Source organism: Heterodontus francisci, unplaced genomic scaffold (genome assembly GCF_036365525.1).
Source record: "Heterodontus francisci isolate sHetFra1 unplaced genomic scaffold, sHetFra1.hap1 HAP1_SCAFFOLD_228, whole genome shotgun sequence".
NCBI classification, from domain to species: Eukaryota; Metazoa; Chordata; class Chondrichthyes; order Heterodontiformes; family Heterodontidae; genus Heterodontus; species Heterodontus francisci.
The window spans coordinates 289475-433653 of NW_027140510.1; positions in this window are offsets into that span (position 1 = coordinate 289475).

A 144179-nucleotide genomic window follows, 5' to 3' on the forward strand; every position below is an offset into this window, starting at 1 on the left:
TGTACCGCATATTTATGTGTGAATCATCAATATATACCACAAAAAAGCAGGGTATCGAGCACTCAGCCCTGCGGAATGCCACTGGAAACAGCCCTCCAGTCACTGAAACACCTGTCAACAATTACACTTTGTTTGCTGCCATTGAGCAATTTTAGTGTCCAACTTGCTGCATTTCCTGGATCCCATAGGGTTTTATTTCTTTTAACCAGTCTGTCATGTGGGACCTTGTCAAAAGCCTTGCTAAATTCCATGTAGACCACATCAACTGCACTAACTTCATCTGCCTTGAATTGTAATATCCCCTTGAAAAGCAAAAGACTCTCACATTACAAAAGCTCCGTACAAGATGTTTTGCAATGCGATTGTCACTTTCAAGGCAACATCCTTAGCCACTTGCAGTGCAACATGTATTTGCAGTGTCATAACCTCTTGAAAAGCAAAAGCAATGTAAGTTAAATGAAAGTACAAAACGAGCTTGCAAAGCAATATGAACATACCAATTAGAAGCAGAATTAGGCCACTTGGCCCCTCAGGCCTGCTCCACCATTCAACAAGATGGTAGCTGATCTGATTGTGACCTCAACTCCACATTCCTGCCTACCCCAATAACCATTCATCACATTGATTATCATAAATCTTTCTACTTCTGCCTTAAAATATTAAAGGACTCTACTTCAACGGAGTTCCAAAGACTCATGACCGTCTGAGAGAAAAAATAAATCTCCTTATCTCTGTTTTGAATACACAATCCCTCATTATTCAACAGTGACCCCTTTGTTATAATTGCTCCCACAAGGGAAAACATCCTTTCCACATCCACCCTGTCAAGACGTCTCAGAATCTTATAGTTTCAATCACGTCGCCTCTTATTCTTCTCATCTCCAGTGGATAAAAGCCTAGGCTGTGCAGTATTTCGTCACAAGACAACCAGCCCATTCAAGGTATTACTTGTGCAAAACATCTTTGAACTGCTGCCAACATATTTGCATCCTTCCTTAAATTAGGAGACGAATACTATACACAGTACTCTAGATGTGGTCTCACGAATGTTCTGTATTACTGAAGCATAATCTCCCGACTGTTGAATTCAATTCCCGTTGCAATAATTGACAACATTCTATTCATGTGCCTATTTACTTGCATGCTAACCTTTTACAATTCATGCACGAGGGCACCAAGATCCCTCTGCATCTCAGAACTTAGTAATCTCACAGCATTTAGATAATATGTTTCTATTTTATATTCCTCCTGCACAAAAATGGAAAATTTCACATTTTCCAACATTATATTCCAGTTGCCAGATCTTTGTCCACTCACTTAACTTATCTATATCCCTTTGTAACCTCCTCATTCTCTCTTCACAGCTTACTTTTCCACCTATCTTTGTGTCATCAGAAAATTGAGCAACCATACTTTCGGTCCATTTATCCAAGTAACTTATACAAATTCCAAATGTTGAGGCCCCAACACTGATCCCTGTGGTTCACCACTCGCTGGATCTTGCCAACCAGAATATGACCCATTTATGTCTTTTTTCTTTTTCATGTTAGCTAGCCAATCTTTTATCCATGTCAATATGTTACCCGCTGCACGATTAACATTCTCAAAATCTAAGTACTGTGTATCCAGCAGTCCCCCTTTATCCACAGCACATGCTATTCTTCTTAAGAGCTCCATAACATTGGTTAAACATGATGTCCCTTTTACTAAAACGTCTTGACTCTGCCTGATTACCTTGATTTTTTCTAAGTGCCCTGTTATAACATCTTCTAACATTTTCCCTGTGACAGATGTTCAACTCACTGGCCTGTAGATTTTTGCTTTCTCTCTCTCTTCCTTTTTGAATAAAGGTGTTAGATTTGCTACTTCTAATCGAATGGAACCTTCCCCAAATATGCGAAATTTTGGAAAACTAAAACCAACGTATGAAACCACTTGGTCTGCATCCAGGGAGAAGACTCGGAGGGCGGAATTCCGGACCGGTAAGTATAAAAAACTTACCTCTGGGGGAAAAAAACAGAAAAAGTGACGTCACAGAAAAGCTGCGACAGGTAGGGAATTTGTACTGAATTTAAAAATAAAACATTGATAAAAATTGATTAAAACCCTAATTAACTAATTAATAAGTAGAGTACCTAAACCAGAAGGAGATTACTGTATTTCGACAGCATTTAACACTTATAGTAGGAATCTAGCACTAAGGACCATATAGTTAATTATAACAATTTAGCAAGGATTTAATACGTATTTATTTATTTTAAATTAATTTCCAGGGTTCTGGACGACTACATCTGCAGGAAGTGTACCCAGTTGCCGCTCCTCACAGACCGCATAGATCGCTTGGAGCAGCAACTGGATGTACTTAGGAGCATGCAGGTGGCAGAAAGCGTCATAGACAGGAGTTTTAGAGAAGTGGTTACACCCAAGAACCAGGCAGATACATGGGTGACCGCTAGAAGGGGCAGGCAGTCAGTGCAGGAATACCCTGTGGCGATCCACCTCTCTAACAAGTATACCGTTTTGGATCCTGTTGGGGGGATGGCCTATCAGGGCAAAACAGCAGAAGCCAGAGCAGCGGCACTACGGGTGGCACTGTTGTTCAGCAGGGAGGGACAAAGCGCCGAAGAGCAATATCTATAGGCAGGGGCACAGATAGGCACTTCTGTGGACATGAAAGAGACTCCAGGATGGTATGTTGCCTCCCAGGTTTCTGGGTCAAGGATGTCTCTGAACGGACAGGGGGCATTCTGAAAGTGTAGGGTGAACAACCAGAGGTTGTGGTGCACTTCCGTTCCAACGGCATAGGCAGGAAGAGTGACGAGGTCCTGCAGGGGGAGTTTAGGGAGTTCGGTAGAAAGTTAAAAGACAGGACCTCGAGGGTTGTCATCTCCAGATTACTCCCTGTGCCTGAGGATGGAAATAGGAAGAAAGTGCAGCTAAACACGTGGCTAACAGCTGGTGTAGAAGGGAGGGTTTCAGATATCTGGACCATTGGGATCTCTTCAGGGACAGATGGGACCTGTACAAGAAGGACGGGTTGCATCTAAACAAGAGGAGCACAAATATCCTGGCTGCGAGGTTTGCTGCAGTCACTCGGGAGCGTTTAACCTAGTCTGGCTGGTGGTGGGGGGCGGGGGGGGGGGGGGGTGGTGGGGGGGTGGTGGTGGGAACCAGAGCAATAGGACAGCAAGTGAAATAAATGAGGGAGAACTAGTAAATAAGGCCAGTAAGACTAAGAGGAAGAGCAGGCAGGGAGATGTTGCGGAGCACAGCGGGACTGGTGGTCTGAACTGCATTTGTTTCAATGCGAGAAGTATAACAGGTAAGGCAGATGAACTTAGAGCTTGGATTAGTACTTGGAACTATGATGTTGTTGCTATTACAGAGACTTGGTTGAGGGAAGGACAGGATTGGCAGCTAAATTTTCCAGGATTTAGAAGCTTCAGGCGGGATAGAGAGGGTTGTGAAAGGGGTGGGGGAGTTGCATTACTGTTTAAGGAGAATATCACAGCTGTACTGCGGGAGGACACCTCGGAGGGGTTATGCGGCGAGGCAATATGGGTGGAGCTCAGGAATAGGAAGGTTGCATTCTCAATGTTGGGGTTTACTACAGGCCCCCCAACAGCCAGCGTGAGGTAGAGGAGCAGATATGTAGACAGATTGTGGAAAGATGTAAAGGTAACAGGGTTGTAGTGGTGGGTGATTTTAACTTCCCCTATATTGACTGGGACTCACTTAGTGCTAGGGGCTTGGATGGGGCAGAATGTGTAAGGAGCATTCAGGTGGGCTTCTTGAAACAATATGTCAAAAGTCCAACTAAGGATGGGGCCGGACTGGATCTGATATTGGGGATGAGATAGGCCAACGTGGTCGATGTTTCAGTAGGGGAGCATTATGGGAAGAGTGACCATAATTCCGTAAGTTTTAAGGTAATTGTCGATAAGGATAAGAGTAGTCCTGAGGTGAAGTTGCTAAATTGGGGGAAGGCTAATTATAACAATATTAGGCAGGAACTCAAGCATTTAGATTGGGGGCGGTTGTTTGAAGGTAAATTGACATCTGACATGTGGGAGTCTTTCAAACGCTAGTTGATTAGAATCCAAGACCGGCATGTTCCTGTGAGGAAGAAGGATAAGTTTGCCAATTTTCGGGAACCTTGGATAACGAGTGATATTGTGAGTCTAGTCAAAAATAAAAAAGAAGCATTCGTAAGGGCTGGAAGGCTAGAAACAGAGGAAGCCCTTAAGGAATATAAAGGAAGTAGGAAGGAACTTAAGCAAAGAGTCAGTAAGGTTAAAACGGGTCATGAAAAGTCATTGGCAAACAGGATTAAGGAGAATCCCAAGGCTTTTTGTACGGATATAAAGAGCAAGAGGGTAACCAGGGAAAGGGCTGGCCCTCTCAAGGTCAGAGGAGGGAATCTAAGTGTGGAGCCAGAGGAAATGAGCGAGGTACTAAATGAGTACTTTGCATCAGCATTCACGCAAAAGAATGACTTGATGGATGATGAGTCCAGGGAAGGGAGTGTAGATAGTCTGGGTCATGTCGTTATCAAAAAGGAGGAGGTGTTGGGTGTCTTGCAAAGCATTAAGATAAACATATTAGCGAGAGGCAACATGGTTTTGTGAAGGTGAAGTCGTGCCTCATTAACTTGGTTGAAATTTTTGAGGGAGTGATGAAGGTGATTGATGAAGGAAGGGCAGTGGATGTTGTCTATTTGGACTTCAGTAAAGCCTTTGACAAGGTCCCTCATTGCAGATTGGTTCAAAAGGTGAAGTCACACGGATCAGAGGTGAGCTGGCAAGATGGATACAGAACTGGCTCAGTCACAGAAGACAGAGGGTAGCAGTGGAAGGGTGCTTTTCTGAATGGAGGAATGTGACTAGTGGTGTTCCGCAGGGATCAGTGCTGCGACCTTTGCTGTTTGTAGCGTATATAAATGATTTGGAGGAAAATGTAGCTGGGCTGATTAGTAAGTTTGCAGACGACACAAAGGTCGGTGGAGATGCGCATAGCGATGAGGATGGTCAGAGGATACAGCAGGATATAGATTGGTTGGAGACTTGGGTGGAAAAATGGCTGACGGAGTTTAATCTGGACAAATGTGAGATAATGCATTTTGGAAGATCTATCACAGATGGGAAATATACAGTAAATGGCAGAACCCTTAGGGGTATTGACAGGCAGAGAGATCTGGGCGTACAGGTCCACAGGTCACTGAAAGTGGCAACCTATGTGGAAAAGGTAGTCAAGAAGGCATACGGCATGCTTGCCTTTATCGGTCTGTGCATAGAGTATAAAAATAGGCAAGTCATGCTGCAGCTGTACAGAACCTTAGTTCGGCCACACTTGGAATATTGCGTGCAATTCTGGTCACAATACAACCAGAAGGACGTGGAGGCTTTGGAGAGGGTACAGAAGAGGTTTTACAGGATGTTGCGGGTCTGGAGGCATTAGCTATGAGGAGAGTTTGGATAAGCTCGGATTGTTTTCACTGAAACGACGGAGATGGAGGGGCAACTTGATGGAGCTTTACAAAGTGATGAGTGGCATGGACCATTTGGATAGTCAGAAGCTTTTTCTCAGGGTGGAAGAGTCAGTTAATAGGGAACATAGGTTTAAGGTGTGAGGGGCAAATTTAGAGGGGATGTGCGACACAAGTTTTTTTACATAGAGGGTGATGAGTGCCTGGAACCTGCTGCTGGGGGAGGTGGTGGAAGCAGGTACGAAAGCGACGTTTAAGAGGCATCTTGGCAAATACATGAATAGGATGGGAATAGAGGGATACGGTCCCCGGAAGTGCAGAAGTTTTTAGTTTAGACAGGCATCAAGATCGGCGCCGGCTTGGAGGGCCGAGTGGCCTGTTCCTGTGCTGTACTGTTCGTTGTCTTTGTTCTCTAACCTCTGCACTACCTGATACTATTGAGATGGTACTGGTGTCCTCCACCATGAAAACTGAAGTAAAATACTGATTTAGTGTCTCTGCCATTTCTGTGTTCCCTTCTATTAGCTCTCCAGTCTCATCCTCCAACGGACCACCATTCACTTTAGCTGCTCTGTTTTATATGCATATAGAAGCTTTTGCTATCGTTTTTATATTTTGCGCTAATTTTCTTTCATAATGGGCCTTAGCACTTTGCATTACATTTTTAGTAACCCTTTGTTGATCTTTAAAAGATTTCCAGTCTTCCAGACTGCAACCAGCCTTTGTAATGTGGTATTCCTTAGTTTTTGTCTTTATGAAATCCTTAACTTCCTTGCTTTGCTGTTGATTTTTTTTCCACCTCCTAGAATCTTTCTTCCTCTCTTGAATATATTTTACTTGGGATAAACTGAATAGCTCCTTAAACTTCTGCCACTGTTTGTCAGCTGCCCTACCAGATTCTATAAAGCTCAGCAATAAAGACGTCCACATTCTGACAGAGTTTTTGCTCTTGAAATAAAGTGTCACTTGTTTCCCTTTGCTTACTGACTGTTTCTTTCCTCTGCTCTCCTGGGGGATTCAGAAGGATTTTTGTTCATAGCTTGGCCATCTTCAGGAGGTTCCAGCTCCTCTGCAGCTGCTGTCCTGGAGAAATTAATTGTATTCAAAATCTTTCCCTCAGTTTGGAGACATGAGGAGAGACTATTTACACTAGCAGATGGGAGAAACAAACAGACAGGGAGTTTTTCCTATCTGAAATTCACTGTCTGAAAGGTTTCTGAAAGTAGGTTCAATATTAACATTCAAAAGCCAATTGGATCAAAACATCAATTAATCTTCATTACAGTAGAGAAGATACCAACATAGAAAGAGATGTCATAACGTTAGTGATAAATAACTCAACACCACATATCTCGAGTGTTTTATTTATGATTGTTTGAGCTTTATTTGATGCTGTTATTTCATTTTGCATTACCTTTAATCACAAAACATAATTTTCCCAACATGAACGAGTTTAACGTTACAAGTAAAAACAAGAAATGCTGGAACTACTCAGCAGGTCTGGCAGCATCTGTGAAAAGAGAAGCAGCGTTAACGATTCGGGTCAGTGACCCTTCTTCGGAACTGACAAATATTAGAAAAGTCACAGGTTATAAGCAAGTGAGGTGGGGTGGGGCAAGAGATAACAAAGGAGGTCTAGATTGGAACAGGCCACATAGCTGACCAAAAGGTCATGGAGCAAAGGCAAACAATATGTTAATGGTGTGTTGAAAGACAAAGCATTAGTACAGATTAGGTGTAAATACACTGAATATTGTACAGCAGCAAGTGCAAACCTGAAAAAAACAGTAGGTAAGCAAACTGAACAAACTGAGATGAAATGAAATAAATGCAAAAAAAAATTGTAAAAAATGTAAAAAAGAATGTAAAAAAAAGGAAGAAAAAATAACGCAAACTGGGTGACCGCTTTGCAGAACATCTCCGCTCAGTCTGCAAGCAGGACCCTGAGCGTCAGGTTGCTTGCCATTTCAACACTCCCCCCTGCTCTCAATTTCACATCTCTGTCCTGGGATTGCTGCAGTGTTCCAGTGAACATCAACGCAAGCTCGAGGAACAGCATCTCATCTTTTATTTTAATGTTACAAGTGTTCACACATTCGGAAATTACCATTTGACAAAAGTTGCTCTGAAATTATTTTAATTAGCATTTCAAGTTTACAAAAAGTAAATTCCTCAAACTTGTGGAAGCTTTCAACCTCTCAGTAACATAGAATCTCCCATCAGCAATGGCTCAGCATCACCATCTGCTGGTCTCCCTGTCTCAATGCCATTACTGTCCCCCTCTCACCATCTCCATCTGCTGGTGTCCCTGTCTCACTGCAGTTACTGTCCTCTCTCACCATCTCCATCTGCTGTTGTCCCTGCCTCTCTGCAGTTACTGTCCCCCTCTGACAATCTCCATCTGCTGGTGTCCCTCTCTCTTGCAGTTACTGGCCCCTCTCACCTGCTCAAAATCACTGTGATTTGCAGCTTTGTCCGCAGGCTGCCTTTGTTGACATTGCAACAATTAGGTGGCGCTGTGCTGGCACATACGCAAATGCAGCCTGTTCCACTTAAACGTCATGGTCTGTCACGTTCAGGCAGATGCCAGGACTAAAGATGGCGCTGGTCAAATAATCACAATGGCGGGTGGGGGGAGCGTGTTGGAGCCGGGCGGTGGGCGGAATGGGATTTAGTTCCAGTGTTTCAAACCCTTCAGCGCTTTCTATGATTTCAGTAATTTAACAATGAGATTGAGAGGGTATTTCACCGCCTTCTTCAGCTCCTGTCTGAATTTAGTCTGGGTCACAGCGTAAATACATGTGTTGCTGCAGGAACTGAGAAGCTGCAGCATCTTTGATGTGTGATCAGTGATAAAGAGAGGGTCAGTGTAGGAGGAATAATACTTAATATCTGCAATTCGCGCATAAATGTTAAACACAACCGCGGTCATCCATAACAGTATGAAACAGCCTGATACACTGAAGAGTAAAATAATTGATCTCCTGCGATTCTCCATCTCTGGGTCCTTGTGATTCTCTCCGTTGCTGTGGTGCCGGAATCCCCTGCGCAATTTACTGGAGAATAAAATCCGTCTGACAGTCAGAACATTGAGCAACAAAATCAGAAATCCCGGGACACAAGGGGTTAAAATGTAATTAAACAATTCAAATGCCCCCCATATGGGGGAAATATAGAAGCTCAGTTTAAAAACACAATCCATGGGCACATTATCAATAATGTAAAGTTGTTCCTGTGCAAAGTACCAGGGGAGAGACTCTAAACAGCCCAGCACACTCACTGTTCCTACAACCACAGCCGCCGTTTTCTCGCTGCAATATTTTGTTTTCAGCTTCTCAAAACAAATGGCCACAAATCTATCAAAGGTGAAAGCGACAGTAAGCCAGACAGAAACAACTATGGCTGCAGAAAGCAGAATGCCAAGGAGAGAACACACAGGAGTAATTCTCAGGAATGAATATGGAAAATAAAAAGAAACAATCCTGTGAAATATTGGATCAGTGAGAACGACCAGGAGATCAGCCACTGCCATTCCCACCAGGTAGACAGTGATACATCTGGAGAGACCGCACTTTCCTCGGGACAGGATCACAATCGCCAACAAGTTAACTGGAATAGGGAGAAAAGGAATCAGATAAATTATTGGTCAGACCTGGAGACAAAGCAGCAATTTGACAGGATCTGGGCTGAAATTTCCAGCTTTGTTGCTGCATCGAGCAGTGAAAACTGATTCACTGACCTGGGCAGTACTTTGCCAAGGTGAAATGTTTTAAAACACAATTATTAAGAATGAATTGGGAAATTGTTACAGAAAGTGAATAAAGTCAGCACCGGATCAACTGTAAGTACTGAGTGAGGATGCAGTGCCAGTGGGGAAATGAGAAGGGGTTTTACTGAGCTGCAATCCGATGGGTTAATTGGGAATCTGTCTCCAGAATGTTGGTTGTGAAGGTTTGGGAGAGCGGGATGTGTAGCTGGTTTGTTGCTCTGGGGGCAGAGAACTGACAGGGAATGTTACCAAATGGGTAAGGACTGAAAACTGCAGAACTGAGTTTGCGTATCAGCCTTGATCTAGAATGGGGGAGCAGGCTCGAAGGGCTGAATGGCCTCCTCCTTCTCCTCGGTTCCTGTATTCCTATCAGGTTGGACGAGGCAGCTGGAGGTTCAACCAGTGAGTGAGATTGGGAGGGAGAGACGGAAAAGAACACATTGAAAAAAGCAAAATACTGCGGATGCTGGAAATCTGAAACAAAAACAAGAAATGCCGGATTCACTCAGCAGGTCTGGCAGCATCTGTGGAAAGAGAAGCAGAGTTAACGTTTCGGGTCAGTGACCCTTCTTCGGAAAAGAACATGTTGAAGCAGGAGGGGAGATTGGAGCAGATGCTTTGGGAATGTGGATAAACCGAATCAATGGAAGAGCAGACTAAGGATTCAATACAGTGAGAGGAGAGGCTGAGATTCACAGGGAGAGAGTGCAGCAGAGTGTTCGTGGAAATCTAATCTGTAGATCCCAGTAATACAATTCATTTATTCATTTCATACATTCAAACAATAATCCCTTTGGTTATTGGTGTTGGAGAACAGTTCATTGTTTATACAATATAGTCAATATATTTAGTTTGCACAGGCAATTAAATATAAATTTAAATGTATTTCTGATATCAGCCTCGCTCTTTATTGCATTCAGCAGTCACAGAGATTTTACAGTGCAGTATTTAAATAATGAATTACCATCAGTGAAGAACTGATTTTATTCTCTTTGTTCATTCACCAAGGAAGAAATAGGAACTTTCTCCAAAAAATAATGAGGAGCTGACAGAAATCCACACAGAGGATCAAGTCCCACAGGGAAATGAACACAATCTGACAACAGACAACTTCAACTCACAGTTTCGTTCACTAATTGTTCTGGACGTTCCAGCACTTTATGATTGCTGAAATGTATTCCCATGGCAGAGGCACCTGCAATAAATATTATACGAATACCCAATAACATATAATTCTGGCTAGCACTGAAATGCTTGCAAGGCACCATGGGACTTAGCTAACTAACTTGACTGCAGTCCTCATAAGGGCATCTGCTAGAGGCTGCTTGATTCGAGATATTCCGCTGAATGTGCCTTTTTCTGTCTGAATCTGTGTGAATCAGCCCTTATGGAATGTTGACAAAGATACCAGCCTGTAACAAGGTTAAGATAAAATGTTATGTTTACATAATACCCAAGGACGGTAGATAAGGGGGTTTGGAAGACATCATGAGTTCATGAGTAATCCCCTAGCTGTCCATGTGCTGGCCAAGCAGTCCCCCAATGGCTAGTAACCAATTTCATTGGTTCCAGTAATCAATGTATGTAATCTATAATCACTATGATTGGACCGTGTCCAGCCAGAATGGGCTGAGTAACTGTTTGAAATTGCATAAATATTGATGCTTTTCCTTTGTTCTGGTGGAGAGGAATCTGGATTGCCCGCTGACCTGCTCCCCGCCGGCGTAAATCAATAAACTGTTTGACGTCGGAAGAAGACCCGAGTGTCGAGTGATTCTTTCAGATTCATTCCCACTAACAATGATAGTGAATTATTCACACTGCTGCTTCTTTCTCTTTCTCTTTCTCTTTACTCCTGCTTATCTCTTTCCCTCGGTTTCGTTCTCCCTGCTCCTTTTCGCCTTCCATATTTCTCTGGAGCACTCACACCCTGCAAACTGTTACTTGATGCTACATTTCACGCACATTTTATTCCTAACATTCTGCGCCTGTGTTCTCTTCATCAGCCCCAGGTTTAATGATTCTATTCTCAGAATCAGTTTGTTCAATGGTGAAACTTCTGTGAAGAATTTAATGCATCTACAGAACACCCAAGTCTCCCCCTGTTCAGTTACACTCTTCACTTCAGCTACAATGTATGGAATAAACAGGGTCGAAAGCTTCTTCCAGATAAAGATCACAATCATTCAAATTTCTTCTCCTGGCATTATAAAGTAATCCATTGGAATGTGGGATTGTTTAATTAATAAAACACGAGCATCAGCGCTCCTGATATCCTACAGATAAAAGGAACAACTCTTGATTCCAACTGATAGAGTGTAAACCGTTAAAACATCACATCAATACTTTCTATTTTACAATGTAGTCCAGTGACAGTGAAGGCTGCACAGTGAAGCAGAGAACGAGATGTGAAAGTGTCAGCAGCAAACTCACTTCAGTAACCAGACCTCTAAAGCAGCGTCAGACACACACAGAATGATATAATATTTGATAACAGTGATAACCAATAAATGCATTGAAATCCCCGTTATACTGAGCCATGTTATTGAGGAGGGAAGATATTGTAACACTGGGACCATGAGATGTCTCATTATCAATGACTGAAAATAATTCATAAAAATATTCCATGACCAACTAGATCCACATCATGAAACTGTTAAAACTCCTGATAGTCTGATTCTTGATCCGAACTGCAACATCTCATTCAAATGATAGTAATCCAATACCAGTGCCACGGTTAGTGAAACCCGTAACATTAAAGACATAATACAACTTCTGCAAGACTGAAAGAGTAGACAATGAGGAGATTCCAACAGTAAATTGCTGCAAAAGAACAGGTGGCTGTGTAACACATACACTGAGAAATAATACCGAGTGCAGTAGCACAGTTTTCATCGATTTACTCCATTAACAGGTGAGATACTAGCTTACCAGGAACTCCAATTGCTGCAAGTACAGGATAGTAAATGTCTTCTATCTGATACATTACTGGATATCCCATTTCTGTGAAAAGCAGAGTCTTCTGTTAGCCTGGAATCCACTGGTCCACCAGGCACTCTGAGCGGATTCATCCAATGGGTCCTGATTTATACAGGGAAAAAGTCGCCACTGACACGGTTATACCCCTATTGCTTACAGTCATCTGAACAAACACATTACATCAGCAGCTTTGACTCTGATGTAAATAATGTGGTGGATAAAACACAATCATTTCAATGTCAATGACATTTTCTGAGTATGACCTCGCTCGGGAATAAACCTGAAATCGGTACTCATTTGGGATAAATGCTACAATTATGAGAGGAGTCATTTACATTTTCCAACTATTATATTGACCTTGTTTATTCTTGGCGTTTCTATTGTAAATGTAACTGATCTGTCTGCAGCAGACACTGAATTCGGGGACAAAAGCAATCCCATTTCACTCTGTTCCTGCATTTTCCCAGTTAAAATGTGAATTTTGAGGATCTGATTTGGGACTAAGTTCAGGGTGACAGCCTAGAAACAACTGTGGGTGATATTGGGGGACAGACACTGTTCACCTCCATTGGGAAGGCAATCACACAGTGATAATATCACTGGTCAAGTCATCCAGAGGCCCAATCTAATGCTCTGGCGACAGGGGTTCATATCCCACCATGACAGCTGAATAAAATAGAGTGTGCTACCTCTCTATATATAAAGTACAGGCAGCTCGCCCTCTACGTAAGAAGTGGAGGGAGCGCCCTCTCTATTTATAAAGTGGGGGCAATGAAGGAAAGAGGAGAGAAGGAAATGAAAACAAATGGGAAAATGGAGAGAGGGACAAAGTGGAAGACAGTGAGAGACAAAAGAGATAGCGAAATGAGACCTTTACAGAACCTCAGTAACAATCCCCTTTGTCTGCCCAATCCGGTATTGGGGGTTTAGTGTGAGTGTTTCAGGGAAGAGTGTTTGATATTTTGAAACTTCATTGACATAGAGGAAGAGAGAGAGAGAGAGGGAGAGAGAGAAGGGAGGGGGAAGAAAGAGACAGAGGTAGAAGGAGAGATAGAGGGAGAAAGAGAGATCGAGGGAGAGAGAGACAGAGGGAGAGATAGAAGATAGAGGGAGAGAGAGAGATAGAGGTAGAAGGAGAAAGAGGGAGAGAGAGAGATAGAGGGATTGAGAGAGAGAGAGATAGAAGGACAGAGAGAGATAGAGGGAGAGCGAGATAGAGGGAGAAGGGGAGATAGAAGGAGAGAGAGAGATAGAGGAAGAGAGAGACAGAGGGAGAGAGAGAGATGGAGGGAGAGAGAGAGATAGAGGGAGAAGGGGAGGGAGAAGGAGATAGATAGATAGATAGAGAGAGAGAGAGAGAGATAGAGAGAGAGAAAGAGAAACAGAGAGAAAAACAGAGAAGGAGTGTGAGAGAAACAAACAGAGTCATGGACAGAGGGAGAGAAAGAGTGATAGGGAGCGAGAGAGAGGAGAGAGAGATGGAGAGACAGAGAGAGGGAGAGACAGAGAGAGGGAGTGACATAGAGAGGGAGAGACAGAGAGAGAGGGAGAGACAGAGTGATAGAGGGAGAGGCAGTGGCACAATGAGAGAGAGACAGGCAGAAAGAGAGAGAGAGACGGGCAGACAGACAGAGGCAGACAGAGAGACAGGCAGAGAAAAAGGGAGAGATGGTGAAAGAGAGACACATTCATGGACAGAGGCACAGAAAGTGAGAGGGAGAGAAAGAGATAGAGACAGAGAGAGAGAGGGAGAGGGAGAGGCATGGAAGGAGAGAGAGGGGAAGAGAGAGGGAACGTCAGAGAGAAAGGGAAAGACCGAGAGAGAGAGGGAGAGGCAGTGGCAGAGAAGGAAGAGGCAGAGAGCGAGAGAGGGTGACAGGGACAGGCAGAGCGAGGGAGAGACAGAGACGGTGGTAGCAAAAGACAATGAGAGATTCAGAGATGGGGGAGAGACAGAGACAGAGAGAGAAGGGGGACACAAGAGAGAGAGAAGGATAGGGGAAGAGCCAGTGATAGAGACAGAGACAGAGAGAGAAGCAGAGACAGAGATAGAAGGAGAGAGAGGGAGTGACAGTGAGGGACAGAGAGAGAGGCAGAGACAGAGATAGAAGGAGAGAGAGGGAGTGACAGAGAGAGAGGGATAAAGAAAGAGGGAGAGAAAGAGACAGACTGAGGCAGAGACAGAGGAAGAGAGAGAGTCAGGGATTGGGAGAGTCAGGGATTGGTAGAGTCAGGGATTGGGAGAGAGAGAGAGAGACTGAGACAGGGAGAGATAGAGATTGAGAGAGGGGCAACAGAGACAGAGAGGGGCGACAGAGACAGAAAGGGAGGCACTGAGAGAGTGGGAGAGTCTGAGAGAGAGGGAGAGTGACAGAGAGAGGGTGACAAAGATAGAGGGGGAGAGAGAGAGAAAGAGATGGATGGAGACATACACAAGAGGGAGAGACAGTGGGAGGATAAGACAAGTTGCAACAATCAGTAACAATCCCCATTATCTGCCCAGTCCTGTATTGGAGGAAAGAGGGAGATACAGGGATTGGGAGAGAGAGAGAGAGACTGAGACAGGGAGAGATAGAGATTGAGAGAGGGGCAACAGAGACAGAGAGGGGCGACAGAGACAGAAAGGGAGGCACTGAGAGAGTGGGAGAGTCTGATAGAGAGGGAGCGTGTCCTTGATAAGTATGTACCTGTCAGGCAGGGAGGAAGTTGTCGAGCGAGGGAGCCGTGGTTTACTCAAGAAGTTGAAGCGATTGTCAAGAGAAAGAGGGCGGCTTATGTTAGGATGAGACGTGAAGGCTCAGTTAGGGCGCTTGAGAGTTACAAGCTAGCCAGGAAGGATCGAAAGGGAGGGCGAAGAAGAGCAAGGAGAGGACACGAGAAGTCATTGGCGGATAGGATCAAAGAAAACCCTAAGGCTTTCTATAGGTATATCAGGAATAAAAGAATGATAAGAGTTAGAACAGGGCCAATCAAGGATAGTAGTGGGAAGTTGTGTGTGGAATCAGAGGAGATAGGGGAAGCGTGAAATGAATATTTTTCGTCAGTATTTACAGTAGAGAAAGAAAATGTTGCCGAGGAGATTACTGAGATACAGCCTACTAGGCTAGATGGGATTGAGATTCACAAGGAGGAGGTGTTAGCAATTTTGGAAAGAGTGAAAATAGATAAGTCCCCTGGGCCAGATGGGATTTATCCTAGGATTCTCTGGGAAGCCAGGGAGGAGATTGCAGAGCCGTTGTTGTTGATCTTTATGTCGTCATTGTCGACAGGAGTAGTGCCGGAAGACTGGAGGATAGCAAATGTTGTCCCCTTGTTCAAGAAGGGGAGTAGAGACAGCCCTGGTAGTTATAGACCTGTGAGCCTTACTTCGGTTGTGGGTAAAATGTTGGAAAAGGTTATCAGAGATAGGATTTATAATCATCTTGAAAAGAATAAGTTCATTTGCGATAGTCAGCACGGTTTTGTGAAAGGTAGGTCGTGCCTCACAAATCTTATTGAGTTTTTCGAGAAGGTGACCAAACAGGTGGATGAGGGTAAAGCCGTGGATGTGGTGCATAAGGATTTCAGTAAGGTGTTTGATAAGGTTCCCCACGGTAGGCTATTGCAGAAAATACGGAAGTATGGGGTTGAAGGTGATTTAGAGCTTTGGATCAGAAATTGGCTAGCTGAAAGAAGTCAGAGGGTGGTGGTTGATGGCAAATGTTCATCCTGGAGTTTAGTTACAAGTGGTGTACCGCAAGGTTCTGTTTTGGGGCCACTGCTGTTTGTCATTTTTATAAATGACCTGGATGAGGGTGTAGAAGGGTGGGTTAGTAAATTTGCGGATGACACGAAGGTCGGTGGAGTTGTGGATAGTGTCGAAGGGTGTTGTAGGGTACAGAGGGACATAGATAGGCTGCAGAGCTGGGCTGAGAGATGGCAAATGGAGTTTAATGCGGAGAAGTGTGAGGTGATTCACTTTGGAAGGAGTAACAGCAATGCAGAGTACTGGGCTAATGGGAAGATTCTTGGTAGTGTAGATGAGCAGAGAGATCTTGATGTCCAGGTACATAAATCCATGAAAGTTGCCACCCAGGTTAATAGGGCTGTTAAGAAGGCATATGGTGTGTTAGCTTTTATTAGTCGGGGGATCGAGTTTCGGAGCCACGAGGTCATGATGCAGCTGTACAAAACTCTGGTGAGGCCGCACCTTGAGTATTGCGTGCAGTTCTGGTCACCGCATTATAGGAAGGATGTGGAAGCTTTGGAAAGGGTGCAGAGGAGATTTACTAGGATGTTGCCTGGTATGGAAGGAAGGTCTTCCGAGGAAAGGCTGAGGGACTTGGGGTTGTTTTCGTTAGAGAGAAGGAGGAGGAGAGGTGACTTAATAGAGACATACAAGATAATCAGAGGGTTAGATAGGGTGGATAGTGAGAGTCTTTTTCCTCGGATGATGATGGCAAACACGAGGGGACATAGCTTTAAGTTGAGGGGTGAAAGATATCGGACAGATGTCAGAGGTAGTTTCTTTTCGCAGAGAGTAGTCGGGGCGTGGAACGCCCTGCCTGCAACAGTAGTAGACTCGCCAACTTTCAGGGCATTTAAGTGGTCATTGGATAGACATATGGATGTAAATGGAATAGTGTAGGTCAGATGGTCGGCGCAACATCGAGGGCCGAAGGGCCTGTACTGCGCTGTAATGTTCTAATACAGAGACACAGAGAGAGAGAGGGAGATGCAGAGAGGGATGGCCGAGAGAGAGAGAGAAAGAGAGAGAACGGGAGAGAGGGAGAGACAGGCAGAGATGGTGTGAGAGAGAGACACATGAAGAGTCATGGACAGAGGCAGAGAAAGAGAGATAGGGAGGGAGAGAGAGAGAGACAGAGGCAGAGGGAGAGATACAGAGACAGAGACAGAGACGGAGAGAGATATTCAGAGACAGAGAGAAAGGGAGATGCAGAGAAAGAGAGAGGGAGAGAGTGGGAAAGAGGGAGATACAGAGAAAAGACAGAGAGATAGAGGCAGATACAGAAAGGAAGAGGCAGAAATAGAGAGGGAGACGGAGATATAGAGAGGGAGATACAGAGACAGTGAGAGAGGGAGATGCAGAGAGAGAGAGAAAGGCAGAGATGGTGTGAGAGAGACACAAACAGTGTCATGGACAGAGGCACAGAGAGAGAAAGAGAGAGAGAGTGAGACGGAGACAGTTAGAGAGAACCAGAGAGAGAGGGAGACAGATGGAGAGGGAGCATCAAAGAGACAGAGAGAGGGGCAGACATGGTGATAGCGAAATACAATGATGAGAGTGAGATGGGGAGACAGAAAGCTAGAGGGATAGAGGTGGGAGAGAGAGTTTGAGGGGGAGAGAGTGATAGAGGGGTAGGGAGAGAGCGAGATCGAGGGGAGAGGGAGATAGTGGGTAAGAGGGATAGAGGTGAGATGGCGATAGACAGGGAGAGAGAGATAAAGGGGGAGAGAGAGATAGTGTGGGAGAGGGAGATAGAGGGTAAGAGGGAGATAGAGGGGGTAGAGGAAGATAAGAGGGGGAGGGAGAGAGAGAAATACAGCGGGAGAGGGAGATAGGGGAGAGGGAGATAGAGGGTGAGAGGGCGATAGAGGTGAAGAGAGAGAGAGACAGGGTGAGGGAGAGAGAGATAGAGTGAGTGAGAAAGAGAGAGGGAGACAGGGTGAGTGGGAGAGCGGTAGATAGAGGGGGAGATAGAGAAAGTGGGGAGATAGTGGGAGGCATAGAGATAGAGGGGGAGAGGGAGATAAGGTGAGAGAGAGAGAGAGAAAGTGATAGAAAGAGAGAGACAGGGTGAGGGAGAGAGATAGACCGAGGGAGAAAGGAAGAGAGACTGGGTGAGAGAGAGAGAGAGATAGATCGAGAGAGACAAGGTGAGGGAAAGAGATAGAGTGAGGGAGAAATAGAGAGAGAGACGGAGTGAGTGAGAGAGACAGAGAGATAGTGACAGGTTGCGAGAGAGAGAGAGACAGAAGTACAAAGAGAGGGAGAGACAGAGACAGTGATAGGGAAAGACAATGAGAGGCAGCTATAGGGCAGAGACAGAGCGAGACAGACAGAGGGAGACTGGGACGGAGAGATTTTTTGTTTTTATTCATTCATCGGATGTGGGCATCGCTGGCCAGGCCAGCATTTATTGCGCACCCCTAATTGCCCTTGGGACGGTGGTGGTGAGCTGCCTTCTTTAACCGTTGCAGTCCATGTGGGATAGGAATACCCACAGTGCAATTAGGAAGGGAGTTCCAGGATTTTGACCGTGCGACAGTGAAGGAACGGCGAAATAGTTCCAAGTCAGGATGGTATTTGACTTGGAGGGGAACTTGCAGGTGAGGTTCTCATCTATTTGCTGCCCTTGTTCTTCTAGTTGGTAGAAGTTGCATGTCTGAAGGTGCTGTCTAAGGAGCCTTGGTGCATTGCTGCAGTGCATCTTATAGATGGTACACACAGCTGCAACTGTGCATCGGTGGTGGAGGGAGTGAATGTTTGGAGATGGAGTGCCACTCAAATGGGCTGCTTTGTCCTGGATGGTGTCGAGCTTCTTGAGTGTTGTTGGAGCTGCACCCATCCAGGCAAGTGGAGAGTATTCCATCACACTCCTGACTTTTGCCTTGTAGATGGTGGACAGGCTTTGGGGAGTCAGGAGGTGAGTTACTCGCCTCAGGATTCCTAGCCTCTGACCTGCTCTTGTAACCACGATATTTATATGTCTACTCCAGTTCAGTTTCTTGTTGATGGTAGCCCCTAGGATGTTGATAGTGGGGGATTTAGCGATGGTATGCCATTGAATGTCAAGGGGAGATGGTTAGATTCGCTCTTGTTGGAGATGGTCATTGCCTGGCACTTGTGTGGCGCGAATGTTACTTGCCACTTATCAGCCCAAGCCTAGATATTTTCCAGGTTTTGCTGCATTTCTACACGGACTGCTTCAGTATCTGAGGAGTCACGAACGGTGCTGAACATTGTGCAATCATCAGCGAACATCCCCACTTCTGACCTTATGATTGAGGGAGGGTCATTGAAGAAGCAGCTGACGATGGAAGAGTGTCGGTCAATGTTCCCACAAAGCCGTATGCAGCATCGTTGAAGGTATGATACAGCAAGAGATTGAGATTGAGAGGTTACAGAGGGAGATAGGGATAGAGACAGAGAAGAGGAAAGAGATAAACATGGAGAGAGTAGCAGAGGGGAACTAGTGATTGAGTGAGTAAGAGAGAGGGGAAGACAGAGATGGAGAGAGATTACCAGCAAGAGTAGCTCTCCACTTCTCTCTCCATGCCTATCTCTCCCTATCTCACTGTTACCCTCTCTGCATCTATATTTCTCCATCTCTCCTAATGTTTCACACCCTATGCCTATATCTTGTATGCCTGCGTACACAGGATTACATTAAACTATGATAATATTTGACATTTGCCCTTTCAATCAAACCGAACAACATTGTCTCCAACATTACCCTTGTGTCTGTGAACCTTGGAGGAAATGTTCACTGATTCCTGAGGCTGACAGAACAGGTGGGTAAGTTGGACATTCCCTCTTTCTTTCTCTCTCTCTGTCACTCTCTCCTCACCTTTATCTCTCCATTTATCTGTTTCCTCACTCTCAATTTCTACCTCTCCCTCACTCTCCACCTTCCTTTCTCTTTGATCCCTTTTCATATCTCGCTATCACTCTCTCCATCTCTGTCCAATTGAGGAAATTCTCCCTTAATTTCTCACCATCTCTTGCTCTCTCACTCTCTCACTCTCACCTATTTTCTCTCAGTCTCTCCATCTCTCTATTATTCGTTCAATCTCATTTCTCTCTCTCTCTCTCTCCATCACTCTCTCTTTTCTGTTTCCCTCTCTATTACATGCTCTTTAACTCTCTTGCTCTGTCTGTCCATGTTGAGTCCCTTTTAGAGTTTGGTGCTGGCCCCTCCCCCATCGCCAAAGGGGTCACAGGTCGCCCAAACCGGAGGCACCTGTTGACCCCGATGACCGCCAAACACGTTGGGCGACACAGCCAATCATAGCTCAAGACACGAGAGGTGGGACTGAGGCGTCATCAGTCGCCATGTGTGCGTGACGTCGGCCGTGAGCCGTTTGTTTCTGCAAAAAGCAGCTGGAAGTGAAAGGAGAGGCGGCTTCAATCGTCGATCTCAATGCAGGAAACCTCAAAGTCTGAGCCGCGGGAAGATGAAGTAAAAGTGGCGGTTAACGTGCTTGTGAGGGTGCGCATGTGAGGAAAATCCTCCCAGAGTGCAGCGCGGCCTGTCCACAGATCGGGGCCGTTCCCAATCGCGGGGCATTGTGGGAGTCGCGGGAGGCCATTGCCCCCTCATTAACTCAGTCAAAATCAACTCATTCCCTCTCAGCTCTTTCTCTCTGTCCTTTTCATTTTGTAGGCTGAAACAGGCTTTGCTGGTAACAATTACAACATCCCGGCTGTGATCAGATACTTTTGTCCCTTCGTTAACGATTTCCCGTCCCTCCAACAGCTTGTGCCATTGCCTATTTATCGGTGTTTTTTCCCCGTATGATGTTTTTAAATTTGTTGGTGTCTTTTCTCCGACCGAAGTTTTTGTTATATCATTGGTGTTTTTCTCCTGTTGAGATTATTGTTGAATTTTTGTTGGTGTTTTTCTGCATTTGAGGTTGTTGTTGAATTTGTTGGTGTTTTTAACATTGGACCATTTAGCTTATATCACGTCTCCTCAGCCTTCCTTCCAAAATGCATCATTTCATATTTCACAGCCTCAAAGTTAACCTGCCATGTGTCTGTCCAAAGATAGGTTGGAAAGTAAGCTGTCAAGAGGAGATAAAGAGTCTGCAAAGAGATCGAACAGTTAAGTGAAGGGGCAATAATCTGGCAGATGGAAAATAATGTGAGAAAATGATGCTACAGCTGAACAGGACCTTAGTTAGACCACATATGGAGTAATGTGGACAGTTTCATTCTCCTTACTTAAGCAAGGATATAACTGCATTAGAAGTAGTACAGAGAAAGTTCACTCGACTGATTCCTGGGATGAAGGGGTCATCGTATGAGGAAAGGTTGAACAGGTTGGGCCTATACCCACTGGAGTTTAGAAGAATGAGAGGTAATCTTATTGAAACATCTCAGGTCCTAAGGGAGTCAACGGTTATGGGGAGCAGACAGGAAAGTGGGGTTGAATTCACAATCAGATGTGCCATCGAATGGCAGAGTAGGCTCGATGTGAATGGCCTACCCCTGCTCCTAATTCATTTACTCTTGTGTGTTCCATTTCACCAGAGTGCATCCATCCTCCTGAATTCTGCTACGAGTCCCTTCCCTGTTTATTACATTGCAGATGTCACAAACATTGGCAAACAATGAAGTTATGCCCTGTAAACCCAAGTCCAAGTCATTAGTATATATCAAAAAGACCAGTGGTCCTAATATAAACCTCCACTGTATACCTCCCTCCAGTCTGAAACAACCATTGTCCACTCTCTCAGCCACTGCCCCTTTCATCCATGGAACACCAATATTGCTAACTGTTCTATTATGAGGCACCATTACGTCCTCCCCATGAGGACACTGGTCCCAGACCTCTCTGTTTCCACTCTGCCATCAACATTCCGCAGACAGGTGCAGCATGGATTAGATACAGAATAATGCTCCTTTTACAGTGTCCCATTCAAGACTCCCACGGCAGGAACATCATGGGGTGGATACAGAGTGAATCTCACTCTACACTGTCCGAAACAGACAGACAGAGAGAGACAGAAAGCGAGAAACAGGGAGACATAGACTGATAGGGTTACTGACAGAGAAAGAAGGATATTTAACATCGGATATTGGAAGAGGAGGATGCAATTTAACCCCTCAATCCTGTTCCCGCATTCAATGATATCATGGTTGATCTGTGATCTAACTTACCCCAAGTATCCTGCTTTTGACCCTTATCTCTTAACCCCTTTGGTTAACAAGAATCTATCAATCACAGACTTAAAAATTAACCAATAAGCCAGCATGAAATTTCGACAACAAATATCATGAGGGTGTGATGGCTCCCACATTGGAATAGCTTCCCTGCTGTTTAAAATAGAGGCTATTCCTTCTGGATCATCAAAATTGTCCGTCTGGGCCCCAACTTCATCTACATTTCTCCCTCTCCTGATGTTTCTCTCTGCATACCTATCTCTAATATGTTTATGTACACAGGAGTGAAGCATTGCATTAAATTAATATATCTTACATTCTCCTTTTCAATCCAGCCCAAGAATCTCTCGCTCTCCAACCTTGTCCCGCTCTATGGCCCTCTCTCTGCCTGCTTATCCAACCGTCTCTCCCTCTGTCTCCCTTTTAGTGTCAGAGTTGCAGGAGGGAGAGACAGAGAGAGACACACAGAGAACAACCCCAGCTTCTCCAATCTATCTATGTAACTGAAGGCCCTCATCCCTGGAACCAGGCTTGTGAATCTTTCCTGCACCATCTCTAATGCCTCCACAGCCTTCCTCAAGTGCGGTGTGCAGAATCAGATACAATACTCAGTTGATTCCAAATCAGTGTTTTGCACAGATCTGTCATAACCTCCATGCTTTTGTACTCTCTGTCACTATTTATAAAGCCCAGGACTCCTTATGCCTTTTAACCACTTTCTCAACCTTCCCTGTCACCTTCAGTGATACGTGCACAAGTACCAACCCCCACGACCCGCTCCCCACACAACACCCCTCCCCCCACACACGCCCGCAAACCACCCCCCCCCCCGCCCCACCGCCACCCCCGCGATCTGTATGTTCCTGCACATCCTTTAGAATTGTATGCTTTACTTTCTATCATCTCTCCTCGTTTTTCCTACCTGTGAAGGCAGAAGTTGTGCGCATGGTTTTTAATGAACACATCGCGATGTCTTCACAAAAGAGGGCACGATGCAGATATTGCAGTCAATGAGGAGGGGTTTGAAATATTGAATGGGACAAACAGTGAGAGTGGAAATATTCAGGGGTTTAGCACCTTTGAAAGCTGATAATTAAGACTGTTAAGAGGTGCAATGGAGGAAATAGTGGAGACTCTGACCATCATTTTCCAATCCTCTCTGTTTCCAGTAGTGCTGACAGTAGACTGGAGGACTGCGCATGTTATACTGTTGTTTAACAAGGTTTGATGTGGGTAATATTTATGGTTGAAAGGATGGGGTGAATCCGATAACAATCTCCCCGAGATGAAGTGGGATTGAGGGACTGGAGTTTCTGTGTTCTATGTTTTAAATTCTATGTTCTATGGAGTAAAGGTCAGTAATAGTATAATGCACTTTACACGACTGAGTGACAAACTCTGTTATATTAAAGTTTAATAAATCATACTTGTGTTGCACTGTGACAATTGTTAGCACTTTTTTTAACAATAGGGATTGTTTTCCTCGCAGGATTTTCGATTGTACTTTCCTTTACTGGCCGATGTGTAGAATATAAGAACAGGGAGGTTATACTGGAGCTGCATAAAACACTAGTTAGACCACAGCTAGAACACCGTGTGCAGTTCTGGTCAGCACATGACAGGAAGGATGTGATTGCAGGAGAGAGAGTACAAAGCGGATTTCTAGAGGATGTTGTCAGGGATGGAGAATTCTAGCTCTGAGGAAAGATTGGACATGCTGGAGTTATTTGTTTTTGGAACAGAGGAGGCTGAGGGGAGATTAAATGGATGTGTATAAAATTATGAGGAGCCAAGATAGAGTGGATGGGAAGGACCTGTGAAGAAAAGCCCAAGCTCTGCAATCTATCCATATATCTGAAAGAACTGAAATGGAGAGAGAGAGAGAGAAAGAGGCAAACAGAGAGAGCGAGAGAGATAGCGAGGGGGCGGGAGGGGAAGAAAGAGAGAGCGACAGGGAGGGCAAGTGCGAGAGTGGGAGTGAGGGAGAGAGAGATGGGGAGAGAGAGACTGGTGGAGGGGGAGAGAGACAGAGAGAGAGAGAGACTGGATGAGGGACAGAGACAGAGAGAGCGACGGGTTGAGGGAGAGAGAGAGAGTGAGACTGGCTGAGGGACAGAGAGAGAGACAGGGTGGGGGAGAGGGTGAGGAATAAAATGTCCCAAAGGGATGGAACAAGTTTGAGGGGCAGAACGGCCTCCTCCTGCCTTCTTAAGGGCTTTACTAATATTACATCCTGAAATAAACAAGGTCGGGATGATAATTTTGAATAAATAAAATGGAATTAATTAACAATGCTTTCTCCTTTAAGATTACTGATCCTATCACCTCCTGATGTGTGATAGTACTCGATGATTCTATTATCCTTTTCTGACAGAGAGAGAGAGAGACGGGCGGCCAGAGAGAGAGAAAGAAAGATTCAGAAATGGGGTGAGGGAGAGAGAGAGAAAGGAAGATACAGGGATGGGGTGAGAGAGAGCGGGGAAGAGTGATCGTTAGAGACAGGGGGAGGGAGGGAGAGAGACGGGTAAGGAGAGAGACTGGCTGAGGGACAGAGAGAGAGACGCAGACAGTAAGGGAGAGTGTGAGGAATAATGCCCTTGCTAAGGGCTTTACTAATATTACATCCTGAAGTAAACCAGGTCGTGATGATAATTTTTAGCAAGTGAAATGGAATTAATTAGCAATAGATTCTACTTTAAAATTATTAATCTGAATTCACAATTTTACTTGTGTGAATTTGGGCTTGGCAGATAATTTGCTGTTTATTAACATCACTGAATAAAGAAATATTGGAAGATTCAATGTCACTTTGTTCCCATCCTTGATCAAACTCCTCCTGATTCACTCGAAGGTTTAAACCTAAGAAGCAGTTCTGGCGGAGCTGCTTTAAGAAGTTGGGACTGGCCCTCTCCCTATCCCCCTCCCCTTCGGGGTCACAGCGCTGGGTCAGGGGTCACAGATTGAAAAGACCCTGCGATTGACCCATGACCCGCTGACCACAAAGACAGGAAAAATAATGCAAAACTTCTCCTGCTCCCTGCAAAATCAGATTGACAACTAATTGAAACCCCAAGAGTGAAATATAAAAGGAGAAAAGAGAGATTTTGATGTTTGTAAAAACATTCTTTACACAGAGGGAAGTGTTTGTGTTTATCTGTCTAAGTTGGTCAATGTGTCTCTGTGTGGGTTTCTCTCTCTCTCGATCAATGAGAATGGATGTGTCTGGCTGTGGATTTCTATGTGTATGTGTGTGAGTTTATCAGGACATGTCAGTCTGCCTGTGTTTATTTCACTGTCTTTGTGTCTGTGTGTGGCTTTGTCTCTCTGTGTTTGAGTGCAAAAGTATGAAAGTTATGCTGAATGTTTATCGGCCTCTGGTTAGGCCACGACCAGAATACTGCATCCAATTCTGGTCACCACACCTCAGGAAGGAAGTGAGGGTCCATTGAAGGAGCAAATTGGATGGTCGTTCCAAGGATCGGGGGTTTTAGGAAAGTGGACTGGAAACAGCTACCTGAAGGTAAATGAGTGTCAGAGCAGAAAGAGTTATTTAGGGTGGAGAACAAATATGTTCACCGAAGACAAACTGGGTGAGCCTCCCAAATCTAGAGCCCCTTGGATGTCAAGGATCCAACCGGGTGGGATAAGGTACAAAGGTTGAGGGAGAGAGAGAGAGAGATAGATAGGCTGAGGGGCAGATAGAGAGACAGGGAGAGAGACAGGGTGAGAGAGTGAGAGAGAAGGAGACAGGGTGAGGGAGAGAGAGTGACCATGTGAAGGAGAGAGAAAGAGAGAGATCGGGTGAGTAAGAGAGAGAGACAGGGTGAGGGAGTGGGAAAGAGTGGGTGAGGGAGCGAGAGAGAGAAGGTGAAGGAGAGAGAGAGAGAGAGATAGGGTGAGGGAGAGAGAGAGACAGGGTGAGGGAAAGCGGGAGAGAGAGAGAGAGACTGTGTGAGGGGGAGAGAGAGAGAGTGACAGGGTGAGGGAGAGAGAGAGATAGAGAGTGACAGGGTGAAGGAGAGTGAGAGAGGGTGAGGGAGAGAAAGAGAGACAGGGTGTGGGAGAGAAAGGGAGAGATAGGGTGAGGGAGAGAGAGAGAGAGAGAGAGACAAGGTGAGGGAGAGAAAGAGAGAGACAGGGTGAGGGAGAGAGAGGGAGAGATAGGGTGAGGGTGAGAGAGAGACAGGGTGAGGGAGAGAGAGAGAGAGAGACAGGGTAAGAATTAGAATGATTTAGAGATGGGCTGAGGAAGTGCGAGAGAGAGAGAGAGAAACTTCTATGCATAAAATGGAGGGAAATCCCTGTCTATATAACAAATGAATGGAGCACATTGTTTACATATAAAATGGAGGGCGCCCCCCTCTACATATAAAATGGAGCGAGATACCCCTCTGTGCATTACTCTGAGGAAGCTGCCCCTCTACATATAAAGTGGAGGGAGGTGCCCTTCTATGTATAAAATAGAAGGAGATCCCTGTCTATATAACATTTGGACAAACACCCTCCCTAAATATAAAATGGTGGAGTTACACCTGTACATATAAAATGGAAGGAATCGCAAAGATACCTCACCCATTCTGAAACACTTTTTAACCATTCTTATAACAGAGACAGGGCCGAGTATAATATAAACAGAGGCATGGTCAAATACAGTCTTAATTAGTGCATTGGGGTGAGGGAGAGAAAGGGAGAGTGAGACGGAGCGAAGGAGATAGATACAAGGTTTAGGTGGGACAGGAGGCTGTGCAGAGGACACAAATAGACAACAAAGGGAGATGGACAGAGACAGAGAGAGATGGATAGTGACAGACAGTGACAAAGAGAGACAGAGGGAGAGAGAGAGAGATAGAGAGAGATAGAGAGAGATAGAGAGAGAGAGAGAGACAGAGGGAGAGAGATATAGAGGGAGATGGTGAGATAGAGCCAGAGAGAGATAGAGGGACAGAGGGATAGAGGCAGAGAGAGAGAGAGAGATAGAGGGATAAGGAGAGGTAGAGGTAGAAGGTGAGATAGAGGGAGAGAGAGAGAGGGGGAGAGAGAGAGAGAGGGAGAGAGAGAGAGCGGGAGAGAGAAACAGAGTGAGAGGCAGAGAAGGTGTGTGAGACAGAGTGAGCGCCATGGACAGAGGGAGAGAAAGAGTGATAGGGATAGAGAGAGGGGAGAGGGAGAGAGGGATGAGATGGAAAGAGGGATAGTCAGAGATAGAGGGAGAAACAGTGACAGGCAGTGACAGAGAGAGAGAGAGAGAGACAGGGCAAAAGGGAGAGATGGTGTGAGAGAGATGCAAACAGCCATGGACAGAGGCAGAGAAAGTGGGAGGGAGAGAAAGAGATTGATATAGAGAGAGAGACAGGGAAAGAGAGAGAGAGAGAGGGAGAGGCAGTGGCAGAGAGAGGAGAGGCAGAGAGTGGGAGAGGGAGACAGAGACAGTGGTAGTGAAATACAATGAGAGAGTCAGAGATGGGGTAGAGACAGAGGGGGAGAGAGAGAGAAAGAGAGTGAGAAAGGGAGAGATATAGAGAAAAGGATAGAGGAAGAGCCAGTGATAGAGGGAGAGACAGAGACAGAGAGTGAGACAGTGATGGAAGGAGAGAGAGGGAGTGACAGAGAGTGAGACAGAGATGGAAGGAGAGAGAGGGAGTGACAGAGAGGGACAGAGGGAGAGGCAGATACAGAGATAGAAGGAGAGAGGGGGAGTGACAGAGAGAGAGGGATAAAGAAAAAGGGAGAAAAAGAGACAGACTGAGGCAAAAACAGATGGAGAAAGAAAGAGCGAGAAAAAGAGACAGACTGAGGCAGAAACATAGGGAGAGAGAGAGAGACAGAGGGAGAGGGAGAGACAGAGGGAGAGAGACAGGGATTGGGAGAGCCCATGATTGGGAGACACAGGGATTAGGAGAGACAGGCAATGGGAAAGAGAGAGACTGAGACAGAGAGAGATAGAGACTGAGAGAGGGGCAACACAGACAGAGAGAGGGGCGATAGATACAGAAAGGGAGAGACTGAGGGAGAGGGAGAGAGGGAGAGAGCAGCAGAGATAGAGAGGGAGAGATGGATAGAGACATGCACCTGCATGTTAGCTTTCAGTGACTTATTGACGGGGCACCAAGGCCGCTTTGTACATCTACACTTTCTGATCTCTTACCATTTACAAAATACTCTGCACATATATTTGTCTTTTCAAAATAGATAACCTCTCATTTTTCCACATTATATTCCATCCACCACGTTCTTGCCTACTCACTAAGTCTGTCCAAATCCCCTTGAAGCCGCTTTGCATCTTCTTCACAACACACATTCCCACGATCTGAGAATTTGGGAAGATTACATTTGTCCCCTCATCCCAATCATTGAAGTATATTGTGAACAGCTGGGGCGCAAGTACTGGTCCTTGTGGTCACAGCCTGCCAATGCGACAATGACCCTTTTATTCCTACTCTCTGTTTTCTGCCTGTTAACCAATCCTGAATCCAAGCCAGTATATTACCTCCTGTCCCATGTGCTTTAATTTTGCTAATCAACCTCCTGTGGGAGACTTTATAAAAAGCCTTCTGAAAATCCAAGTACACCACGTCCACCTTTATTAATTCTGTTAGTAACATCCTCAAAAAACTCCAACGGGTTCCTCAAACATGATTTCCCATTCATAAATCCACGTTAACTATGCCTAATCAGATCATTATTATCCACGTATCCATTTATCACATCCTTTAGAGGAGATTCTAGCCTTTTCCCAACAACCGATGTATGCCTAACAGGTCTGTAATTCCCTGCTTTCTATCTCCCTCACTTTTTAATAGCGACTGTTTTCACTAAAAAGGGGGCGACACAGACATTGTAGTCAATGAGGAGGGGCTTGAAATATTGAATGGCATAAATAGTGAGAGAGGAAATATTCAGGGGTTTAGCATCTTTGAAAGCTGATAATTCACCAGGCTCAGACAGTTAAGAGGTGCAAGGGAGGAAATAGCACAGGCTCTGACCATCATTTTCCAATCCTCTCTGGTTACAGTCGTGCTGCCAGAGGACTGCTGTACTGTACTTAACAAGGGAGAAAGTAATAGACCGAGTAATTATAGGCCACCCAGCCTAATCACAGTGGAGGGAAAATTATTGGGTAGAAGGGAATGATTGATTCCTTTCTAGTACTGTGTGTCTCAGTGTCTCCATGTCTGTGTCTCTGTCACGTTTTAAGCACTACCTTTACATTGATGAAGAGTCAGTCTCTGAAATAAATGTTCCAATGTTGTGGTAACATAAAATGGCCACCGAGAACCGCCTAAAATGGCTGACTGATGTATTTGGATCCCAACAGAGGTTCTGAGAGGGGAGAGAGAGACAGACAGACAGCGACACAAAGAGGGAGACACAGACCGAGACACAGAGAGTGATAGCAGGATATTGGTCGTTGGACAGAGGAAGAGGAGGAGGCCATTTGGCCCCTCAATCCACTTCTGTCATTCAAGAGTTCATGGCTGATCTGTAATTCACTTTCCTTCTGCTGTTGTCTGGTTGTCTCAGGTTTTCTATATTGTTCCCTTCTCCTCTTCTTCCATGTGTCTGAAGTCTTTGAAGTTTGTTAGACATTGGTATACTATTTCATGTGGTGTTCTGTAACTACGTTCAATTCTGTGTATCTGCAAGGGACACAATTCAAATTCTGACCTTGTTGCATCAACCAAAACCTGCAGGACCATTCAAACACCCCTATTTCCTGTCTCTGCAAAGATAGCTCACACTTCCACAATGCAGGAATGTCTAAATGGAAGCAGCTTTTGACACATTTCACAACACGTTTGCTAACACTAATAAAGGATGTGATTACCGGACACTTGGAAAATAATGGTAGGATTTGTCAGAGTAAACATGCATTTGTGAAAGGGAAATCATCTTGAACAAACCTGTTGGCGTTTTTTGAGGATGTAACTAGCAGAAGAGATAAGAGGGAACTTCACAGTGGTGCAGTGGTTAGCACCGCAGCCTCACAGCTCCAGCGACCCGGGTTCAATTCTGGGTACTGTCTGTGTGGAGTTTGCAAGTTCTCCCTGTGTCTGCGTGGGTTTCCTCCAGGTGCTCCGGTTTCCTCCCACATGCCAAAGACTTGCTGGTTGATAGGTTAATTGGCCATTATAAATTGCCCCTAGTATAGGTAGGTGGGAGGGAAATATAGGGACAGGTGGGGATGTGGTAGGAATATGGAATTAGTGTAGGATTAGTATAAATGGGTGGTTGATGGTCGCACAGACTCGGTGGGCCGAAGGGACTGTTTCAGTGCTGTATCTCTAAAGTAAAGATAAAGAGAACTGGTGGATGTGCCAGGTTTAGATTTTCAGAAAGCTTTTTATAAGGTCCCACACAAGGTTAGTAAACAAACTTAGAGCACATGGACTTGGGGGAATGGACTGTCATGGATTGAGTACTGGTTAATGGACAGCAAATAGAGGGTAGGAATAAATGGGTCATTTTCAGGTTGGCAGGCTGTGACCAACGGGGTACTGCAAAGACGACACTAAGATTGGTGGAGTAGCAGAACGATTGGAGAGTTGGGCAGAGAACTGGCAGATGGAGTACAATCAGGACAAATGCGAGGTGATGCATTTTGGAAGATCCAATTCAAGAGTGAACTATACAGTAAAAGGAAAAGTCCTGGGGAAAATTGATGTACAGAGAGATTTGGGTGTTCAGGTCCATTGTTCCCTGAAGGTGGCAACGCAGGTCAACAGAGTGGTCAAGAAGGCATACGGCATGCTTTCCTTCATCGGATGGGGTATTGAGTACAAGGGTTGGCAGGTCATGTTACAGTTGTATAAGAATTTGGTTCGGCCACATTTGGAATACTGCGTGCAGTTCTGGTCGCCACATTACCAAAAGGATGTAGATGCTTTGGAGAGGGTGCAGAGGAGGTTCACCAGGATGTTGCCTGGTATGGAGGGCGCTGGCTATGAAGAGAGGTTGAGTAGATTAGGATAATTTTCATTAGAGAGACGGAGGTTGAGGGGGGACTTGACTGAGGTGCGCAAAATCATGACAGGTATAGACAGGGTGGATAGCAAGAAGCTTTATCCCAGAGTGGGGGATTCAATTACTAGGGGTCACGAGTTCAAAGTGAGAGGGGAAAAGTTTAGGGGGGATATGCGTGGAAAGTTCTTTACGCAGAGGGTGGTGGGTGCCTGCAACGCGTTGCCAGCGGAGGTGGTAGACGCCGGCACGATAGCGTCTTTTAAGATGTATCCAGACAGATACATGAATGGGCAGGAAGCAAAGAGATACAGACCCTTAGAAAATAAAGCGACATGTTTAGATAGAGGATCTGGATCAGCGCAGGCCTGGAGGGCCGAAGGGCCTGTTCCTGTGCTGTAATTGTCTTTGTTCTTTATTCTTAATCAGAGGCCCAGCTGCTCAGTAGCATTGGCAAGACCACTGGGAGCAGTGGAACTGCTAGCAATATACCAGGCCTGTGTTCAGGACCATCGCTGGAGCCCTGGTCCCTCGCTAAATGTGGCGAGGGCACGAGGGTCAGTCAACTATAATTTTCTTTGTTCTTTGTTCTTGTTTGTGAGAGAGAAAGATAGAGAGAGGGGAGGGAGACAGAGAAGGAGAGACAGAGACAGAGAAAGATGGAGAAAGAGACAGAAGGAGAGAGAGAGAGACAGAGGGCGAGACAGAGACAGAGAGACAGACACAGAGACAGATGGATAGGGACAGGGAGAGAGAGATATATAGAGGGAGAGAGACAGACAGAGAGGATGAGAGAGAGACAGAAAGAGAGAGAGGCAGGGAGAGAGAGAGAGTCAGAGATAAAGAGTCAGAGAGGCAGATATGGTGTTCGAGAGAAACAAAGTGAGTTATGGAGAGAGGGAGGAGAAAGGAAGATCGGTAGAAACAGAGTAAAATGAGAGCGAGACATAGACAGAGTGTCAGAGAGAGAGACAGACAGAGAGGGAGCAAAAGAGACAGAGATGGAGAGACAGAGAGAGAGGGAGAGATGATGTGGGAGAGACACAGAGTCATGGACAGAGGCAAAGAAAGAGAGAGGGAGAGACAGAGCAACAGAGAGGGAGGAAGGGAGAGAGAACACCAAGAGAGGGAAGGAGAGCGAGAGAGACAAAGAAGAGAGTGTGAGAGAGATGGAGAGACCAGGGAGAATTAAAGAAGGAAAGGACTGGCGGACTGCTAACGTTGTACCATTGATTAAAAAGGGAGAAAATGGATAGACTGAGCAATGATAGGCCACTCAGCCTAACATCAGTAGAGGGCAAATGATTGGGATAAATTCTGATAAACTGTAATAATGGTCATTTAGAAAGGTGCAGATTAATTAAACACAGTCAGCATGGATTTGTTCAGTGAAGATCGTGTCAGACTAGCTTGACTGTATTTTTGTGGGGGTAACTGGGGGGGGGGTGTCGATGAGTGGAGCAGCTCATCACCACCTTCTCAGGGAAATTAGGCAATATATGCTGGTCCTGTCAGTGATGCCCAGATCCCGTGAATGAATTTAATACAGTGTCAGCGCCTGTATACATACAGTACACAATGGGTACAGGGGAATGATTCACTGCTGAATAGTACTGTCTGTCTCAATGTCTCCATATCTGTGTCTCTTTCACGTTTAATGCACTAACTGTATATTAGTGAGGAATCAGGCTCTGAAATAAATGTCCCAGTGTTGTGGTAACATAAAATGGCCACCGTGAACAAACCTAAAATGGCTGACTGATGTTTGTAGATATGCACAGATGTTCTGAGAGAGGAGGGAGAAAGAGACAGACAGACGGAAAGAGAGACAAAGAGGGAGACACAGACCGAGAAGGTGACACAGGCACAGAGAGTGCCAGCAGGATATTTGTCGGAGGACATTGGAAGAGAAGGAGGCCATTTGGCCCTTCAACCCTGTTCCATCATTCAAAAAGATCATGACAGATCTGTGATCTAACTCTATGTCCCGTTCTTTGCCCCTTAATCACTTTGGCTAACAAAAATCTATCAAACCCAGATTTAAAAATTAACCAGTGACTCAGCATCAATTGCCGTTTGTGGAAGAGAGTTCCAAACTGATACCACACCTGGTGTGTTGAAGTGCTTCTTCATTTCACTCCTGAAAGGTTTTTACACTACGTTTAGATTCTTAGATTATGTCCCAAGTTCCTGACTCCGCGGCCAGTGGGAATAGTTACACTCTGTCCACCTCATCAGTATCCCTTATTATCTTGAAAACATTCATCAAATCACCCCATAACCACCTAAATTTCAGGGATACATGGTAAATCTCCAGCTACACTGTCCCATTAAGCATTCCCAAGCCAAGCACATGTGGGGTTTGACACAGAGTAAATTTCCCTCTACGCTGTCCCATCACACACTTCCAGGGCAGGAACATCATGGGGCGGATACAGAGTGAATCTCACTCTACACTGCCCGAAACAGACAGATAGAGAGAGAGACAGAAAGAGAGAAACAGAGAGACATAGACTGAAAGGGAGACTGACAAAGAAAGAAGGATATTTAACATCGGATATTGGAAGAGGAGGAACTGTACTCTGTTCCTAAGCTATGCTGAACCTGCTCTTGGAGGGAGGAGAGACTGACCTTAACATCAAGGCACCATTTGACCGAGTGTGACATCGAGGAGCCCGAGTAAAACTGAAGTCAGTGGGAATCCACTGGTTGAACTCATACTGAGCACAAAGGAAGATGGGTGTGTTTGTTGGAGGTCAATTATCTCAGTTCCAGAACCTCACTGCAGGAGTTCCTCAGGGTAGTGTTTTCGGCACAGCCATCTTCAGCTGCTTCCTCAATGACCTGTCCTCCATCGTAATGTCAGAAGTGGGGATGTACACTGATGATTTCACAGTGTTCAGTTCCATTCACACCTCCTCAGATAATGAAATCCCTGCAGAAAATGCTGGAAATACTGAGCAGGTCAGGCAGCATCTGTGGAGAGAGAAACAGAGTTTGTGATTCAGCTCGATGTTTTCCAGATTCCCAGCATCCACAGTATTTTGCCTCAGATAATGAAGCAATCCATAGCCACATGCACCATGACCCAGACAACATTCAGGCTTGGGTCGAGCAATGGCAAGTAACATTCATGTTACACAAGTGCCAGGCAATGACCATCTGCAATAAGAGAGAATACAACCACCTCCACTTGGCATTCAAAGCATTATCCCATCGCTGACTCCCCCAACGTCAACATCCTGGGGAAACATTGACATCAAACTTAACTGAACAAATCTCATCAATAGTTTTTTTACCCAGCGTCTGGTGGGTGTCTGGAACTCACTACCTGAAAGGATTGTAGAGGCAGCAACCCTCATCATATTTAAAGCAATCTCTTGGTTATGCACTTGAAGGAATAACCTCTCCATGTTTAAAATGGGTAAGGAATAACTCTCCTCGTCTGCACTGCCCCATCGAACACTCTCAGACAAGGTACGGCACGGATTACAGACAGAGTACAGCTCCGTTTAAACTGTCCCTTGAGTGTCGGATTAACCTGGGGACTCATGGTCCCCGGCTCAGTCTCAAGACTCACCTGCCTCAGTCACTGAGACGCTCCTCTATCACTTGCCTTAATGTAAGTGGATGCTGGGTTTGGGAGCAGGACAGGCACACGGGATTAGGACGACTGCTCATGTGGAGGATAAGCATCAGTAAATCCTCAAAGAATCAGAACAGGCCAGCGAGACTCAGAAAAGGAAACTTGTCTTGAATATGTGAGCCTTGCATTGTGGAATATTTCAGTGTTTGGTGAGAAAGTTGAGCCAGTGAAAGTTTGCCCCGGTGGGATGAATAGATACGATATGACTTCATTCGAACAGCAGGGCATCGTGTGTACTGTAAATATGGACTGAAATAACAATGTAGCTGATCAATTCTCAGCTGAATACTATGACTACAGTTATACCTGCTATCCAGTGAGAATGTACATAAGACACAATCGGATGAAGTCAAAGTGGGCACTGTTAAATTTGCTAGCTTGATCTTTGTGGGAAAACAAGGGTTAAGTAAGTTAAAAATATTAATTGGTCAATTCACTTGTACAAGTAAACACTTAACAGAAATGGATCTGGAATGTCCTATGTGCTGCATTCCTAAGACAAGATATGGACAGTAAATGACCAAAGGCCTGGAATTTCAAGAAGGCAGGATATGGAGAAGAAAATGGAATCTTTTAATAGCTTCAGTGCAGGCCTCTTTAAATGGCCGCAGTGCATGTCATTTCCACCGGCCAAACATCATGACATTTCGAATGTCCACACATCATTTCACTAAATGGTAGCAGTGGATATTGTCATGCAAGTGTTTTATTTCTCTGTTTAAAAACTGTGGTGGTCCGTGGGCCTTTATAACTAAGAACAGTTTAAATGCTCTCTGGGAACAGCCCGTGAGTTGCAAGCCTTTTTCCTGAGCGACAGCAAGAGAGAGCGATCACATGCCCTATCGTATCAGTTTGATTTTGTGCAAAGACTGGCTCAAATTGGTTTGATCTGGCAGAACAGTGGAGCGTGTTTTCCTTGAAGGAAACATTTTGTCTCTCCTTCTGCAGAAATCCTACATTGGCCTAATGGCTGTGTGTCGCGTAAAGAGTGAAAAAGAAACTGGAAAGGAATTTTGGCATTATTGAAGCTACAAAATTCCTTTTTACTTCCAGTCTCTAAGACGTCTCTGTCTCAGGTGTAACTTTCTGTTGCCGTTTATTTGTCTGGGAGTTCTGAAAACTCAGTGAAGTTTCTACTGATAGACTGATAATTCAAAAATCTAAATAGACCTGTTGTTATACTCCTTGTTGAAAGAATGGCGACCCAATTGTTTTCGTATTCCTAAGAAAGAGCTAAATTTTAAACATCATGTTAGTACCGATTAACCGTTGGTTTTTGAATGTTTGTGTTTATGCATAAGGTTTAGGGGGAATAAGAAGTGTTTTCAGACATTGATTTATCTCAGTCGTGTTTAACATTTAGTGTCCTAATAGATAGTTAATTTGTTTTAGTTTAAATTCTCATGGTTTAGTGTGTTATATTCTGAGGTTAATAACGTGATTAAAAAGACTCATTTCCAGTAGGTGGAAAACTTTAACAATATGCTGTGACTTGTGGAGTAATGGGACTGAATTGGCAGTGCATTATTCGTGCTCAGTCGTAATATTATCACTTAAAATGGCTGCGGCGCATGCCACTTAAAATGGTCGCACTGCATATCACTTAAAATGGCCTCAGTACATGCCACTTAAAATGGTCACATTGCATGTCACTTAAAACGGCCGCAGTACATGTCACTTAAATGTGATCAGTGCTTATATCTGAAAATGGCCATAACGCATATCAGTTAAAATTGTCACATTGCATATCACCTGAGTGTGTCGCACTTCATGTCATTTGAAATGGTAGCACTGCATATCACTCAAATTGGTCGCACTGCATACCACTTCAAATGGCTGCAATGTACGTCACTTAAAATGGATACAGTTTATATTACCTAAAAAGGTCACACTGCATGCCATTTAAAATGACCACAGTGCATGCAACTAAACTGGTCACGTTCCATTTCACGTAAAATGACCGCACTGCATATCACTGAACATGGCCGTAGGGAAGATCACTTAAAATGGCCGCACTGCAGTCGCTTAAGATGGCCAGAGGGCATACTACTAAAGTGGTTACACTGCACATTGTCATTGAACCTCATTTTCCCTCCTCTATATTGAAAGAGTGTGCCTTTAAGACAGCGAGAAATTTAGATTTCTGAGGCACAGTGCGAAGCTGCACTTGTTACCAAGGCAATAGCAGGAGTGAGGATATCACATGTGTGACGGAAACGACCCCTGCCAAAATGAGACATATTATTTTCGTCACGTGGAACATTATTTTTAACTGTTGCTGAAATTGACGTAACTTGTGTAAAAAGACGACAACAGTAGCTGAAAACATGGCTGCGCATTTGCATTCTAAAAGACAGTTGTTTGAAGAAGAGAATGGGAGTATCCCCTAATTCAATTAGCCAGACGGATTTTTGTCAATAGGGATAATCGAAAGCCATTGAGAGTGTTTGAGCAAGCTTTCCATCCATAACCCCTCACTGGGAATGTCTGGTGAGTATGAATGAATCCACAACCCTCACAGGAAAGGTTGTTCCATATAAGGAGCTTGTCACTTGACAAATCTGCTGGCCAACCCGGGGTTTTTGAATTGTGCCTGACACTGAAAAGTTTGGGTGGAGGCTGCTATTGAACTTGAAGAAAAGAGCACGTCTCTCTCTGCCTGCTCCTCTCCCACCACCTCTCTCAAGCAAAGGTTCTCGGACACACACAGAAGTATCTTAAGCCTCAAGACAAAAGACCAGCGAAACAAGTTTTGAAGTAGGTACTGGGCCCCAACGAGACGTGCAAGACTTAACTTCAATCAGAGACTTTACATCCAATCAAAAACCAGTAACTGAACTCCAGCTATTACTTCAAACCTTTCCCCTTCTTTCTCCTCCTCCGTCTCTATTTGCACGTGTGTTTAGAGTCACCCCAGTGGAGGATACAACTGTGGGGCTGTGTACAGAATTGTTAGCATTTTCCCGATTGATTCCAAAATTCAATAAGGGAGAGGTGGAAGAATTTTTTGTATCTTTTCAGAAACTTGCAAGGAAGGTAAAATGGCTGGCTGAGAATTGGGCTTTCATGTGCAAAGTAAGTTAACAGGAAAATCCCTTGTCGTTTATTCCCTGCTGCCAGATGAGAGTTCATCATATTATGAACTGACAAAAAATGCGATCGTCGGGACGTATGAGCTACTACCAGAATACTTCTTCCAGAGATTTTGAACTCTCAGGATGCAAGATAATAAAAACTTACTTGGAGTTTGAGAGACGTAAGTAGCTGGCCTTTGAGCAAAAACTGTGGGCTCTTAAGATGCTGCCCAGTTATGAAAACCACAGAGGAAATTTTGACAGAGGAAGTAAAAGCTCTATCCCACTCTTCATAAAGACCTATGTGGCAGAACAGAACGTTCAGAGAGCAAGGCAAGCCGCAGTTCTGTCTGATGAGTTTGCCCTAATGTACGAGTCGAATCCCCCGGGGAATATCTTTCCTCGTCACCCCCAGAAATCCGGAAAGGACAAAGGGTGGGAAGGTGATAGGAGCCTAAGCAGTCCTAGGGGAGAAAGAAAAGCAGGAGACACAAGGAGCCCTCTTCCAGCCAAAAGGGATAGGAGTGAGAGTGAGCTGTCAATAGGAGTGAGAGCCTGAGACCTGTGTGCTTCAATTGTAATAAGGCAGGTCCTCTGAGAGCTGACAGCCAGAAACTACGGGAAGCCTGCCGGGTTAATCAGGGCACACACGTCGAGTGAACGAGAAAGGACCCTGATGGAAAGCACAGCTGAACAACCTGTGGCCTTAACTTCAGCAGTGGTAAGGAACAGAAATAGTACAGCTGCAGGTGGAGAAAAATATAACATAATTCTCCTGTTGTGACGAATTTGTGTCCAAAGGGAGAGTAACCCCATACCGCTCGAATGGGGCTGCAAGCACACAGTAATCCTTAGGGACACAGGGGCCACTAGCTACATTTTACAGAACCACAAAATCACAGAATTGGTACAGCGCAGAAGGAGTCCATTCGGCCCATCGTGTCCGCACTGGCCCTCTGCAGGAGAAATTCCCTTTGAATGCTTCAATTGAACCTGCCTACACCAGACCCTCAGGCAGCATATTCCAGACCTTAACCACTCGCTGCATGAAAATGTTTTTCTTCATGTCACTTTTGCTTCTCTTAACTAATAATTTATATCTGTTTCCTCTCGTTCTAGATCCTTTCACGAGTGGGAACAGTTTCTCTCTATCTACTCTGTCCAGACCCCACGTCAATCAACGACTTTACATACAATCCCAAACCAGTAACTTAACTCTAGCTATTACTTCAAACCTTACCCCTTCTTGGTCCTCCGCCATCTCCATTTGGACGTATGTTTATTGGACATGCATACTAGTGTTGTTGCATCTCTTTTTTTTGCTGAATTAAAGTTTTAAAGTGAATAAACTTACACTTTTCGTGTTTAAATCTGAGAAAAGCTGTCCGGTTGCCTTTTTTGCCAGTGCAATTAGAGAGCAGTGCACAAGGACTCACTGAGGGGAAGCAAAAGACTGTGTTTTTAGAATAATACCGTTACAGCCAAATGAGGAAATGGCTGACAGGGGGGCCCTGGACCCTGCCTCAACTGGTCATAACACACGGTTTAATGGCTCCAGTTAGCTGTGTGTGTGGGTGGGGGGGGGGGGGGGGGGCGTGGTGGAGTTGGACAGCGAACAGTTGGACAGTTTAGGGAGTCACCAGCAAAGCATGCTTCCTGAAGGAAAGAGCTGCCTATTTCTCTCAGCAGAGGTTCTACAATGAGCTACCAGCCGTGTTCAGTGCCAAGGAGGAAAAAGCCCTTTGAAGAGAAGATTTGTATTGCCGGAAGTAGCAACATTCTTTTTTTTTTACCTTCAATCGATAATTCTTTGCTCAAAGATTGATTGTTTGTGTTCACAGGAATTTTCAGAAATGTTTTTACCAAAAGATTGCCAATTTTTAAAATAATCAAGGAGATCTATTACTGTGCTCAACGTTGAAGTGACTTTGGGACGCCTGCGGCAGCTGGACTGCTTTGAATGCCTCCCTACGAAGAGATAGTTTCATCAAATGCACGTGGAGACTTCGATTGGTACTTGATTATTTTTCTACACTAGATAACCTCATCCCTCAGGAGCGTAACCCACAAATACCATTCTCCCAGTTATTTATTTATTTTTAAGAAACAGATAATTTTTAAAGCATGATTTCTATTTAGTCAGTTGGTGAACCATTGATTTTGAGTCCATATCTGTGAATGTGCTGTGAGGTGAAAATAAGAAGTTCTAAGGTCTTTAGACATAGCTTTATCTTAATAGAGTTTAATATTTCGTATTGATAAATAATTACATCGTTGTTATCTAAACTTACCTGGTATGGTTGTTTTGATCTGGGGGTTGCTAGTATGCTTAAATTGGCTGTTTTGCAGTTGGGTGGAAAAACTTTATTAATAGGCTGCGGCCTGCGGAGTGATAAGACTGAATGTACAGTGGCGTTCTCCTGCCTCAGCCGCAAAAATACAAAGTGATTCCTGACAACGGAGCCGGCCACTGACGTCATCAGGGGGCGCTCATGTGCGCACATGCGCAGATGGGCTCCAGCCCTCTGCGCGTGTGCTGCGACTTGCCATGACTGGTTAGCGCATGCACCGATGACGTCATCGCTTGACGTAAGCAACTTCAGGGAACCTGCCTGGTCGGCCTCTGTGCATGCACTTTATGCGTACAGCAATGCAATGCCAATGGATATTTACCCATGCCTCAAGCTCCGATCGCCCCTGGCTGCTCCGCTCTATATCTTGCTGCTCTGTCCAGCTGCTCCGCTCTTTCGGCTGCTCTGCTCCTCCCCCTTGCTGCACTCTCCGGCTGCTCTGCTCCCCCCTCGCTGCTCTCTCTGGCCACTCCGCTCTTTCCTGCTGCTCCGCTGGCTCGCGCCCTCCCCGGCCCGATTAATTCCCCCCTCCCACTCCGTCCAGCTCGGCTTCCCCTGATCCCCCCGTCACCTGTTTCTCTTCGAGTTATTTGCATCCTTGCCTACAAACGTCTTTTTTCATGAAAACCACTTTTGATAGTCGGGCCACTACCCGCGGCATCGGGATCATGCATGGGGTGATAAACAAAGGTTTCAAGTCTGACACACCACCCTCCAAATTTTTGATCTCTTGATAAGATCACCTGAGAATCGAGAATCATAGAATCATAGGAGGTTTAAGGCACAGAAAGAGGCCACTTGGCCCTTCGTGTCTCTGCCAGCTGCAAAACAATCCACTTATTCTAATCCCACCTTCCAGTATTGGGTCCGTAGCCTTGCAGATTACAACACTCGAGGTGCATATGCAGACTCATTTGAATGCGCTGAGGGTTCCTGCCTCAACTACACTTTCAGGCAGTGATTTTCAGAGCGCCACCACCCACTGGGTGAAAAGTGTTTTCCTCATCTATCCTCTAATTATTCTACCAATCACTTTAAATATATGCCCCCTAGTCACTGACTTCTCTGCAAAGGTGAGCACCTCCACTTTATCCAGGCCCCTCACAATTTTGTGCATTTTATTCAGATCACCCCTCAGCCTTCCCTGTTCCAAGAAGAACAAGCCCTGCCTATCCAACCATTCCTCGTAGCTGCATCTTTTCCAGTCCTGGCAACGCCCTGATAATTCTCCTCTGTACCCTTTCGAGTGCAAGTGCATCCTTACTGTAACGAGGCGACCAGAACTGCACACAATACTCAGGTTGTGGCCTAACCAATGAGTTATATAGTTCCAGCATAAGCATTTGTTTCCTCTGTCCTCCAGACATCCGTTAATGTTCTGCCTTCCATTTTGCTTTTGACGTTGTCTTAACTGAGTCTACCCTCAGGTCCCCATTCTCCACCAAACTATTTTAAAGCCTTTCCAACAGCACTAGCAAAACGTGCCGCAAGGAACTCAGTCCCGGCTCTGTTCAGTTGCAACCCGTCCAGCCTGCACAGCTCCCATCTCCCCCAGAGCCGGTCCAAATGTCCCAGGCACCAAGACTGTGAAAGCTTAACATGACAGTGCAGCCCGACCCGACCCGACTCGACCCGATCCGTGCCCGAATGCTGGACATAGAATATAGACCCGACCCGACCCAAACCCGACACATGTAGTCGGGTTTGATCGGGTTCTCGTCACAGAATCACAGAATCACAGAACAATACAACACAGAAGAGGCCCTTCGGCCATCGAGTCTGCACCGATGCATTAAAGACACCTCACCTGTATACCTATTCCCATTTGCCAGCACTTGGCCCATAGTCTTGAATGTTTGACTTGCCAAGTGCTCATCCAGGTACTTTTAAAAGGATGTGAGGCAACCTGCCTCTACCATCAACACAGGCAGTGCATTCCAGACTGCCACCACCCTCTGGGTAAAACAGTCCTTCCTCAAATCCCCCTTAAACCTCGTGCCTCTCACCTTAACCTTCTGCCCCCTTGTAACTGACCCTTCAGAACAGCTGCTCCCTTTCCACCCTGTCCATGCCCCTCATAATCTTGTACACCTCGATCAGGTCACCCCTCAGTCTATCCACCCTATCTAACCCTCTGATTATCTTATATGTCTCTATTAAGTCACCTCTCCTCCTCCTTCTCTCCAACGAAAACAACCTCAAGTCCCTCAGCCTTTCCTCGTAAGACCTTCCCTCCATACCAGGCAACATCCCAGTAAATCTCCTCTGCACCCTTTCCAAAGCTTCCACATCCTTCCTATAATGCGGTGACCAGAACTGCACGCAATACCCCACCGCTGTGTTAGCAATTATCCAGGCCGATTTAGAAAATTGTTCCTGAATCTGCTTCTAACACCCTTTCAGCTAGTGGATTCTAGATCACAACAACTCACTGCATTAAAATAAAGCAGCCTGATATCCTCTCAGGCTGTGTGTCAATCACTCTATATCGAAACCTCTGGTCATCCACCCTTCTTTCTGGGGAAACAGACTGTTCTCATTAAATCTGCCAAAAAATCATGATTTTGGCACCACGATTAAATTTCTCATTTAACATATTTGCTATAAGGAGAACATCCATATACTTCACATAAATGATGTTCTTCATCCCTGATACCATACTCGTACACTCTGCATCCGCTCCAATGTCTTGACATCCTTCCTACAGTGTGGTCCCCAGAATTTGATTCAATAATTCAGCCGGGACCTAACTGGTGATTTATTAACTTTTAGCATACGTTTCTTGCTGTGATACTCCATGTGTCTATTCACAAGGATAAAGATTCAGTGTGCCTTTGCAACTTCTCTTAACATTCAAAAATGTGCTTACATTCACACTCAAGTCTATTTTTTTTTATTGTACGATCTTTAAAATTGAGCAGTTCAGTTTAGATTGACTTCCCTCATTATACCTGACAAAATGATTCATTTCCCATCTTTTATGCATTGCGTTACATCTACCATTTGTCTGGTCATTTCACCAGTTTGCCTCTGTCCGACTAAAGGCTGATACTACCCTTAACATTGTTTCCTACATTTCCGACCTCCTGCCATCTCAACTACTGAAATTGTGCCCTTATACATAAGTCTATTTCTTTAATGTATGTATATATCAGAACAGTGGTCCATTCCCCGGGAACACTGCAGTATAGTCCCCTCCAGTTTTTAGAACTGTTCACCACTCCTCTTCTTTAGCTTTGTTCTTTGGCCAATGCCATAGCCACACAGTCACGACCACTTTACTTACAAGGTTTTCATAGAAGGGCATTAAACGGACTTTTGTCACATGTCTATTGTCAGCCCTATATATAACCGAACACTCATTACCCTTATCAACCCTCTCGGTATCTTCATCAAATAATTCGATCACATCTGTGCTGTCTTACATGTAGTAGTCATGTTTTACCAAGCCAGAAATATTTTGTGCTCGCTTATGACCTCCAGAAATTTCCATGCCTGCGATGTTAAGTTACCTGCCTGTTATTACAGGGTTTATTCATCTCTTCTTTTATCGAACAGTGTGCACTAGTTGCAACCCTCAAGTTCTCCGGGACCATTCCCATATCCATGGAGGATTGGATCGATTGTTTGCAGTGTCTACACTGTTTCCAACACTCCTTCCCTCATTAATTCACAGATATTCCATCCAAACTCGATAAGTATTTTACTTTATTGTGGATAGCGCTGGATTGAAAAGGGTTAACCGATTCTGTTTTTTCAGTGACTGTAATTAATGTTAATCTCCATGGACTCAGTTGTGCCACTGGAGGTTTTCCCTCTTCTGTTAATAAGGGACTGCTTTCAATGTGTTCTGTAGCATCACCTCTGCCACTAACATGGATCAGCTTCTTCAATGAGAGGGAGAGGATAGATCTGAGTGTGGAATATTACAACAATTGTCTGGAATCTGAGAATAGCATTTGGTAGAATTACAACAATGGATCAGAATCTAAGAACAGCTAATTGGAATGTTACAACAATGAGGCAGAGTTTCTCCTAGGAGTTTGACTATCTTTCGGCATATTATGCGTGGATGAAATTGGATCGACGAATCTATTATGGTTTTCTGATTATTCAAACGATTTATTATCCCATCCTCGCTGTTGTTGGTGTCCCTGGTAGGTATCTATTTCCAGCGTTTAATTCTACAATCATGCTGAGCTGTTCATATTATATTCTCTATTCTCTATATATTGCTGTTTTACTGCCTCTGGTATGTTTCTTTGTTCTGCTATTAGATCTGTATATCAAGGTTCACTGTGTTATTTGTCTTGCCATTGAAAACTTGGGCAGCCCTAAGCTATCCCTTGGTTCTCCATCATAGATTCTGTTCACTATTCATTCGCTCCATTCCAGGCACTGCCCACTGCCGGAGAATCAACCAGACCATTGTTAAGTTCAGCATTCTATTTGGCCTTAAGATGAGTTCTGAATTGATATAGCTCCAGAACATGAATCGTGCCTATTACCACCTCCAGAATATTGCCCTTTCCTCCCATCAGCCTATCTGATTCTGAAAGGCTGGTCCATGCCTTTTCTAAGTCCAGAATTGTCTAAGCAATACTATCCTCCACGGCCTCCCAGCCTACATGCAGCAGACCACATCAAAAACTATGCATCTTTCTGCTAACTCACACCACGTCCCATTTACCCATCCCATGTGCCCACTGAGATACACTACTCTAGATCCGCCTGAGTCTTGAGTTTAAGTGTATCATATAATTATTCAAATTCATCCACGGTCTTACATCTTCAGTAATTTCCATTAGCCTTCCCTTTCCCCACAGTTGCACAAATCTTTTTCCTTCAATTATTCATCTAATTACCTTTCTGAAGTTAATTCCTTCCTCACTCTGTCTTACCCTGTTGTTCCCTCTCTCCCTCCATTTTTATTCCCATCTCTCACTCTCTCTTTTTCTCCCTCTCTCACTGTTTCATGCTGATCAATTCATATTCATAGAATGATGCATATAAGTCCTAGTGCATGAATCACAAAAGGTGAGCATGCAGGAACAACACGTAATTAGGAAAGATAATAGAATGTTATCATTTATCACAAGAGGAATTGAATGCAAAAGTAGGGAGGTTATGCTTCAGCTACACAGGGCATCGGTGAGACCACATCTGGAGGACTGTGTACAGTATTGGTCTCTTTATTTCAGGAAGGATGTAAATGCGTTGGAGGCAGTGCAGAGCAAGTTTACTAGAATAATACCTGGAATGGGCGGGTTGGCTTCTGAGGAAAGATTAGACAGGTGAGGCTTGTATCTGCTGCAATTTAGAAAAGTAGGAGGCGACTTGATTGAAACGTATACGATCCTGAGGGGTCTTGTCAGGGTAGATGTGGAAAGGATGTTTCACCTTGTGGGAGAATCTAGAAGTGAGGCTGGGGGGTCACTGTTTAAAAATAAGGGGTCGCGCAGTTAAGCCAGAGATGAGGAGATTTTTTTTTCTCTCAGAAGGTCGTGAGTCTTTTGGAATTCCCTTCCTCAAAAGGTGGTGGAAGAAGGGTCTTTGAATATTTTTAAGACAGAGGTAGATAGATTCTTGATAAGCAAAGGGGTGGAAGGTTATCGGGGGAAGGTGGAAATGTGAGGTAATCCGTTCAGCCATGAACTTATTGAATGACAAAGCAGGCTGGTTGGACCGAGTGGCCTACACCTGCTCCTAATTCGTATGTTCATACTTATCTTCGTATGGTAAAATTACAAAGAGATATTGACAGATTAAGTGAATGGACAAAACTGTTCGGAATATATTTCAATGTGTAGAATTGCGGGGTCATCCACTTTTATCCAAATAGGATAGAACAGATCCTCCATAGATACTGAAACGTTAGAAATATGGCAAGTCCAATGACACTTGGGGTCCAGGTACATAGATCATAAAAATATAGTGAACAAGCACAGAAAGTAATAAAAAAGAATAGAATGTTGAACTTTATATTTCGAGTGATAGAATACCAGGGTGAAGAATTCCTGTTTCAGTTCCACAAAGCCCTGGCTAGACGATACTGGAATTCGATGAGCAGTTCTCGGGACCACAACTTAGGAAAGGTACATAAATTTTCCACAGAGGGTGTGCCGAGTAGATTTACAAGAATTGTGACTAGACTTCAATTCGTAAATTACATGGAAAGATTACAAAAACCGGGGTGCGGGGTATGAGTGTATTCCCTCGAAATTACAAAGTACAATTAATTTTACCAACTTGTTAGATGGAAAAGACAGGGTAGAAAGAGAGAAACTGTTTCTGCTGGTTGGGAAATCTACGACTCGGGGCATAGTGAAAAGGTTCAGAACAGATCTCTCAGCTCAAAAATCCTTGCGGTTATTTGCGCCACAAGCAGTAGCGGAATGTTGTTGCTGCACAATCTGTAAACTCATGGCACGGCATATCGTTCACTCTACTGATATCATCAAGCCAGGGGACCAACCCTTGTTCAATAAGAAGCAGACTTGTATCGAAAAAGTTAAGCGATCTCACAACCAATGAATCAAAGATCTGTAGTCCAGGCACATCCAGTTGTGATGAGTGGTCGACGTTTAATTGACTAACCAGAGGAGGAACATTCACAAATATCTCCATCATAATGGGTTATTCAGCCCAGTATGTCAGTGCAAAAACAATGCTGAAACATTGCAAACATCCTCAGGCAGAAGTGCCAAGTGGATGATCCATCTCGGCCTCCTTCTGACGTCCTCATCATCACAGATTTCAGTCTTTCACCAAATCAATTTAGTCTCCATCATAGCAAGCAACAGCTGAATATTTTCTGCTTGATACGGCGATGGCTATGGATCCTGACAACATCCTGGCTGTAGTACTGAAGATTTGTACGCCAGAATTAGGGACATTGTTTGTTCATTGCTCAACCCATTGGGCCTTGTGCATTAGTACTGGAGGAAGTGAGAATTCTGTCGGTGGAGTGGCTGATGGATTAAAATCCCAACCTTAATGATGGCCCATCTTCTCTTCCAGTAGCGTGAGTAAGCAGGCCCATCACACAACAGCTTGCAAACCCTATACTTATCCCCAACAAACACCACCAAATTCACTCTTAGCCCCCTTGTACAGCCCCGGATCCCTGGAACCCACTGCAAAGCCCTCATACTCTGGAGACTCGTGCAGAACCCCCAGTAACCAAAGAGCCCGTTGCAGAGTCCATGGTACCACGGGCCCCCTACAGAGTCTCCAGAAATCCAGATCCACTTGCAAAGCCTTCAGTTCCCAGGGCATTTCCCAGAGTCCCCAGAACCATTTACTAAGGGGCGGCACAGTGGCGCAGTGGTTAGCACCGCAGCCTCACATCTCCAGCGACACGGGTTCAATTCTGGGTACTGCCTGTGTGGAGTTTACAAGTCCTCCCTGTGTCTGCGTGGGTTTCCTCCGTGTGCTCCGGCTTCCTCCCACATGCCAAAGACTTGCAGGTTGATAGGTAAATTGGCCAATATAAATTACCCCTAGTATAGGTAGGTGGTAGGGAAGTATAGGGACAGGTGTGGATGTGGTAGGAATATGAAATTAGGGTAGGATTAATATAAATGGGTGTTTGATGGTCGGCACAGACTCGGTGGGCCGAAGGGCCTGTTTCAGTGCTGTATCTCTAAAAAACTAAAACTAAAACCCGGGGCCCCTCATAGAGCCCCCAGTACTGCAACATTCTTTCAGTGCCCGCAGGACCCCAGACATGCTGGTGGTGCAATACTGGCAGTGCTTCTGGTACCCGCTCCCTTTCAGTGCACATATAAATGCAGTCCTACAATCATCTCCGAACTAGCCTCTTCCCCATGCAGAAATGTTCTGAGCTGCCTACTCTTCACTGCAATGTGCACCTTCGACTCAGTACTGCCAGGTTTTACTTGTCAGAAATCCAGAGGCACGTAAATGCCACCTGCCATTCACAGAATCACTCAACTATCATTAAATCAGTATCAGTTTTAGTTATATTTAAATGTCACCATTGTGCTTTCCCACCATTGAAAAAAGAAACAGTAACTAATGACACAACATCAACTTTCTGGGTTGACGGCTGTGTTGCAATTACCTGTCGGCCTACGCCACCATAACGAGCTTCCACGCCTACATTAAGTTCAGTCCTAGATCGGTGCGAGCCACGCCGTTCTAGTACAGCGACAACAAAAATTAGGAAAATCCAAGCGCCTAGTCAGTCTACTCTTAATCATCAGTAGTTTGACGGAAGGTATCATCAACAGTGTTATCTAGCAGCATTTATTCAGCAATATTCCACTCACAGATGCTCAGATTGAATTCTGACGGGGCCACTCAGTTGCAATTACATATAATTTCCTTTCGAATGCCTCAAGTGATCCTGTCTCCATCGTACTCTATGACAGTGCATTCCAGATCCTGACCACTCGCTGTGTAGAAACGTTTTCCTCATGTTGGCATTGCTTCTTTTACGAATTACAGGAAATCTGTGCTCACTCATTTTTGATCCTTTGACAAGTGGGAACAGCTTCTCCCTACCTACTCTGTCCAGAACCCACATAATTTTGACAGGTTTAGATACGAAAGACAAGGACGAGCTGTTACCATTAACTGATGAAACATGGACTAGGGGCCACAGATGGAAGGTTTTGGGTAAGAGATGCAGGGAGAACCTCAGGAAGAACATTTTTACACAGTGGATGGTATTGACCTGGAACTCACTGCCCATGAGGGTGGTGGAAGCCGAGACAATCAATGATTTCAAAAGGAAACCGAATGGACAACTGAAGGAAATTAATTTACAGGGATAAGGAGATTGAGCGGGGCAGTCGGTCTGACTGGATTGTTCCACATGGAGCTGGCATGGAGGTGCCGAATGGCCTCCTTCTGTGGCGTGAACGACTCTATGAACTTTTCACACTCTATGATTCTATGTTGTATATGTTTTCTGCTTATGTCTGGAAAGATTCAGATACCTAGCTTTTCAATGAAATTGTGGCCTTAACAGCCACAGACAGCTCTGTCCTCATCCTGGTGTGAGGCTCCAGGTCGTGTTGCAGGAGGTGACAGAGCTCTGTGACCACCTCCTTATTGAATCACAGTCGCCTCACACACTGCTCCTGGGTTAGGTGTAGGTCGGAAAAGTGCTCTTGGAAAACCCGGGATGGGTAGGGCAGAGTCCCCTCATCCTCCTTCTTTCCAGAGCTTCCCCTCGCTGCAACCTCTGCTGCATTTGTTGGTCATGTCACAGACCCAGAGACGCTATAACTACAATCCCCATACTTCGTCTAGAGCTGGCACACCAAATCCTCTCTCCATCCTGAGTGTCTGCAGCAGCTCACAACACAAGTAGTAGAGTGACATCACATTCAACCCCCTCCTTATATGAGCAGCAAATACATGGCATGACTGAGCTAGAGTCCTGCCCAGCATGGAGCACTGTGCAAACCACACTGGAGTACTGCCCAGCATGGGGCACTGTGCAGGCCACACCAGAGCCCTGACCAGTACGGGACACCGTGCTGACCACATCAGAGCCCTGCGCAGCATGGGGCACTGTGCTGATCACACTGGAGCCTTGTACAACATGGAGCACTGTGCAGGCCACACTAGAAGTGACAGGCTGTGTGGTTCACATCATTTTGTGGATCCCAGCTTCCGTACAGTCAGTGGTGCTGTAGAGTCGACAGTCGTGGCTCGGGGCAGATACAGAGCGAAAAAAATCATTTAAAAAGGGGATTTGAAAAAATATTGAAGGCAAAAGATTTGCAGGAATATGGGACTGGATAGGGGAAATGGACTCGTTGGAGGGGTGAGGCCCTGGAGACAATCAAACACAAGAATGAGAATATTAAAATTAAGGTGCTGCCAGACCGAAAGCCAATGTAGATCATTGAGCAGAGGTTTGATGGGTGATCAGGATTTGGTGTGAGTTAGGATATAGGTATCAATCACAGAATCACAGAATAATACAGTGCAGAAGAGGCCCTTCGGCCTATCGAGCCTGCTCCGATGCATTAAATCATCTGACCTGTCCATCTAATTCCATTTGCCAGCACTTGGCCCATAGCTCTGAATGTTATGGTAGCAGAGTTCTGGATGGGCTGTGTTTTATGGAGGTTTGTAACTGGAAGGGTGACCAGGATAGAATTGGAATAGTCCAGTGTGTTTAGTTTAGTTTAGATATACAGCACTGAAACAGGCCCTTCGGCCCACCGAGTCTGTGCCGACCATCAACCACCCATTTTTATACTAATCCTACATTACTACCACATCCCCACCTGTCCCTATATTTCCCTACCACCTACCTTATAAAGGCCAATTAACCTATCAACCAGCAAGTCTTTGGCATGTGGGAGAAAACCGGAGCACCCGAAGGAAACCCACGCAGACACAGGGAGAACTTGCAAACTCCACACAGGCAGTCCCCAGAATTGAACCTGGGTTGCTGGAGCCGTGAGGCTGCGGTGCTAACCACTGCACCACTGTGCCGCCCAACAAAGGCACGGATGAGGTTTTGTGCAGCGGATGGGCTGAGGCAGAGGGGGAGATTGGTGATATTACATAGTTGGTAATACGCAGGGTTGGTGGTAGAGTGAATATGGATGTGAACTCATCTCTGGTGTAAATCGAACACAGAGGTTGCATACATTCTGGTTCATCTACAGACATTGGCCAGAGAGGGATATGTGTTTCACAGATAAGGGATGGAGTTTGTGGTGGAGACCAAACAATGGCTTCAGTCTTCCCAAAATTTACATTGCATAACAGTACTTCACTGAAACAGGCTCTACAGATAACCTGGCTGGAAATAGACAGAGCAGCAGCAGCAAAGATGAGAGAGTAAATGACATGAAGTGCAGTAAAGTTAGCAATGGTTTACGGAGCTAATAGCTGGAGATATTCACCAGGGGTAGGAACAGCAGCGAGAAGAGCAGAGTAAATTACAGGAACAGTACTGCAGTTACACATAGTTTATATAAGTAATAGCTGGATAGAGAGACTTACCAAGGACACCAACAATAGAGAGGATGGGATAATAAATGCATTGAATAATCTGAAGTGCAAGTTTGATCCAATAGTCCAATGAGAACCGATCATAATATGTTTGAAGAAAATAAATATCCGAGGATAAACTCCTGCCCATTGTTGTAGCATTCCAAACTCTGGTTCTCTGATTCTGACCCATTTTTGTAACATTCATTCTGTTGTTCTCAGATTCTGTTCGATCCTTTCCCTCTCTCTGGAGCCACTGATTCCTGTTCGGGGATGATACACAATCTGACCTATGGGACAACCCATTGAAAGGAGTCCTGTATTAATAGAAGATGGCAACCCGCCAGTGATCGAATTAGCTTCCGTGGAGACTGACATTAATTGAAGTCACTGAACAAATAGGTTCAGTTAACCCATTTCATTCCAGCGTTTTTTGTACCACAATAAAGTAGAACACTCAGCTGGTCTGGATGAGATGTATGAGGGTTTCTGAGGGAATGAATGGTGAAATAGAAGAGGCACTGGCTAGAATCTTTCAATACTCCTTGGATATGGGAATGATGACAGAGGACTGGATGATTATAAATGTTACACCTTATATAAAAAGGAGCGATGGGGTAAACCCTATAATTACTGTCCAGTCACACTAGCATCACTATTGGGGAAATTTCTAGATGTGAGAACTCTGGGGAAAAGTATTTGTTGCTTGGCAAAATAGTGGATAGTAACTGGCAAGCAACATGGATATGCTAAAGGCAACTGATGTCTGGCAAACTTCAACAACAACTACTTATATTTATTTAGTGCCTTGAACGTTATAAAACATCCTAAGGTGCTTCACCGGAGCATTACGAAACGAGGTATGACACTGAGACACAACAAGCGACATTAGGTCAGATAACCAACAGCTTGGTCAAAGAGGTAGGTTTTAAGGAGTGTTTGAAACGAGGAAAGCGAGGTGGAGACGTGAAGAGCTATAGGAAGGGCATTACAGAGCTTGTGGCCCCAGCAGCTGAAGGCATGGCCGCCAGTAGCGCCGTGATTAAAATCAGGGATGCACAAGAGGTCATAATTAGAGGAACACAGATAGCTCGGTGGGTTGTGGAGCTGGAGGAGATTACATAGATGGGGATGGGCGAGACCATGGAAGCATCTGAAAGCAAGGATAAGCATTTTAAAATCAAGCCATTGCTTGACTGGGAGCCAATGTCGGTCAGTGATAGATGAACGGGACTTGTGTGAGCTAAGATATGAGCAGCATAGTTTTGGATGACTCAAGTATGCTGAGAGTAGAATGTGGGGCATCAGCCAGGAATGAGATAGAATAGTTACATATAGAGGTCACGAAGGCATGAGTGAGGTTTCAGCAGCAGATGGACTGAGGCAGGAGTGAAGCCGGGCGCTGTTACTGAGGTGGAAATATGCGGTTTTAATGATACCCTGAAAATGAGGGTTGGAAACTCATTTTGTGGCCAAATGTGACACGAAGGCTGCAAACAGACTGTCTGAATCTCAGCCTGTTACCTGGAAGAGGGATGGAATCGGGAACAAGGGAACGGAGTTTTAGTGGGGAGTGAAAACAATGGCTCAGTCTTCCCAATGTTTAATTGGAAAAATTGTCTGCTCATCCAGTACTGGATGTCGGATCAGCATTCTGATACTTCAACAACAGTGGAGGACTGGAGAGAGGTAGTGGTGAAATAAACTTGATGGAGTTCTTTGATAAACATTGGAGAGGGTTGATGAGGGTGGTGTGATTGAATTTCATAAGGTATTTGATCAATTGACATTCAATAGAAAGGTTCGGAAAAGTGAACCCGATGGATTAAAGCGACAGTGAGAGTTTGGATGTAATATTGGCTAATGAACATAAAACAGAGAGAAGTGGTAAAAGCTTGTTGTTCACACTTGATGGGAGTATACAGTGGTTTTCCCCAGGGGTTGGTATTGGAATCAATGCTCTTTCTGCTCTTGAGAAACCCAGGGTGGATAGGGCAGAGGTCCATCCTTCTCCCTCTTTACAGAGCTTCCTCTCTCTGCATCCTCTGTTCCATTTTTTGGGCAGGTTGCAGACCCAGAGACACTGTAACTACAGTCTTCACACCTTGGCCAGAGCTGGTTCACCAAATCCTCTGTCCTCCCTGACTGTCTGCAGCAGCTCACAACACAACCTCCAAAAAACCATCCACAGCACCTCCACTAATTTTACAATAACGGAAGCTATACAAAAGCCCCATACCTGTAGGTTTAATGCCTGGTACCTTTAAATAACACTGGAGGGTGTTCCTTGTGCTGCAGAATGTATGTTCAGCTGAGAGTGACCAGCACAGGCGGTCAGTGGGCGTGCACAGACCATAATTCAAAGACGTGCATCAAACCCGTCGGAATGGCTGACAGACACAATATTCATACCCCTCCTCATGCGATAGACACACACACGTTACACCCAAGCTAGCGTTCCGGCCATCCCTTTAAGTATGGGAATCCCACCTGCCAAAGTTACTGAACAAGTCAGGGACATGACGGATGTTGAGGTTAGGGACAGATGTTTGATTACTCTGGGTCAAGTCGGCATAAGGAGGAAGGAAGTGTTGGGTATTCTAAAAGGCATTAAGGTGGACAAGTCCCCAGGTCCGGATGGGATCTATCCCAGGTTGATGAGGATGGTGAGAGAGCAAATAGCTGGGGCTAAACAGATATATTTGCAGCATCCTTAAACACGGGTGAGGTCCTGGAGGACTGGAGAATTGCTAATGTTGTCCCCTTGTTTAAGAAGGGTAGCAGGGAAAATCCAGGTAATTATAGACTGGTGAGCCTGACGTCAGTGGTAAGGAAGCTGCCGGAGAAGATACTGAGGGATAGGATCTATTCCCATTTGGAAGAAAATGGGCTTATCAGTGATAGGCAACATGGTTTTGTGCAGGGAAGGTCATGTCTTACCAACTTAATAGAATTCTTTGAGGAAGTGACAAAGTTGATTGATGAGGGAAGGCCTGTAGATGTCATATACATGGACTTCAATAAGGCGTTTGATAAGGTTCCCCATGATCGGCTGATGGAGAAAATGAAGTCGCATGGGGTCCAGGGTGTACTAGCTAGATGGATAAAGAACTGGCTGGGCAACAGGAGACAGAGAGTAGCAGTGGAAGGGAGTTTCTCAAAATGGAGACATGTGACCAGTGGTGTTCCACAGGGATCCGTGCTGGGACCACTGTTGTTTGTGATATGCATAAATGATTTGGAGGAAAGTATAGGGAGTCTGATTAGCAAGTTTGCAGACGACACTAAGATTGGTGGAGTAGCAGATAGTGAAGGGGACTGTCAGAGAATACAGCAGAATATAAATAGATTGGAGAGTTGGGCAGAAAAATGGCAGATGGAGTTCAATAAGGGCAAATGCGAGGTGATGCATTTTGGAAGATCCAATTCAAGAGTAAATTATACAGTAAATGGAAAACTCCTGGGGAAAATTAATGTACAGAGATACTTGGTTGTTCAGCTCCATTGTTCCCTGAAGGTGGCAACGCAGGTCAATTGAGTGGTCAAGAAGGCATACGGCATGCTTTCCTTCATCCGACGGGGTATTGAGTACAAGGGTTGGCAGGTCATGTTCCAGTTGTATAAGACTTTGGTTCGGCCACATTTGGAATACTGCGTGCAGTTCTGGTCACCACATTACCAAAAGGATGTAGATGCATTGGAGAGGGTGCAGAGGAGGCTCACCAGGATGTTGCCTGGTATGGAGGGCGCTAGCTATGAAGAGAGGTTGAGCAGATTAGGATTATTTTCATTAGAAAGGCGGACGTTGAGGGGGGGACCTGATTGAGGTGCACAAAATCATGAGAGGTATAGACAGGGTGGATAGCAAGAAGCTTTTTCCCAGAGTGGGGGATTCAATTACTCGGGGTCACGAGTTCAAAGTGAGAGGGGAAAGGTTTCGGGTGGATATGCGTGGAAAGTTCTTTACGCAGAGGGTGGTGGGTGCCTGCAACGCATTGCCAGTGGAGGTGGTAGACGTGGGCACGATAGCATCTTTTAAGTTGTATCTAGACAGATACATGAATGGGCAGGAAGCAAAGAGATACAGACCCTTAGAAAATAGGCGACATGTTTAGATAGAGGATCTGGATCGGCGCAGGCTTGGAGGGCCGAAGGGCCTGTTCCTGTGCTGTAATTTTCTTTGTTCTTTGTTCTACCCCATATGCCATTGTAACAACCTTATCTACCTGTGCTGCGGCCTTCATTGAAACTTGAAGCTGAACAGACTATTATATGAGAAGTAAGAAATTGCAGGGACACAGAGAGAAGGCAGGGGTTGGCATTAGGTGAATTGCTCATTCGGAGAGCCAGTGCGGACACAACGGGCTGAATGGTTCCTTCTGTGCTGTAATAATTCTTGATTGTTTTATTTCAGAATGTTGACCAATGGACGCTGTAATGGGGCATCTCAGATGGGAGCTTTGGTGGAGAATGGGGGATCCATGGTGGGAAAGGGAGGTTATCCTTTGGAACGGGAAACTTCGCAGACACTCTCCGACAGCCTGTGCGTGTCAAAGGTATCCTGGAAATAATGTCCCTGCCTCCTCCTCCACCTGAGGTGGGCTCCAGATTCCTGATATTCTGTGTGCTCATATTGGTGATGATGTGAAGGGTGCAGCAGAACACAATGAACGTGGACACCTGCTCCAGTCTTTACTGGAGGGCTCGCCCTGAACGGTTCAGACATCGGAAGTATTGCTTCATCAAAGCGATGGTCTGCACCACGATGTTCCTGGTGATTCCATTGCTCATGTTATGCACAATGTAAATTGTGTGGGGTTGGTTGGCGGTGGGAGTTGGTTTGGTGGTGTAGAAACATGAGCTGTGTCTCGAGGGGGTTTCCTTTGTGTCCGAGGAGCCACATTCTGGTTTTCTGTGACATAGCAACCACACCCAGCATAGATGGCCTCCATCACCTGGCGGATACATCAGTGAACAACACACAGTCCTCGCAACGACAGGCAGTTAGTCCACTTTCAGTGGTGCGAAAAGGTTGAGAAACAATGATAGGGGAAACAAAACAGAAGGCATTTTGAGAGTTTTCAGGCAATTCAGGATAGCCAGCATAAATTTACAAAAGGAGGTTCACGCTTGACTAATATAATTGAATTTTTGATGATGTAAGAGAGAAGGTTGATGAAGGAAATGTCATGGATTTTGTCTATATTGGTTTAAAGAAGGTGTTTGATAAAGTACCACATTAACATTTAATTACCAAAATTGTATCTCATGGATGGGAGGATCAATGACAAATTGGAATTAAAAATGGTTTATGTAAAAGAAAACAGTTTGTCATATTGATGATAATTAACTGTAGTATTATCTCCAAGTCTTTTGGTTCTGGATCTTTATTTAACAATTAACTGTACATTTACACACCTTTGTATTGGTTGTGGATTTCTCTTCAACAATTAACTGCAGAATTATGTCCCTGTATATGGGTTGTGCATATCCATTAAACAATTAACTCTAGATTTTTCCCCTGTGTATTGGTTGTGGAACTCTACTTAACAATTAGCTGTAGATTTCTTCCCTGTGTATAGATTGTGGATTTCTAATTGACAATTAACTGTAGATTTAGCCCCCTGTGTATTGGTTGCAGACCTCGATTTAACAATTAACTGTGGATATAGCCCCTGTGTATTGATGTTGGGTCTCTATTTACCATCTAGCTGTAGAGTTATGCACCTGCCTAATCGTTGTGGGCCTCTATTCAACAGCTAACTGAAGATTGATCTACTGTGTATTGGTTGTGGAACTCTACTTAAACATTAACTGTAGTTTTATCCTGTGTATTAGTTGTGGATCTCTATTTAACAATCATCTGTAGATTTATGTTTTGTTTAGTTGAGTTTAGCTGAGAGATACAGCACTGAAACAGGCCCTTCGGCCCACCGAGTCTATGCCGACCATCAACCACTATTTTTTCTAATCCTACAGTAATCCGGACGAAACTGAAGAGCACAGCTGTCGATACTTTAATCCCCGATCCTGCTGTCTTCACCGCCCAGAGTGTCTGCAGCCACGGCGTGCAGTAAGTCCATTGAGGTGAAGAAGGAGCAGCGGGACCCAAGGGAAGTCTTGAGAAAAGGTGCCCTAAACACCCAAAAAATCCACGAACGGCCCCCCGCCCCCAGCCGCAACTTCAAAGCGCCCGCGGAGATGGCTCAGAGAGCATCTGCAGCGCACTGTCCGCAATTCAGTATGTCTTCATTTAAACCACTGCAAAAAAACCCTTAGCGAATGTAATCACCTCTGTACGTCTGCCAAAAGATGCTTCACCTCCCGAAGGACGTGGATGAGCTTACCGGATGTCGATGGTGGGCACTGAGGAAATGGCTTATTACCTGCACCCGCTTTCCCCCTTTCCCCTCCCCTTTCCCCCTTCCCCTCCCCTTTCCCCCCTTCCACCCCACGTCCCCTTCCCAGCTCCCCCTCGCACCCCCCTCCCTCCACCCCTCCCCCTCGCATCCCCTCCTCCCACCGGCACCATCCTACACCTGTGTCAGGGCCCTAACAACCCCACTGCCTTGTGGGCGTCTCGGCAGAGACCAACTCTAAGGGAGCAAAACCAAACAGATAATCCAGAGCGCAACTCCGTAGGCGGTCATGTGTCACCTTTGGCATGTTTCCGGCAGTTCCTGCAGCCATACTGGTGCCAAACGTCGTGCTCTGCATTCCTTTGCACACCACCAGAAAGGCCGAGAGGGGTGTTTTGACGACTGGGCAACTCTCAACCTCCATATATTTGCACAGGCATGCGCCATGGAGAGGTCACAGCGAATGAAACAACACGGAAGGCAGCAGTTACCGGTTATAAGTCCAGATAAATTGGCGTAGAAACTGGGCGCCACGGGTTGCCTTTGTCGATGGGAGAGGTTATTGTACCTCACTGGACAGCTACCACCCGCCTCAAACCGGGCAGCCCCCGGTCAATAAAGTTCTGTCCCACCACAGTCTACCTGCTTCAATGGGTGCTTGGAGCTCAGGGTCATTGCCCGAAAGGTGGACTGATATGCTGTTCTCCCTTCGTCAGATACAGGAGAAATGCCGTGAGCAACAGATGCCCCTCTACATTGCTTTCATTGATCTCTCCAAAGCCTTTGACCTCGTCAGCCGACGTGGTCTCTTCAGACTACTAGAAAAGATTGGATGCCCACCAAAGCTACTAAGTATCATCACCACATTCCATGACAATATGAAAGACATAATTCAACATGTTGGCTCCTCATCAGAGCCCTTTCCTATCCTGTGTGGCGTGAAACAGGGCTGTGTTCTCGCACCCACACTTTTTGGGATTTTCGTCTCCGTGCTGCTTTCACATGCGTTCAAGTCCTCTGAAGAAGGAATTTTCCTTCACACAAGATAAGGGGGCAGGTTGTTCAACCTTGCCCGTCTAAGAGCGAAGTCCAAAGTATGGCAAGTCCTCATCATGGAACTCCTCTTTGCTGACAATGCTGCTTTAACATCTCACACTGAAGAGTGCCTGCAGAGTCTCATCGACAGGTTTGCGGCTGCCTGCAATGAATTTGGCCTAACCATCAGCCTCAAGAAAACGAACATCATGGGGCAGGATGTCAGAAATGCTCCATCCATCAATATTGGCGACCACGCTCTGGAAGTGGTTCAAGAGTTCACCTACCAAGGCTTAACGATCACCAGTAACCTGTCTCTAGATGCAGAAATCAACAAGTGCATGGGAAAGGCTTCCACTGCTATGTCCAGACTGGCCAAGAGAGTGTGGGAAAATGGCGCACTGACACAGAACACAAAAGTCCGAGTGTATCAGGCCTGTGTCCTCAGTACCTTGCTCTATGGCAGCGAGGCCTGGACAATGTATGTCAGCCAAGAGCGACATCTCAATTCATTCCATCTTCGCTGCATCCGGGGAATACTTGGCATCAGGTGGCAGGACCGTATCTCCAACACAGAAGTCCTCGAGGTGGCCAAAATCCCCAGCTTGTACACACTACTGAGTCAGCGGCGCTTGAGATGGCTTGGCCATGTGAGCCACATGGAAGATGGCAGGATCCCCAAAGACACATTGAACAGCGAGCTCGCCACTGGTATCAGACCCGCCGGCAGTCCATGTCTCCGCTTTAAAGACGTCTGCAAACGCGACATGAAGTCCTGTGACATTGATCACAAGTCGTGGGAGTCAGTTGCCAGCGTTCGCCAGAGCTGACGGGCAGCCATAAAGACGGGGTTCAAGTGTGGCGAGTCGAAGAGACTTAGTAGTTGGCAGGAAAAAAGACAGAGGTGCAAGGGGAGAGCCAACTGTGCAACAGCCCCGACAAACAAATTTCTCTGCAGCACCTGTGGAAGAGCCTGTCACTCCAGAATTGGCCTTTATAGCCACTCCAGGCGCTGCTTCACAAACCACTGACCACCTCCAGGCGCGGATCCATTGTCTCTCGAGATATGGAGGCCAAAGAAGAGGACACTAATGCCATATTCCTACCACATCTCCACCTGTCCCTATATTTCCCTACCACCTACTTCTACTAGGGGTAATTTATAATGGCCAATTTACCTCCCAACCTGCAAGTCTTTTGGTTTGTGGGAGGAAACCGGAGCACCCGGAGAAAACCCACGCAAACACAGGGAGAACTTGCAATCTCCACACAGGCAGTACCCAGAATTGAACGCGGGTAGCTGGAGCTGTGAGGCTGCGGTGCTAACCACTGCGCCACTGTGCTGCCCAATTATCTTCCATGTATTGGTTGTGAACATTTATTTAAAAATGAATGTAGTTTTATCCCACTGATTATTGGCTGTTGATATATCTTTAACAATTAACTGTTAATTTATTCACTGTGTATTGCTTGTGGATCTCTATTTAACAATCAACTGTCGATTTCTCCCCCTGTGTATGGATTGTGGATCTCTACTGAATAATTAACAGTTGATTTTTTTCCTCGGTATTTGCTATGGACCCTTATTTCACAATTGACTGTCGGTTTAATCCCTGTGTATTGGTTGTGGATCTCTATTTAATAATTATATGTAGATTTATCACCTGTGCAGTGATTGTGCATCTCTATTTAACATTAACTCCGTATTTTCTTCCTTCTGTATTCGTTGTGGACCACTTTTTAAAAATTAACTATAGATTTATCCCATGTGCATTTGTTGTGCATCTCTATATAGCAAATAACTTTAGATTTATCCCTTGTGTGTTCGTTGTGTGCCTCTATTTAACAATTAACAGTAGATATATCCCCCTGTGTATTTGTTGTGGATCTCTATTTAAAAATATAATTGTCAAATTATTCCCTGTGTATTGGCTGTGGACCTCTATTTCACAATTATCTGTGGATTTATCCCCCTGTGTTTTGGCTGTAGATATCTATTAAACAGTTGACAGTAGATTCATCCTCTGTGTATTATTTGCATACCTTAATTTAACAAATAACTGTAGAGTTATCCCCCTGTGTATTGGTTGAGGATCTCTACTTGCCAATGAACTGTAAACTTATCCCCAGATGGCTGGCCGTGGGCCTCTATTTAATAATTAACTGTATATACATATATCTCCCTGTGCATTGGCTGTAGATCTCTACTTAACAATTTATTGTGGATTTATCTCCTGTGTATAAATTGAGGACCTCGATTTAACAATTTACTGTAGATTTATCTCCTCCGTATTGCTTGTTGACCTCTATTTAACATTTAACTGTAGATCTATTCCCTCGGTATTGGCTGTGGACCTGTATTTAACAATTATCTGTAGATTTGTCTCCTGTGCATTGGCTTTTGACCTCTATTTAACAATTAACAGTAGAATTATCCCAACGTGCATTGGTTGTGGACATGTATTTAACATTTAAATGTAGATTTATCCACTGTTTATTAGTTGTGAATCTCTATTTAAAAATTAACAATAGACTTATCCCCCTGATTATTCGTTGTGGACCTCTATTTGACAATTAACTGCATATGTATAGCAACACATTTTACTTGAAGGAAGTGAGTGGTCCAGTCTCTTCCCACCTACATCCGTGGCTGTTCTGACGCCCTACGCCATTTTGACAATTTCCAGTTTGCTGGTCCCAACTGCCTCCTCTTCACGTCCAATCGCTCTACACCTCCACCTCCTACCAGGACGGGTTGAGTGCTCTCCGCTTCTTCCTTGAGCAGAAGCTCCACCAGTCCCCATTCACCACCAACCTCCTCCGCCTTGCTGAGCTTGTTCTCACATTGAACAACTCCTGCTTCAACGCCACTCACTTCTTTCTCTGACCTCCAAGATCACCACAGGAGGGCAATACAACACTACATTGTTGGCATTGCAGTGTCGGCCAGACATGAATCTCTCAGACTGTTATCAATTCCACTAAAATTTAAGGATAGGCGAACACTGTTGATGAATAAATTCTGCAATTAACTAAACTGGAGCAAACTGAGCCAGTCAGTTTTATTATCAGTTCACTTCGACGTGCCGAATTCAAGCGAATCTGAAGCGAAAATCAGCTATAATTTAATGCGTTAAATTAATCAATTCGATTCCAATAAATTAGATACAAAAGTTTTAATTTAAGATTATCTCTTAAATACTAAAACCTATTTGTCGTTTCCAGTATATTTGGCATATGCATCCTTTGCTCTTATACTGGATTTCTAGTCATAAAATCGTAGAGCACAGAAAGTGGCCATTCAGTCTATTGTGCTTGTGCTAGCTCTTAGAAACAGCTGCTCAATTAATCCGACTCCCCTGCTGTTTCCCCCAAATGCTGTAAAATTACAATTCCTCTGATGGCCAGTTGGAAATCTCAACCAACAGATAGAAAAGCTAAGAAATGAGGTCAGAAAAGTGTCGAAAAACGACTCTTAAGCTATTTTGAGGAAGAGAAACGCATCACCATTAACAAAGATCTGTCAGTTCACAAATCATGACATGAGAAATTGGCATCGTTTTTTTTTCGGTGCGAGCATTGAAATTTGTCCCGAAGCAAAATACACATTTTCACGATCACAGCTTTGTACAAAAATGTAAATGAACCACTTTGGCTATCATGAACAATGCCAAAATATTACTCCCATTAATCCTACCTAAAATGGGAGAGTCACGCTCATCGTTGTCACTTGGTCAAAATCCTACAGCTCTCTACTTAACAGAACTGTGGAAGTAGCTTCTTCACACAGTTCAAGAAGAAGGCCCATCACCACCTTCTCAAGGGGCATTTGGGGTGGGCAATAAATGCTGACCTGGCCAATGACACGCATGTACCGAGAATGATTAAACATAACATTATTAGCCTCAAGGATGACACAGCTTGTTGGAATTAATCGTGCTTGTACAAAACTGCTGAGATGTGGTGATGTGCCCCTTTAAAACTAATGTCTGCACCCAGAGAATAGGGCGACAAGGGACTTTGTTCTGTTCAAGAATTAGGATGAGAGCTCTGTGCCAAAGCAGAGAGTCACACACAAGGCAGCACCGGAAAATCCGGGAGGACATCAGCAAGCTCACACAAGAAGGAATTCCAGAATCGAACTTGGTACAGGGCTTTGCAGTTCTGGCCTACACCACCAACTCATGCCAGCTTGTGTAGCAGCGCCAATGTGGCACTACCACACCATCTTGACAACTCCACTATATCATGCATGCCCTTTCACAATTACTATTCCTGCATGTTCCGATCTAAATACCATTCAGAACCGATCCAGTCTGGCACCACGTGAAAAAAATCACTTGAACTGACAGAGATATCTCCCACTGTCACTATGATAAATGTATCAGTGAATGACGCCAGGAGAAATTCATGTGACTGCGCCATTCTGTACTCCAGCATGCGACAGTAAAACAGGAGCATGAGAGCTTGTAACCGAATTAAATCTTTCGCAGGTGAACAGGTTGCAAAGATTTTGCAACCCACACTAGAAGAAGATGTCTTTTAGAATAAAGCCAAGCTGTCAGAGACATGGCCCTTGCAGGATTAAGTTACAGGAGGAGAATTTAGTCTGTCCCCCTCATTATATTCACATAACATATCTGGAATGTTCTCTGTGACAAGATGGATGTTCACTCATACCTGTTAGTCTATGACATGTGTCTATCTGAGTGTACAGTTAGTGTTATAATGTTGTTGAAATGTTAATTTCTATTATAGAATCATCGGCCATTGGCTCTGCCTTCACTTAGTTTCCAACCTTCCTAAACCCACACCCTTCGACCGACCTATCCAAATACTCTTCTTAAAAACCACCTCCATTTAAAACTTTCCTGACACCATCTTAGATATCCTTTGATTAGACAGCCATTTTATTGCACCTGATTGAAACATTTTGATGCATTTTTCGACATAAAGGCTTTAAATAAATATAAGTAGTTGACATCAGACATTAGGAAATGGTGAATATTATTCATTGGCCCTAGAAATCTAAACCAGGTACTGGGATATCGGTTCTATCTACTCTGTCAGTCTCCAGCAAGAGAACGTGCCAATTTAGGACTTCAATTTAAGGATTAGGATTTCAAAATCATATAGTTTATGCATATTGCAATACTGCAACTGCTTGTGAGAGTCTTATCTCACGTTTCAGATCCCCATACCTAACATCCCCCTCATCTCACATCCACCTTATTATACATTCACTGATCTCACATCCCCTTTATCACACATCCCCCTTATCACACATCCCCCTTATCTCACATCCCCCTTATCTCACAACTCCCTTATCACACATCCCCCTTATCACACATCCCCCTTATCACACATCCCCCTTATCACACATCCCCCTTATCACACATATCCCTTCTCTCACATCCCCCTTATCTCACATCCCCCTTATCACACATCCCCCTTATCACACATATCCCTTATCACACATATCCCTTCTCTCACATCCCCCTTATCACACATATCCCTTATCACACATCCCCCTTATCTCACATCCCCCTTATCACACATCCCCCTTATCACACATCCCCCTTATCACACATATCCCTTCTCTCACATCCCCCTTATCTCACATCCCCCTTATCACACATCCCCCTTATCACACATATCCCTTATCACACATCCCCCTTATCTCACATCCCCCTTATCACACATCCCCCTTATCACACATATCCCTTCTCTCACATCCCCCTTATCTCACATCCCCCTTATCACACATCCCCCTTATCACACATATCCCTTATCACACATATCCCTTCTCTCACATCCCCCTTATCACACATATCCCTTATCACACATCCCCCTTATCTCACATCCCCCTTATCACACATCCCCCTTATCACACATCCCCCTTATCACACATATCCCTTCTCTCACATCCCCCTTATCTCACATCCCCCTTATCACACATCCCCCTTATCACACATATCCCTTATCACACATCCCCCTTATCTCACATCCCCCTTATCACACATCCCCCTTATCACACATATCCCTTCTCTCACATCCCCCTTATCTCACATCCCCCTTATCACACATCCCCCTTATCACACATATCCCTTATCACACATATCCCTTCTCTCACATCCCCCTTATCACACATATCCCTTATCACACATCCCCCTTATCTCACATCCCCCTTATCACACATCCCCCTTATCACACATCCCCCTTATCACACATATCCCTTCTCTCACATCCCCCTTATCTCACATCCCCCTTATCACACATCCCCCTTATCACACATATCCCTTATCACACATCCCCCTTATCTCACATCCCCCTTATCTCACAACTCCCTTATCACACATCCCCCTTATCACACATCCCCCTTATCACACATCCCCCTTATCACACATATCCCTTCTCTCACATCCCCCTTATCTCACATCCCCCTTCTCTCACATCCCCCTTATCTCACAACTCCCTTATCACACATCCCCCTTATCACACATCCCCCTTATCACACATCCCCCTTATCACACATATCCCTTCTCTCACATCCCCCTTATCTCACATCCCCCTTATCTCACATCCCCCTTATCTCACATCCCCCTTATCTCACATCCCCCTTATCACACATCCCCCTTATCACACATATCCCTTTTCTCACATCCCCCTTATCTCACATCCGCCTTATCATACATTCCCTGATCTCATACACCTCTTATTTCTACGCCCCCCCTTAGCTTTCATCTTCCTTATCTCACATCAGCCTTATCTCACATCCCCCTTATTTGACATCTCCCGGGTCTTACGTTTCTTCATCTCTCATATTCCCCATATCTCACATCCCCTATGCCTCAGTGGAGGATTCAGGCCCAGTTTTTGAGATGCTGCGTCAAGACCTATTGGAGGTCAGGTCCAGTGCCAAGCCTTGTCGGTCTCATTGGCCTCGTCGTCATTGAATGTGGATACGATGGTCTCCATTTGGCTGACCTTATATATACTACCTTGGTTTTGAAAATCCTTGGTAGATTTAATCTCCAGTCCATCGTAAACGTTTATTTTGGTAAATGGGCACCAGTGGAATCCAGCCCGGAATTTGGAATAGAAACCAACTTCAGCATATCACCATTGTCTCTCTGGCAAATATGATGACCTGGAGTTGGGCTCTAATTCTGGTCGGAGCTACTGGATTGGTTCAGTTACACAAACATTGGAAGTGAACAGTTTGCTCACACAGTGGAGTTAAACCTCTGTCTCCACTTTTCAAGGCAGACGATGCCAAGAGCGCTGGAACTATTACTGTAGACTCCCTTTGTTGATTCTCTAGCGCAGAAGGCTAGGACAGAAGGCCACAGCACTGAGGGAGGTGAGCTCTCTAGGCCTCCGGGTGGGTGCCAGTTACCTCCCAAAGAAACAGGTTTCTGACTTTCAAAAGAAAAGTAAGTTGCATCAGCATCTACCACCCAACGACCGATACGGACCAAGCCCAACGTCTCTCTACTCCCAGCACACGTACAGTGCTCTAAGGGGAGAAGTGGATGACTGACGTGGGGTAGCTGGGTACTGGTGATAAGCCTGTAATGGTGCAGGCACCAACCCAAGTGAGATACCCTCATATTGACCCCACCACCTACAGATTGCAGAATACACATGTTCGACACTGGGTAAACACACAATATGATACAAGACTTAGAACATAGAACAGAGAACAGTACAGCACAGTACAGGCCCTTCGGCCCACGATGTTGTGCCGAACCTTTAACCGACTCTAAGATCTAAGTAACTACCTACCCTTCATTCTAGTATACCCATGTACCTATCCAAGAGTCGCTTAAATGCCCCTAATGTATCTGCTTCTACTACCACCGCTGGCAGCGCATTCCACGCACCCACCACTCTCTGTGTAAAGAACCTACCTCTGACATCTCCCCTAAATATTCCACCAATCAGCCTAAAATTATGCCCCCTGGTGATAGCCCTTTCCACCCTGGGAAAAAGTCTCTGACTATCCACTCTATCTATGCCTCTCATCATCTTGTACCCCTCTATCAAGTCACCTCTCATCCTTCTTCGCTCCAATGAGAAAAGCCCTAAGTCCCTCAATCTTTCTTCGTAGGACATGCCCTCCAGTCCAGGCAGCATCCTGGTAAATCTCCTCTGCATCCTCTCTAAAGCTTCCACATCCTTTCTATAATGAGGCTGCCAGAACTGAACACAATATTCCAAGTGTGGTCGAACCAGGGCCTTATAGAGCTGCAGCATAACCTCGCGGCTCTTAAACTCAATCCCCCTGTTAATGAAAGCCAACACACCATACGCCTTCTTAACAACCCTATCAACTTGGGTGGCAACTTTGAGCGATCTATGGACATGGACCCCAAGATCCCTCTGTTCCTCCACACTACCAAGAATCCTGTCTTTAAGCCTGTATTCCGCATTCAAACTCGACCTTCCAAAATGAATCACTTCACACTTTTCCAGGTTGAACTCCATCTGCCACTTCTCAGCCCAGCTCTGCATCCTGTCAATGTCCCGTTGCAACCTACAACAGCCTTGCACACTATCCACAACTCCAGCAACCTTCGTGTCATCGACAAACTTGCAAACCCAGCCTTCCACTTCCTCATCCAAGTCATTTATAAAAATCACAAAGAGCAGCGGTCCCAGAACAGATCCTTGTGGAACACCACTGGTCACCGAGCTCCATGCTGAATACTTTCCATCTACTACCACCCTCTGACTTCTATGGGCCAGCCAATTTTGAATCCAGACAGCCAAGTTTCCCTGTATCCCATTCCTCCTTACTTTCTGAATGAGCCTACCATGGGGAATCTTATCAAACGCCTTGCTAAAATCCATATACACCACATCCACTGCTCTTCCTTCATCAATGTGTTTTGTCACATCTTCAAAGAATTCAATAAGGCTTGTGAGGTATGACCTGCCCCTCACAAAGCCATGCTGACTGTCTCTAATCAAACCATGCTTTTCCAAGTAATCACAAATCCTGTCTCGCAGAATCCTCTCCAATAATTTGCCCACTACCGACGTCAGACTGACTGGTCTATAATTCCCAGGGTTATCCCTATTCCCTTTCTTGAACAAGGGAACAACATTTGCCACCCTCCAATCATCTGGTACTACTCCAGTGGACAGTGAAGACGCAAATATCATCGCCAAAGGCGAAGCAATCTCTTCCCTCGCTTCCCGTAATATCCTTGGGTATATCGCGTCTGGCCCCGGGGACTTATTTGTCCTCATATCATTCAAAATGTGCAGCACATCCTCCCTCTTAACATCAACCTGTTCGAGCATATCAGCCTGTTCCAAGCTGTCCTCACAAACGACCAGGTTCCTCTCACTAGTGAATACTGAAGCAAAGTATTCATTTAGGACATCCCCTACCTCCTCCGACTCCAGGCACATGTTCCCTACACTATCCTTGATCGGCCCTACCATCACTCTTGCCTCCTCTTGTTCCTCACATAAGTGTAGAACGCCTTGGGATTTTCCTTAATCCTCCCCGCCAAGACTTTTTCATGTCCCCTTCTAGCTCTCCTAAGTCCATTCTTCAGTACCATCCTGGCTACCTTGTTACCCTCTAGAGCCCTGTCTGATCCTTGCTTCCTCAACCTTAAGTAAGCTTCCTTCTTCCTCTTGACTAGCTGTTCCACATCTCTTGTCATCCAAGGTTCCTTCACCCTCCCATCCCTTCCCTGCCTCATCGGGACAAACCCATCCAGCAGTCGCAGCAAGTGCTCCCCAAACAACCTCCACATTTCTGTCGTGCATTTCCCTGAGAACATCTGTTCCCAATTTATGCTCCCCAGTTCCTGCCTAATAGCATTGTAATTCCCCCTCCCCCAATTAAATATTTTTCCTTCCCGTTTGCTCCTGTCCCTCTCCATGACTATAGTAAAGGTCAGGGAGTTGTGATCACTATCACCAAAATGCTCTCCCACCGAGAGATCTGCCACCTGGCCTGGTTCGCTGCCAAGCATCAAGTCCAACATAGTCACCCCTCTAGTCGGCCTATCTACATATTGAGTCAGAAAATCTTCCTGGACACAAGTGACAAAAACTGCTCCATCCAAACTATTTGCACTAAGGAGGTTCCAATCTATAGTAGGGAAGTTGAAGTCACCCATGACAACAACCCTGTTACTTCTGCACCTTTCCAAAATCTGCCTCCCAATCTGTTCCTCCATGTCTCTGCTGCTATTGGGGGGTCTATAGAAAACTCCCAAAAAAGTGACTTCTCCTTTCCTGTTTCTGAATTCCACCCATAATGACTCAGTCGACAAACCCTCCTCGACGACTTCACTTTCTGCAGCTGTGATACTATCCCTGATTAACAATGCCACTCCCCCACCTCTTTTACCTCCCTACCTATTCCTTTTGAAACATCTAAACCCTGGAACATCCAACATCCATTCCTGCCCTTGTGATATCCACGTCTCCGTAATGGCCACAACATCGTTATTCCAAGTACTGATCCATGCTCTAAGTTCATCACCTTTATTCCTGAGACTTCTTGCGTTAAAATAGACACTCTTCAACCCATCATACTGGCTGCAACTTTGCCCTGTCAACTGTCTAAACTTCCTCACAGACTCTCTGCACTCTGTATCTGCCTGTTCAGCAGATAACCCATGCACTGATCCGTGGCTTCGGTTTCCATCCCCCTGCCAAACTAGTTTAAACCCTCCCGGAGAGCTCCAGTAAACCTCCCTCCCAGGGTATTGGTGCCCACCAGTTGAGATGCAACCTGTCCTTCTTGTACAGGTCCCACCTTCCCCAGAAGGTATCCCATTGATCCACATATCTGAATCCCTCCCTTCTTCACCAGTTCTGTAGCCACGTGTTCAGCTGCACTCGCTCCCTGTTTCTGGCCTCACTAGCACGTGGCACCGGCAACAATCCTGATCTTACGACTCTGCTCGTCCTGCCTTTCAGTTTCCAAGCTAACTCCCTATATTCGCTTTTCAGGTCCTCATCCCTTTTCCTAGCTATGTCATTAGTACCGATATAATTGCAGCAAGACATCTCTGCTTCTGTACTCGAATCATCTCGCTATGAACGCCAACAGACCATTTGCCTTTTTTTACCGCCTGTTGCACCTGCAAGCTTACCTTCAACGAACTGTGTCCGAGAAAACCCTGGTCTCGTTGCATATTCCCCTCTCTCAGTTTATCGCCGTTCAGATAATAATCTGCCTTCCTGCTTTTGCTACCAAAGTGGATAACCTCACACGTATCCACATTATACTGCATCTGTCATGCATTTGCCCACTCACTCAACTTGTCCAAATCACCCTGAAGCTTTTCTGCATTCTCCTTACAACTCACCCTCCCACCCAGTTTTATGTCATCTGCAAATTTGGAGATGTTGCATTTAGTTCCATCATCTAAATCATTAATATATATTGTGAACAGCTGGGGTCCTAGCACCGTTTCCTGCCGTACACCACCAGTCACTGCCTGCCATTGGGAAAAAGACCCATCTATACCTACACTTTGTTTGCTGTCCGCCAACTAATTTTCCATCCATCGGAATCCACTACTCCCAATCCTATGCGCTTTAATTTTACATGCTAATCGCTTATGTGGGACTTTGTTGAAAGCCTTCCGAAAGTCCAAATAATCCACATACACTGTCACCCCCTCATCAAGTCTACTCGTTGCATCCTCGAAGAATTCTAGTAGATTTGTCTACTCGAATACATGCTGACTCTGTCCGATTCTACCACTGTTCTCCAAGAGCTCCGCTATCAACTCTTTGATAAAGGACTGTAGAATTTTCCCCACTACCGATGTCAGGCTGACTGGTCTATAATTCCCTGTTTTCTCTTTACCTTCCTTCTTAAATAGTGGAGTTATATTAGCTACCTCCAATCAGTAGAAACTGTTCCAGACTCTATATAATCTTGTATGATGACCACCAATGCATCCACTATTCCCACCGACACCTCCTTAAATACTCTGGGATGTAGTTTATCAGGCACTGAGGATTCATCGGCCTTTAATCCCATCAATTTCCCCAACACCATTTCTCTACTAATACATATTTACTTCAGTTCCTCCCACTCACTGAACCCTGTGTGTTCCCCAACATTTCTGGTATGATATCGATGTCCTCCTTTGTGAAGACAGAACCAAAGTATGCATTCAGTTGGTCAGCCATTTGTTTGTTCCCCATAATACATTCCCCTGTTTCTGATTGCAAGGGACCGACATTTATCTTCACCAATCCTTTTCTCTTCACATACCTACAGAAGTTTTTACAGTCAATTACAGAGTGGATCCCTTTCACCCTCCCCCTCCCAACATACAAATGCAGAGTGGATTCGTTCCCCCCCCCCCCCCCCGTTGCCGATAGACACATGCAGAGTGAATATTTCCCCCCTCCCACTCCCGACCGTCAAATGCAGAACGGGTCCCTTCCCTATCTCGGCAGACAAATTCAGAGGGGATCCCTTCCACCACCGCCCCCCCCCTCCCGATAGTCAATTGCAGAGCACAACCTTTTCACCCTCCCCCTCCCGACAGACCAATGCAGAGTAGATTCTTCCCCCACACCTTGCTGACAGACAAATGCAGATTGGATCCTTTTCCCCTCCTCTTGCCGATAGAAAAAGGCAGAGTGTTCCCTTTCCCTCTGCCCCTCCTGATATAAACATGCAGAGTGGTTCCTTTCCCCCTCCCTTTCGGATGGACACATGCAGAGTGTTCCCTTTTCCCCCTGCACCTCCTGACAGAAAAATGGAGAATGGAAGCTTTCCCCATCCTCTTGCGGGATAGACAAATGTAGTACTCCCTTTCCCCCGCCCCTCCTGACAGAAAAAATGCAGAGTCGATCCTTTCTCCGTCCCCTTGCCAATAGACAAATGCAGCGTAGATCCTTTCCCCCGACCTTGCCGATAGATAAAAAAGCAGTTGCAGAATTCCAACCACCACACCACCACCCACTCACAACTGCGCCCCCCCCTCCACCCCACCCCCTCATCCCTGGTGATTTCACTTCACCAAAAATGTCTGAGTTCACGACAGAAAAGTATAAGAGCTGGACATTACTGACCAGCCTCTCCATGTACCGAAAACTCTCGCCTCGGTGGCACCAGGGAAGTTGAAGGCACGTGAGTTTCACACGTCAAGCTGAAGAATAAACGACTGGTAGGAACGTGTGGCAAATTCCGTTTAAATGAATGTAGAAATAGAATTGAAACATGCTAACTCAGTCCCATCACAGAGCTACAGATGGGTGCCAGGGAGCTTCTCCACTACCAAGAATATCAGTCCCGACAATCACAGTGTCAGCATCCGTGGTGGCTCCGACTCTCCGCTCACCCCTCCCACCTCACCCGCCATGGAACCTGATGTCAGATGAGGAACAAAATCCAGCCCAGGGTGATCTGAACTGAAGTCAGGGCTGATTTCAACCGGTCCCTGGACGCCGCGGGTCATGGTGCAGGGCTGGTAAAATGTTGCGGAGGGTTGGACCGACTAATCCTTTGGCATCGGGAAGGGCCCGCCACAGATTACTGCCAGAGGTGGAACTTGGTGCGACCCCCTCCTCCCCCGTCACCTGGTAGCTGGTCCTTCATTTCCATATTAAAATGGCCATCAATGAGATGTTAATAAACTGACCTGCAGCTGGCGGCCGTCCCACGGAAATTTTACGACCTCCATTCAGCCCTCACGCACCTTCAGGTGGAGGGGTGGAGGAGAAGGGAAACATTTATTATCGGCTATGAGAAAGGTGGGAAGGTGTTGAGTGTCAAAGTGAATAAATGTCGGTGGGGGAAAATGTTCTCGATACTAATAAAATATGATCATGGCGGTAGAGGGCAATCAATGCATGATTTACCCATTGGGGGTGGGATACGTGATTGACAACTGACATAAAATTTTATTTTAATTCCTGGAGATCGGGACCTTTAAAATTTATAATGTAACTGAAGGGCTTCGTGGCATAGAAAGTTTAAAGCAAGAATTATAGCTGGGGGAAAGGAAATTATGATGTGATCAGGCAAGATTTAGGATGCGTAGGATGGGAAAGGAAACTGCAGGGGATGGGCACAATCGAAATGTGGAGCTTGTTTAAGGAGCAGCTACTGTGTGTCCTTGATAAGAATGTACCTGTCAGGCAGGCAGAAAGTTGTCGAGCGAGGGAGCCGTGGTTTACTAAAGAAGTTGAAGCACTTGTCACGAGGAAGAAGAAGGCTTATGTTAGGATGAGACGTGAAGGCTCAGTTAGGGCGCTTGAGAGTTATAAGCTAGCCAGGAAGGATCTAAAGAGAGAGCTAAGAAGAGCGAGGAGAGGACACGAGAAGTCATTGGCGGATAGGATCAAGGAAAACCCTAAGGCTTTCTATCGGTATATCAGGAATAAAAGAATGACTAGAGTTAGATTAGGGCCAATCAAGGATAGTAGTGGGAAGTTGTGTGTGGAATCAGAGGAGATAGGGGAAGTGTTAAATGAATATTGTTCGTCAGTATTTACAGTAGAGAAAGAAAATGTTGTCAAGGAGAGTACTGAGATACAGATTACTCGGCTAGATGGGATTGTGGTTCACAAGGAGGAGGTGTTAGCAATTTTGGAAAGTGTGAAAATAGATAAGTCCCCTGGGCCAGATGGGATTTATCCTAGGATTCTCTGCGAAGCCAGGGAGGAGATTGCAGAGACTTTGTCCTTGATCTTTATGTCGTCATTGTCGACAGGAATAGTGCCGGAAGACTGGAGGATAGCAAATAAAAGCAAAATACTGCGGATGCTGGAAATCTGAAACAAAAACAAGAAATGCTGGATTCACTCAGCAGGTCTGGCAGCATCTGTGGAAAGAGAAGCAGAGTTAACGTTTCGGGTCAGTGACCCTTCTTCGGAACTGACAAATATTAGAAAAGTCACAGATTATAAACAAGTGAGGTGGGGGTTGGGCAAGAGATAACAAAGGAGAAGGTGCAGATTGGACCAGGCCACATAGCTGACCAAAAGGTCACGGAGCAAAGGCAAACAATATGTTAATGGTGTGTTGAAAGACAAAGCATTAGTACAGATTAGGTGTGAATATACTGAATAAGGAACATCAGCAAGTGCAAACCTGAAGAAAAACAACCTGAAAAAAACAGTGGGTAAGCAAACTGAACAAACTAAGATGAAATGAAATAAATGCAAAAAAAGATTGTAAAAAATGTAAAAAGGAAGAAAAAATAACTAAAAATGACTAAAAATGAAAGTAAAGTGGGGGGCTGTCATGCTCTGAAATTATTGAACTCAATGTTCAGTCCGGCAGGCTGTAGTGTGCCTAATCGGTAGATGAGATGCTGTTCCTCGAGCTTGCGTTGATGTTCACTGGAACACTGCAGCAATCCCAGGACAGAGATGTGAGCATGAGAGCAAGGGGGAGTGTTGAAATGGCAAGCAACCGGAAGCTCAGGGTCCTGCTTGAGGATAGCAAATGTTGCCCCCTTGTTCAAGAAGGTGAGTAGAGACAGCCCTGGTAATTATAGACCTGTGAGCCTTACTTCGGTTGTGGGTAAAATGTTGGAAAAGGTTATAAGAGATAGGATTTAGAATCATCTTGAAAAGAATAAGATCATTAGCGATAGTCAGCATGGTTTTGTGAAGGGTAGGTCCTGCCTCACAAACCTTATTGAGTATTTTGAGAAGGTGACCATACAGGTGGAAGATGGTAAAGCCGTGGATGTGGTGTATATGGATTTCAGGAAGGCGTTTGATAAGGTTCCCGACGGTAGCCCCATTGCAGAAAATACGGAAGTATGGAATTGAAGGTGATATAGTGCTTTGGATCAGAAGTTGGCTAGCTGAAAGAAGACAGAGGGTGGTGGTTGATGGCAAATGTTCATCCTAGAGTGTAGTTAATAGTGGTGTCCCGCAAGGATCTGTTTTGGGGCCACTGCTGTTAGTCATTTTTATAAAGGCTGCAGAGCTGGGCTGAGAGATGGCAAATGGAGTTTAATGCGGAGAAGTGTGAGGTGATTCACTTTGGAAGGAGTAACAGGAATGCAGAGTACTGGGCTAATGGGAAGATTCTTGGTAGTGTAGATGAGCAGAGAGATCTTGGTGTCCAGGTACATAAATCCCTGAAAGTTGCCACCCAGGTTAATAGGGCTGTGAAGAAGGCATATGGTGTGTTAGCTTTTATTAGTTGGGGGGTCGAGTTTCGAAGCCACGAGGTCATGCTGCAGCTGTACAAATTCTGGTGCAGCCACACCTGGAGTATTGCGTGCGGTTCTGGTCACCGCATTATAGGAAGGATGTGGAAGCTTTGGAGAGGGTGCAGAGGAGATTTACTAGGATGTTGCCTGGTATGGAGGGAAGGTCTTACGAGGAAAGGCTGAGGGACTTTAGGTTGTTTTCGTTAGAGAGAAGGAGGAGGAGAGGTGACTTAATAGAGACATATAAGATAATCAGAGGATTATATAGGGTGGATAGTGAGAGTCCTTTTCCTCGGATGGTGATGGCAAACACGAGGGGACATAGCTTTAAGTTGAGGGGTGATAGATAGTGGACAGATGTCAGAGGTAGTTTCTTTACTCAGAGAGTAGTAGGGGCGTGGAACGCCCTGCCTGCAACAGTCGTAGACTCGCCAACTTCAAGAGCATTTAAGTGGTCATTGGATAGACATATGGATGAAAATGGAATAGTGTCGGTCATATGGTTTCACAGGTCGGCGCAACATCGAGGGCCGAAGGGCCTGTACGGCGCTGTAATGTTCTATGTTCTATCTGCTACCCTTGTCCCTCTTGGTGGTAGACATGGCAGGTTTGGAAGGTGCCATCTGAGTAGCCTTGGTCTGTTGTTGCAGTGCATCTCGTAGAATGCACACATTTCTGCCATTGTGTGTCGGTCGAGGAGAGAGTGAATGTTTGTGGATGTGGTGGAAATTAATCTGGCTTCTTTGTCCTGGATGGTGTCGAGCGTCTTGAGTATTGTTGGAGCTGCACCCATCCAGGCAAGAGGACACTATTCCATCACATTCATGACTTGTACCTTGTAGATGGTGGACAGGATTTGGGGAGTCAAGAGGTGAGCTACTCGTCGCAGGATTCCTCGCCTTTGACTTGCACTTGTAGCCACGGTATTTATATGTTGACTCCAGTTCAGTTTCTGGTCAATGGTAACCCCCAGAAAGTTGATAGTGATGGAATGCAGCGATGGTAATGCCATTGAATGTCAAGAGGAGATCTTTAGATTCTCTGTTGTTGAAGATGGTCATTGCCTGGCAATTGTGTGGTGCTAATTTTACTTGCCACTTATCAGGCCAAGCCTGGATATTGTCCAGGTCTTGCTGCATTTCTACACGGACTGCTTCAGTATCCAAAGAATGGTGAATGGTGCTGAACATTATGCAATCATCAGCGAACATCCCCACTTCTGACGTTCTGATTGAAGGAATATCATTGATGAAGTAGCTGAAGATGGTTGGGCCTTGGGAAATTACCCAGAGTAACACCTGCAGTGATGTCCTGGTGTTGAGATGATTGACCTCCAACCACTACAACCATCTTCCTTTCTGTTAGGTATGAGACCAACCAGCGGAGAATTTTTCCCCTGGATTCCCATTGACATCAGTTTTGCTCGGGCTCCTTGATGCCATACTGGTTCAAATGCTGCCTTGATGTCAAGGGCAGTCACTCTCACCTCACTTCTTGTGTTCATCTCTTTTGTCCATGTTTGAACCAAGGCTGTAATAAGGTCAGGAGCTGAGTGGCCCTGGCGGAACCCAAACTGAGCGTCACTGAGCAGGTTATTGCTGAGCAAGTGCCGCTTGAAAGCACTGTCAATGACACCTTCCATCACTTTACTGATGATTGAGAGTAAGCTGATTCGGCAGTAATTGGCCAGTTTTGACTTGTCTTGCTTTTTGTGTACAGGACATACCTGGACAATTTTCCACATTGCCGGGAGATGCCAGTATTGTACCTGTACTGAAACATCTTGGCTGGGGGCGCAGCAAGTTCTGGAGCACAGGTCTTCAGTATTATTGCTGGAATGTTGTCAGGACCCATAGCCTTTGCAATATCCAGTGCCTTGAGTCGTTTCTTGATATCACAAGGCGTGAACCGAATTGGCTGAATTCTGGCATCTGTGATGCTGGCGACTTCAGGAGGACGCTGAGATGGATCATCAAGTCGGCACTTCTGGCTGATGATTGTTGCACTGGGTGTGTTGTAATGTTAACTGGTAGTATTCCTGCCGTATCATGTCAAGTCATCAGTGGTTAATTAGGGTTTTGAGTGTTGTCTCCTTATTTCTCATAATTCTCAGGTTTGAAACATAGAACAATCAGTCAAAGTTAAAATATTACGACTTATAACTAACAGTTGTTTAGATATGCGGACATGATTCTCCACATTAACACGCCAAGAAAGCCCACACAAAGACCTATGTCCAGAGTTATGTCACTGAATAAATAAAAACCGTTATGGAAACGTAATCTGCCTGACTGTGCTGTTCTGTGTTTGTGTTAGCTCACCCAGGCTGCTGAAGAAATATTCTTAATGAGAGAGACACAGAGTCCATTGCAGGAAAACTACCACTTTTCTGCCGGTTTGCTTTGGAATTCGAAATTGAATTACCATTTCTTACAGCATTCCCTGGAATGTCGACGGATTAGAGGTGATCTAATTTAAACAGATACAATTCTTCAGAGGTTTGTCTATATAGATGCTTCGTGGTGGGAAATGGCTGGATTGGCCCTTTGAATGCATGGATTTCAGTTTTCAAACCTGCCTATTAAATGCCAATTGATCAAACACCTTTTGAAGTCCGTATATATAACTTCAATCGAACCACCCTCATCAACCCTCTCAATTGTTTTATCAAAGAACACCATCAAGTTTACCTCACCATCATCTCTCTCCTCTCCTCCACTGTTTTTAGTCATTATTGTACAGGGCCTTGGTGAGGCCACACCTGAAATATTATGTGCAGTTTTGGTCTCTTTATCTGAAGAAGGATGTTCTTACTATAGAGGGACTGAAGTGAAGGATTACCAGACTGATTCCTGTGATGCGGGACTGACGTATGAAGAGAGATTGAGTCGGTTAGGATTATAATCGCTGGAGTTCAGAAGAGTGAGGGGGGATCTCAGAGAAACCTATAACATTCTAACAGGACTTGACAGGGTCGATGCAGGAAGGATGTTCCCAATGGTGGGGGAGTCCAGAACCAGGGGTCATCGTCTAAGGATACGGGGTATAACTTTCAGGACTGTGATGAGGAGAAATGTCTTCACCCAGAGCGTGGTGAGCCTGTGGAATTCGCTACCACAGAAAGCAGTTGATGCCTAAACATTGTATGTTTTCAAAAAGGAGTTAGATGTAGCTCTGGGGTCGAAAGGGATCAAAGGGTCAGGTGCGTAATTGGGAACAGGTTACCGAGTTGGATGATCAGCCATGATCATGATGAATGGCAGAGCAGGCTTGAAGGGCCGAATGGCCTATCCCTGTTCGATATGTCTCTGTTTCTATCAGACTGCTTATCAGACATCCAGTATTGGATGAGCAGAAATGTCCTCCAGTTAAATATTGGGAATACTGAAGCCATTATATTCACTTCCCACTCCAAACTCCGTTCCCTTGTTCCCGATTCCATCCCTCGCCCTTGTAATAGTCTGAGAATAAACTAGTCTGTTTGCAATTTTAGTGTCATATCTGACAAGGGAATGAGCTTCCAACTACATATTCGTGCCATCACTACAACTGCCTATTTTCACCTAGTGGGCGGCACAGTGGCGCAGTGGTTAACACCGCAGCTTCACAGACCCGGGTTCGATTCTAGATACTGCCTGTGCGGTGTTTGCAAGTTCTCCCTGTGTCTGCGTGGGTTTTCCCCGGGTGCTCCGGTTTCCTCCCACATCCAAAGACTTGCAGGTGATAGGTAAATTGGCCGTTGTAAATTGTCCCTTGTGTCGGGAGGTGGAACATGGCATTACTGAAGGGGTAGTATAAGTGGGTGCTTGTTGATCGGCACAGGCTCGGTGAGCCGAAGGGCTTGTCTCAGTGCTGTATCTCTAAATAAATAAACAAAGAATAATAGCGCCTGACCACGCGCCTGTTTCAGCTCATCTACACTGAGACCCTCATTCCTGCTTTTGTTCCCTTTAAACTTGACTATTTCTTTTCATTTTTGTTCTTTCATGGGATGTGGGCGTCGCTGGGAAAGCCAGCATTTGTTGCCCATCCCTAATTGCCTTAGAGAACTGAATGACTTGTTAGGCCATTTCAGAGGGTAGTTAAGAGTGAATCACATTGCTGTGGGTCTGGAGTCACATGTAGGCAAGACGCGGTAAGGACAGCAGATGTTCTTCCCTAAAGGATATTAGTGAACAAGATAGCGTTTTATAACAATCAATGATAGTTTCATGGCACCATTACTAAGACTAGCTTTCCATTCCAGATTTTAACACACTCCTGGCTTGTCTCACACATGCTACTCTTTGTAAACTTGAGGTCATCCAAACTGTGCTGCTCGTGAATTAACTCACACCAAATGTCTTTTCCCGATTATTAACCTACATTGGCTCCCAAGCAAGCAATGTCTTGATTTGAAAATTCTCATCCTTGTTCGCAACTCTCTCCATGATTTCACCCCTCCCTTTCTCTGTAATCTCCTCCCAACCTACAACCCCCGAAATACCTGTGCTCCTCTAATTATGGCCTCTTGTGCATCCGTGATTTTAATGCTGCATCATTGGCAGCTTTGCCTTCAGCTGCCTCGGCCCCAAGCTTTGCAATCTCCTCTCTGCCTCGCTTTCCTCCTTTCAGACACTCCTTAAACCCGACCTCTTTGACCAAGCTTTTGTCATCTAACCTCAGATCTTCTGTTGCGTCTTTGTGTCATACTTTGTTTTGTAATGCTCCTGTGAAAACGCCTTGTGATGTTTTATTATTTAAAAGGCACTACATACGTATCGGTTGGGCTTGTTAAAGTGTGCAGACATGATATGACATTAACATATTTATTTCGAGATACAGCACTGGAACAGGCCCTTCGACCCACCTAGTGTGTGCCGATGAACAACCACCCATTTTATCCCCACTCATTTTATCCTAATCCCACATTAACCCTATATTTCCTACCACATCCACACCATTTTCCTACCACCTACCTACACTGGGGGCAATTTATAATGGCCAATTTACCTATCAACCTGCAAGTCTTTGGCTCTGGGAGGAGCCCGGAGCACCCGGCGGGAACCCACACGGTCACAGGGAGAACTTGCAAACTCCACACAGGCAGCACCCAGAATTGAACCCCAGTCGCTGGATCTGTGGTGCTAACCACTGCGCCACAGCTTGCTAATAATTACCCCATGCTTATCCAAACAACGACTTTTTTCCCCCGGTTTGTGACCTCCGGAAATTTATGCAGCAGTGACGTTGGACTGATTGGTTCGAAGTTACAGGGTTTACCACATCTATCTTTTTTTAAACAGGTTGTAACATTTGTATCCCTCCAGTCCTCTGGTACCATCTCATATTCCAGGAGGATTGAAAGATTCTGGCCAGTGCCTCCACTATTTCCACCATGTTTTCTCTCATACATCCCATGCAGACTGGGTAAGTGTTCGAAGTGTACTAATTATGGTGCAAAATGTTTTACGTTATTATGGATGGAAAAGGGTCAAATGAACTTGATTGTTCAGTGACTGTAATTAATGTCAGTCTCCATGGACCCTAATTGTATCACTGGAGGATGTCCCTCATCTATTAATAAGGACCTCCGTTCAGTGTGTTGTCCCATAGTGTCAGCAAGAATATCACCCCAGCAATAACAGGGATCAGCAGCTCCAGAGAGAGGGAGATGATAGATCAGAATCTGAGAACAATAGATTGGAATGTTACAACTGTGGGTCGAAATCTGATAACAATAGATTGGAATGTTATAACAATGGATCAGAATCTGAGAACAATAGACTGGAATGTTACAACGATGGGTAGGAGTTTCTCCTGGAATCTTTACGTTATTTCTACATTTTATGATCTGCTACCACTAGACACTTGGATCTGTCTCACACTTCTGTTGATTCAATTCATTTACTATCCTATGCTGGCTATGATTGGTGTCCCTGGTAAGTCACTCTCCACAGTTATTACTTTTATAAACCATGTTTAACTGCATTAGTGTTCTTATCTGCCTTGCTTGTTGCTGTTGTTATTCCTGGCGAATCTCTTTCCCTCTGTATCCAGCACTGCCCATGATTTTCGGTTCAATGGCACCACTGCTGCTGACATGATGGAAGCCTGGATCAATGAAGCAGTGCAAGACGAGCAGTCGGGCACTTCTGCACTGGCCGTTTATAAAGCTTTTTTCCCCACCTCTCTATTTTCCCCGATTGTCATGTTTGGCTCTACATCCACCGCTGACGCCAACACAATGGAAGCTTTGGTCCATAAAATAATGGGATCTGCGAAACCAGACAATTCGATCTCTGTCTGCATATTACCCATGCTGAGCATGGCTCCAGCCTCAACATTCCAAGAATGTGGTGTTAGTGTTCGGAGGAGTTTGAATAAGACAACAATCTATCATTCCGACAGCTTTGATGTGCGCCTTTGAAACTTGGTCTGTGCATGTCCACTGATCGCCTCTGTAGCGCGAGGAACCCCCTCTTGTGTTATTTAAAAGGACCAGACATCCAGCTTACAGGTGAGGGGCTTTTGACTTAGTTCTGCTGCTGCAAAGTTAGTGGAGCAGCTATGGATGGTTTTCTGGAGGTTGCATTGTGAACTGCTGCAGACATTCAGGGAGGACACAGGAGTTGGTGACCCAACTCTGAACGAGCTATCAGGACTGTATTTACAGTGTCTCTGCGTCTGCAACATGAACAACAAATGGAGCAGAGACTGCAGAGAGGGGGATCCCTGGAAAGAGGTAGCAGGAGGGGTCTCTGCCATAAACACGCCGTGTTTTCCAAGAGCACTGTTCCTATCTACACCTAACCCAGGAGCAGTGTTTGAGGTGACTCTGATTAAATACCGAAGTGGTCACAGAGCTATGTCACCTCCTGCAACACGACCTTGAGCCGCACATCAGGGTGAGGAAGGAGCTGTCAGTGACCGATAAGGTCACAGTTCCATTGAACGTCTATGCATCCGGATCTTCCAGGCATGAGCGGTCGATGTATTTAACATAGAATCAAAGAGATTTATTCGGACATAGTCATAAATAGGACATATGGAGGCCATTATCCCCATCGAATCCTGTAGGCTATTTGTCGAATAACCCATTCAGTCCCACTCCTCCACTCGTTCCCATTGCCGTGCCAGCCCATTTCCATCAAGTGCCCATTCAGTTTCCTTTAGAAATTATTGATGGTCTCCACTTCCACCACACTGGTGGGTCGTGAGTTCCAGGTTATTACCACTTGATGCATAAAAAGAAAGTCCTTCCATATATTCCCCTGCATCTCTTACTCAGGCAAGAGAATATCTGAACATTTCCCCATGGCATTCAATAGCATCACGATCGCTGAGTCCCCCACCATCGATATCTATTACCATTGACCACAAACTGAACGGCGGTAGTTATATAAATACAGTGGCGACAAGAGCAGGTAGAGGCTCGGAATCCTGTGGTGAGTATCTCACCTCCTGACTCCCGAAAGCCTGGCCACCATCTACAAGACACAAGTCAGGAGTGTGATGGGATACTCTTCACTTGCCTGATGGCTGCAGATCCAACAACACTCAAGAAGCTCGACACCATCCAATACAAAGCAGGCCGCTTGATGAACACCCCATCCACACGCATTCACTACCTCCATCACGGACGCACAGTGGCAGCAGTGTGTACCATTACGAGGTGCACTGCAGCACGTCTGCCAGGCTCCTTAGACAGCATCTTCTAAACCCCTGACCTCTGCCACCTAGAAGGACAAGGGCAGCACATGCATGAAACACCACCACCTGCAAATTCCCCTCCAAGCCACACACCATCCTGCCATCCTGAAATGGAACTATATCACCGTTCCTGCACTGTCACTGGGTCAATATCCTGGAACTCCCTGCCGAACAACACTGATGGTGTAGCTACACCACATGGACTGCAGCTGTTCAAGAAGGCAGCTTACCACCACCTTCACAAGGGCAATTAGGGATGGGCAATAAATGCTGACAAGCCAGCGACGCCCACATCGCATGAAAGGATAAAACCTGCCAATTTTGTCTCCTTGTCCTTGCTTCACCAGTCAATGGAAGCAGTTTTCCCTTGTCTAACGGATATCAATTTGTCGTAATCTTGTACACCGCTATTATATCTCCCTTTAATCGCCTTTGCTGGAGGAAGATCAACCTCAGATGTTCCAACTTAACCTTGTAGCTAATATCCTCCATCCCTGGAACCATTCTGTAAAATCTCCTCTGCACCGTCTCAAGGATCTTCATATCCTTCCTGAAATGTGTTTAACAGAACTGGATGCAATACTCCTGCTGAGGCCAAACCAGAGCTCTGTATAGGTCCATTATAACGTCCTTGCTTTTGTACTCAAAGTATAGAACATTACAGCGCAGTAAAGGCCCTTCGGCCCTCAATGTTGCGCCGATCTGTGAAACCATCTGACCTACACTATTCCATTTTCATCCATATGTCTATCCAATGACCACTTAAATGCCCTTAAAGTTGGCGAGTCTGCGACTGTTGCAGGCAGGGCGTTCCACGCCCCTACTACTCTCTGAGTAAAGAAACTACCTCTGACATCTGTCCTATCTCTATCACCCCTCAACTTAAAGCTATTTCCCCTCGTGTTTGCCATCACCATCCGAGGCAAAAGACTCTCACTATCCACCCTATCTAATCCTCTGATTATCTTATATGTCTCTATTAAGTCACCTCTCCTCCTCCTTCTCTCTAACGAAAACAACCTCAAGTCCCTCAGCCTTTCCTCACAAGACCTTCCCTCCATACCAGGCAACATCCTAGTAAATCTCCTCTGCACCCTTTCCAAAGCTTCCACGTCCTTCCTATAATGCAGTGACCAGAACTGCACGCAATACTCCAGGTGCGGCTGCACCAGAGTTTTGTATAGCTGCAGCATGACATCGTGGCTCCGAAACTCGATCCCCCTACTAATAAAAGCTAACACACCAAATGCATTCTTAAAAGCCCTATTAACCTGGGTGGCAACTTTCAGGGGTTTATGTACCTGGACACCAAGATCTCTCTGCTCATCTACACTACCAAGAATCTTCCCATTAGCCCAGTACTCTGCATTCCTGTTACTCCTTCCAAAGTGAATCACCTCACACTTTTCCGCATTAAACTCCATTTGCCATCTCTCAGCCCAGCTCTGCAGCCTATCTATGTCCCTCTGTACCCTACAACATCCTTCGGCACTATCCACAACTCCACCGACCTTCGTGTCATCCGCAGATTTACTAACCCACCCTTCTACACCCTCATCCAGGTCATTTATAAAAATGACAAACAGCAGTGGCCCCAAAACAGAACCTTGCGGTACACCACTAGTAACTAAATTCCAGGATGGACATTTGCCATCAACCACCACCCTCTGACTTCTTTCAGCTAGCCAATTTCTGATCCAAAGCACTAAATCACCTTCAATCCCATACTTCCGTAATTTCTGCAATAGCCTACCGTGGGGAACCTTATCAAACGCCTTACTGAATGTGTAAGTTTATGATTTTCAAGATCCCATATGCTTTACTCACCACTTTCTCAGTGTGTCCTGCCACCTACAAAGATCGATGCACATGCACCCCAGGTCCTTATGTTCCTATGCACTCTTTTGAACGGTTCCCTTAAGTATATATCGTCTCTTCGGTTTCCTGCTGCTAAAATGCATCACTTCACATTTGCTAGTATTAAATTCCATCTGATACTTCTCTTCCCACAATACTGGCCTATCTATGTTCGGTTCCAGGCGATGCACATCATCCTCAGCGCTCGAATAACGGGCCTGCCGTTTCTAGGACTGTGTGTTGTCCATCGATGCGTCTGTGAAGTGGGGGTGGCTGCCTGTGACATTATTTTCTCCCTCAGCAGAGAGGATCAGGAAGAGAGGTCCCGTGGCTTTCTCGGGATAGCGGGATTCCTGATGGTGTACTTGGCACTGTCAAGCCCCCATATCAATGGAGAGAGATACAGGAATTGAAATAAAACTCTCATTCCATTACTGTACAGCTGGTGCGTAAGCATGCCCAGTATATCATGTGGGTGAATGTCCACTATCCTGGCAGAAGCCACGATACCTTCAATCTGAAGCAGTCAGCCGGTCCCAACTTCTTCGGCCCTCCATGAAGAACCAGAATATGGCTCCTCAGAGGCAGATATTTCCCCCTGCATACACGGTTCATGATTCTACGCCCTCACAAACAACCAATACCCACCACTGCCACCCACCCACGACATCAAGTAATCCGTGTGTACCGTAAGCAAAGAGGCCACCAGGAACATCGTGGAGCAGGCCATCGGCGTGATGAAGCAATGCTTCCGATGTGTGAACCGCTCGGGGGGAGCCCTCCAGTGCACACTGGAGCAGGTGTCCAATTCATAGTGTTCTGCTGCATCCTTCATATCATCACCATCATGGGGACCCAGGCATTGCCAACAGGAATCTGGAGGCCACCTCATGAGTACGAGGAGGAGGATGATGGGGAGGAAGAGGAGGGAGGGAGGATATTTCCTGGATGCCTTCGACCAGGGCAAGATAGTGTCTGCTCAGACTTGGGTTCCAATAGGGCAACTTTCCTTTATCGTCATGGATCCCTATTTTCCATCGTTACGTCCATCTGAGACCTCCCATCACAGTGTCCCCTTATCCTGCAATAAAAGAATCACAGAATCACAGAATGATGACAACACAGAAGGAGGCTATTCTGCCCATCCTGGTCACACCAGTTTTCCAAATGAGCAATTCACCTAGTGTCATTCCCCCATCGTCTTCCTGTTACACTGCACACTCTTCCGTTTCATATCACTGTCTAATTTCCTTTTGAAAACCTTGATCAAATCTACCTCCGCCACACACTCAGGCAGTGCATTCCACATCCCAACCACTCGCTGTGCGAAAAAGCTTTTCCTCATGTTGCTTTTGCTTCGTTTGCCAATCACTTTAAAACTTTCTGCTCTCGTTTTGGACCCTGTCACAAGCAGAAGCAGTTTATCTCTATCTACACTGTCCAGTCTCCTCATGATTTTGAATACCTTTATCAAATCACCTCGCAGCCTTCCCTTCTCCAAGGAAAACAGTCCTAACTTCTCCAATCCATCTTCATAACAAAATTCCTCATCCCTGAAACCATTCTTGTGAATCTTTTCTGCACTCTCTCCAATGCGCTCACATCATTACTGAAGTGTGGCGCCCAGAACTGGACACAACACTCCATCTCAGGAAGAACTAGTGTCTTACATAACTTCCTTGCTCTTGTACTCTTTGCCCCTATTAATAAAGCCCAGGACACAGTATGCTTCATTCACCACTCCCTCAACCTGTCCTGCCACCATCAATGAATTATGCACGTATACATCCAGCTCCCTCTGCTCCTGAACCCCTTATAGAATTGTTCCCCTGACTTTATATTGTCTCTCCATTTTATTCCTGTCTAAATGGATTACATCACATTTCACTGCACTGATCTTCATCTGCCACGTGTCCGCCCAATCCATTAACCTGCCTATGTCCTTGTGAAGTTCTATCCTCCTGACAATTCACAATAGTTTCAAGTTTCGAATCATCTGGAAATTTTGGAATTATGCCCTGTACACAAAACTTTAGGTCATAAATATATATCAGGAAAAGCAAAGGTATCTGGGCACTCCACTACAAACATTCGTCCAACTCGAAAAACATCCATTAACCACCACTCTCCGTTTTCTGTTATGCAGACAATTTCGTATCCATATTGCTACTATCCCTTTTATTCCAGGAGCTATAAATTTGCTCACATGTCTGTTGCATGGCACTGTAACAAACACCTTTTGAAAGTCCTTGTACTCCAGCAAGCATGATTGTCCTTAATGAAATCTGTGCTGGCTTTACTTAATTAATCCGCATTTGTCCCTGTGACTATTCATTTTGGCCCACATCATTCTTTCTAGAATATCCCCCACCACCGAAGTTAAACTGACTGGCCTGCAGTTTCTGGGCTAATCTTTACACCCTTTTTTGAACAAGGGGGTAACGTTTGCAATTCTCCAGTCTGCTGTCACCACCCCCGAATCGAACAAAGACTGGAAAATATGCCTCAGCATATTCCACTCTCAATTCCCTCAGTATCCATGGATGCATCGTATCTGGCACTGGCACTTTATCAATTTTAAGTTAATACCTCCTCCTTATCAATTTTAAATCATCCCAGTGTCTTAAGTTTGTCTTCTTTCGCCGTGGCCTGGGTAGCATATTTCTCCTTGGTGAAGACAGATGCCAAGTAGTCATTTAATACCACAGCTATTCCCCATACTTCTATGTGTAAATACCCTTTTGATCCCTAATCGACCCTGCTCCACCTTTTACCACAAGCTTACTATTTATGCGCCGATTGAATTTTTTGGAATTCCGTTTAGTGTTAGCTACCAGTCTCTTTTCATTCTCTCACTTTGTTTTTCTTATTTTCTTGTTCATTTCCACTTTGAACCTTCTATATCCAGGCTGTTCTCCATTGTATTATTTACTTGACATCTGCCATGAGCACACTTTTATTCTTTTTCATTGTCATCTCTATCTCTTTTTTCATCCAATACCTTGACTGTGCCCGAACTTTGAAGGTAGCCTTTTGTTCAGCCACTGTTTTTCCCGCCAGACTAAGAGTCCAATTTATTCTTCCCAGATCCATTCCTACCCCATTGACTTTGGCTTCCCCCCACATTATTTTTTAACCTGAGATTGCTCTTTGTCTTTTTCCATAGCCAACCTAATCCTAATGATACAATGATCACTGCAACATAAATGTTCTCCCACTGATATTCTATCCACTCGGCCCACCTCATTAAGAAACACTCGGACCAGCAATGCCCCCGACCCCGTCTCGTTGGACTGTAAATATGCTGCTTTAGAAAATTTTCGTGAACACATTCTGGAGACTCTTCCCCCTCTCTGCCCTCAACACTACTGCTTTTTCAGTCCATATTTGGATAATTAAATTCCCCATTATAACTTCTCCATAATTCATTCATCTCTCTGTAAAATAAAAATGCCACCAACACAAACGTTACATTAACATCTTTATCAAACAACACATTCAATTATACAAACAAAACTGAACTATTCAGCCTGGTGTATTCCCTTAGTGCCTGTCTTGTTGGATTCCACGACTTGCTTCGGGTTCTTACACAGTGTTTCCCCAGTGGCTGCAGCATGGCTGGTGAAAGGCTGCTGATATTCACTGGGAGAGACGGCAGATGGTCTTGCAGGACGCACTCGGGCATCTCTGTGTTTGAGGACTCGGATTCAGGCTGCACCACCTCGAAATGGGAAGCAGCAGCCTGGGCTGGCTGATGGCTAACAGCAGGGACACTGGTGGAGTGACAGTGAAAGGAGAACAAACACTGTCATCCTGAGGGAGGACAGCAGGTTCAAGCTCCACGGAATCACTGTCACTTCCAAAGGGCGACAACTCAGAAATACCAGTAATCTACTGGATCACAGTTTGAGGGACTGCTGTGAGAGCCTGCAAACCCCTTTGAGCAGTGACATCCACAGCCATGATGGAAGCAGTATGATCCTGCATGGCAGCCAGCATGGATCTCATAACCTCAGTCTGACATTGGGTGTCTACCGCCTGTACTGCAATGGAAGCTGAGGCAATGGTCACCAGACGCTGTACCACAGCTGATTCCATTAGTGCTGTTATGGAGTTAGAGATCACGTCCACAGCAGAAAGAATGGGCTTCATGCTCTGTGCAATATCCTGTGTCATGTTGGGGCTGCATTCCTCCATGTTCCTTGAGAGTGACAACAGACTGCCTGACAGGCCTGTCAATGGACAAAGTATCTCAGTGGACACGTCTATCAGCTGGCAGTTTTGGGTTATCATTGCAAAGTACAAAATCAGAAGCGGAGACTTGGGGGTGAGGGATTGAGGGTGGGATGGAAAGCAGGAGGTCCATGGTCCTGCCATCTGCAGCTTGTGCATCATCCCAGACAGCAGGAAGAAGGGGAGGTGGGAGTTAAGAAGGGACATCAGGCAGGAACATGGCATCATACTGAAATCTCTCAGTGATGCCAGAAGTTACGAATGAGCTTCAGACACAATTAGGTATCTGTTAATCGTGCAGCCAGACAGCAGCGCGGGTCACCCTGAGCGGCATTTGGAATTCATGAACATGAGGAGGCAGCATGACGTTTGTGTGTTACCTGCCTCAACAGTATCTGGCACGGACAGATCATGAATTACAATCCCTTGGCCTGAAAAGCAGCATAAACATCTTTTTATCTCTGTGTCTGTTATCCTTTCTCTCTTTCACTTGTGTCTCACTCTCTCTTTTTTATTGTCTGTCTCTTGCTCAAAGAATCAGAGGTTGATGCAACGCAGAACTAGTCTATTTGGCCCATCGTGTCAGTGCTGTTTCTTTGAAAGAGCTATCTAATTAGTTCCCCTCTCGTCCTCTATCCCCAGACTTCAGCATTATTTTTTCTTTTCAAGTATTGATTAGATTCCCTTTTGAAGGATATTATTGAAACTGCTTCCACCATGTTTACAGGCAGTGAATTCCAGATCCCAACAATTCGCTGTGCAAGAAAATGCTCCTCATTTCCCCTATGGTTTTTGCCAATTACCTTCAATTTGTGTTTTCTTAATATTAAACTTTCTGACATTGGAAACACTTTCTCCTTAATTACGCTATCAAAACCCTTCCTGATTTCTATATTAAATATCCCCTTACCCTTCGTTGTTCCAAAGAGAACAATCCCAGCCTTTCCAATCTCTTCTTGTAACTAAAATCCCATATCGCTGGGTCTGTATGATTAAAATTTTGCTGCTCCACGTAACATCTTGAGATGTTTTAATACATTAAAGGCAGCGCTATATAAATACAAGTTGTTGTTGTTTCTGCACATCCCACCACCCTGTCTATGGCCTCATGAATTATATTACTATTTTCCTCGCCCTTCACGAAACTTCCACGCTGCATGACCTCTGCATGAAGTCCAAGTCATTAATGTATATCAGAAACAGCAGTGGTCCTAGTACTGAACCCTGGGGAACAGCACTGTATACCTCCCTCCAGTCTAAAAAACTGCAGTGGTCCCAGTACTGAACCCTGGGGAACAGCACTGTATACCTCCCTCAAGTCTGAAAAACAGCAGTGGTCCTAGCACTGAACCCCGGGGAACAACACTGTATACCTCCCTCCAGTCTGAAAATCAGCAGTGGTCCGAGCACTGAACCCCGGGGAACAACACTGTATACCTCTCTCCAGTCTGAAAAACAGTCATTCAGCACAATGTTGATAAAAGACCTCCTGCAATTGGTCACTGTCCTCGTCAATATTTACTGAGGGGCAGATTTATAATAAACCTGTTATTACTCATGTTTAATTTAATCGTCTTAATTTTTTAACTTCTTAATCCACTCCGAATTCCAGTTGTAATCTGGTTGTTTTAATTCTCTTTCCCAATCCAATCATGATTGTATAATTTAAACCCTGGGCGGAATTAAATGGGTTCGCAGGAGTTAGGATAGAAGGCGGAGGTGCTCCAACAGTGGTGATGTAGACAACCTTCTGACTCAGATGTCAATTGAGGCCGTTAAGTGGAATTACACGAGCGGTTGGTGGCAGCCCCACAACTTGTGCAGGCCGCCCAGTAAAATAAGGCAGCCCCTCTGCAGAATTGGGGGAGTGCTCCTCCGAAGGGTATTATGTGGGCCGTGGACGGGCACAGAACAACAAAGACATCTTCTGCATTAAACTCCCCCGCACTCAGCCTGCCCACTCTCCATCAAACAGGAGCTATCAGACTGGACGCTGATTCCCCACTGCACTTACCTGGGGTCTCGGACTCCAAGGCTGCTAAAGTCCCTGGCCTGGTGCAGTATCAGCAGTGGTCCCCGCCCCCTTGCCAGCCCTGGCCATCCCACATCACTTACCTGAGATCCAGGATTCCAGCTACGGTCCTGTTCCCAGGACTGGTGCACTGTCAGCAGTTGTCCCTCCTCCATAGCTAGCCCCAACTTCCCCACCACACATACCTGGCTCTGGGGTCTCCAGGCTAGGCAGTGGTCTTTTACTGGCAGTTTCCCTCCCCCCGTTTCCTTATTGGTCCCAGGCGACATTCTCACATGTACCTTGGCTCTGGATGTCCAGGAATGGTCCTGGAACCCGGCCAGCTGTACTATTGGCAGTGGCTCCCGTTCCCTGAATGATTCTGGCTATCCTATCAGCCTTATCTGAAGTCCAACCTCGAGTGACATTCCTGGTCCCAGGACTTGTGTAGTACGGGCAGTGGCACCAAGTGACTGATAGGCCCTGAAAACCCGCAACAATTATCTTTAGTGTCGGGGTCCGGCAAGGCACCTAGTTCCAGGTCTGCTGTCGTACCGGCAGTGGGCCCCAGACTCTGAAGGGCCGCCACGAAACTCCTAAACGTATCTGGGATTTGGGACTCCAGTAATAGTCCCGGTTTCAGGACTGGAGTTGTTCTGACAGTAACACCCACTCCCTAACCAGACCCAGAGGACACAAAACACATGCCTCGGGTCCCGGCTCTCCAGTCATGCTCCTGGTCCCAGACCTGGTTATTACTGGCAGTGGCCCCGACTAGTTGACTGACCCTCGTGTCCTCGCCACATTTACCTCGGGACCAGGGCTCCAGCGATGGTCCTGAACACAGGCCTGGTATATTGCTAGCAGTTCCACTGCTCCCAGTGGTCTTGCCAATGCTACTGAGCAGCTGGGCCTCTGATTAAAAACAAAGAACAAAGACAATTACAGCACAGGAACAGGCCCTTCGGCCCTCCAAGCCTGCGCCAATCCAAATCCTCTATCTAAACATGTTGCTTTATTTTCTAAGGGTCTGTATCTCTTTGCTTCCTGCCCATTCATGTATCTGTCTAGATACATCTTAAAAGATGCTATCGTGCTCGTGTCTACCACCTCCGCTGGCAACGCGTTGCAGGCACCCACCACCATCTGCGTAAAGAACTTTCCATGTATATCCACCCTAAACTTTTCCCCTTTCACTTTGAACTCGTGACACCTAGTGATTGAATCCCCCACTCTGGGAAAAAGCTTCTTGCTATCCACCCTGCCGATACCTCTCATGATTTTGTACACCTCAATCAGGTCCGCCCTCAACCACCGTCTTTCTAATGAAAATAATCCGAATCTACTCAACCTCTCTTCATAGCTAGCGCCCTCCATACCAGGCAACATCCTGGTGAACCTCCTCGGCATCCTCTCCAAAGCATCTACATCCTTTTGGTAATGTGGCGACCAGAACTTCACGCAGTTTTCCAAATGGGGCCGAGCCAAAGTCTTATACAACTGTAACATGACCTGCCAACTCTTGTACTCAATACCCCGTCCGATGAAGGAAAGCATGCCGTATGCCTTCTTGACCACTCTATTGACCTGCGTTGCCACCTTCAGGGATCAATGGACCTGTACACCCAATTCTCTCTGCACATCAATTTTCCCCAGGACTTTTCCATTTATTGTATAGTTCACTCTTGAATTGGATCTTCCAAAATGCATCACCTCGCATTTGCCCTGATTCAACTCCATCTGCCATTTCTCTGCCCAAATCTCCAATCTATCTATATTCTGCTGTATTCTCTGACAGTCCCCTTCACTATCTGCCTCTCCACCAATCTTAGTGTCGGCTGCAAACTTGCTAATCAGACCACCTATACTTTCCTCCAAATCATTTATGTATATCACAAACAACAGTGGTCCCAGCACGGATCCCTGTGGAACACCACTGGTCACACGTCTCCATTTTGCGAAACTCCCTTCCACTGCTACTCTCTGTCTCCTGTTGCCCACCCAGTTCTTTATCCATCAGGCTAGTACACTCTGGAACCCATGCGACTTCACTTTCTCCACCAGCCGACCATGGGGAACCTTATCAAACGCCTTATTGAAGTCCATGTATATGACATCTGCAGCCCTTCCCTCATCAATCAACTTTGTCACTTCCTCAAAGAATTCTATTAAGTTGGTAAGACATGACCTTCCCTGCACAATGCCATGTTGCCTATCACTGATAAGCCCATTTTCTTCCAAATGTGAATAGATCCGATCGCTCAGTATCTTCTCCAGCAGCTTCCTTACCACTGACGTCAGGCTCACCGGTCTATAATCACCTGGATTTTCCCTGCTACCCTCCTTAAACAAGGGGACAACATCAGCAATTCTCCCGTCCTCCAGGACCTCACCCCTGTTTAAGGATGCTGCAAAGATATCTGTTTAGGCCCCAGCTATTTCCTCTGTCGCTTCTCTCAGTAACCTGGGATAGATCCCATCCAGACCTGGGGACTTGTCCACCTTAATGCCTTTTAGAATACCCAACACTTCCTCCCTATTTATGCCGACTTGACCTAGAGTAATCAAATTCTGTCCCTAACCTCAACATCCGTCATCTCCCTGACTTGTTCAGGAACTTTGGCAGGTGGGATTCCCATACTTAAAGGGGTGTAGATCACGGAACCAGGCAGTTCATTTTCCGAGCGCCACTACATTGCACCGGACGTGGGCTCCAAATCGCCAAATCGGGCTCACCTCATATTTTCAGTCCGCTGTTACAAACTCTGCTGGCTCCGCTAAACTCAACTCCCTGTTGCGAGCAGAAATCCCTGTCACGAGTGCATTAATTAGAGGCTTACTGAACGTGGTAACAAAATGTACAATGTTACCAGAAACCCTTCAAACTGTGTCTATTACTCCTAACCTGATTCATAGTTTCCTGATAATTTCCCTTTTTTACAGTTAACTTAGTGACGATTGAGATTTTTTGTTTCATTGATTTTTTTTAGCGGTCTCATTCCCAATTTTTTGCTTCGAAATAATTGACTTCCGTGCTGCCTATTACAGGTGAGAGAATCTCTCAGTCAGTCCAGCCTTTAACATTCTAAACAACAGCAAAGTGCTGCAAATCTGAAATAAAAACAGAAAATGGTGGACATATTCAGCATCTGTGGAGAGAGAAACTGAATTAATGTTTCAGGTCGATGACCCTTCATCAGAACTGGGAGAGATTAGAGAAGGAACAGTTTTTAATCCAGACAGGGAAAGGAGGGAGGGGGAGGATTATGATCCACACTGAGTTGAACAATTTCACTATCATCCTTTTGTCAGTTAATATCTCCTGCCTTGCATTGCAATACACACCTTCCTGTTTGTTCTATCAGGTTCAACATTTCAATGTATCACTGGATACAGGAACACATTTGTAAATCTCAATAAGTCTGAAATCAAACTGGTCACTTTTCTCCCAGCTTGTTGACCTGTTCATTTCCCTTCCTCACAGTTAACTTGCTGACGATTGGGATCCTGCCTCAGGGAAAGTGTGGTCTCTCCAACTGTGTCACTCGCTACCTGGTGGCCATGTCAGTGGCGGATCTACTGGTCATTATCCTCGACCTGATATTGAGGCACATTCCCATTGTTTATTGGGAACAGTTTCAGTTCCTGTTGTTCATTCCCGTGTGTAATATTCACGCCGTCCTGCTTTATGCAGCCACAGACTGTTCTGTCTGGTTCACCGTCACTTTCACCTTTGATCGATTTGTGGCCATTTGTTCCCAGAAGCTGAAAAGTAAATATTGCAGAGAGAAAACGGCTGCTGTGGTGCTGGGAGCAGTGACTGTGCTGAGCTGTTTAAAGAACATCTTCTGGTATTTTATGTTAACAAGTCAGTATCGGCTGGGGAACCTGCCCTGGTTTTGTGATGTTACAGAGGATGTTGCGGAATCTCGTGTCTGGGGAACAATCGAGTTCTTCCATTACATTCTAACCCCGGGGCTCCCATTTATGGTGATTCTGCTGCTCAACGCTCTCACCGTCAGGCACATTTTAGTGAGCAGCAGAGGACGCAGAAGACTCCGGGCTCACAGCAGTGGGGAGAGTCGCAGAGACCCAGAGATGGAGAGCCGAAGGAAATCCATCATTTTACTGTTAGTTATCTCGGGGAATTTCATTCTGTTATGGACGCTGTTAATGGTGTACTCTATATGGAACAGGATGGAGTATTTGGGGTCTGTGTCTGCTGATCTCGCTGTGTTTCTGCAGGAATCAGGCTTCATGCTGCAGCTCCTGAGTTGCTGCACAAACACTGCGATTTACGCCGTGACCCAGACTCAATTCAGAGAGCAGTTGAAGAATGTGCTGATATATCCCTTCACTGCAATTGTTAAACTCATTCAATGATGATAGGCACTGAATCACTGACTAATTCCAGCTGCTGGGGGGCGGGGCCTGTCACGATGGATACAGAGCAGGGGGCGGGGCCTGACGCCATGCAGACCGAGCGGGGGGGCGGGGACTGTCTGTCGAGACAGAGCGGGTGTCGGGCTTGTCGCTATGGTGACAGAGCGGGGACGGGCCTGTCGCCAGGGTGACAGTGCGAGGGTGGTGCCTGTCGATATGGAGACAGAGCGGGGGTGGGGTCTGTCACTATGTTGACTGAGCGGGTGCCCGACCTGAAGCTATGGTGACAAAGTGGGGCTGGGGCTTGTCGCTAGGGCAGTGTGGCGGGGCCTGATGCGATGGTGGCAAAGTGAAGGACGCGAATTTCGCTTTGGTGACAGAGGTGGGGGAGATGGGCCTGTCGCTCTGTTGACTGACTGGAGCAGGGTCTGTCGCTATGGTGATAGCCGAGGAGGCGGGCCTGAAGCCAAGTTGACGGGAGAGTGCGGGAGGATTCTCTGCCCCATGGTGACGGGAGAGTGGGAGTGATACCTGTTTCCCATAGTGGCGGGGGAATGGAGGTGGAGTTCGTTACACAAGGAGATGGGAGAGTGGGGCCGGAACCTGTTCCCTTGGAGAAGAGTGTATGGGGGCAGGCCTATTCTCGTGGTGACTGGGAAGCGGCAGTCAGAATTTTGCACAATCATTTGTAATCTGGAAAATCTATTTATACTTCCCCATCCCCCCTTACCCTTCTTCCCCCCCAGCTTCCCCTTCCCAGCTCCCCCTCCCAGCTCACCCCCCGACACCCTCTTCCCCCACACCCTCCCCCCTCGCTACCCCTTCCGATTTCCCCCTTCGCACCACCTTCACCTGCACCCCCCCCCACCCCTCTACAGCCCCCTTCCCAGCTCCCCCTCGCACCCCCTTCCCTCCACCCCCTCCTCCCACCGGCATCAACCTATTCCTGAGCAGGGGCCCTAACAACACCACTGCCTTGTGGGCGTCTCGGGAGAGTCCACGGCGAAGGGAATATTCCCTAATAGAAAAGCTGGAGCTGAACCCCATGTGTCACCTTTGGCATGTTTCCGGCAGTTCCTGCAGCCATACTGGTGCCAGACGTCGTGCTCTGCACACCTTTGGACACCCACCAGAAAGGCCGAGAGGGGGATTTTGATGCTGGAGCAACTCACACCCTCCATACATTCGCCCAGGCATGCGCCATGGTGAGGTCACTCCATAGTCGCCTCACAGCGGCCGAAACAACACGGAAGGCAGCAGTTATGGGTTATAAGTCCAGCTCAATTGGCGTAGAGATTGGACGCCATGGGTTGCCTTTGTCGGTGGGAGAGGTCATCGCACCTCACTGGACAGCTACCGCCCGCCTCAAAACGGGCAGCCCCCGGTCAATAAGGTTCTGTCCCGCCACAGTCCACCTGCTTTTATGGGTGTGTGGAGCTCAGGGTCAGAGTCCGAAAAGCGGACTGCAACACTGCACCAAACAGCACGAAAAAAGGAAAGAAGACACCAGCCTTTCGTTTTGCAAGCAGGAAAGTCAGAACTATGTATCCTGGCCTGTCCGATGACGTCACACAAATCAACAATTCTCGGAAGACCGCCATCATTAACAACGAGCTCAGTAGACTCAATGTGGACATTGCAGCACTTCAGGAGACACGCCTCCCAGCGAGCGGATCTCCAACAGAGCAAGACTACACCTTCTTCTGGCAGGGTAGGGAACCTGAGGAACCAAGACAGCATGGAGTGGTGTTCGCCATCAGAAACTCTTTGCTCAGCATGATCGAGCCACCTTCAAATGGCTCAGAACGCATCCTGTCCATCCGACTGCTCACTGTCTCTGATCCAGTACACCTGCTCAGCATCTATGCTCCAACACTCTGTTCCACACCTGAAGCTAAAGTTCTCCGAGGAACTCCACAATATCATCAGTAGCATCCCCAATAACGAACATCTGTTCCTGCTGGGGGACTTCAATGCCAGGGTTGTGGCCGACCATAAATCATGGCCCTCCTGCCTTGGGCGCTATGACATTGGAAGGATGAATGAGAATGGATAGAGACTGCTTTACTTGGGTACCTATCATGACCTCTGCATCACCAACTCGTTCTTTCACACAAAACCCTGTCACCAGGTTTCTTGGAGGCACCCAAGACCATGTCGTTGGCACCAGCTGGACCTCATCGTTACAAGGTGTGCGTCCTTAAACTGTGTACACATCACACACAGCTTCCACAGTGCGGACTGCAACACCGAACACTCCCTGGTGTGCAGCAAGGTGAGACTCAAACCAAAGAAGCTGCATCTCTCCAAGCAGTAGGGCCACCCGTGCATCAACACAAGCAGAATTTCTTATCCACAGCTGTTACAAAAATGTCTAAATTCTCTTGAAAAAGCCTTCAAAACACTCCCACAGGGGATGCAGAGACAAATTGGGCAAGCATGAGAGACGCCATCTGTGAGTCAGCCATGACCACCTATGGAAAACGTGCGAAGCGGAATGCAGACTGGTTTCAGTCTCATTTTGAAGAGCTGGAACCTGTCATAGCTGCTATGCGCATTGCACTGCTGAACTACCAAAAAGCCCCCAGCGAGTTAAAATCCGTAGCACTCAAAACAGCCAGAAGTGCTGCACAAAGAACAGCCAGGGGCTGCGTAAATGACTACTGGCAACACCTATGCAGTCATATTCAGCTGGCCTCAGACACCGGAAACATCAGAGGAATGTATGGTGGCATTGAGAGAGCTTTTGGGCCAACCATCAAGAAGATCGCCCCCCTCAAATCTAAATAAGGAGATACAATCACTGACCAACGCAAGCAAATGGACCGCTGGGTGCAGCACTACCGAGAACTGTACTCCAGGGAAAATGTTGTCATTGAGACCGCCCTCAATGAGGCCCAGTCTCTGCCAGTCATTGATGAGCTGGACGTACAGCCAACAAAATCGGAACTCAGAAGGGATAGGGAGAGGCAAAATAGACTTCATGGCCCAGTTCTAGAGAGTGTGCAATGACAGAGGGACCTGGGGATTACATGGACATACATCTTTGATGGTGGCAGGACATACTGCGAAAGTAGTCAGCAAAGCATATGGGGTCTTGGGATCATAAATAGAGGGTTTGAGTACAAAAGCATGAAAGTTATGCTGAATGTTTCTAAGCCTCTGGTTAGGCCACGACCAGAATACTGCATCCAATTCTGGTGACCACACTTTAGGAAGGACGTGAGGGTCCATCTGAGGGAGCAGAGGGGATGGTAGTTCCAGGGAGGGGGCATTTTAGCATAGTGGACTGGAAACAGCTACTTGAAGGTTAATCAGTGTCAGAGCAGTGAGAGTTACTGAGGGTTGAGAACAAATATTTTCACACAAAGACAAACAGGGTGGGACTCCCAAATCTAAAGCCCCTTGGATGTCAAGGATCAAACCGGGGAGGATAAGGCACAAGAGGGAAGCTTATGTCAGAAACCGAGAGCTCAATACCACAGAATGCCGAGAGGAGTGAAGAAAGTGCAGGGGTGAAATTAAAAAGCAAATTAGGAAAGCAAAGAGATAGTTGGAAAATAATATTACCAAGTAAAAGTAAGAAAAACACAAAAATGTTTTATAAATACATTAAGAGCAAGAGGATAACTAAGGATAGAATATTAGGGACCAAAAAGGGAATGTGTGTGTGGAGGTGGGAGATGTGGGCATGGTTCAAAATGAATACTTTGTTTCTGTCTTTATAAAAGAGGGGGAACAATGCAGATATTGTAGTTAAAGAGGAGGAGTGTGTAATATTTGATGGGATAAACAGAGTAAGAGGGGAAATATTAAGGTGTTTGGCAACTTTCAAAGTGGATAAATGGTCAGGCCTGGATGTATTGGAACCACTTCAGAGAAGGTTCACTCGGCTGATTCCTGGGATGAAGGGGTTGTCTTATGAGGAATGGTTGAACAAGTTGGGCCTAAACTCAATGGATTTTAGAAGAATGAGAGGTGACTATTGAAACATACAAAATACTTAAAAGGATAGACAGGTTAGATGCAGGTAAGATGTCTCCGTTGGTTCGGGAGTCTCGAACCAGGGGACACATTTTCAAAATAAGGGAGAAGCCAGTTAGGTCAGAGATGAGGAGAAATTTCTTTGTTCAGAGGGTTGTGAATCAATGGAATTCTCTACCCAAGCGGGCAGTGGAAGCTCAGTCTGGGAAAAAGGCATTGAAGTGTATTATCAGCCATGTAAGTATTGAATGGTGGAGCAGGCTCGATGGACTGAATGGCCTACTCCTATGGTCCCAAGATTCTAAACTAATTTCGCCCAAACCACCTCATCAGTTCCCCTTCATATCGCAACAGCTTTGAACAAATCACCTTGATCCTCCGAAATTCCAGGGAATACATCCCTAGTTTGTGTAATATCACCTCGTAGTTCAGTTATCATTCTGGTAAATCGACACTGCACTCAAATGGACATGGACACTTCAAACCGCCAAGTCTCTTTGGACCTCCAATGTTTCTAGTTTTTCACCATTTATAAAGTACTTTGTTCCAGTCTTTTTTGCTGACATTCAAATCGATCTTTTTTAATTTATTTTTTTATTTTAGATATACAGCACTAAAACAGGCCCTTCGGCCCACCGAGTCTGTGCCGACCAACAACCACCCATTTATACTAATATTACATTAATTCCATATTCCCTACCTCATCCCCACCATTCTCCGACCACCTACCTACACTAGGGGCAATTTACAATGACCAATTTACCTATCAACCTGCAAGTCTTCGTCTTTGGGAGGAAACCGGAGCACCCGTCGGAAACCAACGTGGTCGCAGGGAGATCTTGCAAACACCGCACAGGCAGTACCCAGAACTGAACTCGGGTCGCTGGAGCTGTGAAGCTGCGGTGCTTACCACTGCGCCACTGTGCCGCCCAAAGAGATATTAATATCTCTTTGTAATTTGATGACTCTGGCTGCACTGCTTGCAATGCTGCCTTTTCTGTGTCATTGGTAAATTTGGGTATGTGGCATTCTACGCCATCATCTTAAAACTTTAATAAATACAGAAAAACTGAGACACACACGAACGTTGCTCTAGTAGACAGGAGTGAATCATTCCATCCTAGAGGTTTATTAATTCCAGATTTGTGTTTTTTTTTTCAGAAAAAACAGAATTCAAATTCACAACAGCTCAGTGTGGGATTTGAACTCCTGCTTTTTCAATCATCAGGCCTTCAAATTAAAACTCATAAAAAGAGATTCATTTTCCCACTGCTGTTGTCTGACTGTCTCAGGTTTTGTATATTGTTCCCTTCTCCTCTTCTTCCATGTGGCTGAAGTCTTTGAAGTTTGTCAGACATTGGTAAACTACTTCATGTGGTGTTCTGTAAATACCTTCAATTCTGTGTATCTGGAAGGGACACAAATCAAATGCTCACCTTATTGCATCAACCAAAACCTGCCTGTCCATTCAAACAGCCCAATTTCCTGTCTCTGCAAAGATAGCTCACACTTCCACAATGCAGGAATGTCTGAATGGAAACAGCTTTTGACACATTTCCCAACATGTTTGCTCACACTTTTCAAGTTGAAGCTAAATTCAACCTGCAGATTGCAAGCTCCAAATTGAATCTTGAAGGTAAAAATTGGCACAAATGAAATCCCAGATCTCTCTGTCCCGGCACCCATTTTAACATTGTACCAGCTAGTTTATATCGCTTCTCCCCAGCCTTCCTTCTGAAATGCATCATTTTACATTTCTCAGCATTGAAATTAACCTGCCATGTGTCTGACCATTTCACCAGACTGCCTGTATCCTCCTTAAGTCTATTACTATTCCCTTCCCTGCTTATTACATTGCAGATGGCACAATGTTGAATTTATGCCCTGGAAACCCAAGTTCAAGTCATTAATATATATCAAAAAGATCAGTGGTCCTAATCCAAAGCCCTTGGGAATACCCCTGTACCACAATGTACACTGTATACATCAGTACAAAAGCAGGGAGGGTATGCTGAACATTTATAAAGTTCTAATTAGGCCCCAAATGGAGAATTGTGTCCACTTCTGGTCACCACACTTTGGAAGGAGGTAAGGGTCCTTGAGAGGGTGCAGAGGAGATTAACCAGAATGGTTCCAGGAATGAGGGATTTTCGCTATCAGGTTAGGTTGGAAAAGCTGGGTTTGGTCTCCTTAGAACAAAGGACATTCAGGGGAGATTGACAGAAGTGTATAAGATTATGTCAGTCAAGGATACCGTTCTCCAGTCTTAAGCAACCATTCACCACTGCTCTCGGTGTTGCGCCCCTTAGCCAATGCCGTATCCACTCTGGCCCTGTCCCGTTCATTCCATGAGCATCCATTTTTCTAACTAGTCAATTATGAGGCACCATTATGACGTCCCCATGAGTAAATTGGCCCCACATCACAGAAAAACACACACAGAAAATAACACACAGACAGACAATGAGAATCTGGAACAAGAGAGAATCCAACCACCCCACATTGGCATTCGAAGCATTATCCCATCGCTGAATCCCCAAGCAACAACATCCTGGGGAGACATTCACCAGAAGCTGAGCTGAAGAAATAACATCAAAACTGTGGTTACAAGCGACCAGAGCCTTTCCACCACCTGCAAGACACAAGTCAGGTGTTTGATGGTATCTCTTCACTTGCCTGGATGAGAGCAGCACCAAAAACACTCCAGAAGCTCGTCACCATCCTGGACAAAGCAGCCCACTTGATTGGCACCCCATCCACCACTTTAAACTTTGATCAGATCACCCCTTACCCTTCTAAATTCCAGGGATACAGAGTAAAGCTCCGTCTACACTGTCCCATCAAATGCTGCCAAGCTATTAGTTAGCTATTGAGTAAATATATGTCTTCTCTGTTCTGGCAAACAATCCCAGGGCAGGTACAGTGTGGGGTTAGATACAGAGTAAAGCTGACTATATATGCCTCTCTTTCCCCTTCTCCATCCAGATGGAGAGAGTAATAGTGAGAGAGACAGGGATAGATATGGAGAGAGAGAATAACAGAGAGAGGGAAGGATCGCAATGGGAGCGTGTACCAGTGAGAAAGAGGAAGAGATTGGGATGGAGTGTCGGTCAGTGCACCTTCAAAGCTGTGTGGAGCAGCCTGGAAGGTATGACACAGTGAGAGATTGGGATTGAGAGGGTACAGAGGGAGATAGAGAGAGAGAGAAGAGGCTAGAGATTAACATGGAGAGAGTAGCAGAGAGGGGAGCTAGTGATTGAGTGAGTAAGAGAGAGGGAAGACGGAGATGGAGAGAGATTACCAGTAAGAGTAGCTGTCCACTTCTCTCTCCATGCCAAAATCTCCCTTTCTCACTGTAACACTCTCTCCGTCTATATTTCTCCCTCTCACCTGATGTTTCACACTCCATGCTTATTTCTTGTACGTCTGTGTCCACAGGATTACATCAAACTACGATTATATTTGACATTTGCCCTTTCGATCTAACCTAACAACGTGACTGTCTCCAACATTCTCTCTGTGTCTGTGAACAGTGGGACATTGGAGTGAATATTCCAAGAGGTTTGTAAACAAAATTAGGGCACATGGGATTGGGGGGGAAGTACTGGCATGGATTGAGAACTGGTTAATGGACAGGAAACAGAGGGTAGGAATAAATGGGTCATTTTCAGGTTGGCGGGCTGTGACTAGTGGGGCACTGCAAAGAGAGAGGGGAGAGAGAGAGAAGGGAGAGAGACAGAGAGAGGGAGAGAGAGACAGAGACAAAGAAACGAAGCGATAGAGGGAGACAGAGCTAGAGGAAGAGACAGAGATAAAGAGAGAGAGACAGAGAGAGAGATGCAGAGGACAAACAGTGACAGAGGGAGACAGAAGGAGAGACAGAGAGAGGGAGAGAGAGATAGAGGGGGAGAGAGAGAGACAATGAGAGAGAGAGACAGAGGGAGAGACAGAGGCAGAGAAAGAGAGAGAGATGGATAGGGAAAATCAGCGACACAGGTCGAAAGAGAGAGAGGGAGGGAGAGAGAGATAGAGAGAGGAGACAAAGAGAGAGAGGGAGAGAGAGAGAGTCAGAGAGAAAGAGTCAGAGAGGCAGAGAAGATGTTACGGAGAAACAAACTCAGTCATAGATAGAAGGAGAGAGATCGGGAGAAACTGAGTAAAAGAAGGAGTAAGAGAAACAGACAGAGGGGGAGAGAGAGACAGAGAGAGAGCAAAGGAGAGAGAGATGGAGAGACAGAGAGAGAGAAGCAGACACAGAGAAAGAGGGAGAAATGGTGTGAGAGAGACACAGGGTCATGGACAGAGGCAAAGAAAGAGAGAGGGAGAGAGAGAGAAACAGAGAGAGAGAAAGAGACAGATGGAGAGGGAAAGACAGTGACACAGGGAGACAGAGAGAGGGGGAGAGAGAGAGAGAAAGAGGGAGAGGCAGAGAGAAACAGAGAGGGAGGGAGGGAGAGAAAGACAGAGAGTGAAGGAGAGAGAGACAAAGAGAGGGAGTGTCAGAGAGATGGAGAGACCGGGGAGCATTAAAGAAGAAAAGGACTGGAGGACTGCTAACGTTGTACCATTGATTAAAAAGAGAGAAAGGGATAGACTGAGTAATTGCAAGCCACTCAGTCTAACCTCAGTGGAGGGTAAATGATTGGGATAAATTCTGATAAACAATAGTAATGGTCATTTAGAAAGGTGCAGATTAATCAAGCACAGTCAGCAGGGATTTGTTAAGTGAAGATCGTGTCAGACTAGCTTGAGTAAATTTTTATTGGGGGTAACTAGGAGGGTCGATGAGGGGAGCAGCTCATCACCACCTTCTCAGGGAAATTAGACAAGAAATGCTGGTCTTTTCTGTGATGCCCAGATCCCGGGAATGAATTTAAGACAGTGTCAGCTCCTGTACACATACTGTACACAATGGGTACAAGGGAATGATTCACTCCTGTCTGGTATTGTGTGTCTCAATGTCTCGATGTCTGTGTCTCTGTCACGTTTAAAGCACTAACACTACATTAATGAGGAGTCAGTGTCTGAAATTAATGTCCACCGTGAACAGACCGAAAACAGCTGGCTGATGTTTGTGGATATCCACAGATGCTCTGAGAGAGGAGGGAGAAAGAGAGACAGACAGAGAGACAATGAGGGAGACACAGACCGAGAATGGTTTTACACTATGTTTAGATTTTTAGACGATGCGCACAAGTTCTAGACTCCGCAGACAGTGGGAATAGTTTGTCTCTTTCTACCCAATCAGTTTCCCTTATTATTCTGAAAACTACCATCAAATCACCCCTTAACCTTCTAAATTCCAGGATACAGAATAAAGCTCCATCTGCACTGTCCCATTGAACACTCCCAAGCCAAGCACAGTGTGGGATTAGACAGAGTGAATTTCCCTCTGCACTGTCCCATCACACACTCCCAGGACAGGGGCAGCATGGGGTTAGATACTGAGGAAAGACAGGGCCTATTGTATTATAAACAGAGAAATGGTCTTGTGCAGTACAAACTGCGACCGGGTGAAACGCAGCAGAAGCAAAGACGACTCCCAGGGCAGGAACATCATGGGGTGGATGCAGAGTGAATCTCGCTCTGGGAGTCGTCTTTGCTTCTAGACTAGGACTGCACAATGTACTCCAGGTGTGGTCTCACTAAGGCCCGGTACAATTGCAGCAAGGCTTCCTTACTCTTGTACTCCAAACCTCTTGCAATAAAGGCCAACACACCAGGGTTGGTTGAATTTTGGAACTCTCTGCTGCAAACAGGAATTCATGCTGGCTTAATTGTTAATTTATAAATCTGTGATTGATAGTCCCTCATTCCTGGAACCTTGCTCGGGAATCTTTTCTACACCCTCTCTAATGCCCCCACATCCTTCCTAAAGTGTGGTGTCCAGAATTGAACAATATTCCAGTTGAGGTGAAACCAGTGTTTTACAAAGATCCATCATATATTCCTTGCTTTTGGATTCTATGTCTCTATTTATAAATCCCAGGACCCCAGTCGATGAGGGGAGCAGCTCATCACCACCTTCACAGGGAAATTAGACAAGAAATGCTGGTCTTATCAGTGATGCCCAGATCCCGGGAATTAATTTAATACAGTGTCAGCACCTGTGCACATACAGTGCAAGGGAATTATTCACTCCTGTCTGGTACTGTTTGTCTCAGTGCCTCCATGTCTGCGTCTCTGTCAAAGCACTAACAGTACATTAGTGAGGAGTCAGTCTCTGAACTAAATGGAATTCACTTCCCCAGAGAGCAGTGGAGTTTGGGTCATTAAATATATTCAAGGATGAGTTATGATCGACAGGGGAGTCAGGGTTATGGGGGGCAGACAGGAAAGTGGAGTTAAGGCCACTGTCAGATCAGTCATGATCGTATTGAATGGCAGAACAGGCTCGAGAGATTGAATGGCCGACTCCTACTGATATTTCTTAGGATCCTGGGTATAAAATGGAGGGTTTTCTCTCCATTTTTAAGCCATTTTTCTCGCAGATACAGGGCCATGTGTAATATAAACAAAGACAGGGTCTAGTGCAGACCTAACTAGTGCATTGATATCTGAGACTAGTGTAAAAGGTATCGAGGATACAGAATTCTAAACATACATCCAGGGGAACTTTTTTTAGGCCAGTACGTAGCAAGGCCGACAAGAGATGGGTCAGTTTGACACTTAGTCTTAGATAATGAAGCTGGGCCGGTGGAAGCCGATTTAGAAAAAGTGGACTGGAAAAAGCCACTTGAAGGTAAATCGCTGTCAGAGCATTGAGAGGGAATCATTTCATCTTGGAGGATTTATTATTCCAGAGTTATTTCATATTTTCAGGGAAATTCAAATTCACAAGAGCCCAATGTGAGATTTCAACTCCGGCTTTTTCAGTCATTAGCTCAGGCTTTCAGATTGCAAACTGTAAAAGAGATTTACCTTCCTCCTGTTGTGACCTGACTGTCTCAGCTTTTGTATATTGTCCCCAATCTTGTTCTTTCATGTGTCTAAAGACTTTGATGTTATTCAGACATTGGTAAACCACTTCATTCTCTCAGGACATCGGCTTAAATACCTTCAGGGACACAATCCACAATCTAATTCACACACGATTCAATCAACCAAAATCTTCAACTCCATTCAGACACCCCGATATCCTGTCCCTGCACAGATAACTGACAGTTCCACAATGCAGAAATGCCTGAATGTGAACCCACATTTACCTGACACAATCCAAGCTCCAAATTGAATCATTAAGATATCGAAAATACCACAGAAATGTGACTTGCTCCTTGTAACAGTGAGACTGAAACATTTCAGGGTACGATTCAACCAAGAAGGATTCCGAGAAAAGTCAGGATTGGTATTGAAAGAGAAAGAGAGAGAAAGTGAAATGGGGAGAGAGAGAGACACTGTCAGCTCCTGTATGTGTAAGGCCTCTCGGTTCCAGCACCCATTTTAACATTGTACCATTTAGTTTAGATTGCCTTTCCCAGTCTTCTTTCCAAAATCCATCACTTCACATTTGTCAGCATTGAAATTAACCTGCCATGTGTCTGTCCAATTCACCAGACTGCCAATAGCTTCCTGAAGTCTGCTACTATTCTCTTCCCTCTTTACTACAAGTCAGGTCATTAATATACATCAAAAAGAGCAGTGGTCCCAATTTGAACCTCTGGGGGACACCACTCTATACCCTCCCTCCAGTCTGAAACAACCGTTCACCACTACTCACTGTCTTCTGTCTCTTACCCAATGTCGTAACACCTCTCTCACTGTCCCTTTAAGCACAGGAGCAACACTTTTGCTAAAAAGTCATAAAAGAGGGGGATGATGCAGACATTGTGGTTAAGGAGGAGTGTGAAATATTGGATGGTATAAACAGAGCAGAATGATACCTGGACTCCAAGGGTTAAGCTAAGAGGGAGAATCACAAACCAGAGGGCACAGTTTATAAATAAGATCTAGTACAGTCCGCTGTGAACTCACTGAATCACAGAATGCTCCAGCACAGAAAGAGACCAATCACCCATCGTGCCCGTGTTGACTCGATGAGGTTCTCCCTGGTGTCCTGGCCAATATTTATCACAAAACCCAAAATCAATAAAACAACATTCAAGATTTGCGCACCAATATCATGAGGGTGTGATGTCTCCCACAGTGGAAGAGCTTGCTGGATGTTTATAACGGAGGATGCTCCATCTGGATCATCAAAAGCGGCTGCCTCAGCCCCAACTTCATCCACATTTCTCCCTCGACCAATATTACAATATATACACGTACCTTTCTCTCTGTGTGTACATAAGAGTGAAGGATAACATCAAATTAATACATCTTACATTCTCCCTTTCAATCCACCCCAACAATAACTTTATCTCTCCAACCTTGTCCCTCTCTACAGCCCTCTCTCTGCCTCCATATCTAACCCTCTCTCCCTCTGTCTCTCTCCTCGTCTCAGAGATAGCAGGCGTGACAGATAGAGAGAGGAGGACAGAGACAGACATAGAGAACAACGCCAACTACTCCAATCTATCTACGTAACTCAAGTCCTTCATCACTGGAGCCATTCTCGTGAATCTTTCCTGCACCATCGCTAATGCCCCCACATCCTTTCTCAAGTGTGGGTCCAGAATTCGACACAATGCTACAGTTGAGACCAAACCCGTGTTTTACAAATATCCATCATATGTTCCTTGCTTTTGTACTCAATGTCTCTATTTATAAATCCCAGGATCCCTTATGCTATTTAACATTTTCTCAACCTGTCCTGCCACCTTCAGTGATCGGTATACAAATACCACCACCCACCCACCCTGCCCCCCAGATCTGTCTGTTCCCGCATGCCCTTTAGAATAGTATTCTTTAGTTTATTTCGTCCCTCCTTCTTCCTACCTGTGGAGGTGGAAGATGTGGGCATGTTTCACAATGAATACATTGCATCTGTCTTCACAAAATAGGGAACCACACTGGCATTATAGCCAAGGAGGAGGAGTTTGATATATTGGATGGGATAGACATAGTGTGAGACGAAATATCAAGGAGTTTAGCACCTTTGAAAGCTGATAATTCACCAGGCTCAGACTGTTAAGAGGAGCAAGGGAGGAAATATCAGTGGCTCTGACCATTATTTTCCAATCCTCTCTGGTTACAGGCATGGTGCCAGAGGGCCGGAGGCCTGTTAATGTTGTACTGTTGATTAAAAAGGGAGAAAGGGATAAACTGAGTATGCATGGATTTATTAAGTGAAGATCGTGTCAGACTAGCTTGACTGAATTTTCTGTGAAGGTAACGACGAAGGTCGATGAGGGGAACAGCTCATCACCGACTTCTAAGGTAAATTCGGCAATACATTCTGGTCTTGTCAGTGATTCCCAGATCCCGTAAATGAATTCAAAATAGTTTCAGCTCCTGTACATGTACAGTACACAATGAGTACAAGGGAATGATTCACTCCTATCTCGTACTGTGTGTCTCAGTGTCGCCATGTCAGTGTCTCTGTCACATTTTAAGTACCAGCCTTACATTCGTGAGGAGTCAGTCTCTGAAATAAATGTCCCAGTTCTGTGGTAACATAAAATGGCCACCGTGAAACAACCTAAAATGGCTGACAGGTGTTTGTGGATATCCAAAGATGTTCTGAGAGGCGAGAGAGAGACAGAAAGAAAGACAAAGAGGGAGACACTGATCCAGACACAGAGAGTGATAGCAGGATATCTGTGGTTGGACAGAGGAAGTGGAGGAGGCCATTTGGCCATTCAAGCCTGTTCTGTCATTCAATGCGATCTTGGCTGACTTGTGATCTAGCGCGTTTTACCCGTCTTTGCGCCATAGCACTTCAAACCTTTTGTTCGCCAAAGTTCATCAATCTCTGAATAAAAACTAACAAGTGACTCAGCATCAATTGCTGTTTGTGGAAGAGAGTTCCAAACTGATACCACACCTGGTGTGTTGACGTGTTTCGTCATTTCACTCCTGAAATATTTTCAGACTATGTGTAGATTTTTAGACTATGTCCCCTAGTTCTAGACTCCGCAGCCAATGGGAATAGTTTCTCTCTTTCGACCCGATCAGTTTAACTTATTATTCTGAAAACTTTGATCAAATCACCCCTCAACCTTCCAAATTCCAGGGATACAGAGTAAAGCTCTATCGACATTCTCCCATTAAACATTCCCAAGCCAAGCACAGTGCATGGTTAGACAAAGAGTAAATTTCCCTCTGCACTGTCCCAACACACACTCACAGGTTGGGGGGTCGTGGGGTTAGATACAGAGTAAAGACAAGGCCTATTGTATTATAAACAGAGAAATAGTCTTGTGCAGTACAAGCTGGGACAGGTGAAACGCAGCATAAGCGAAGACCACGACAAGCGCAGGAACATTAAGGGGTGGATAAGGAGTGCATCTCGCTCTACGCTGTCCGAAACAGACAGAGTGAGACAGAGAGACAGAGACTAATCGAGAGACACAGACAGACAGGGTGACTGAGAGTGAAAGAAGGATATTTTAGATCAGACATGGGAAGAGGAGGAGGCAATTTAACCCTTCAACCCTGTTCCAGCATTCAATGAGATCAGGGCTGATCTGTGATCTAACTAACACCATATATCCCACCTTTGCCCCTTATCTCTTAATACCTTTGATTAACAAGAATCTATCAATCCCAGATTTAAAAATTAACAATTAAGGGAGCATGAACTCCTGTTTGCCGAAGAGAGTTCCTAAATAGCAAAGAAATCCAAAGGAATGATTGGACAGGCTGGGGCTGTTTTCTTTGGTGCAGAGGAGGCTGAGGGGAGATTGATTTGAGGTGTATAAATTTATGAGGGGCCTGTATAGAGTTGATAGGAAGGACCTATTTGCCTTAGAACAGAGGTCCATAAGCCGGGACATAGATTTCAAAATGTCCACAACCAATATCATGAGGGCGTGATGGCTGTCACGGTGGAATAGCTTGCTGGATGTATAAAATGGGGTGACATTCCTTCTGGATCTCTCCTAATGTTTCTCTCACCATACCTATCTCTTATATGTTTGTGCACACAGCAGTGAAGAATCACATCAAATTAATATATCTTACATTCTCCTTTTAAATCCAACGCAACAATCTCTCTCTCTCCAACAATGTCCCTCCCTACAGCCCTCTCTCTGACTGCAAATCTAACCCTCTCTCCCTCCGTCTCTCTCCTGGTTTCAGAGATAGCAGGAGGGAGAGACGGAGAGAGGAAGAGAGAGAATGTTGAAGGAACTGTACTCTGTTCCGAAGCTCTGCTGAACCTGCTCTGTGAGTGTTTGATGGGCTACATTAATCGGCCGTGTATGGTCCTGTATCAGGCTGTGAAGAAGCAGAGCATGTGAATTACAAAACAGGTCAAAGGGGACGAGTCACTCCTGTTTGCTACTGGGAAGAGAGACTGACCTTAACATCAAGGCAGCGTTTGACCGAGTGTGGGTCGAGTAGCCCGAGTAAAATTGAAGTCACTGGCAATCCGTTGACTGGTGTCATACCGAGCACAGGCAAAGATGGTTTTGATTTTTGGAGGTCCATCATCTCAGTATCAGGACATCACTGCAGGAGTTCCTCAGGGTAGTGTTCTCGGCCCAACCATCTGCAGCTGCTTCCCCAATGACCTGCCCACCATCGTAAGGTCTGAAGTGGGGATGTGCACTGATGATTGCACAGTGTTCAGTTCCATTCACACCTCCTCAGATAATGAAATCCCAGCAGAAAATGTTGCAAATACTGAGCAGGTCAGGCAGCATCTGTGAAGAGAGAAACAGAGTTAATAATTCAGCTCGTTGGTTTCCAGTTTCAAGCATCCACAGTATTTTGCCTCAGATAAAGGGACCATGCGCTGCCAGAACTTTCCCAACATTTTAACCTGCCTGGACCCCTCATGAATTTGAACACAGAACAAACCTAACATGGTTGTCTGATGTTGGTGGATTTCCACGTTCTGAGAGAGGAGAGAGTCAGACAGACAGGCAGAGTGAAAACACGGACCAAGTGGGAGACACAGAGAGTGACAGCAGGAGTTTTGTCGTGGAACATAGGAAGAAAATGAGGTCATTTAGCCATTTAACCGTGTTCTGCAATGAGATCATAGCTGATCTGTGATCTAACTCCATAAATCCATCTTGGCCTCTTATCACTTAACACTTTTGGTGAACAAAATTCTATCAAACTCTGATTTATAAAGTAACAAGTGTCTCAGCATCAATTTCCGTTTGTGGAGCAGAGTTCCAAATTGATACCATACCTGGTGTGTTGAAGTGTTTCTTCATTTTACTCCTGAAAAGATTTTTAGACTATGTTTAGATTTTTACACTATGCCCCCAAATTCTAGACTCGGCAGCCAATGGGAATAGTTTCTCTCTGTCTTCCCGATCAGGTTCTCCTTATCTGCACTGCCCCATCAAACACTCTCAAAGAAGGTACAGCATGGCTAAGATACAGAGTCCATCTACCAATGCCAGCCTCACTCTCCGGCTGTCATTTTCTCTTCATCTATCACTACCTGCGACACCCTTCCATTGCTCGCTTTCTACCTCTTCCCATCCTGAGATCAAGAGAGAGAGGTTGAGATAGTGTACAGAGGGAGATCGAGATAGAGGGAGAAAAGTGGAGGTAGACTTGGAAAGTGAGTAACAGAGAGAAGAAATCGGGTTTCTGAGCGTAGAAGACAGGAGACGAGAGAAATAGCGTTGGAGAAAGATTACCAGCGAGAGAGATTACCGGAGATTACCGATCTCTCCGTGCCTATCACTCATTTCCTATTTGTTACCCTCTCCATCTATTTCCCCACTCTACCCCGATGCGTCACACTGTATACCTCTCTGTCGCATGTCTGTGCATATGGCAGTGAGTGATTACATCAAATTATGATGTTTAATATTATATCTTTCATTCTAACCGAACAATCTCTCTGTCTGGAAACAGAGGGGCCTTGGTGTTAATATCCACTGATTCCTAAGGGTATCAGGACAAGTGGATTAGGTGGTTGAGAAGGCATATGGGACACTTTCCATTATTGGCCGATGTATAGAATATAAGAGCAGGGAGGTTATACTCGAACTGTATGAAACAAATGTTGTCCCCTTGTTCAAGAAGGGGAGTAGAGACAGCCCTGGTAATTATAGACCTGTGAGCCTTACTTCGGTTGTGGGTAAAATGTTGGAAAATGTTATAAGAGACAGGATTTATAATCATCTTGAAAAGAATAAGTTCATTAGCGATAGTCAGCACGGTTTTGTGAAGGGTAGGTCGTGCCTCACAAACCTTATTGAGTTTTTCGAGAAGGTGACCAAACAGGTGGATAAGGGTAAAGCAGTGGATGTGGTGCATATGGATTTCAGTAAGGCGTTTGATAAGGTTCCCCACGGTAAGCTTTTGCAGAAAATACGGAAGTATGGGGTTGAAGATGATTTAGAGCTTTGGATCAGAAATTGGCTAGCTGAAAGAAGACAGAGGGTGGTGTTTGATGGCAAATGTTCATCCTGGAGTTCAGTTACTAGGGGTGTACCGCAAGGATCTGTTTTGGGGCCACTGCTGTTTGTCATTTTTATAAATGACCTGGAAGAGGGTGTAGAAGGGTGGGTAAGTAAATTTGCGGATGACACGAAGGTAGGTGGAGTTGTGGATAGTGCCGAAGGATGTTGTAGGTTACAGAGGGACATAGATAGGCTGCAGAGCTGGGCTGAGAGATGGCAAATGGAGTTTAATGCGGAAAAGTGTGAGGTGATTCACTTTGGAAGGAGTAACAGGAATGCAGAGTACTGGGCTAATGGGAAGATTCTTGGTAGTGTAGATGAACAGAGAGATCTTGGTGTCCAGGTGCATAAATCCCTGAAGGTTGCTACCCAGGTTAATAGGGCTGTTAAGAAGGCATATAGTGTGTTAGCTTTTATTAGTAGGGGGATCGAGTTTCGGAGCCACGAGGTCATGCTGCAGCTGTACAAAACTCTGGTGAGACCGCACCTGGAGTATTGTGTGCAGTTCTGGTCACTGTATTCTAGGAAGGATGTGCAAGCTTTGGGAAGGGTGCAGAGGAGATTTACTAGGATGTTGCCTGGTATGAAAGGAAGGTCTTACGAGGAAAGGCTGAGGGACTTGAGATTGTTTTCATTGGAGAGAAGGAAGAGGAGAGGTGACTTAATAGAGACATATAAGATAATCAGAGGGTTAGATAGGGTGGATAGTGAGAGGCACCCATGGCATCAGCAGCCTGCTGCATTACAATCTTACTTAATACACTGTACATATTTCTGGCCTGTTCCATACAATATCCCGGCATTTGCATCCCTGAGATATTGACCAGGACAGGCACAATCTCATGTTTAACATGATCATACAACGCTTCTCCTGGGCTCCATGTACCTACACACATCTATGTTACTTTCAACTTTCCTTATCATCAGTTGCCCAATGGGAGGGGCACAAACAATTCCAAAGACACAGCTCTCAGTTACCCCTTCCCCTTTGTGCCTGGTCACGCAGTTAGCACGGTCATCTGTGGAACACCGGACACACTTCCCATCCAACATGGTGTGCAATGCCCCATAGTTCAAATAGTCCATGACCTGTCACTTGTGTCTGTTGGGTCGTAACCTTACTCGTTAGTTATTAAAATGTGGGGGTAATCGTGGTGATTGGAGCTTGTTGTCCCTTTAATAGATTTTGAATGCTGGTTTGATTGTTGGCTCCTTCCCTTGTACACCCCCCAATGATTTTGACACAAAAGGTCCCTGGAGGGCCTTTGCTGTCAAAATCTGACACACCTGGTAGATTACATTGTCCACCAAAATAAAAGCAAAATAGTGCAGATGCTGAAAATTGTCTTATTGATAAAAATGCTGTAATATTTGATGTCTGCAGTTAAGGTCTTAAATTCTCAAAGCTGCTGGATCTCTTGCTGTGGCATCAATTCTCACATGGCCTGCCATCACCTGCTTAAAAATATCCTAGGAAAAAATCTATTGTGGCTCTGCCCCTGAGCCCAATGGGTTAATTTGTCCAATTCTATCTGTCAATTTAGAAATTTAAAATTTAACAATGTCCAATATGTATAAATTTTACTCTCAGCAATGCAAAATTGTGTGGTGGGTTAAATCGAAAAACAGCAGCTGCAGCGGGGTTTTTTTCCCCCAAGGGGCGTAGCAAAATCGTCTCAGCTGCGTCACTTGACAAAACCTTTTTCTTCTCTGATCTAAAAAAAACCACACTCCATTTTAATCTATTTTTTAAAATCCTTTTGGTATTCTTAGGGTTGCTCTCCTTCGAAGTTGAAAATGCAACAAATGCTTCCGTTGCTTTCCAAATAACAAATCACATCTGCACACTTACACTGGTATTCCATCGTCATGCCACATATTCTGAACTCTCAGGTGATCATATCAACAGATCAAATATCAGCGGTGAGGAAAAGGTGGGGGTGGGCGCTGGTGGTGTCTATCTGAGATCTTTGCTTACCTCCCCCTGCAGGGTCCTGATGTCTCAGGTTATGGCCAGACTTTCAAATGTAGGTCTCTTAAAAACTCATATCTCCAAGAGAAAACTATCAATTGCTTTTCTTATCTACACTTTCCTGACTTTCACTGGAAAATTCAAGGCTTCTTGGAAATTAGCTGCTTAGTTCACTATTTGTTTATCCCCAGAATTCCTTTATTAGCGCTTGCATCAGCCAGATCTGATTGCCAATTCCCATTAATTATAATTCTATTTCATTTTGAGCCCTGGAGAACCTTTACAATTAAAATTCATAATTCCTTGAAACAGAAATCAAACATTTCCATTTGATTCCAGACATTAGTGTATATTTATTTATTTTTTTTACCTTAGATGACATTTTAACTCCTTAAATAACTTGCCAAAATTAAACAAGATTTTCGACATCTCACATTATTCCAAATTCAAATAACAGTAAGTTTCCCTTTGAATGCTTTAAATAACCACCCAGATCAATTAAATGATGTTTATTGATTCCAATTTCTTATGCCCAGACTTGGTTGTCCTTTTTGTACTTTAAAGACAGAAGTGCTCTTCTCAAGCACTTTGCCTCATTGATAAAGATAGTTGCAGCAGGGTTAATTTCTTGCTTGTCTCCAAGGGGGCGGAGCAAAGCATTCTCCGCTGTGTCGCTTTACGTAACCCTTTTGTTTTCATGGAAAAGAACTAAACACCATTTTAAATGGTTTTTTGTTATCCTTAAATAAGAGGTTTCTAATCCAAGGATTTTTTTTTATTAAAACAAAAATGATTCCAAATTCCAATTCACTGCAATAATATTTAAAAATCAAAACTGCCAATGTTATATGAGTGAGTCCTCTGTCCGGAACTGAAGACTCCTTCAAAACATGACATAATAAACTTGAAAGTTCATTGTGGCAACAAATGAAACTTCCAGGTCTTCAACTTAAACAGGTCAATTAACCTTAACAGTATTAATTCAATTCAGACTTATTAACTTATACTACTTATTAACTACACACAAAACAGAATAGCACGTGCTTATTTTAAAAGATAGGCAAATTACGTCATTTTTCGTGTTCTTCAGGCGCCTTTCAAATGACTGTAATAAAAACAAAAACTGATGAAAAAGTTATTTAACATTCTTCCAACAAAAGATTTAACACGAGGTCCTTACACAAACCTTAATCTTTCCCATTATCTCCTTTTTTATCCTTCTCTTCCTTAAAACAATATTCAATTCCTGACATTTGCTACTTAAAACAGTCAGTAAAACATGTCTTTAATTTCAACTCAAAAAAAAAACTAGAACAGATTTTAAACTGGAGATCCAATTAAAGCAGGAGTGATACACTTCAAATTGGATTTCTGCCAAATATCTTCAGACCTTCAAGGCTGAAGCTTATCTCTTTTTCACAGTTGCAAAACCAACTTTTAAAATAAAAATGTCTTTTTAACTTAAAATATAATTCAATTTTATATCCCATTCCTGGGTGTACAACACTAAATCGAAATGAACACACTCAACAATCACTTTTCACACTCATTCAATTCCAAACAACTTCGAAAATTGATTTCTGTAATGGGTTACGAATTCAAAATACCAAATCTCTTTCAAAATTCCCAGTCCCGATGTCAAGGAACACACACAGATTCAACTAATTCACAACCAAAACATGACTCAAGGTTCCCACAAAATATACACTTGTAAAAATAGAAAAAGTAACAGACTCATTCTCTCATCATTAAGGCCAGACAACAAAGAGTTAACGAAAGTCAGTTCTACAGAACACAAGTTCTACAGAACACAAGCTGTACATCCCAGACATTTAATTCATTTGCTGGAAGCTTCCAACATTCTCACAGTCGAATCAAAGACACAGTAACTTGTTTTTACTCCAAAACATACCTATCCTTAAAACACATATTTACCATGGCGCTTCTGCGTCTCCTTCGAGGGGCCAAACGGACGTGGGTCGCTTTTCTCCAGAGGACACGGATTACTTGTCCCCGGGGGCGACCCTTCCCTCTTGGAAGCCCTTGAGTCCAGATTTCCTTCTACTTTCTCAAAAACCTTCTTCACTTACGAGTTATTTTCTATGATTCAAGTACCATTAAAACAAAAGAAAACGAACAAGACACAAGAAAAGGAATAGACACAAGGATACGAACAGGCGCAGTTAATGTTAAATTCTCAAGGTCAGCTAACTGGCTCACCCCTGTGTGTCAGGCCATGCTCTTTCGCTCTCCCTTTTTTCCCACAGCCATTTTCTCCAGGGCTCGATCAGCTCGTGTACTCAGAAGCAATGATCACGTGCCTGTCGGCTCAATTTGTATTATTAGTTGCAGCCCCAGTCATTCCTGACCTCGCCCTTTTGTCTCACGCCTCACATCGCCACCCGGTGGAGGACCAGCTCGTGCAGACTCAAGTTATGACAACTGCTCCACCAAATTCGCCAAATTTTACTGGATTTCGTCTAAATTTTTTTTTAGACCTTTTCTGATCAGATTTCAGCCAATTCTTCCTTGACCCCCAGTCCCCCTCTCCCAGTTAACCCTGGCCATCACGTGGGGCCCAGTCGCCCTCCTAATTCCGGCTCAGGCTGGGTGATTGAGACATTAGAGTCGCAGAAAAGTTGACTTACTGCTGATGCGGTCGATTAGGTTCTTTTGGATCCCGTGAACTCAGAGATCCTGCCGACTATGCCAAACGGTTGGAGAAAAATTAAGATTATGCCCAATTATTCCACCAATTCTCCGGACTCAGACTTTGAGAACAAACACTTTATTCATGATATCATGGGGTGCACACCTTACCTAAAAGCGGTCCAGTGCTACTCCACAGAACAAAGGAAATCCACAACGGATATATTGTTACTCAGCCCATCCCGGCTGGACACAATCCAATCAGAACGGTAATTGATTACGTACATTACACATAGTACCAATTAGATTACTGATTCGGCATCATGTGGCAAAGTGAGAAGCTCATGCAAGCCCTGATCACCAATTGATGATCTCAGGCCCCATCAATTATCCTCGAGTCTTCCAAATGTCACTTTAATTGGGCCTGCATTCCTGAAGGTGCCGTGCAATCTGCAGTTACACTGATAAGAGGGGCCCTCTCATTGTCTGTGACATGCTGCAACAAGCTCAGACTGTGAGCGAACAAATCTGTCCCACAATGCCTCGGTCAAATACTCCATTTTGTACCAATATGTAGCCATACTTTCAATTCATATATGAAAAAATATATGTATACGTATTCACTAGGATTATATTAATCTACTTACTCAAATAACAGTTATAGAAGCAAAAGCTCAGCAAAACTGCTCCCACACCTGGGCCCTGCGTCTAAACTTGTGACTATTCACTGTGCAGCTTCCTCCCATGCCCTGTGTTTAATCTTGTGACTATTCACTGTGCAGGAACCACGGGCCCAGTGTTTAAACTTGTGACTATTCACTGAGCAGGATCCCCCGGGCCCAGTGTTTAAACTTGTGACTATTCACTGTGCAGGATCCCCCCGGCCCTGTGTTAAAACTTGTGACTATTCACTGTGCAGCAACAACCGGGCCCTGTCTTTAAAATTGTCACTATTCAATGTGCATGATCCCCCGGGCCCTGTGTTTAAACTTGTGACTATTCACATTGCAGGACCCCCTGGGGACTGTGTTTAAACTTGTGACTATTCTCTGTGCAGCTTCCTCACCGGCCCTGTGTTTAAACTTGTGACTATTCACTGTGCAGCTTCGCCCCAGGCACTGTGTTTAATCTTGCGACTTTTCACTGTGCAGTATCTCCCAGGCCCTGTGTTTAATCTTGTGACTATTCACTGTGCAGAATCCCCCGTCCCTGTGTTTAAACATTTGACTATTCACTGTGCAGGTTCCCCCCGCACCCTATGTTTAAAGTTGTGACGATTCACTGTGCAGTTTCCCCCTGGGGCTTGTGTTCAAACTTGTGACGATTCACTGTGCAGGATCCCCCTGGGCACTGCGTTTAAAATTGTGGCTATTCACTGCGCAGCATCACCCGGGCCCTGTCTTTAAAATTGTCACTATTCAATGTGCATGATCCCCCGGGCCCCGTGTTTAAACGTGTGACTATTCACATTGCAGAATCCCCTGGGGACTGTGTTTAAACTTGTGACTATTCTCTGTGCAGCTTCCTCCCGGGCCCTGTTTTTAATGTTGTGACATTCACTGTGCAGATTCCACCGGGCCCTGTGTTTAATCTTGAGATATTCACTGTGCTGCTTTCCCCTGGGGCCCTGTGTTTAAGCTTGTGACTCTTCATTGTGCAGGATTCCCAGGGCTATGTGTTGAAGCTTGTGACTTTTCACTCTGCAGGATTCCCCGGGCCCTGTGTTTAAACCTGTGACTATTCACTGTGCAGGAAACCCGGGCCCTGTGTTTAAACTTGTGACTATTCACTGTGCGGCTTCCTCATGACCCCTGTGAATAATATTGTGAGTATTCAATGTGCAGCTTCCCCCCGGGCACTGTGATTAAGCTTCTGGCTATTCAATGTGCAGTTTCACCCCCGGGCCCTGTGTTTAATCTTGCGACGATTCACTGTGCAGATTCCCCCGGGCCCTGTGTTTAATCTTGCGACTATTCACTGTGCAGATTCCCCCAGGCACTGTGTTTAATCTTGTGACTATTCACTGTGCAGTTTCCCCCCAGCCCTTTGTTTAATCTTGCGACTATTCACTGTGCAGGTTCCCCCCACGCACTGTGTTTAAACTTGTGACTATTCACTGCACAGGATCCCCCGGGGCCTGTGTTTAAACTTGTGAATATTCACTGTGCAGGTTCCCCCTGGGCCCTGCGTTTAAACTTGTGACTATTCACTGTGCAGCAACAACCGGGTCCTGCCTTTAAAATTGTGCCTATTCAATGTGCATGAACCCCCGGGCCCTGTGTTTAAACTTGTGACTATTCACATTGCAGGATCCCCTGGGGACTGTGTTTAAACTTGTGACTATTCTCTGTGCAGCTTCGCCCCAGGCACTGTGTTTAATCTTGCGACTTTTCACTGTGCAGTATCTCCCAGGCCCTGTGTTTAATCTTGTGACTATTCACTGTGCAGGTTCACTCCCGGGCCCGATGTTTCGACTTGTGAATATTCACTGTGAAGCTTCCCCCGGGCCCTCAGTTTAATCTTGTGACTATTCACTGTGCAAGGTCCCCCGGGCCCTGTGTTTAAACATTTGACTATTCACTGTGCAGCTTCGCCCCAGGCACTGTGTTTAATCTAGCGACTTTTCACTGTGCAGGATCTCCCAGGCCCTGTGTTTAAACATTTGACTATTCACTGTGCAGCTTCGCCCCAGGCACTGTGTATAATCTTGCGACTTTTCACTGTGCAGGATCTCCCAGGCCCTGTGTTTAATCTTGTGACTATTCACTGTGCAGGATACCACTGAGCTCTGTGTTTAAACTTGTGACTATTCACTGTGCAGGTTCCCCGGGATCTCTGTTTCATCTTGCGCCTATTCAGGGTGCGGCATCCCCCCTGGCCTTGTGCTTAATCCTGTGACTATTGTCCGTGCAGAATCCCCCGTCCCTGTGTTTAAACATTTGACTATTCACTGGGCAGGTTCCCCCTGTACCCTATGTTTAAAGTTGTGACTATTCACTGTGCAGGTTCTCCCCGGACCCTGTGTTTAATCTTGCGACTATTCACTGTGCAGTTTCCCCCCGGGCCCTGTGTTTAAACTTGTGACTATTCACTGTGCAGGATCCCCCGGGCCCTGTGTTTAAACTTGTGAATATTCACTGTGCTGGTTCCCCCTGGGCACTGCGTTTAAAATTGTGACTATTCACTGTGCAGCATCACCCGGGCCCTGTCTTTAAAATTGTCACTATTCAATGTGCATGATCCCCCGGGCCCTGTGTTTAAACGTGTGACTATTCACATTGCGGAATCCCCTGGGGACTGTGTTTAAACTTGTGACTATTCTCTGTGCAGCTTCCTCCCGGGCCCTGTGAATAAACTTGCGACTTTTCACTGTGCAGGATCTCCCGGGCCCTGTGTTTAAACTTGTGACTATTCCCTGTGCGGCTTCCTCGTGCACCCTGTTATTCATCTTGTGACTATTCACTGTGCAGCTTCACCCCCGGGCCCTGTGTTTAATCTTGTGACTGTTCACTGTGCAGTTCCCCCCGCGCCCTTTGTTCAAACTTGACACTATTCACTCTGCCGATTCGCTCGGGCCCTAAATTTAATCTAATGACGATTCACTGTGCAGATTCCCCCGGCGCCCTGTGTTTACACTTGTGATTATTCACTGTGCAGGTTCCTCCGGGCCCTGTGTTTAAACTTGAGACTTATCACTGTGCAGGATATCCCTGGGCTCTGAGCTTAAAATTGTGACTATTCACTGTGCAGGATCCCCCGGGATCTCTGTTTAATCTTGCGACTATTCAGGGTGCAGCATCCCCCCTGCCTTGTGCTTAATCCTGTGACTATTCTCTGTGCAGAATTCCCCGTCCCTGTGTTTAAACATTTGACTATTCACTGTGCAGGTTCCCCCCGCACCCTATGTTTAAAGTTGTGACTATTCACTGTGCAGGTTTTTCCCACCCTGTGTTTAATCTTGCGACTATTCATTGTGCAGGTTCCCCCGGGCCCTGTGTTTAAACTTGTGAATATTCACTGTGCAGGTTCCCCCTGGGCACTGCGTTTAAAATTGTGACTATTCACTGTGCAGCTTCGCCCCCGGCACTGTGTTTAAAATTGTGACTATTCACTGTGCAGCTTCGCCCCCGGCACTGTGTTTAATCTTGCGGCTTTTCACTGTGCAGGATCTCCCAGGCCCTGTGTTTAATCTTGTGACTATTCACTGTGAAGCTTCCCCCGAGCCCTCAGTTTAATCTTGTGACTATTTACTGTGCAAGGTCCTCCAGGCCCTGTGTCTAAACTTGTGACTATTCACTGTGCAGCTTCCTCCCGCGCCCTGTGTTTAATCTTGAGATATTCACTGTGCGGCTTCCCCCTGGGGCACTGTGTTTAAGCTTGTGATTCTTCATTGTGCAGGATTCCCAGGGCCATGTGTTGAAACTTGTGACTATTCACTGTGCAGGATTCCCCGGGCCTTGTGTTTAAACTTGTGAATATTCACTGTGCAGGTTCCCCCTGGGCACTGCGTTTAAAATTGTGACTATTCACTGTGCAGCATCACCCGGGCCCTGTCTTTAAAATTGTCACTATTCAATCTGCATGATCCCCCGGGCCCTGTGTTTAAACTTGTGACTATTCACATTGCAGAATCCCCTGGGGACTGTGTTTAAACTTGTAACTATTCTCTGTGCAGCTTCCTCCCGCGCCCTGTGTTTAAACTTGTGACTCTTCATTGTGCAGGATTCCCAGGGCCATGTGTTGAAACTTGTGACTATTCACTGTGCAGGATTCCCCAGGCCTTGTGTTTAAACTTGTGACTATTCACTGTGCAGGAAACCCGGGCCCTGTGTTTAATCTTGCGACTTTTCACAGTGCAGGATCTGAAAGGCCCTGTGTTTAATCTTGACACTATTCACTATGAAGGTTCCCCCGGGCCCGAAATTTAATCTTTTGACTATTCACTGTGCAGCCAACACCCGCGCCCCGTGTTTAATCTTGTAATAGTCACTTTGCAGATTCCCCCCAGCTCTGTGTTTAATCCTGTCAATATTCACTGTGCGGCATCCCCCCGGGGCCCCGTGTTTAAGCTTGTGACTCTTCATTGTGCAGGATCCCCCGGACCCTGTGTTTAAACTTGTGGTTATTCACTGTGCAGATTACACCGGGTACTGTGATTAATCTTGTGACTATTCACTTTGCAGGATCCCCCGGGCCCTGTTTTTAAACTTGTGATTATTCACTGTGCAGATTACACCGGGTACTGTGATTAATCTTGTGACTATTCACTTTGCAGGATCCCCCGGACCCTGTGTTTAAACTTGTGGTTATTCACTGTGCAGATTACACCGGGTACTGTGATTAATCTTGTGACTATTCACTTTGCAGGATCCCCCGGGCCCTGTTTTTAAACTTGTGATTATTCACTGTGCAGATTACACCGGGTACTGTGATTAATCTTGTGACTATTCACTTTGCAGGATCCCCCGGGCCCTGTTTTTAAACTTGTGAGTATTCACTGTGCAGGGTCCCCCGGGCCCTGTGTTTAAATGTATGACTATTCACTGTGCAGCTTCCCCGGGCCCGGTGTTTAATCTTGTGACTATTCACTGTGCAGCTTCCCCGAGCTCGGTGTTTTATCTTGTGACTGTTCTCAGTGCAGGTTGTCCCCGCACCCTGTGTTTTTTAACTTGTGACTATTCACTCTGCAAGATCCCCCGGCCCCCGTGTTTAAACTTGTGACTATTCACTGTGCAGCTTCCTCCCGCGCCCTGTGTTTAAACCTGTGACTATTCACTGTGCAGGATCCCCCCGGTCCTCTGTTTAAACTTGTGACTATTCACTGTGCAGGATTCCCCGGGCCCTGTGTTTAAACTTGTGACTATTCACTGTGCAGGATCCCCCCGGTCCTCTGTTTAAACTTGTGACTATTCACTGTGCAGGATCCCCCGGTCCTCTGTTTAAACTTGTGACTATTCACTGTGCAGGATCCCCCCGGTCCTCTGTTTAAACTTGTGACTATTCACTGTGCAGCTTCCTCCCGCGCCCTGTGTTTAAACCTGTGACTATTCACTGTGCAGGATCCCCCCGGTCCTCTGTTTAAACTTGTGACTATTCACTGTGCAGGATCCCCCGGTCCTCTGTTTAAACTTGTGACTATTCACTGTGCAGGATCCCCCGGGCCCTGTGTTTAAACTTGTGACTATTCACTGTGCGGCTTCCTCATGAACCCTGTGATTAATCTTGTGGCTATTCAATGTGAAACTTCCCCCCGGGCCCTGTGTTTAATCTTGTGACTATTCGTTGTGCAGGATCACCCGGGCCCTGTCTGTAAAGTTGCGACTATTCACTGTGCAGCTTCTACCTCGGGCCCTGTGTTTAATCTTGCGACTATTCACTGTGCAGTTCCGCCTGCGCCCTTTGTTCAAACTTAACACTATTCACTCTGCCGGTTCGCTTGGGCCCTAAATTTAAACTTGTGATTATTCACTGTGCAGGATATCCCTGAGCTCTGTGTTTAAACTTGTGACTATTCACTGTGCAGGTACCCCCGGGATCTCTGTTTAATCTTGCGACTATTCAGGGTGCGGCATCCCCCCTGCCTTGTGCTTAAACCTGTGACTATTCTCTGTGCAGAATTCCCCGTCCCTGTGTTTAAACATTTGACTATTCACTGTGCAGGTTCCCCCCGCACCCTATGTTTAAAGTTGTGACTATTCACTGTGCAGGTTCCCCCGGGCCCTGTGTTTAAACTTGTGAATATTCACTGTGCAGGTTCCCCCTGGGCACTGCGTTTAAAATTGTGACTATTCACTGTGCAGCTTCGCCCCCGGCACTGTGTTTAATCTTGTGGCTTTTCACTGTGCAGGATCTCCCAGGCCCTGTGTTTAATCTTGTGACTATTCACTGTGAAGCTTCCCCCGAGCCCTCAGTTTAATCTTGTGACTATTTACTGTGCAAGGTCCCCCAGGCCATGTGTCTAAACTTGTGACTATTCACTGTGCAGCTTCCTCCCGCGCCCTGTGTTTAATCTTGAGATATTCACTGTGCGGCTTTCCCCTGGGGCAGTGTGTTTAAGCTTGTGATTCTTCATTGTGCAGGATTCCCAGGGCCATGTGTTGAAACTTGTGACTATTCACTGTGCAGGATTCCCCGGGCCTTGTGTTTAAACTTGTGAATATTCACTGTGCAGGTTCGCCCTGGGCACTGCGTTTAAAATTGTGACTATTCACTGTGCAGCATCACCCGGGCCCTGTCTTCAAAATCGTCACTATTCAATCTGCATGATCCCCTGGGGACTGTGTTTAAACTTGTGACTATTCTCTGTGCAGCTTCCTCCCGGGCCCTGTGTTTAAACTTGCGACTTTTCACTGTGCAGGATCTCCCAGGCCCTGTGTTTAATCTTGTGACTATTGACTGTGCAGATTCCCCCGGCGCCCTGTGTTTAGACATGTGAATATTCACTGTGAAATTCCCCCGGGCCCTCAGTTTAATCTTGTGACTATTTACTGTGCAAGGTCCCCCGGGCCCTGTGTCTAAACTTGTGACTATTCACTGTGCAGCTTCCTCCCGCGCACTGTGTTTAATCTTGAGATATTCACTGTGCGGCTTCCCCCTGGGGCCCTGTGTTTAATCTTGCGACTATTCACTGTGCAGTTCCGCCTGCGCCCTTTGTTCAAACTTAACACTATTCACTCTGCCGGTTCGCTTGGGCCCTAAATTTAAACTTGTGATTATTCACTGTGCAGGATATCCCTGAGCTCTGTGTTTAAACTTGTGACTATTCACTGTGCAGGTACCCCCGGGATCTCTGTTTAATCTTGCGACTATTCAGGGTGCGGCATCCCCCCTGCCTTGTGCTTAAACCTGTGACTATTCTCTGTGCAGAATTCCCCGTCCCTGTGTTTAAACATTTGACTATTCACTGTGCAGGTTCCCCCCGCACCCTATGTTTAAAGTTGTGACTATTCACTGTGCAGGTTCCCCCGGGCCCTGTGTTTAAACTTGTGAATATTCACTGTGCAGGTTCCCCCTGGGCACTGCGTTTAAAATTGTGACTATTCACTGTGCAGCTTCGCCCCCGGCACTGTGTTTAATCTTGTGGCTTTTCACTGTGCAGGATCTCCCAGGCCCTGTGTTTAATCTTGTGACTATTCACTGTGAAGCTTCCCCCGAGCCCTCAGTTTAATCTTGTGACTATTTACTGTGCAAGGTCCCCCAGGCCATGTGTCTAAACTTGTGACTATTCACTGTGCAGCTTCCTCCCGCGCCCTGTGTTTAATCTTGAGATATTCACTGTGCGGCTTTCCCCTGGGGCACTGTGTTTAAGCTTGTGATTCTTCATTGTGCAGGATTCCCAGGGCCATGTGTTGAAACTTGTGACTATTCACTGTGCAGGATTCCCCGGGCCTTGTGTTTAAACTTGTGAATATTCACTGTGCAGGTTCGCCCTGGGCACTGCGTTTAAAATTGTGACCATTCACTGTGCAGCATCACCCGGGCCCTGTCTTCAAAATCGTCACTATTCAATCTGCATGATCCCCTGGGGACTGTGTTTAAACTTGTGACTATTCTCTGTGCAGCTTCCTCCCGGGCCCTGTGTTTAAACTTGCGACTTTTCACTGTGCAGTATCTCCCAGGCCCTGTGTTTAATCTTGTGACTATTGACTGTGCAGATTCCCCCGGCGCCCTGTGTTTAGACATGTGAATATTCACTGTGAAATTCCCCCGGGCCCTCAGTTTAATCTTGTGACTATTTACTGTGCAAGGTCCCCCGGGCCCTGTGTCTAAACTTGTGACTATTCACTGTGCAGCTTCCTCCCGCGCACTGTGTTTAATCTTGAGATATTCACTGTGCGGCTTCCCCCTGGGGCCCTGTGTTTAAGCTTGTGACTCTTCATTGTGCTGGGTTCCCAGGTCCATGTGTTGAAACTTGTGACTATTCACTGTGCAGGATTCCCCAGGCCTTGTGTTTAAACTTGTGACTATTCACTGTGCAGGAAACCCGGGCCCTGTGTTTAATCTTGCGACTATTCACTGTGCAGCTTCGCCCCGGGCACTGTGTTTAATCTTGCGACTTTTCACAGTGCAGGATCTGAAAGGCCCTGTGTTTAATCTTGACACTATTCACTATGAAGGTTCCCCCGGGCCCGAAATTTAATCTTTTGACTATTCACTGTGCAGCCAACACCCGCGCCCCGTGTTTAATCTTGTAATTGTCACTTTGCAGATTCCCCCCAGCTCTGTGTTTAATCCTGTCAATATTCACTGTGCGGCATCCCCCCGGGGCCCCGTGTTTAAGCTTGTGACTCTTCATTGTGCAGGATCCCCCGGACCCTGTGTTTAAACTTGTGGTTATTCACTGTGCAGGAACCCCGGGCCCTGTGTTTAAACTTGTGATTATTCACAGTGCAGATTACACCGGGTACTGTGATTAATCTTGTGACTATTCACTTTGCAGGATCCCCCGGGCCCTGTTTTTAAACTTGTGATTATTCACTGTGCAGATTACACCGGGTACTGTGATTAATCTTGTGACTATTCACTTTGCAGGATCCCCCGGGCCCTGTTTTTAAACTTGTGAGTATTCACTGTGCAGGTTCCCCCGGGCCCTGTGTTTAACCGTGTGACTTTTCACTGTGCAGGATCACCCGGTCCCTGTCCTTAAACATGTGACTATTCACTGTGCAGGGTCCCCCGCGCCCTATGTTTAAATGTATGACTATTCACTGTGCAGCCAACACCCGCGCCCCGTGTTTAATCTTGTAATAGTCACTTTGCAGATTCCCCCCAGCTCTGTGTTTAATCCTGTCAATATTCACTGTGCGGCATCCCCCCGGGGCCCCGTGTTTAAGCTTGTGACTCTTCATTGTGCAGGATCCCCCGGACCCTGTGTTTAAACTTGTGGTTATTCACTTTGCAGGATCCCCCGGGCCCTGTTTTTAAACTTGTGAGTATTCACTGTGCAGGTTCCCCCGGGCCCTGTGTTTAACCGTGTGACTTTTCACTGTGCAGGATCACCCGGTCCCTGTCCTTAAACATGTGACTATTTACTGTGCAGGGTCCCCCGCGCCCTATGTTTAAATGTATGACTATTCACTGTGCAGCTTCCTCATGTGCACTGTAATTAATCTTGTGACTTTTGACTGTGCAGCTTCCCCGGGCCCGGTGTTTAATCTTGTGTCCATTCACTGTGCAGCTTCCCCGGGCTCGGTGTTTTATCTTGTGACTATTCTCGGTGCAGCTTCCCCGGGCTCGGTGTTTTATCTTGTGACTATTCACTGTGCAGCTTCCCCGAGCTCGGTGTTTTATCTTGTGACTGTTCTCAGTGCAGGTTGTCCCCGCACCCTGTGTTTTTTAACTTGTGACTATTCATTCTGCAAGATCCCCCGGCCCCCGTGTTTAAACTTGTGACTATCCACTGTGCAGCTTCCTCCCGGTCCTCTGTTTAAACTTGTGACTATTCACTGTGCGGCTTCCTCATGAACCCTGTGATTAATCTTGTGGCTATTCAATGTGAAACTTCCCCCCGGGCCCTGTGTTTAATCTTGTGACTATTCACTGTGCAGCTTCCCCGAGCTCGGTGTTTTATCTTGTGACTGTTCTCAGTGCAGGTTGTCCCCGCACCCTGTGTTTTTTAACTTGTGACTATTCATTCTGCAAGATCCCCCGGCCCCCGTGTTTAAACTTGTGACTATCCACTGTGCAGCTTCCTCCCGCGCCCTGTGTTTAAACCTGTGACTATTCACTGTGCGGCTTCCTCATGAACCCTGTGTTTAATCTTGTGACTATTCTATGTGCAGGATCACCCGGGCCCTGTCTGTAAACTTGTGACTATTCACTGTGCAGCTTCACCCCCGGGCCCTGTGTTTAATCTTGTGACTACTCACTGTGCAGCTTCACCCCCGGGCCCTGTGTTTAATCTTGTGACTACTCACTGTGCAGCTTCACCCCCGGGCCCTGTGTTTAATCTTGCGACTATTCACTGTGCAGTTCCGCCTGCGCCCTTTGTTCAAACTTAACACTATTCACTCTGCCGGTTCGCTTGGGCTCTAAATTTAAACTTGTGACTATTCACTGTGCAGGTACCCCCGGGATCTCTGTTTAATCTTGCGACTATTCAGGGTGAGGTATCCACCCGGGCCTTGTGCTTAATCCTGTGACTATTCTGTGTGCAGGATCCCCCGGGCCCAGTGTTTAAACTTGTGACTATTCACTGTGCAGGATCCGACCCCGGCCCTGTGTTTAAACTTGTGACTATCCACTGTGCAGGTTCCCCCGGGATCTCTGTTTAGTCTTGCGACTATTCAGGGTGCGGCATCCCCCCTGGCCTTGTGCTTAATCCTGTGACTATTCTCTGTGCAGAATTCCCCGTCCCTGTGTTTAAACATTTGACTATTCAATGTGCAGGTTCCCCCCGCACCCTATATTTAATCTTGTGACTATTCACTGTGCAGGTTCCCCCAGGCCCTGTGTTTAATCTTGTGATGATTCACTGTGCAGATTCCCCCGGCGCCCTGTGTTTATACTTGTGAATATTCACTGTGAAGGTTCCCCCGGGCCCTAAATTTAATTTTGTGACTATTCACTGTGCAGGGTCCCCCGGGCCCTGTGTTTAAACATGTGACTATTCACTGCGTAGGATCCCCCGTGCCCTGTGTTTAAACGTGTGACTGTTCATTGTGCAGGAATCACCTGGGTGCTGTGTTTAGATTAGATTAGATTAGATTAGATTAGATTAGAGATACAGCACTGAAACAGGCCCTTCGGCCCACCGAGTCTGTGCCAAACATCAACCACCCATTTATACTAATCCTACACAAATCCCATATTCCTACCAAACATCCACACCTGTCCCTATATTTCCCTACCACCTACCTATACTAGTGACAATTTATAATGGCCAATTTACCTATCAACCTGCAAGTCTTTTGGCTTGTGGGAGGAAACCGGAGCACCCGGAGAAAAAACACGCAGACACAGGGAGAACTTGCAAACTCCACACAGGCAGTACCCGGAATCGAACCCGGGTCCCTGGAGCTGTGAGGCTGCGGTTTAAACTTGTGTCTATTCACTGTGCAGGGTCCCCCGCGCCCTGTGTTTCAATGTATGACTATTCACTGTGCAGCTTCCTCATGTGCACTGTCATTAATCTTGTGAATTTTGACTGTGCAGCTTCCCACGGGCCCGGTTTTAATCTTGTGACTATTCTCTGTGCAGCTTGTCCCCGCACCCTGTGTTTCTTAACTTGTGACTATTCACTCTGCAAGATCCCCCGGCCCCCGTGTTTAAACTTGTGACTAACCACTGTGCAGGATCCCCCGGTCCTCTGTTTAAACTTGTGACTATTCACTGTGCAGGATCCCCCGGTCCTCTGTTTAAACTTGTGACTATTCACTGTGCAGGATCCCCCCGGTCCTCTGTTTAAACTTGTGACTATTCACTGTGCAGGATCCCCCCGGTCCTCTGTTTAAACTTGTGACTATTCACTGTGCACGTTCCCCCCGGTCCTCTGTTTAAACTTGTGACTATTCACTGTGCAGGATCCCCCCGGTCCTCTGTTTAAACTTGTGACTATTCACTGTGCACGTTCCCCCCGGTCCTCTGTTTAAACTTGTGACTATTCACTGTGCACGTTCCCCCCGGTCCTCTGTTTAAACTTGTGACTATTCACTGTGCAGGATTCCCCGGGCCCTGTGTTTAAACTTGTGACTATTCACTGTGCACGTTCCCCCCGGTCCTCTGTTTAAACTTGTGACTATTCACTGTGCAGGATTCCCCGGGCCCTGTGTTTAAACTTGTGACTATTCACTGTGCACGTTCCCCCCGGTCCTCTGTTTAAACTTGTGACTATTCACTGTGCAGGATCCCCCCGGTCCTCTGTTTAAACTTGTGACTATTCACTGTGCACGTTCCCCCCGGTCCTCTGTTTAAACTTGTGACTATTCACTGTGCACGTTCCCCCCGGTCCTCTGTTTAAACTTGTGACTATTCACTGTGCAGGATTCCCCGGGCCCTGTGTTTAAACTTGTGACTATTCACTGTGCAGCAAACCCGGGTCTGTATTTAAACTTGTGACTATTCACTGTGCGGCTTCCTCATGAAAGCTGTGATTAATCTTGTGGCTATTCAATGTGAAGCTTCCCCCCGGGCCCTGAGTTTAATCTTGTGACTATTCTTTGTGCAGGATCACCCGGGCCCTGTCTGTAAACTTGTGACTATTCACTGTGCAGCTTCACCCCTGGGATCAATGTTTAATTTTACGACTATTCAATGTGCAGCTTCAACTTCGGGCATTGTGTTTAAACTTGTGACTACTCACTGTGCAGCTTCACCCCCGGGCCCTGTGTTTAATCTTGCGACTATTCACTGTGCAGAATCCCCCGTCCCTGTGTTTAAACTTTTGACAATTCACTGTGCAGGTTCCCCCTGGGGCGTGTGTTTAAACTTGTGACAATTCACTGTGCAGCACCGCCCGGGCTCTGAGTTTAAATTTGTGACCATTCACTGTGCAGGATCCCCCGGGCCCTGTGTTTAAACTTCTGACTATTCACTATGCAGGATCCCCCGGGCCCTGTGTTTAAACTTGTGACTATTCACTGTGCAGGGACCCCGGGCCCTGTGTTTAAACTTGTGACCACTCACTGTGCGGCTTCCTCATGAACCCTGTGATTAATCTTGTGGCTATTCAATGTGCCACTTCCCCCCGGGCCCTGTGTTTAATCTTGTGACTATTCACTGTGCAGCTTCAACCTCGGGCATTGTGTTTAAACTTGTGACTACTCACTGTGCAACTTCACCCCCGGGCCCTGTGTTTAATCTTGCGACTATTCACTGTGCAGATTCCCCCGGGCCCTGTGTTTAATCTTGCGACTATTCACTGTGCAGAATCCCTCGGGCACTGTTTTTAATCTTGTGACTATTCACTGTGCAGTTCCGCCCGCGCCCTTTGTTCAAACTTGACACTATTCACTCTGCCGGTTCGCTCAGGCCCTAAATTTAAACTTGTGATTATTCATTGTGCAGGATATCCCTGGGCTCTGTGTTTAAACTTGTGACTGTTCACTGTGCAGCTTCACCCCTGGGTTCTATGTTTAATTTTACGACTATTCACTGTGCAGCTTCAACCTCGGGCATTGTGTTTAAACTTGTGACTATTCACTGTGCAGATTCACCCCCGGGCCCTGTGTTTAATTTTGCGACCACTCACTGTGCAGATTCCCCCGGGCCCTGTGTTTAATCTTGCGACTATTCACTGTGCAGATTCCCTCGGGCCCTGTGTTGAAACTTGTGACTATTCACTGTGCAGATTCCCTCGGGCCCTGTGTTGAAACTTGTGACTATTCACTGTGCAGTTCCGCCCGCGCCCTTTGTTCAAACTTAACACTATTCACTCTGTCGGTTCATTCGGGCCCTAAGTTTAAACTTGTGACTATTCACTGTGCAGGTTCCCCCTGGGGCGTGTGTTTAAACTTGTGACAATTCACTGTGCAGCACCGCCCGGGCTCTGAGTTTAAATTTGTGACCATTCACTGTGCAGGATCCCCCGGGCCCTGTGTTTAAACTTCTGACTATTCACTATGCAGGATCCCCCGGGCCCTGTGTTTAAACTTGTGACTATTCACTGTGCAGGGACCCCGGGCCCTGTGTTTAAACTTGTGACCACTCACTGTGCGGCTTCCTCATGAACCCTGTGATTAATCTTGTGGCTATTCAATGTGCCACTTCCCCCCGGGCCCTGTGTTTAATCTTGTGACTATTCACTGTGCAGCTTCAACCTCGGGCATTGTGTTTAAACCTGTGACTACTCACTGTGCAACTTCACCCCCGGGCCCTGTGTTTAATCTTGCGACTATTCACTGTGCAGATTCCCCCGGGCCCTGTGTTTAATCTTGCGACTATTCACTGTGCAGAATCCCTCGGGCACTGTTTTTAATCTTGTGACTATTCACTGTGCAGTTCCGCCCGCGCCCTTTGTTCAAACTTGACACTATTCACTCTGCCGGTTCGCTCAGGCCCTAAATTTAAACTTGTGATTATTCATTGTGCAGGATATCCCTGGGCTCTGTGTTTAAACTTGTGACTGTTCACTGTGCAGCTTCACCCCTGGGTTCTATGTTTAATTTTACGACTATTCACTGTGCAGCTTCAACCTCGGGCATTGTGTTTAAACTTGTGACTATTCACTGTGCAGATTCACCCCCGGGCCCTGTGTTTAATTTTGCGACCACTCACTGTGCAGATTCCCCCGGGCCCTGTGTTTAATCTTGCGACTATTCACTGTGCAGATTCCCTCGGGCCCTGTGTTGAAACTTGTGACTATTCACTGTGCAGATTCCCTCGGGCCCTGTGTTGAAACTTGTGACTATTCACTGTGCAGTTCCGCCCGCGCCCTTTGTTCAAACTTAACACTATTCACTCTGTCGGTTCATTCGGGCCCTAAGTTTAAACTTGTGACTATTCACTGTGCAGGTTCCCCCTGGGGCGTGTGTTTAAACTTGCGACAATTCACTGTGCAGCACCCGCCGGGCTCTGAGTTTAAATTTGTGACTATTCACTGTGCAGGATCCCCCGGGCCCAGTGTTCAAACTTGTGACTATTCACTGTGCAGCTTCCTCATGAACCCTGTGATTAATCTTGTGGCTATTCACTGTGCAGGATCCCCCTTGCCCAGTGCTAAACTTGTGACTATTCACTGTGCGGCTTCCTCATGAACCCAGTGATTAATCTGGTGGCTATTCAATGTGCAGCTTCCTCCCGCGCCCTGTGTTTAAACTTGTGACTATTCACTGTGCAGTATCCCCCCGGTGCTATGTTTAAACTTGTGACTATTCACTGTGCAGGATTCCCCGGGCCCTGTGTTTAAACTTGTAACTATTCACTGTGCAGGAAACCCGGGCCCTGTATTTAAACTTGTGACTATTCACTGTGCAGGATTCCCCGGGCCCTGTGTTTAAACTTGTGACTATTCACTGTGCAGCAAACCCGGGTCTTTATTTAAACTTGTGACTATTCACTGTGCGGCTTCCTCATGAACCCTGTGATTAATCTTGTGGCTATTCAATGTGCAGCTTCCCCCCGGGCCCTGTGTTTAATCTTGTGACTATTCACTGTGCAGGATCCGCCCCCGGCCCTGTGTTCAATCTTGTGACTATTCACTGTGCATCTTCACCCCCGGGTTCTGTGTTCAATTTTACGAATGTTCACTGTGCAGCTTCAATCTCGGGCATTGTGTTTCAACTTGTGACTACTCAATGTGCAACTTCACTCCCGGGCCCTGTGTTTAATCTTGCGACTATTCACTGTGCAGAGTCCCTCGGGCCCTGTTTTTAATCATGTGATTATTCACTGTGCAGTTAGCCCCGCGCCCTTTGTTCAAACTTGACACTATTCACTCTGCCGGTTCGCTCGGGCCCTAAATTTAAACTTGTGCTTATTCATTGTGCAGTTTCCTCCGGGCCCTGTGATTAAACTTGAGACTTATCACTGTGCAGGATACCCCTGAGCTCTGTGTTTAAACTTGTGACTATTCACTGAGTAGGTTCCCCTGGGATCTCTGTTTAATCTTGCGACTATTCAGGGTGCGGCATCGCCCCTGGCCTTGTGCTTAATCCTGTGACTATTCTCTTTGCAGAATCCCCCGTCCCTGTGTTTAAACATTTGACTATTCACTGTGCAGGTTCCCCCCGGCCCTGTATTTCATCTTGTGACTATTCACTGAGTAGGTTCCCCTGGGATCTCTGTTTAATCTTGCGACTATTCAGGGTGCGGCATCGCCCCTGGCCTTGTGCTTAATCCTGTGACTATTCTCTTTGCAGAATCCCCCGTCCCTGTGTTTAAACATTTGACTATTCACTGTGCAGGTTCCCCCCGCACCCTATGTTTAAAGTTGTGACTATTCACTGTGCAGATTCCCCCCGCACCCTATGTTTAAAGTTGTGAATCTTCAATGTGCAGGATCCCCCGGGCCCTGTGTTTAAACTTGTGACTATTCACATTTCAGAATCCCCTGGGGACTGTGTTTAAACTTGTGACTATTCACTGTGCAGCTTTCTCCCGCGCCCTGTGTTCAATGTTGTGATATTCACTGTGCAGATTCCCCCTGGGCCCTGTGTTTAATCTTGAGATATTCACTGTGTGGCTTCCCCCTGGGGCCCTGTGTTTAAGCTTGTGACTATTCACTGTGCAGGATTCCCCGGGCCCTGTGTTTAAACTTGTGACTATTCACTGTGCAGGGACCCCGGGCCCTGTGTTTAAACTTGTGACCACTCACTGTGCGGCTTCCTCATGAACCCTGTGATTAATCTTGTGGCTATTCAATGTGCCGCTTCCCCCCGGGCCCTGTGTTTAATCTTGTGACTATTCACTGTGCAGCTTCAACCTCGGGCAGTGTGTTTAAACTTGTGACTACTCACTGTGCAGCTTCACCCACGGGCCCTGTGTTTAATCTTGTGAATATTCACTGTGCAGGTTCCCCCTGGGCCCTGCGTTTAAACCTGTGACTATTCACTGTGCAGCAACACCCGGGCCCTGTCTTTAAAATTGTGACTATTCAATGTGTATGTTCCCCCGGGCCCTGTTTTAAAACTTATGACTATTCACTGTGCGGCTTCCTCGTGCACCCTTTTATTCATCTTGTGACAATTCGCTGTGCAGTTCCCCCCGCGCCCTTTGTTCAAACTTGACACTATTCACTCTGCCGGTTCCCCCGGGCCCTAAATTTAATCTAATGATGATTCACTGTGCAGATTCCCCCGGCGCCCTGTGTTTATACTTTTGACTATTCGCTGTGAAGGTTCCCCCAGGCCCTAAATTTAATCTAATGATGATTCACTGTGCAGATTCCCCCGGCGCCCTGTGTTTATACTTTTGACTATTCGCTGTGAAGGTTCCCCCGGGCCCTAAATTTAATCTAATGATGATTCACTGTGCAGATTCCCCCGGCGCCCTGTGTTTATACTTGTGACTATTCGCTGTGAAGGTTCCCCCAGGCCCTAAATTTAATCTTATGATGATTCACTGTGCAGATTCCCCCGGCGCCCTGTGTTTATACTTTTGACTATTCGCTGTGAAGGTTCCCCCAGGCCCTAAATTTAATCTTATGATGATTCACTGTGCAGATTCCCCCGGCGCCCTGTGTTTATACTTGTGACTATTCTCTGTGCAGCTTCCTCCCGGGCCCTGTGTTCAAACTTGCGACTTTTCACTGTGCAGGATCTCCCAGGCCCTGTGTTTAATCTTATGACTATTCACTGTGCGGCTTCCTCGTGCACCCTGTTATTCATCTTGTGACTATTTACTGTGCAGCTTCCCCCGGGCCCTGTGTTTAAACATGTGACTATTCAAAGTGCACGATCCCCCGCGCCCTGTGTTTAGACGTGTGACTATTCACTCTGCAGGATTCCCCGGGCCCTGTGTCAAAACTTGTGACGATTCACTGTGCAGCTTCCTCCCGCGCCCTGTGTTTAATGTTGAGATATTCACTGTGCGGCTTCCCCCTGGGGCCCCCTGTTTAAGCTTGTGACTCTTCACTGTGCAGGATTCCCAAGGCCATGTGTTGAAACTTGTGACTATTCACTGTGCAGGATCCCACGGGCCCTGTGTTTAAACTTGTGACTATTCACTGTGTGGCTTCCTCATGAGCCCTGTGATTAATCTTGTGGCTATTCAATGTGCAGCTTCCCCCCGGGCCCTGTGATTATTCTTGTGGCTGTTCAATGTGCAGCTTCAACCCCGGGCCCTGTGTTTAATCTTGCGACTATTCACTGTGCAGTTTCCCCCGGGCCCTTTGTTTAATCTTGTGACTATTCACTGTGCAGTTTCCCCCGGGCCCTTTGTTTAATCCTGTGACTATTCACTGTGCAGTTTCCCCCGGGACCTTTGTTTAATCTTGCGACTATTCACTGTGCCGGTTCCCCCGGGCCCTGTGTTTAATCTTGCGACTATTCACTGTGCAGTTTCCCCCGGGCCCTTTGTTTAATCTTGCGACTATTCACTGTGCCGGTTCCCCCGGGCCCTGTGTTTAATCTTGCGACTATTCACTGTGCAGGTTCCCCCGGGCCCTGTGTTTAATCTTGTGACTATTCACTGTGCAGGTTCCCCCGGGCCCTGTGTTTAATCTTGTGACTATTCACTGTGCAGTTTCCCCCGGGCCCTTTGTTTAAACTTGTGACTATTCACTGTGCAGTTTCCCCCAGGCCCTTTGTTTAATCTTGTGACTATTCACTGTGCAGATTCCCCCGGGCCCTTTGTTTAAACTTGTAACTATTCACTGTGCAGTTTCCCCCGGGCCCTGTGTTTAATCTTGTGACTATTCACTGTGCAGATTCCCCCGGGCCCTGTGTTTAATCTTGTGAATATTCACTGTGCAGTTTCCCCCTGGGCCCTGTGTTTGAACTTGTGACTATTCTCTGTGCAACTTCCTGCCGGGACCTGTTTTTAAACTTATGACTATTCACTGTGCGGCTTCCTCGTGCACCCTGTTATTCATCTTGTGACTATTCCCACTGCCTTGTGGGCGTCTCGGGAGAGACCAAGGCTAAGGGAGTAAACCCTAACAGAAAATCCGGAGCGGAACCCCGTAGGCGGTCATGTGTCACCTTTGGCATGTTTCCGGCAGTTCCTGCAGCCATACTGGTGCCAAACGTCGTGTCCTGCACTCCTTTGGACCCTACCAGAAAGGCCGAGAGGGGGGCTTTGACGACTGGGCAACTCTCAACCTCCATATATTTGCCCAGGCATGCGCCATGGAGAGGTCACTCCATAGTTGCCTCACAGCGACTGAAACAACACGGAAGGCAGCAGTTACGGGTTATAAGTCCAGATAAATTGGCGTAGAAACTGGGCGCCACGGGTTGCCTTTGTCGGTGGGAGAGGTCATTGCACCTCACTGGACAGCTACCGCCCGCCTCAAACCGGGCAGCCCCCGGTCAATAAGGTTCTGTCCCGCCACAGTCTGCCTGCTTCAATGGGTGCTTGGAGCTCAGGGTCATTGCCCGAAAGGTGGACTGACACACCGCACCAAACAACATGAAAAAAGGAAAGAAGGTACCAGCCCTTCGCTTTGCAAGCTGGAACGTCAGAACTATGTGTCCTGGCCTGTCGGAAGACCTTACACAAATCAACGATTCTCGGAAGACCGCCATCATTAACAACGAGCTCAGTAGACTCAATGTGGACATTGCAGCACTTCAGGAGACTCGCCTCCCCGCGAGTGGCTCTCTAGCAGAGCAAGACTACACCTTCTTCTGGCAGGGCAGGGATCCTGAAGAACCAAGACAGCATGGAGTGGGCTTCGCCATCAGAAACTCCTTGCTCAGCATGATAGAGCCTCCCTCAAATGGCTCGGAACGCATACTGTCCATCCGACTGCTCACCACCTCTGGTCCAGTACACCTACTCAGCATCTATGCTCCAACACTCTGTTCCGCACCTGAAGCTAAAGACCAGTTCTATGAACAACTCCATAACATCATTAGCAGCATCCCCAACACCGAACACCTATTCCTGCTGGGGGACTTTAATGCCAGGGTTGGGGCCGACCATGACTCATGGCCCTCCTGCCTTGGGCGCTATGGCGTTGGAAGGATGAATGAGAACGGGCAGAGACTGCTTGAGTTGTGTACCTATCATAATCTCTGCATCACCAACTCGTTCTTTCACACTAAACCCTGTCACCAGGTTTCATGGAGGCACCCAAGATCACGTCGTTGGCACCAGCTAGACCTCATTGTCACAAGGCGAGCCGCCTTAAACAGTGTTCAAATCACACGCAGCTTCCACAGTGCGGACTGCGACACCGACCACTCCCTGGTGTGCAGCAAGGTTAGACTCAGACCAAAGAAGTTGCATCATTCCAAGCAGAAGGGCCACCCGCGTATCAACACGAGCAGAATTTCTCACCCACAGCTGTTACAAAAATTTCTAAATTCACTTGTAACAGCCCTTCAAAACACTCCCACAGGGGATGCTGAGACCAAGTGGGCCCACATCAGAGACGCCATCTATGAGTCAGCTTTGACCACCTACGGCAAAAGTGCGATGAGAAATGCAGACTGGTTTCAATCTCATAATGAAGAGCTGGAACCTGTCATAGCCGCTAAGCGCATTGCACTTTTGAACTACAAGAAAGCCCCCAGCGATTTAACATCCGCAGCACTTAAAGCAGCCAGAAGTACTGCACAAAGAACAGTCAGGCGCTGCGCAAACGACTACTGGCAACACCTATGCAGTCATATTCAGCTGGCCTCAGACACCGGAAACATCAGAGGAATGTATGATGGCATGAAGAGAGCTCTTGGGCCAACCATCAAGAAGATCACCCCCCTCAAATCTAAATCGGGGGACATAATCACTGACCAACGCAAACAGATGGACCGCTGGGTTGAGCACTACCTAGAACTGTACTCCAGGGAGAATGCTGTCACTGAGACTGCCCTCAATGCAGCCCAGCCTCTACCAGTCATGGATGAGCTGGACATACAGCCAACCAAATCGGAACTCAGTGATGCCATTGATTCCCTAGCCAGCGGAAAAGCCCCTGGGAAGGACAGCATTACCCCTGAAATAATCAAGAGTGCCAAGCCTGCTATACTCTCAGCACTACATGAACTGCTATGCCTGTGCTGGGACGAGGGAGCAGTACCCCAGGACATGCGCGATGCCAACATCATCACCCTCTATAAAAACAAAGGTGACCGCGGTGACTGCAACAACTACCGTGGAATCTCCCTGCTCAGCATAGTGGGGAAAGTCTTTGCTCGAGTCGCTCTGAACAGGCTCCAGAAGCTGGCCGAGCGCGTCTACCCTGAGGCACAGTGTGGCTTTCGTGCAGAGAGATCGACTATTGACATGCTGTTCTCCCTTCGTCAGATACAGGAGAAATGCCGTGAACAACAGATGCCCCTCTACATTGCTTTCATTGATCTCACCAAAGCCTTTGACCTCGTCAGCAGACGTGGTCTCTTCAGACTACTAGAAAAGATCGGATGTCCACCAAAGCTACTAAGTATCATCACCTCATTCCATGACAATATGAAAGGCACAATTCAACATGGTGGCTCCTCATCAGAGCCCTTTCCTATCCTGAGTGGTGTGAAACAGGGCTGTGTTCTCGCACCCACACTTTTTGGGATTTTCTTCTCCCTGCTGCTTTCACATGCGTTCAAATCCTCTGAAGAAGGAATTTTCCTCCACACAAGATCAGGGGGCAGGTTGTTCAACCATGCCCGTCTAAGAGCGAAGTCCAAAGTACGGAAAGTCCTCATCAGAGAACTCCTCTTTGCTGACGATGCTGCTTTAACATCTCACACTGAAGAATGCCTGCAGAGTCTCATCGACAGGTTTGCGTCTGCCTGCAATGAATTTGGCCTAACCATCAGCCTCAAGAAAACGAACATCATGGGGCAGGATGTCAGAAATGCTCCATCCATCAATATTGGCGACCACGCTCTGGAAGTGGTTCAAGAGTTCACCTACCTAGGCTCAACTATCACCAGTAACCTGTCTCTAGATGCAGAAATCAACAAGCGCATGGGTAAGGCTTCCACTGCTATGTCCAGACTGGCCAAGAGAGTGTGGGAAAATGGCGCACTGACACGGAACACAAAAGTCCGAGTGTATCAGGCCTGTGTCCTCAGTACCTTGCACTACGGCAGCGAGGCCTGGACAACGTATGCCAGCCAAGAGCGACGTCTCAATTCATTCCATCTTCGCTGCCTTCGGAGAATACTTGGCATCAGGTGGCAGGACTATATCTCCAACACAGAAGTCCTTGAAGCGGCCAACATCCCCAGCTTATACACACTACTGAGTCAGCGGCGCTTGAGATGGCTTGGCCATGTGAGCCGCATGGAAGATGGCAGGATCCCCAAAGACACATTGTACAGTGAGCTCGCCACTGGTATCAGACCCACCGGCCGTCCATGTCTCCGTTATAAAGACGTCTGCAAACGCGACATGAAATCGTGTGACATTGATCACAAGTCGTGGGAGTCAGTTGCCAGCATTCGCCAGAGCTGGCGGGCAGCCATAAAGACAGTGCTAAATTGTGGCGAGTCGAAGAGACTTAGTAGTTGGCAGGAAAAAAGACAGAGGCGCAAGGGGAGAGCCAACTGTGCAACAGCCCCAACAAACAAATTTCTCTGCAGCACCTGTGGAAGAGCCTGTCACTCCAGAATTGGCCTTTATAGCCACTCCAGGCGCTGCTTCACAAACCACTGACCACCTCCAGGCGCGTATCCATTGTCTCTCGAGATAAGGAGGCCCAAAAGAAAGAAAGACTATTCACTGTGCAGCTTCGCCCCGGGCACTGTGTTTAATCTTGTGACTATTCACTCTTCAGGATTCCCCGGGCCCTGTGTCTAAACTTGTGACTATTCACTGTGCAGAAACCCCGGGCCCAGTGTTTAATCTTGTGACTACTCACTGTGCAGGATCCCCCGGGCCCTGTGTTTAAACTTGTGAATATTCAATGTGCATGATCCCCCTGGGCCCTGTGTTTGAACTTGTGACTATTCTCTGTGCAACTTCCTGCCGGGACCTGTTTTTAATCTTGTGACTATTCACTGTGCGGCTTCCTCGTGCACCCTGTTATTCATCTTGTGACTATTCACTGTGCAGCTTCGCCCCGGGCACTGTGTTTAATCTTGTGATGATTCACTGTGCAGGATCTGCCAGGCCCTGTGTTTAATCTTGTGACTATTCACTGTGCAGGTTCCCCCAGGCCATGTGTTTAATCTTGTGATGATTCACTGTGCAGGATCTGCCAGTCCCTGTGTTTAATCTGGTGACTATTCACTGTGCAGGTTCCCCCAGGCCATGTGTTTAATCTTGTGACTATTCACTGTGCAGATTCCCCCGGCGCCCTGTGTTTATACTTGTGAATATTCACTGTGAAGGGTCCCCCGGGCCTGTGTTTAAACATGTGACTATACACTGTGCAGGATCCCCCGCGCCCTGTTTTTAGACCTGTGACTATTCACTCTTCAGGATTCCCCGGGCCCAGTGTCTAAACTTGTGACTATTCACTGTGCAGCCTACTACCGCGACCTGTGTTTAATCTTGTGACATTCACTTTGCAGCCCTGTGTTTAATCCTGTCAATATTCACTGTGCGGCATCCCCCCGGGGCCCTGTCTTTAAACTTGTGACTATTCACTGTGCAGGATCCCCCGGACCCTGTGTTTAAACTTGTGACTATTCACTGTGCAGGAACCCCGGGCCCTGTGTTTAAACTTGTGACTATTCACTGTGCAGGATCCCCTGGGCCCTGTTTTTAAACTTGTGAGTATTCACTGTGCAGTTTCCTCCCGCGCCCTGTGTTTAATATTGTGACTATTCTCTGTGCAGATTACCCCGGGCACTGTGTTTAATCTTGTGACATTCACTTTGCAGCCCTGTGTTTAATCCTGTCAATATTCACTGTGCGGCATCCCCCCGGGGCCCTGTCTTTAAACTTGTGAATATTCACTGTGCAGGATCCCCCGGACCCTGTGTTTAAACTTGTGACTATTCACTGTGCAGGAACCCCGGGCCCTGTGTTTAAACTTGTGACTATTCACTGTGCAGGAACCCCGGGCCCTGTGTTTAAACTTGTGACTATTCACTGTGCAGGATCCCCTGGGCCCTGTTTTTAAACTTGTGAGTATTCACTGTGCAGTTTCCTCCCGCGCCCTGTGTTTAATCTTGTGACTATTCTCGGTGCAGATTACCCCGGGCACTGTGTTTAATCTTCTGACTATGCACTGTGCAGGTTCCCCCGGGCCCTGTGTTTAAACGTGTGACTGTTCATTGTGCAGGAACCACCTGGGCGCTGTGTTTAAACTTGTGACTATTCACTGTGCAGGATCCCCCGGGCCCTGTGTTTAAATGCATGACTATTCATTCTGCAGCTTCCTCATGTGCACTGTTATTAATCTTGTGACTTTTGACTGTGCAGCTTCCCCCGGGCCCGGTGTTTAATCTTGTGACTATTCTCTGTGCAGCTTGTCCCCACACCCTGTGTTTTTTAACTTGTGACTATTCACTCTGCAAGATCCCCCGGCCCCCGTGTTTAAACTTGTGACTATCCACTGTGCAGCTTCCTCCCGCGACCTGTGTTTAAACTTGTGACTATTCACTGTGCAGCTTCCTCCCGCGCCCTGTGTTTAAACTTGTGACTAAACACTGTGCACGATCCCCCCGGTCCTCTGTTTACACTTGTGACTATTCACTGTGCAGCTTCCTCCCGCGCCCTGTGTTTAAACTTGTGACTAAACACTGTGCACGATCCCCCCGGTCCTCTGTTTACACTTGTGACTATTCACAGTGCAGGATTCCCCGGGCCTTGTGTTTAAACTTGTGACTATTCACTGTGCAGCAAACCCGGGTCTGTATTTAAACTTGTGACTATTCACTGTGCGGCTTCCTCATGAACCCTGTGATTAATCTTGTGGCTATTCAATGTGCAGCTTCCCCCCGGGACCTGTGTTTAATCTTGTGACTATTCTATGTGCAGGATCACCCGGGCCCTGTCTGTAAACTTGTGACTATTCACTGTGCAGCTTCAACCTCGGGCATTGTCCTTAATCTTGTGACTACTCACTGTGCAGCTTCACCCCCGGGCCCTGTGTTTAATCTTGCGACTATTCACTGTGCAGAATCCCCCGTCCCTGTGTTTATACATTTGACTATTCACTGTGCAGGTTCCCCCTGAGGCGTGCGTTTAAACTTGTGACAATTCACTGTGCAGCACCGCCCGGGCTCTGAGTTTAAATTTGTGACTATTCACTGTGCAGGATCCCCCGGGCCCTGTGTTTAAACTTGTGACTATTCACTCTGCAGGATTCCCCGGGCCCTGTGTCTAAACTTGTGACTATTCACTGTGCAGCTTCCTCCCGCGCCCTGTGTTTAATCTTGTGATATTTACTGTGCAGATTCCCCCCAGCTCTGTGTTTAATCCAGTCAATATTCACTGTGCGACATCCCCCCGGGGCCCTATGTTTAAGCTTGTGACTCTTCATTGTGCAGGATCCCCCTGACCCTGTGTTTAAACTTGTGACTATTCACTGTGCAGGTTACCCCGGGATCTCTGTTTAATCTTGCGACTATTCAGCGTGCGGCATGCCCCCTGGCCTTGTGCTTAATCCTGTGACTATTGTCTGTGCAGAATCCCCCGTCCCTGTGTTTAAACATTTGACTATTCACTGTGCAGGTTACCCCGCACCCTATGTTTAAAGTTGTGACTCTTCACTGTGCAGGATTCCCAAGGCCATGTGTTGAAACTTGTGACTATTCACTGTGCAGGATCCCACGGGCCCTGTGTTTAAACTTGTGACTATTCACTGTGTGGCTTCCTCATGAGCCCTGTGATTAATCTTGTGGCTATTCAATGTGCAGCTTCCCCCCGGGCCCTGTGATTATTCTTGTGGCTATTCAATGTGCAGCTTCAACCCCGGGCCCTGTGTTTAATCTTGTGACTATTCACTGTGCAGATTCCCCCGGGCCCTGTGTTTAATCTTGTGACTATTCACTGTGCAGATTCCCCCGGGCCCTGTGTTTAATCTTGTGACTATTCACTGAGTAGTTTCCCCCGGGCCCTTTGTTTAATCTTGTGACTATTCACTGTGCAGGTTCCACATACACCCTGTGTTTAAACTTGTGACTATTCACTGTGCAGATTCCCCCGGGCCCTTTGTTTAATCTTGTGACTATTCACTGTGCAGTTTCCCCCGGGCCCTTTGTTTAATCTTGTGACTATTCACTGTGCAGATTCCCCCGGGCCATTTGTTTAATCTTGCGACTATTCACTGTGCAGTTTCCCCCGGGCCATTTGTTTAAACTTGTGACTATTCACTGTGCAGATTCCCCCGGGCCCTTTGTTTAATCTTGTGACTATTCACTGTGCAGTTTCCCCCGGGCCCTTTGTTTAATCTTGTGTCTATTCACTGTGCAGTTTCCCCCGGGCCCTGTGTTTAATCTTGCGACTATTCACTGTGCAGGATCCCCCGGGCCCTGTGTTTAAACTTGTGACTATTCACTGTACAGATTCCCCCGTGCCCTGTGTTTAATCTTGTCACTATTCACTGTGCAGTTTCCCCCGGGCCCTGTGTTTAATCTTGTGACTATTCACTGTGCAGTTTCCCCCGGGCCCTGTGTTTAATCTTGTGACTATTCACTGTGCAGTTTCCCCCGGGCCCTGTGTTTAATCTTGTGACTATTCACTGTGCAGTTTCCCCCGGGCCCTGTGTTTAATCTTGTGACTA